This window comes from Salarias fasciatus, chromosome 16 (assembly GCF_902148845.1).
Source record: "Salarias fasciatus chromosome 16, fSalaFa1.1, whole genome shotgun sequence".
In the NCBI taxonomy this organism is placed as follows: Eukaryota; Metazoa; Chordata; class Actinopteri; order Blenniiformes; family Blenniidae; genus Salarias; species Salarias fasciatus.
Genome location: NC_043760.1, coordinates 25,796,314 through 25,933,657, shown reverse-complemented (window position 1 = coordinate 25,933,657; position 137,344 = coordinate 25,796,314). Strand labels below are relative to the sequence as shown.

At 41.3% G+C, this 137,344-nt stretch overlaps 3 protein-coding genes across 4 annotated transcripts in view; all 3 read left to right on the top strand.

Annotated features, from left to right (window-relative positions):
• Positions 1–26,686: 26,686 nt before the first annotated feature.
• On the top strand, positions 26,687–32,932 carry LOC115403026 (interferon-inducible GTPase 5-like). Its single transcript, XM_030111778.1, has 2 exons — positions 26,687–27,260; positions 32,291–32,932. The coding sequence occupies exons 1-2, from the start codon at positions 26,693–26,695 to the stop codon at positions 32,926–32,928; spliced, it is 1,206 nt and encodes a 401-aa protein (XP_029967638.1). The 5' UTR covers positions 26,687–26,692; the 3' UTR covers positions 32,929–32,932.
• A 23,178-nt stretch (positions 32,933–56,110) lies between these two features.
• On the top strand, positions 56,111–114,119 carry LOC115403021 (uncharacterized protein DDB_G0284459-like). The gene is made up of 23 exons (XM_030111770.1): positions 56,111–56,177; positions 56,528–56,821; positions 73,764–74,033; positions 74,345–74,437; positions 74,968–75,078; positions 75,304–75,345; positions 75,919–76,119; positions 76,471–76,581; positions 78,790–79,566; positions 79,682–79,774; positions 81,167–81,217; positions 82,084–82,131; positions 87,769–87,816; positions 95,011–95,784; positions 95,892–95,990; positions 97,410–97,520; positions 98,390–98,437; positions 103,240–103,350; positions 103,577–103,618; positions 107,611–107,811; positions 109,414–109,524; positions 111,389–111,428; positions 112,752–114,119. Exons 1-23 carry the CDS (start codon positions 56,129–56,131, stop codon positions 112,753–112,755), a joined length of 3,729 nt encoding a protein of 1,242 aa, XP_029967630.1. The 5' UTR covers positions 56,111–56,128; the 3' UTR covers positions 112,756–114,119.
• A 16,261-nt stretch (positions 114,120–130,380) lies between these two features.
• The window catches only part of LOC115403024 (dentin sialophosphoprotein-like), a 15,230-nt gene continuing 8,266 nt past the window's right edge, over positions 130,381–137,344 (top strand). For both annotated transcript variants that reach the window (XM_030111775.1, XM_030111774.1), the window contains exons 1-3: positions 130,381–130,601; positions 135,233–135,526; positions 136,332–136,601. In XM_030111775.1, coding sequence (XP_029967635.1) covers positions 130,553–130,601; positions 135,233–135,526; positions 136,332–136,601 — 613 coding nt within the window. In that variant the 5' untranslated portion in view covers positions 130,381–130,552. The remainder of the gene's footprint in view (positions 130,602–135,232; positions 135,527–136,331; positions 136,602–137,344) is intronic.

Here is a 137,344-nt window from a genome sequence, read left to right as displayed (position 1 = left end):
TGTGTGTTGTGTTTTAAACTGCTGACAATGAGTATTTTTCTGCATTTGTTGCTATTCATGTTTGTCCCTCTGAAATACTTTAATTACCTTGTTGCTGAAATTTGCTATCAAAAACACTAAAGTTGCTTTGTGACCGAATAAGATTCAGAAACACTTGAATCCCTTGAATGACCTCTGTTCAGAAATACCATGAAACCTCCAGACCTCTGAGGGCCTCAGGAAGACTTTACTCAGAATTCCCAGAATCAGAAGGAAGGTGAAGCAGCTTTTAGTTCCTCACTCTTCAACTGTGGAATAAACTTCCTGATCACTTGAGGATTTCTGACTGACCTGTGTCTTTGCAATCAGACCTTCAAATATGATTTACTCAGGCTTTCTAAAAGATAATAGTTTTTGGTTCTTTCAGTACCTCGAAATTAAGTTTTTGTTCATGCCTTATGACTTTTTGTTTAAATATTTATTTCTAAATTTTAACTTTATACCTACTTTGAAAAGCACTTTGGTCAGTGTTAGTTGTTTTACACATGCCTCATAAATAAAGGTGACTTCTGACTTTCTTCATCACTTTGATAGGGTCATGGATGAGTGGAAACTTCCAGCAGCTGAATGTCTCAAAAACAGAAGCCATTCAAACCGGTACCCCTCATCAGCTTCACTCTTCTCCCATCACCTCCATTTCTCTGTTCGGTCATAGCATTGCCCTCTCTCCCTCCGTAACAAACCTTGGAGTCAAATTTGACCCCCATCTCTCTTTTGACAATCATGTCAACCACATCCGCAAAACTTCCTTCTTCCACCTCCGTAACATCTCTGAACTCCGTTCTTCTCTTTCCCTCCCTGCTGCAGAGAAGCTTGTCCACGTCTTTGTCTCCTCCAGGGTGGACTACTGTAACTCACTCCTCATCAGGATCCCTGGCAGGAGCCTCCAAAAGCTCCAGTATGTTCAGAACGGCGCTGCCAGGGTGCTGATGAGGGTGAGGAAACACGAGCACATCACCCCCATCCTCCACACCCTCCACTGGCTCCCCGTTCACCTCCGTATTGAATACAACATCCTCCTGAACACCCACCACTGTCTCCACGGTGACGCCCCCACTAATCTCACAGACCTGCTCACACCGTACACCTCCACCAGGACCCGGTCAGGCCAGCAGCACCGTCTGCTCCCCCCAGGACTCGGCTCAAGACCATGAGGGACCGAGCTTGAGAAGCCTCACAAGTGGGAGGAGCCTCCCCTTGAAAAGCCTGGCGTGAGGATGACTCTGGGAGCGGGGAAGTGAACGGAGAAGACGTGGTTCTAAACCAAATACGGTGAACAAGTGATTGATGGCAGCATCCTCCGCTGGAGGCAGTTTAGATCTAAGGAGTCCCAGTTGCTCCGTGAGTGGATCAGAGAGCAATCTCCTTCTTCTTGACTGGGGAATGGAAAATGATAGTGATGCAGAGCGGAGGTGTTGGGGGTGGAAGTGACACACTGTCAAGAAGAAGAGGAAGGGAAGTAGGTCTGAGGATGTTGACCGCCAAGAGAAGGAATGTATGAAATGTGTCATACGGTTTGGTGAGGGGACTGGAGGAATGAGTAAAATCAATCCTTTGAAGTTAACTAAATGTTTAAATGAGGTGATCGGTCGTATTGAATTTGCCAAAGTATTGCAGGACGGAAATCTCTTGGTGGGGTGCACAGATCTTGCATGGGGTGCGCGTCCTGTGTGAACCAGGCGTTTGTCCCCCACAGTCAGCGGGCCTGCCCAACTATGTGAAAGACTCCCTATCTGTCAATGATAAAGAATGCTTTAAAAAAATTCCTGGATCCAGACAGTGATCCGGATCATCACCAAAATTTAATGGATTCTAAGTTAGCCCAAGACCCACCTTTCCACAAAGTTTCATTGCAATCCGTCCATTACTTTTTCCGCAATCTTGCTAACAGACCAACAAACCAACCAACAGACGGACGTGATTACATAACCTCCTGGCGGAGGTAATCATCAGATGTTTTGTGATAGTATCCTTCAAGCTGCAGCGGCTGCAATCCCCAGAATTAAAGGTAATATGAAGAGAGCAGCAGTGCCATGGTGGACAGCAGAATGTACAAATGTTATTAAGGTGAGGAATAAAGCACTTAAAGTTCTTAAAAGAACACATCATTTTGATAATATGATTGCATATCAGAAAGCACAGGCAAATGTCAGGAGGACTATTAGACAAGCAAAGCGAGCTGGGTGGCAGTCTTTCTGTGAGAAAATTGGAAGAACAACCCCTGTCAGTAGTGTATGCGGCATGGCTAAAAGAATGGGGGGAAATAGGAGAGAATGGGGGTACCCAGCGCTTGAGGTGGATGGAATTCGGGCAGTTACAAATGTGGAAAAGGCAGAAATGTTGGTCAAATCGTTTGTGAAAGTACATGGGTCTGGAAATCTGTCTGATGAGAGTAAAAGGCAAAGAGACCAAACATTTACGTCACGCACACCTGTTGGATGAGGTAGGTGATATGGAAATCCATCCCATTAATCACTCATTTACTGTAGAAGAGTTGAATAGAGCAATTAGCAAGTCAGGTAACACTTCTCTTGGGAAAGACCAGGTGTGCTATGTTGAGGCATTTGGGAGAGCAAGGATTGAGGTCCCTTCTTGGACTGTATAATCAAGTGTGGGAGACAGGACAGTTTCCTAATGCATGGAAAGAGGCAGTGATTGTACCAATAAGGAAACCAGGTAAAGATCCATCTAATCCAGGGAACAGGCCAATAGCGCTGACCTCAAATATCTGTAAAGTTATGGAAAGGATGGTTACTGAACGGTTGACATATTTTGTTGAAAAGAATGGTTATATTTCAAAATATCAAAGAGGCTTTAGGAAAGGCAGAGGAGCAATGGATTCGGTCATCTGTTTGGAAAATTAAATTAAAAAAGCTCTTAAAAATAAAGAAGCTGGAGTTGCATTATTTTTTGATGTAGAAAAAGTCTACGACATGATGTGGAGGGAGGGGCTTCTGATACAATTGAGACAAATGAGTGTGGGTGGCAAGCTTTTTAGATGGATCAGAAGTTTCATGACTGGTAGAACTATTCAAGTAAGAATAGGTAATACATTATCAAACTGTTTTGAGGTGGAAAATGGAAGCGTGATAAGTTTTTTGTTCTTTTCTTTAATGATCAACAATGTCTTTTCTAATGTTCGTCTAGATATCAGAAGATCCCTCTTCGAAGATGATGGGGCTTTATGGAAGAGAGGAAGAAGTTTCATCATGTTAAAGGTGCATTAAGGAGTTTTTCAACTTTAAAAATACTTATTTTCCACCATAAATATGTTACACATTTTTAATGATGTGCAGAATGTGCCCTGACATTGCAAGTGCCTCTAACAGCGCAAAATTGTCACTTGAAAGTTGCAGTGCCGGTCCGGCACCAGAATTCTTTTAGGGAGAATTTGAAAGGAATGACGTAATGAACGCTCCGGCTGGTTAGGTTTCGTTTTGTTGGCCATTACTCCGCCAGATGCTCAGTGATCAACAACTGAGCAGGAGCTTCCAGAAAGTAAGAAAAGACCAGCTTCTAGGACTGCCACAACTCCAGCACAGACTCCACCAGGTAAAAGAAACTTACATTTTACTCGAGCGCTACTAAAAGAGCGAGGATGGAGTTCCCCTCTTCTGTGCATGCGAGCCACAGGCACAAGTTTTTCACTAAGCTGCATTATGCCCAAGCCCTGCAGGGGGCGCTGTTTTGCATAAAATGTGCAAACTCCTTAATGCACCTTTAACCAAAGGATGCAGGAAGCCATTTTTGAAGTAGAGCAGTGGGGCTATAGCTGGGGTTTCAAGTTTTCTGTTGAGAAGACAAACACAATGGTGTTCACAAACAAAAGAAGGATAGGCTACCTGATGCTACTCTTCAATTATATGGAAGAAATCTAGAAAAAGTAAATGTGTTCAAGTTTTTGGGTGTGATGTTTGACTCAAAATTGACCTGGAGTGACCATATTAGCAGAATTGTGACTAAGTATCAAAAAGTCATTAATATTATGAGGTGTCTATGTGGAGTCAAGTGGGGAGCTGGTCAGTCATTCTTGAAAACGGTGTACACAGCAATGATTCGTTCAGTGCTTGATTATGGTTGTGTGGTTTTTGTTTCCGCTTCTTGAACCCAGCTTGAAAGACTGGATCGGGTACAGGCCCAGGCATTGAGGCTGTGTTACGGCGCTGTTAAGTCGACCTCTATTCCACCTCTCCTGGTTTTGGCCAAAGAATTGCCCCTTGACCTGAGAAGAATGCAGCTTGTGGCTAATTACTGGATAAATTTAAAGGGTCACAGTGAGCGACATCCAACAAAATCTGTACTTCAGCCATGTTGGGAGGATGCGCGACAAGTTAACAGATTTGGGGCTTATAGTACAGAATATGCACGGAATTTGGGTATTGAAGGGTGAAAAATACACTGGTGATACCAGTCTTACAAGTTTTTATCCTACTGTAACAATACCAGAAATGCCGCCATGGGCAATAAAATCTCCTTTGGTGGATCTCTATTTATTACAATTAAAGCTTAAAGACAAGGGGAAAGCAGATTTATTGACTGCTTTTTCTTCAAGGGCTGAGATAATGTATTCCGACTGTGTGCAAATCTTTACTGATGGATCCAAAGACCCTGATAAGCAGTGATCGAGTCTCGCTGTAGTTGTTCCAGAGTTTAAGTATTCAGAGGGTTTCAGAGCTACAGACTGTTTGTCCGTATATACAGTAGAGTTATTCGCTATTCTGAAAGCTTTAAAATGGGCTAGCAAAGCCAGACACACTGCCTTTTTAATATGTTCCGACTCTGTGTCAGTCTTAAAAAGCCTGAGTTCTTTTTAATCTGCAAGGCAAGATGTTTTGTTTAAAGCTCTACAGTTATATACTTTTCTTGTTCAGCGAGGGATGACTGTGACATTCATGGGTTCCAGGTCATATGGGCCTCATCGGAAATGAATCAGCAGATAGGGTGGCAAAGGGCGCTCTTTTTAGGAATAGCATTGATGTAAATTTATCTCTGTCTAAGAATGAGGGGAAATCACTGATATGGTCCAAAGTTATGGAACAATGGCAAAGTAGATGGAGCACAGAAACTCGGAGAAGACTTCTGTTCACTATTATCAACAGTGTCTTAAAATCAGTTCCGAGCGTAGGGAAAACAAGAAAAGAGCAAACGGTACTCAATCGAATAATGTTGGGTCACACCTTATTTAAATAGTTCTCTGCATCTAATCGGAAAGCACATGACTGGGTATTGTGAGAAATGTAATGATAATTCTCCAGAAACTGTTTTGCATATTTTGTTTGATTGCTCTCATTACGACTGTGAAAGGTCCATTTTTAAAGAGGAATTAAGTAGAGAAGGAATTCATAAGGTTTCCCTGAATAGTGTGGTATATAGTCGGAATGCATTAATCTCACACCATTTCATAAGAAGAAGAAGAAGATTCTGGGAGCAGCTGTGTCTACAGTGACTGTTGCTCCTCACTCATCTGGCTCGGCTGGAGTGATCAATTGATCTCTGTGTTTGTTCTGTGTTATAGAATGATAGTTTGTGGTTTTGTGTTGTTTGGTCATTCGTTAAGGATCGCCTTTTGGAGTAGTCTTTTGTTTCTTCATTTTGTGTTGATTTTGACTTGCCTTTGACCCTTAGTTTATAACGTAATCCTTTTTATTTATTAAACACCTCTGTTCACCCTAAAACATCTGGATTTTATGTTACTTCCATTCCTCCTTTAAGAGCTGCAAGCCTGTTCTCTAACTTTATGTTTCCAGATTGTGTCCACGACTTCCAAGCAGTTCTTGATCTTATTTTGAAAGTCCAGCGGTGCCAGACCGGAAGCTCAGGTGTCTCACCTGTTCGGACTGAAAGGACGTGACTGCGTGGGGAGGTCTGGCAGCTTCTCGTTTCTTTCTTTCTTTCATTCTTTTTATTCCACTATGCAGCATTAGCTGCTGTCAGAAGTGTTTTGCTGCCAGTCCGGACTTGTTCAGACGGCAGCTAATGATCGCAGTTCCAGTTATTTGTTGTTTAAAGCGACAGAAAGTGAAAATCAGTCATAATTTATCTTCCTCTGGAGAGACTGTGGAGATTCACCTGCTTCTGGGAAAATGGTTCGCGGACATTTCGTGGCTGTTTTTGTCTCTTTACTTCATTTAGGTGAGTTTGTTTGTGGATTATTGTTGTTCTATGAAAAGCAGGTTCAGGCTTGTTACACATCAGTTAATATTTCATTGAGTTGCAGTGACTGGATGACAAATGACCTTTGAACTATCTTTTATGATGATAAAACGTTAATCAAAAACCACATTGCTGCACAGTGATCATCCCTGGTAAGGTGCTTAAATGTTTTGTATTTGCTCTGTTAAAACACTGATCAGATTTATTTGGATTTTATTTGAAGGCTCAAGTATCTCTACCAAAGTGGAATCCTGTTGCTGAGGTCTGGACTGAAGACATGACCAAATCTGATCTTGCTATTTGTTTTTTTCTGTTCTTTCTGTGTTCAGTTGCTGCAGAGAATGTGAAATATGCCCTCCTGGGTCAGGCGGTCATCCTAAATCCAGAAATCAAGGCATCTGGTGCAAATAACTTCCTGTGGAAACACAACAGGGACAAAGTGGTGGAGTTTAATAGAAACGAGCAGCTTGAGTACCCACCGTTTAAAGATAGGATCACACTGGACTGGCACACTGCAGCGCTGGAGATCACCGACCTCAGATACGAAGACAGTGGAGACTATGAGCTGGGGGTGTTTGTGAAGAAAGAATTCAGATCTTTCCCTTTGAAACTGAAGGTCATTGGTGAGTGTTTTTCCTGTTTTTTTTATTTCCTTTTTTTAACTATATACTTTTAAGTACAGTAACTGTATGTGTTTCTAAAGCAAATTTCACAAATGCCCATTCCCTCATTTATAGGCTGATAGATGCACATAGAAGAATAAGACTTCTCAGTAGGATTTAATAATAATAATAATAATAATGCATTGGTTTTATATAGCGCTTTTCAGGACACTCAAAGACGCTTTACATTGCATTATTCATTCACACCATACTGGGTGGTGGTAAGCTACTGCTGTAGCCACAGCTGCCCTGGGGCAGACTGACGGAAGCAAGGCTGCCAATCTGCGCCATCGGCCCCTCCGACCACCACCAACCACTCACTCTCACAACTTTCATACTGGGCAAGGTGGGTGAAGCGTCTTGCCCAAGGACACAACGACAGTTTTACGCCTGCGGGAGCGGGGATCGAACCGCCAACCTTTCGGTTATAAGAAGACAGCTGTTGTGATTTATTGTTTTACAGTGAGGTACTACAGTGGATATTTAGTAAGAACTCCAGATCTAATGAAACATATTAATCTTTTTTTTCAGGATAGGGTGTTTCCTCTATTAGATGAAACCAGGATTTATTACTGAAACACTTACACAGTAATGAAACTTGTAGCGTGAATGTAACTAAAATAAAGTGGTCTAAAATAAAAATTAAAAAAAAAAATTCTACATTACAAACAACAAGATTTAGAAATCTTGTTGTTATAAATTATGTAAGTTATAAATACAGTACGGAAATGTAAAAATAAGTTCTCCACCGACTATCACAATATTGACATGTTCTTAAAAACGTAATTTTTAATATTACAAAACCGTTCACGTATATTTGTAATTTATCAATTTAGTCTGGCCTTTTCCCAAACAAAATGAAAATCGCACAAGTAATTCCAGTCTTCAAAAATGGGAACAAACACTGTTTCACAAATTATAGACCGATTTCACTATTGCCACAATTTTCAAAAATTCTTGAAAAACTCTTTGACTCTCGACTTAATGAGTTCCTAGAGAAACATAACATAATAAATGATGGTCAGTATTGTTTTTGAGCCAAGCGAACGACCTCAATGGCACTAATGGAAGCCACTGAAGAAATTCCTCATGCACTGGATCAGAAAAAAATTGCAGTTGGTGTCTTCATTGATCTCAAAAAAGCATTTGACACAATCAATCACTTTATTTTAGTCAATAAACTGGAAAAATATGTGATTAGAGGTGTACCTGGGTACTGAATTAAAAGCTTTTTGACAGGAAGGGTACAGTTTGTAAAAATGGGGAAGCATGTATCCGAGCAATTTGGCATTGTTTGTGGTACCATTTACCCCAGGGGTCCGTGTTAGGGCCAAAACTATTTAATGTGTATATCAATGATGTTTTTAATGTATCTCAATCCCTAAAACTCATTCTTTTTGCAGATGACACAAACATATTCTATCGTAGTAATGATTATAATGAGCTTGTACAAACTGTGAACATGGAACTCAATAAACTAAAAAACTGGATGGATATAAATAAACTGTCTCTAAATATAAGTAAAACTAAAGCAATGATGTTTGGTTATTTTACAACAAAGACATTTCTGCAAATAGATATTGAAGGTACTGAAATTGAAAATGTTTGTGAGAATAAATTTTTAGGTATCATAATTGATAATAAATTGTCTTGGAAAGCACATATCAAACATATAAAAACAAAAATATCCAAAAGCCTCTATATTATAAACAAAGTAAAACAATGCTTTGATGCAAATGCCCTCCGTACTCTGTATTGTACGCTGGTACTCCCATACCTCACATACTGGGCTCTAAATTGGTGAACTGCGCCCGGTCTATGCGCGGTCTAAGCGGGCTGTCGCGGGCTTTCGGCGCAAGAAGTCAACGGGGCCTGTCCACAACATTTTGCCAATTTCGTTAATGGGCGCAGAGCAGGGCAGTCACGCCTCCATCCCGCCCACTGGCGCAAGTGGCGCAAGAGGGAGGAGACAAAGTGGGTTTAACCCAGCTGAGCATAATTTGACCACTCAAATGAACACTGCTCCTCATTTGTAAATGCACTGCAGCGAAGCTCACTGCTAAATTAACATGATGAAATACATTTTATTTCCTGGCTGCTCTGCTACATCCCAGACGATCTGAGAGGAATTAAACTTATTTCTGCTTCTTTGTGTTACAAGTCAGGTTCAGATGCACATAAATAATATATGAAAAACTATCTGTCTTGTACCTTTAAAGACTTACTGACCTTATTGTATGCATAAGTGTGTACAGACCGTCATACATTTTGCAGTGTTTTTGCGCAGGAGCACACCAACAGGTTGTTTGTCTGTAATCTGATGTATTAAAATTAAGATAAATAAACAAAATATTAAGTCAAGAGGATAAGCAAACCTTTTAATGCCTGATGTCTGCTTTATAATTGCCTCAAATCAGGTTTTAAAATTTATTTAAAACTTTATATAGTGCGCATTTGCGCAGCATCACCTCTCACTCACACTCTGCGCACTCGTTGCCCTGATAAACACACACACACACACACACACACACACACACACACACACAAAATAGTAGTTGTATTATTAACCATCGATAACAACAATAATGGTGCTGTGCACCGGGACACCTTCCCATAAGGTCCTGTCCTCACCCTGCTCATTTGATTCTGGGACTTCAGGCTCGACAGGACAAAGGTATTCATTCAGAAAATATGTTTGTTCTAAAATTAATTTTTGGAAACGAAAAATACATGGTTTGCTGTACTTTGATGTAGGATATAATATTTTACCTGAATCTGTAATTGGCAGCTCTGGAAACGCTACAGTGCTCCTTCTGTCAACTACTGTGTTGAATTTTATTACATTAGTTTATTTATTTTTTAAACCATTTTATGTTATTATTTAGTTGTAAACTGACAGTAGCCTACAGTAATTCTCTACCTGGAGGTGATGCGTGAGCGCTTCATGCGCTACTGCAGGTTCTGCGCTGGACCGTGCAGCAGCTGGAGGTTGGTCGGGTATTTTTGGGGCAGCAGAATTACATTTTTTTTCCGCTGTTTGGCCTGTGGCTGTTCTGACTCTGATTCAGAACGTTCCTCCTCTTCACTCCAGTCAAGATCGCTGATGTCCGACACGTCTCCGCCATCCGATTCCCCCTCACTGACCTCCTGTATCATTGCTAAAGCTTCTTCCACTAAATATCGCTTCATTACGCCTCTTTTCATTGTCTTTCTTTGGGGATTTGGTTGATATTTATGGCCGTCTGTATGATTGTCTGCTGTCAGAGCTAGCTCCCTGTTCAGATGCGCGCATATGAACCAAAACAAATCAATCGCAGAAAAAAAGCAATGCAAAGTGCGTCTATTTTTTTTTTTTTAATCTTTTATGGAGGTATAAATGCTTTGTAATTTTACGTGTGTCATTGTTAGGACCTTAGTTGCTTCAGAAAAACATACAAGACACATATTTAGGAAAAGTCAAAGAATTAGAGGACAGGGGAATTATTTTTAACAGATTTATTTGAATTATAAAAACCCAAACGGTCTGTCAGACCATCTTGGTTGTTCGAGTGTTAATCACCTGCATTTAGACGGAAAAAGCACTGCGCAACAGTTGCGGGTTTGATGATTCATATTGTGGGTGATATGACACATGGGTGTTTTTTGTCCAATCCCATTGAAAACAATCGTATTAGAAGCACAAAGCGATCCAGAGTCTATCTTCCCAGGTGAAGCGCATTATTCAGTTTCTGTGACATGATGGAAAGATCTCTGTCCCACTTTACAGGATCTGCTGTTGAGCAGTTTTCAGCCCTGAGTGTTTTGTCCTGATGGATATCTGCTGAAACAGGTCAAACATCTTCACGATGTGCTCAGCCTGAAGTTCTGTAACCCTCCGCTCCACCGGCGAGGCTCCAGACGCTGCGGGCGCAGAGCTCAGCCAGCAGCCCGCTGACAGCGGGTGCTCAGCGGACTCCCAGTCCGCGGCGCGACCCGCTGCTCAGCCCAGTCACCACGGCTGGTCCTCCACTGAGCCGCTGCTGCGCGCCCATGTCTCTGGACAAAGACCGGATCAGAAACACGCAAAATAAAAATAAAAATAATTAAAAAAAACACAAAACAAAACTCCAAGAAATGATATTGGGGTCGGGACAAAGGGCTGCGCTTGATGCGACATCAATGCTCAAACTCAAGTTATTTGTATTAATTCATTCATTCATTCATTCATTCATTCACTCAGTCACTCACTCACTCACTATTATTTTCCAACGACAAATAGCTTCTACACAATCACAGGAGCTCTTCAGACTCAAATCCTGCAGTCCAAACACAGGAGGAGGAAGTGTTTAGAAAGAATGTATTTATTTCATAAGTGATCTTAATGGCACTGACAAGCTGGAAACTTGCCTCTGAGGTTTTCTCAGACGAATTATCATCAGATCTTCCGCTCCCCTGCCTGCGCACACCTTCTGCACAAAATTATCACTGCGCCCAGCTGATTCTGTCGACACCTCCCCCTGGTGCGCGGCCACGCCCATCTCGGCGCAAGCGCAGCGGACCGGCCAGAAACCCATTCACGAAAATATGACTGCGCCACCGCCGGTTTGCGATCTCTGCGTTGCGCCGTGAAAATATGGCCCATTGTGTGGAGGTGTGGGGGAATACTTACTAGTGCACAATATATCCCCTAATCATAATGCAGAAAAAAGCTGTACGGATCATACACAAGGCCAGATTTCCAGAACATACTCATAATCTTTTTATTCAGTCTAAGTTATTGAAATTCAATGATCTTGTGAAATATAACATCAATTATTCTTTACAAAGCATTTAATAAAACATTGCCAAATGATATACAACAGTTTTTCAAATTAAAAGAGACAGTCCATAATTTAAGGAGGGTATGGAAATTTTAAAATACCAGAAACAAAATCTACCCGTAAACATTTTTGTGTATCTGTATGTGGGGTTAAGTTGTGGAACAACCTGGACACTCAACACAAGCAATGCCAAAATGTTCACTGATTTAAACTCCAATATAAATGTACAGTTTGGTCACAGTATATAGAATGTGGGTCTTGAATCAACATTACTGAGTGTTTAAGCTGTTTTTTTTTATCATTCCTGGTATAATGTTCATTACCATTGTTGGTATACAAGTGTGTACTGTATTCAAGTATATATATATATATATATGTTATCTGTTACCAATGGTAACGCTACCTTGTTTCAGAGTTTTCGTTATGTAGATTTAAATCAATGAATAATTAATCTCTAAGAGTGTGTATGCAACTATGGAAGTGAGAATTTTTTTCAGATTATAATAAGGATAATTGGGGGTGGGATTAAATAAGTTTTCTTCTGCCCACTCCCTTTCAGGCACAATGAAATCTTCTGTTATTTTGTTACTTGTTACATTGTTTGTTGCTTTTGTGAATTTGTTTCCTTTACTTGTGCATTATTGTGGACTAATTGCCTGAAATGAACGAATAAATACAAATACAAAAAATACAAGTGTTGAATCTTCTGCAAACTACATTCAATAATATAATGTATTTCATTGAATTCCTTATTTATTTTCATTGGATGGAGATTTTTGTTATTATTACTTTCGTCAGATTCAGGTCAGTTCTCTGACCACTGTGAATTTTTCTTTCAAAGCGTACCAACAATTTTGTCCATGTGTGTAGATGCCAACAATAATCTACAAACAGCAAAAAAGAATAAGACAGCTGACTTCTCAGTGGGATTTACAGCTGTTGTGTTTTATTGTTTTGCAGTGAGGTATTACAGTGGATGTTTGTTAAGAGCTCCAGATCTAATTGAATAGCTTAATCTTTGTTTTCAGAACTGGGTGTCTGCCCTGTTAGATGAAACAATAGAGTATTTATTACCGAAACACTTACATGGCAATGAAACTTGTAGTGTGAATGTTGCTAAAATAAAGTGGCCTGAAATTTAAAAAGAATATATATTTCTAAATTAGAAACAAGATTTAGAAATATTGAATCTTTTGCAAACTGCATTCAATGATATAATATATTTTATTGAATTTCTTTTTTATTTTCATTGGATGGAGAATTTTAATGTCTTTTAAAAGTTCTGTTTCCTGCTGATTTACTAGTTTCCTCCACCCACACAATTTAAACACAACTTGTAGCATTTATGTGTAAATGTTGCTGCTTGTTGTAACATTTAAAGTGGTTTTGGCTTGGTGGTGAAGTGGATTGTTGAATTTGTTCATATGTCTTAAATCTTAAGCTCCTTTGCATGGTGGCTGTTATATTTGTGTGTGAATGCAGCGAAACGTGTCTCAGACAACAGGAAAAACTCTGTGAAGTGCATGTACCATCTATCTTATTCCTGGTTTTTTTTTTTTGAATTAATATAATCTTGCACCTGTATAGGTAAAGTATCCAAACCTTCCATATCCTGTGAGATAGAAGACACCAGCTCTGATGAATCTGGAAACCGGGCCTCACTGAAATGCTCTGCAGAATCCAGCCGTTCTGAGTCCTTAATGAAGTTTGAATGGAGCTGGCGTGGCAGCATGCAGCCCGGCCCAAATTTAACAATCCCTCTGGGGGATGAGAATGATGAGGAAGAGTACAATTGTACTGTGAGCAACCTGATGTCCAGAGAGACGACGACTTTCTCTGCAAGGAACTGCTACTCTGGTAAGACTTCACTCTGAAAACCACTCCTTATTCTCACTCCTGATGTAGTTTTATCACTCCAGAAAGTATATTTTCAGACAGCAATTTGCTGACACTGACAGCTGGATTAAAAATCTTTTTGAATGTGGTGTGTAAAAGGAAATGGAAAGTTTATCTCTGCTGTATAATCAGTAATCATAAGGAAATAAATGTCTCTTTTTCAAACAGTTTTTTGCCAATGTTGGTTTAATGCATGGAGATGTGTATGACTTTGATTTTTGTGTTTCTGTGCAGAGACAAATTTAACTGGAATCATTGTCGGGTGTGTCGTTGCTGTCATTGCTGTCATTGTTGTCCCTCTGGTGGTTTTGCTGCTGTTCTGGAAACGAAGACAACGTAAACCAGGTAAAACATGTCGCTCAGAGAAGCAGGTTTTAAGATAATATTGTCCAGGAACTGAAGACAGCTGACTGAGAGACATTGTCAGAGTTTGTTATTTAGTGATTTAGTTTCATTTAGTTTGATGACCATACTGTGCTTTGACAACAATTATTATGTTCATAGGTTGTCAAAAGTTCATATTCAGCTACAAAGATGTTTTAAATTGGAGAGGATGACAATTTATGGATTGATCTCAGAGTTGTTAACAATAACAAACTTAATAACTTTTCTGATTTTGTAACAGACAGCCACAACAAAGTTGTTTCAGAAACAGTTCCCACAAAGGGTTTGAACACTTGGTGTTTTCCATGTAACTTTTAAACATTTCAGACAGTTATTTAAGGTGAAGGTCTGTCAATAAACTGATGAGATGAGTCAGTTGACTATCCCAACACTTTAGAGAGTAAAACAATTTCTGTGACTTGTTTAAGTTGAGATCTCCTTTCTGATACTGATGACAGATGATGATTTGTGTTTCAGAGCAAAACAGAAGTGACCCTGAACAAAATCCTTTAATGAATACACAGCCCACCTCTCAGTCTCCTCCACAACCAGCAAGCTTTACTGAAGAGAACGACGACACAGAATCAGGTAAGAACTTTGCAAGTGCTAAAGTCTGAATCTTTTTTCTCAGTGTACTGAGTATTCTGTGAAGATATTATTTAAAATTTACCTCTTTTTGTATTTTTTTTTTCATTGACTGCATTATAAATTCAGGACAACCAGCTTTTAAAAAAAAAAAACAAAAATTCACTAAATATAATCATTTTTGTTGCACTGTGTGAAGCTTCTGTTTACTGTTTTGTGTCTTCTTGCAGTTGATGTGAAGAAAACAACACAGAATTTTCAACAGATGATGGGTAATAATTACTTAATTTTAAACATTACCAGGTAACAAAGATAAATCAGTGTGTGTCATATCTACAGTATGTATGTATGTGTCTATCTATCTTTTTATCTGACTATCTAATCTAATCTGTCTATAACAGTAAAAAAATTTATGAGATGAATTATTATATTGTGTCTCAGATTCACTGAGATGTTAATATTTGAACCTTCAACAACATTCCAGTCTGCTGAGACACAAATCAATATTCCTCCTGTCCATTCATCCAGCTGCTGAGACACATCAGTCTGTCCACACTGTTGAGCAGAGCTGCTCTCTTTTTCTGAATGATGAGGAAACACAGTGGAAACAGTCCAGTGGTGGAGCCGCTGACTGATATTTACACTGTACAGAGAAATGGACTTTCATCCATATCAACTCTGGATTCTGGTCTGAAGCGGTCCAGAGGGGATTCTGCCTCATCCTCTGTGTCTGAAGGAGACATCCTGTGATCCTTGAGAAGTTTCTCCAGCTTCACTGGAGTCCAGCTGTGGAGAATTCAGCTGGTTGGACTTGATTTGGAAAGACTCACAGCGTCTCTATAAGGTCCCTCTGCTGACAGTGCAGCCAGAGCACGAAGCAGTCATGAAGACAAAGGAGTTCTTAGGTTTTTATTTTTTAGAAATGTGTCAATATTTTGAGAAAATGTCTTTCATGTTGTCATTATAGGGTTTTGTGTGGAGAATTTTGAAGATGTGAAATGATCCATTTAAGAATAAGGTTGTGAACAGTGAAGACTTCAGAGATGCTCTGTGTCCCTTCTCCTCGTCTCAAAGTCTTCATTTACCTTCAGAGTTTGTTATTCACTGATATTTTTATCATTAAATTACTAACCATTCTCAAAAACAACAAAAGAAAAAATGGTAACACTTCACTTTAAGCACCCGGTATAACACATGAAAAGTTGTTATAAACACTCCTACATGATCACAATGCTTTACAACTCACTATACAGCATAGGATTAGGGTTAGGGTTAGGGTTAGGTTCTGGCATTGTGATCATCTATGAATGTTTATAACTACAGCTACACGTGTTATAATGGCATTATAATGCTTTATAAATGTACTTATAATGTGTTATACAGGGGGGCTTCAAATAAAGTGTTACTGAAAAAATATGTCTAAATATGCACCTTTAATCTAAATAGTCCTGTTAAGTTTGTGACATTAGGTGTAAGGGAACGGGGGAAGAGCGGGAAGAGTGAAGCTCAGAGCAGCACAGACCGTCATGAAGAGTTATTTCTGCTAACCAGTTATAAGAAGCTTAGAGTTATAATGTTTATGCTAATATGCTTTTATTTTTCCCACCACCGTTTCAGATGAAGGGATCAATTCTCCTCCTGGTAAACCACCTCGTACTCCCACACCACTGTCTCCACCTGCACCGGACCCTTCAAACACACCTGATGAGGGTGGCATCGATAAACACAAGGAAGACAACAACTTGGATCAAATCACTGGAAAACCTCCACAAAGCCCTGCTGGAGAGTCGAGCTTGGAGGAAGGAAAACAGCAGACGGAGGTTCTCCAAGGGTCAAAACCTGAAGTCCCTCATATAGGTATTGATATCCCAAATGGTGCAGATACAGCAGCTGCTAATCAGGCAGAAAAGAACAACACTGTGTCTGACAGTCAGTCAACCAGTGACAATTTTTTTTTTGTGCTGGCTGCGTCACTTCTCCTCACGTATAGGCGGGGGACTGGAGGACAAACTGTGTGATTATGGTGAATGACAGGTTAGAGGTGGATAATATACCTGGAGCTTCATGTTTGACGTCTTGTTTGAACGAGTAGCTTAGCTACGAGCACGCAGCGCGAGCGGCTGTCTGGTCACGTGACCAGATGGGAGCGTACCTATGTTTCCCGGGTCCTTGGTTCCCCGCTTTGTACTTTGTATGGGCCGGGGAACATAGGACCTTTTTTCCACATAAGGGTCCTATGTTCCCCGCTTTTGTCCAAAAGGGTCGTATGTTCCCCGACCCTTGGGTCAGTGGGCCGGTCTGAGGTATGAAACTGCAGGGCTGGAAATTAGAGCCACTCCAGCCCTGTTCCTGAGTCCAGGTTTTCATCCCAGACTTGGTTTTGTTCATTGACCTCTCAATGTGGTGAAGTTGCCCTGAACCCTTTGCAGAAAAACAGCCCCAAAACATGATGTTTCCACCTCCATGCTTGACTGTGAGTCTGGTGTTAGTGGGATCATACTTGTATTTATTCTTCCACCAACCATGGTTGGTCATGTTCATACTAAATAGCTCATATTCGGTTTGGACAACAGCACTTTCTCCCAAACCTTCAGAAGTTCAAAGAAAAAATCTTAATAAATATGCACATTTAAAGTGACACTAAGGAACTTTTCAACCTTCATAAAACATTTTAATATCTTTTGTGATGATACTTCGACTTACAACAAGTTGAATGACCCCTCTGTCACGGCCTGAGGGCATCAGTATTGCTTTCACTTGGACTGAGCAGCTGTGAGGAGGGTGGTAGGAACCCTGCACACTAAAAAACTCCAAATGTGCCGACTGCTTTACAGCATGATACATCATGATATAACATTGTTTAGCCACCATTAGATTCATTACCTCGTCGCTATCCATCCTTCACACAGCTACTGGAAACAAAAGTAGGTGATTTCAGTCCGACAGCACTGGGAGCAGCATTTTACGACGCCACGCGCTAGTCCTCATGGGAAATGTAGTATTCATTCAGGCAAAACACTACCGCTTTTGTCCACTGGCGCCGCCAAAATCAACAAAAACTGAAAGTTCCTTAGTGTTGCTTTAATCTAAATAGTCCTGTTATAAGTTTGTGACATTATAGGTAAGGGAACGGGGGAACAATGACGCTCAGAGTAGAGTGGACCGTCATGGAGAGTTATTTCAGCTAAGCAGTTATAAGAAGCTTCCAGTTCTAAGTAGGGCTGGGCACGTTAACGCACTGCTTCCTTAACGCCGACAAATATTTTCATCAGGCGTTAACGCCCCCCCCCAAACACACACACACACAGACACACACACACATTTGCTGCAGCTGAGCGGCAAAAAAACACACAAAGCTGTGGCGCTTTCTGTGGTGAAACACGGTCAATTCCTCATTATTTTCTGTAGTGAACTCAGCTGAATTATCAGAAAAATCATGAGGAAAAGGCTGGTTTAAGGCACAAACTGAAATGAGGAGCGCATATACGACAAAAACGAAGGTGAAACTTAAATTGTGTCTTTTGCCGGCACGACCTTTCGGCCCGCTGGGCAGTCTTCAGGCACTGAAAACACACAAAATAAAGTAAATTTCCCTTCAACACACAATCTGGCTTAATGAGGCACAATTCGGCTTGATTTAATTTATCCTGCCTTTTCTGTCTGAGGGTCAGAAATAGAATGAAATTTGACGAAGTGTGTGCTCATAACAAACTTTGCTTTTTATTTGCTCGGCTCTTGCTGGTGTGTGTGTGTGTGTGTGTGTGTGTGTGTGTGTGTGTGTGTGTTGGGGGGTTGGCAATCTTGGTAAAGACTTGGTATTTTAAGTTTTAAGGTTGCTGCGCAGCTCGTAGCAAAGCTACTCAGTTCAAACAGATCGCCAAAAAACTGTGCAAATCGTCGCGCTGCAGCCGGCATCGTGATTTAAAAAAAAGAGGATTTTGGCCGAGTTGGTAAGCAGCTTACAGTCAAGTCGGCACCGACCAACTCGGCCACTTGAGAGCCCACCCCGCAAGGCCGACTTGGCTTGATGCCGACTTGACTGTATCCCGGTGGCGATGCCAAGTTGGCCAGGGCCGACTTGGATTGGTGCCGACCTGATTGTATCCCAGGCAAAACAGAAAAATACTGTGTCAATCAGTGAAAGACAGAGGTGGAAAGAGTACATTGTTCTCAATTATAAGGTAGAAGAACTGCTGTTAGAAAAATGCTGAAGAGGACAACGTACTCTAAATTACTTTTTTACCAGTGGATGTTTGATTTTGTCATCAATATCAGATATTTGTTTCAGTTCACCTGATAAACTATCTACATTCAAAGAACATTTCTCAGACGAGAAGTGTAAAACAATTTCTGTGACTTTTTACTGTAAATTGAGATCTGTTCTAAGATCTATTCAAAGTTGAAAAATGTTCATATTCAGCTTCAATTCATGAAAATACAGACAACTCACCAGTTAGGAGTCCAGCAGTTTCACAATTGGCTGTTTTTTCTTTTAAAGCGATACTTTAACATTTTGGCAAATTGGCCCATTTAGGGCAATTCCCTACTCATTTAGAACAGCTTACTTACTTTTTTTGTGAGGGCGAGCTGTTGTTTATTCAGCGGTGGGTCTGAGGAGAGCTTCACGGTGGACATAATGTGCGGATTATAACGTGTCCACCCAAGTGTTTTGGGGTTGTTGGATTGTGTATTTGATGAGTTTGACGAGGGAAGCAACTGTACCATCCACTTCCATTATGTCCGCCGTGAGCTCTCCTCAGACCCACTGCTGAATAAACAACAGCTCGCCCTCACAAAAAAAGTAAGTATGCTGTTCTAAATGACTAGGGAATTGCCCTAAATGGGCCAATTTGCCAACATGTTGAAGTATCGCTTAACACGTGGCTTTTTCTGCACTGATACCATCAAACAGATTAGTATCTGTCAAGAGAGGTTCCTTGGTGCCCTGAGCTCAGGCTAACAGGCTCACTCAGGCTGACTTTGTCATGCTGCTCATGGTGCACGCCTTCTGCAGCCATCAGGTGGCGCTATGGTCAAAATCTTTGAGCATACATGGCCCAGTTTACATGGGTGTTTTTTCAATCCGATTGTCAACAATCGTATTCAACGTGAGTGTGTTCATGTTACGGCATACAAAGGGATCCACGATGAATCCTCGTTTACAAGGACCCTGGGTGAAGCGGATTATACAGCGTCCTGTGACATGCGCACAAAGTCTCACGAGGAACTTTCAGGTTTTTGCCTCTGCAGCAGCAGTCCTCGGCGCCGAGCAGAGTTTTTTTAACTGCTGATATCTGCTCAAATAATGTCCCAAAATCTCCATGATCTGAAGGAGCGGCTGCTCCCCTGGCTACAGCACCGCTGCGCCGAGCTGCACGTCTCGGTGTGAACTCTGTGCCGCATGCCGATGTTTCGAATTATCTGGTGCCCGTGTTAACTTGTGACCAATACATGACTGAAACATGTGGTCGTTCTGATGAACGCCGGTTATCTACAGTTACAGTGAGTGTATACGTTTAAAGTCTTTTGTGATTCTTACTTTAACAACTGCTGCAATGAGCCTGTGTTTACACAGACCTCCGCCGTCATTCGTTAACACGGGAACCAGTTCATCCATAACACCAGCCAGCGATCGCTTGTATTCTGCTATGGAGCTCTTGCTCTTGCGCGATTAGGTTCCATCTCGCCTCTCCAATGCTTCCTGTAAACTGGCACGTCACACGTCTCCACGTATGAGGGAACTCATGCGCGGGACAAATACTCCCCCCGTTTAATCCGCTCCGCTGTCAGGCACGTTTATAAGGGACACGGAGTGGATTGTCGATCGGTATAGACCACCTCTTACGATCGGCTCCAAAATACAATCCACTCCGAGTGAAGCGGATCCACTCGGTCGTTTACATGACACATTTTACAATCCGCTCCACGTATAATCAGCTTATACCTGGTCCATGTAAACGTGCCTCATGACATTTTTCTTTCCCTCGAGTTTCAGTGTTGAGCAACCATTGACTTTCAAGTAATATATTACTGATGAAGAGTACGGTGCAGACCTGCTACATGTGAAACATGCCCTGGGGATACCTAATGGTTCAGCTCTACATTAATGGAACTGACCAAACTGATTAGAAGGCTCTATGAAAAGGGGAGATTTGTGCTGAGAATTTGGAGCATTATGTGATTTAGTGTCAGAAGCAGAGCAGGAGCCAGTGGTGATGGAGGGGTTGATCCTGTCAGTAGGAAGGAACAGCTGAGCTGTCAGAACAGTGTGAGAACAAGCCAGCATTGTTTCCAATAATACCACTTTCTGTACTGGAACCGTAGGAATGAGCAGTGATATGTTTTTTAATTAATTAAAGTAACTGGGGTTTTGCATGCAGAATTTTGAAGAAGTAAAATGATCCATTTTGGAGTAATGCCGGGCGGACACTGTGCGATTTCGAGGGGATTTCACCACGATTTTGCCATCGCAGACCACGCTGCGTCATCGTGGAAACATCGTAGCGTCGGGACTTCCGTTCGGGAGGTCGTGAGCCGTACAGTGTGAGAACACTCACAAGGAAGGATTAATTGCTGCTACGTTCTAACGATAATGCTGCGACCTCCCGATCAAACTTCTGGCATGTCAGAAATTTTCGCTGTAGCTCGTACAGTGTGAGTGGTGTTACGTCTCGATTCTACGTTTGCACCTGCGCAGAAGACGCCGGTGGAGCTAACTATATTCATCATAACGTTAATCGGCTACAGATGAGGAATTCGCCGAGGCAGTATAGTGTTGAAAGCAACATTGGCTGACTCAGTGCGGCTCAACGCTAGTGCTAATTGCTAATGCTGACGTGAAACTATCATAGCTACAGTAAAACAATATATAGTTTACATTAACTTTACCTCAAGCTCCTGATGAAGGATGGACATCCCATAATGACCACGTCTCCTCAGCCATTCACGTACCCAAATCCTTTTCTTTTTTTTTCAGTTTCAGCACAGACGACAGCGCACACAACTGCAACAACTTGCTGCCTGCTCGCCGTCTTGTTGTCATGCACGCTGTGGTTGTCATAGGAACACGGAACCTTGGTTTTTCATTGTTTACACTCGAGCACGTCGTGCCGTCACACGCCGACTGACGCCGTGGTTGTCAATCATCTTGACCGACAGCAGTTGTACAGTATGAGTGTACATGTCGTCGGGTCAGATAGAGTACGAGTGACGAACCCAATCGTGCAGTGCAGGAGCATTTCTCCGACAGTCAGATTTCTAAAATCGCACAGTGTCCGCCAGCATTAGACTGTGAACTGTGAAGACTTTGGAGATGCTCTGTGTGTCCCTTCTACTCGTCTCAAGGTCTTCATTTACCTTCAGAGTTTGTTATTCACTGAATTTCTCACTAAATTACTAACCATTTTTAAAAACAAACAAAAAAATTGTATATATCCTGTATATGCACCTTTAATCTAAATAGTCCTGTTACAAAATGTGGTGCAGCAACACAGGGAGGAAACACTTTTCAGATTTGAACGTCATAATGGGGCTACGGCTACACATACTACTGTAAGAAACTCTTCACAAATTGAAAAAAGCATAATATGTCCCCTTTGAGGTCAAATCATGATGAAAATGGATGTTTATGGAGTAGCAAGGTTCCCGATGACCTGGACTTCGGTCGGCAAGGTACGAGGACGGCCTCAGTCGCCGACCATCGTGGGGGCTCGGTCCAGCCCAATGCCGCTTGCGGTTTTAATTTTCTTTGAAATTTGCAGAAAATATACAATTTTCATCAGATATTACTGTAAAGCATAGAACAACATAAAAAACAAATACTGCTTTTTGCGAGCCCTGGATAATTTACACAAAAGGAAGAGTAGGTTTCTTTTCTTTTGTTTCTTGTGAGTAGTACTATATTCTTCTCTGGATTTCTGCCCAGAGCTTCTTGGCACCACTTGTTCTATCCATCTCCTCTCAGCGCCTTGAGAACTTGAACATGGTCAACTGACCACTTTTCAAACTGTTCACCAACTATTTTCTTTTGAAATCCCATAACTGACTGACAGACTGTCCTCTGGGTCTCCAGCGAACTGTAGAAACAGCCAGGACAGTGTTTCTGCTCCAGCTTCTCTGTCTGTTGGTCTGTGGAGGAATTCTGAATGAGTTACATCCTGTCTCATTTCAAACTAATCCAACAGATTTCTCAAAGAAAACCCTATGAGGTTGAACTTAAAGGTGAATGTGTGAAATAGGGCTGTCGCGGTAAACCGGTATTGACGATAATCGTGGTATTAAAAAATGAAATTTCAATATCGTGTTCAAAATGCGCACATGATAATATCGTACAGAGGATCTAGAGCCACTTGAAACGTGTTGAAGTGTATTTTCAAAATCCGCTCCTGTTCTTCCGCCCTGCTTCGTCTCCCTCCTGCAGCACCCCCCCCCCCCCCCCCCCCCCCCACACACACACACACACACACACACACACACACACACATATATAAACACAGCAGCAGCGGTAGCGGCACGGCTCCTAGCTAGCGGGGCTCCCAGTTAGCAAGCGTCACGAGTGAACTAAACATGTCGGCGGTGGCCGACAGCGACAGCGAGACGCTCTATCCTAACCCGAAAAAAGTGTGTTTAGCAACACTGACTGCACATTGAAGCTAGCCGGGTAGTAGTGGGGCCCCATTAGGTAGGTTCCAGACGTGTCATTGTAATGTGTCCGGGGGGTTTCAAGTTGTGTCGCTGATATCCGCCGTCTTCTCCGCCGGCCCCCTTCCAGCAACTAACCGGTGAGTACTCGGAAAAGGGCCCCATGCGGGGGATTTTCGACACGTTGTCATTGCAGCGTCTAGTGTAGCGCCTTAAATTTGTCATTGAAATTGACTGATGTCAGCCGTCCCTCCGGGCCCCCTTCAGCTCGGGGCCCTAGCCAGTAGCGGCGCCTCTGGCTGGAGAGAAGCAGCTGCTGCTCATTCCGCCTCCAATTTAAACAAACAAACAAACAAAAACTCTCGGCAGTGTGGTGGTGGTACAGGATTTCACCCCAACAGGGCCCGAGGGTTTTCATAACCCACCAACCCTACGTAAATTACGCCTCTGCTGTGGATCCTCTGTTAATCAGTTCATAACATTTTAATTAGTTGAATGTAACTACACTAGTTGTACAGTTACTGTTCTCATATTGTTTCAACACCTCATTTGACAGGTATTCTGAATGTAATTCATCTGGGAAAAGAGAGAAAACAAACCAAAATACAATGAATCTGAATGTTTGTACCATTATTAGTTACATTTTTGCTGATATCGTGATAATATCATTATCGTGATATTTTTTTGCCCATGATAATCGTGAATAGAAAATTTGATATCGTGACAGCTCTAGTGTGAAATCAAGTTTTTTGACATGTAACATGAAGATACTGGTATGGCACTGAAATGTGGTCACCGTCCACCAGACTCTATACAACACAATGTCACAATGACACAATGTGTGTGTGTGTGTGTGTGTGTGTGTGTGTGTGTGTGTGTGTGTGTGTGTGTGTGTACGCATGCATGTTTCCTGTGATCATTTCTGTCTGCAGTTGTGTTTCCTGTAATTGTGTAAGTTTCCTGAATTTGTGTGTGTGTGTGTGTGTTTCCTGTCAAGGACTGTTTTCATGTCAGCTGACATCTGTTGTAGCCCAGAAGCAGGACTGAGGGCTGGTATGATTTAGATGGATTTGGGGTGATTTATTATATTGACTAGTCTCATTAACCCTCAGTAACCCAAATCCTACCTGCAGAATTAAAATACTGGTACTACTTATTTCATATGACTGGCTTCTGAATTTTTGTGCCATTCCGGACGGGATGTTCCACAGGATTTCACTCAAAGAACCAGTCCAAGTTTTCTTTCAATCTTATATTAGCATCACATCAGGTTTCAGTAGCAGTTCAGTTTAGATTTCTTGAGCCTTTTAAGTTTCTTTAGAATTCTATAATATTCTTTGGCTTTGTTGTTCTCCAGTTCTTTAGGTGTCTTTAGTTCTCCGTGATTTCTTTGTATTTCTTTACTTTATTTAGCAAGTCTTTGAATCTTAAAGTTTCTTTCGGTTTCTTTAGTTTTCTTTTAGTTTTCTTTAGGCTTCCTTAGGTTCTCTAGCAGATTTTACCAAGTTTCCTTAGGAGGTTGTGCCAGGTTTCTTCAGCATTTAGGTTCTTTATCAGGGTTCTTGGGTTCTTTAGTAGATAACACCAGGATTCTTTAGGTGAAAAACTTTTACAAGGAAAACACAAAACACAACCCAAATTACTCCTACAACATGTTTTAAAACTTTCATAAAAGTTGCATTCAAAATAAAATTAATTATGATTTGGCAATAAAGAACCAAGTTTTCTTAACAAAGGTAGATTTCAAATATTTAACTTATTTAACACTGTTTAAACAGAGGTTAAAAAATGCAGCAATAAATCAAGTGTTTTTGAAAAACAGCACTTGTTCTTTTCAGTAAAATTGTGACTGAACGTTTATCAACATTTTAAATAATTATTCATTCTTGCATACATTTAATAATCAATGCAAACTTCGCGCTTCCATGGAGAGAAAAAAACATACATCAAACTTAAAGTTTGCGTTTGAAGCTGGTGTCGTGCCGAAACGTGACTGCCCCCGAGGAGAACGCACATCGACGTGTTTCTGTATGTCTCCACTGCTCGCATACGGTGTGCGGATGTTTCATGAAGTATTGTTTATGAATATTTCTAAGAGTATCTTTTTAAAAATTACACACACAACCCGACAACAGACATCCCTCAGTTACAGGCGCAGTCACTTTTCGGGAGCTGCTTGCATAAAAGTGACTCTGTGTGTCATTTGTAAAAAATACTTTTAGAAATATTCAGAAAGAATACTTTATGAAACATTCGCACAGTGTATGCGAGCAGTGGAGACATACAGAAACACTTCGATGTGCGTTCCCGTCGGGGGCAGTCATTTCAACAGCAGGCAGTTACTTTTCGGCACGTCACCGGCCGGGGACATGAACCAGGTGATTAGTTCCACCTGGTCTTTCTCCTCCTTGAAGAGGGATGGGAGGCGCAGCCAGCTCACAGGCCGTTTTGAAAGAACAGGCATTTTCACATTAGCACGGGTGCCTTGCAGAGTGTGTCAGATCCCCGTCCTTTTTACGCAAATTAATACACAAACAGTCTCCCTGGGAACATTGGTTTTGAACTTTCTGATGATTCCACCATGCTCATCCGATTGCACAAAGATCCAAACATGTCTTTTTTTGTGAAATAGTTGTTGTTGAATTGTGTGATGTTCCATCATATCATCTTTAAAGTAAAAAAAAAACTAAAGAGATATTCTCAGACCCAAGATCAGTGGGGACTAAAGTCCTGTTGTCATACTTGACTCACCCATTGAGCAGGTCAGTTCAAGTAAGTATCCTGCAGTTCAGTTACACTGCTCCTCCAGTTGGAACGTCCATGTGAAGAGTGTATGTTCCCGTTTACAGCAAAGATTGTACTTTTTGTGCAGACTCGGGCTGTATTGTTTGGACAAAAGCATCAAATTCTGATTTTGTCAGGCAGCACTAGAGAGCTTGGTCTGATATGGGATGGGATGGCCACCACACTGAAAGGTGAAAACCAGATTGGCTCATTCAGTGCACACGGCCATGAAGGTGATGGGAAAAACTGACTACCAATCCTACCAATCGACTACCAAGTTGATTTATGAACAAAGTGTTGTGAGGCAAGCCCAGAGGAGAGTGACCAAACCATCACCTATCCTTTACTCTGAAAACGAGCTCCAACCCTCGGGCAGACGATATCGAGTCCCCAGCTGCAAACTCAACCGTTTTAACAATTCATTTGTTCCAACCTCCATCAAATTCGTAAACAATGCTGCTTGAGGCCAGAGATTTGGCAACACTTTTTTATAGTGGTTTTACAAATTTTACTATGTGGTGTATGTATGTGTTCTGTGTAATGTGATGGAATATACATGTACTTGTTCGTTGTCACTGTGACTTTCAGCATTTATGGCACAGTGACCGAACCCAAGAAAAATTTACCGAGTGGGACAATAAAGTATATTGCATTGTCTTAAATTGTATTGTACTTAAAGGATTGTTTGTACCTTGAAATCTATGTATGACAAGAAAATGATGACTGCTCCTATTTTTCTCAGTTCCCAAGATGGACATGAAAGATCAACGGGATGTCTTTACAAGTGATGCAGTCACACAAATTCAAGGAGAAATGGAAAAAAGTGCTGCTGAAGGAGTTGCAAAGATAAAGGAGTATTTGGAGAAGCAGAAGACCCCTCCACTAAACATCGCCATCACTGGAGAATCTGGCTCTGGAAAATCCACCTTCATTAATTCTTTCAGAGGCATAAACGGCAGCGATAAAGGAGCCGCCCCGACTGGAGTTGTAGAAACTACAGCAGTGATCGAATCGTATCCTCATCCGAACCACCCCAATGTCAGACTATGGGATCTCCCTGGTGTTGGAACCCCCAAGTTCCCAGCTGATAAGTACTTAGAGCGGGTTGGATTTGAGAGGTTTGACTTCTTCATCATCATCACAGCCTGTCGCTTCAAAGAAAACGATGTGAAACTCGCTCTGGAGATCAAGAGGATGGGGAAAAAAATCTACTTTCTTCGTTCAAAGATTGACAGTGATATAAGCAACGAGGAAAGAGGAAAGAAAAATTTCAACAGACAGAAGACTCTCGACGATATCAGAGAAAACTGCATTAAAGGTAAATACACTTTATAATTCGCTTTAAGTATTATCATGTTCAACACTGAGGATTTTTTTTTCCTTGTTGTTTTGAACTGCTATTTTATTTAAAACAGATAAGTTTTGTCTCCTCGTGAAACAGATCAAAGAGCAAAGAAGATGTTTTGCAGCTTCTTTACTTAATGTGACTAAATCAAACAGATGAGGATTGGACTAGAGAAGCAACATTTCAACTTTACATTGAGGCACACCTTAATTCCCGAAAGGAATTAATTCATCTGAAATCTAACACTAGTTAGACTATGAATTCAATAAAATAACCAGACATATTAAAACTTTACTGTCGAAGCACAGACATACAGCGTACATTGTGGAGTTGTGAAAGTTTTCACTGACTCTATTTGACCTGCTGTCCTGGGCATGTGCAGTCGCTCATGAGGCTGAAAGGGGAAATGCCAGAGAGATGATATCAACAACAAAACTAGAAACTCCCCTTAAAGCCAGGGTAGACAATGTTGTCCAAAAGCACTTTTTGTCATACTGAGTGAAATGCTCCTTGCCCCCTGGGAGAAGTCAATTCATTATGTGTACAGAAAAAGGTGCGGAAAAAGTCTGACAATTGTAGCAGCCACAGGAGTGTAAAAACTCCGACCAATCGAAAGGCGCGGACCACTCTTCAGGAACCAATCAAATCCCTTCGCCGTTCTACCAGCCCCCTGCGCGTACATTTCAATGGCGTGCACTGGCCCTGGTTCAGTGCGCGTGCGCGCGCTGCCAAGGCGCTTTCGGCGCTCGCGGCTCACGTGAAAAATCAAACGAAGCGGAGCGGGCGAGCTGCGCTCCTATGCGCGTTGTGCGCGGGCAGTCAGAAACGTTAATAACATTGGAGGCGATCACAAACTCCGTGTGCATGGCGCCTCCGCGTCCAGTGCATTCGCTCCCAACGGGAGCTCCTCCAATGGATGGGAGCTGGGCGGAGCCTTGGGGAGATGCTACATTCGTGCTACATGCTACTTTTCCAAGATCGTCGACCCTAGCTTTAACTGCTGCAGCACATTGAGAAGCTTCTACATGGAGCCCCTCCACCCACTAAATATCTGGTGCTGCCGCTGTAACAGGCACTGATAAATGTAGCAGAAGAAGGAAAGAAAGCTTAACGGTAACATGATTACATTCACTCCCAGCCTTCACTTTTTCTTTCTGTGCAGACTGACTCCATACTGAAACCCTTTTTCTTTGAGGCATTTACTGAGCAAAGCAACAAATCAGTTTTTCAGTGTTTTTAAAAAAGTTATCTCAACAGAACACAGAAGCTTTCTCAGCTCAAACTGGTGGCAGACAACAATGTTCACACTGAATTCAGCTCACACCTGAGGTCGACTTTAGGAGCTTCAAGTTCACCTCTTCAGGTCATTCCTGGAGACGTTTACTTCATCCAGTCCACAGTTGAGTTGTGCTTTTAACATCAACACAGCAGCACTGCATTAGGACTGAAAACCAACTAAACTCAACTAAACACAGTTTATGTGAAAGCTTCCTTACAGTTCTAGCCCTTCCTACTTGTTGAGAACGGGCCCTGGGCTCATTTCAGTTATACTCTCGCATATTTGTGTGATATTCAGGATTAAGTATTAGGTCACTAAAACACCTTTAACTTAAAACCGGGATCAAAACAGTAATTAGGTTTCTTGTAATTATTTGGGCAAATGGCACCTTTTCTGGAAAACACAACAGCAATCTTTTTATCAAAATAGCAAATTCACACTTCAATTAGTGGTGAACAAAAAAACAGAATAAAGTAAATATCAGTACCCTTTCAGTGAGAAAGTTGGCACAAATGTGAGCAACAGGCTAATAGCCAATGTTTTTCTTCACCAAATGTTTCACACAATCGGTGTCTGTTTCACAGCCTTAAACTATCAAAATGAAGTCGGCACCCCCTTTAAAAAAAAAAAAAAAAGTTGGAGGCCTGAATTGTGGCTTGAGAACGTTGGAACCCAAAACTTAAAGGATAAGTTTGGTTTAAGCAGTTTTCACGTTGTTCATAGAAGGAAGTACAACAATATACTCACCCAGAAGATAAGTGGTTTAGGAGAAATTTAGGTCCAGAGTCGAGCTGCAGACATCCGTATACTGTTAGCCAATGGCGTGAGGAGGAGTGGTGTGGCGTGAGCGGACCATGAGAAAACATTGGTGAAACTAATGAGTTTTTAAACGATTAAAGCCGTTTTGGGAGTCAGCGCTATACATGCCCCATTGGCTAACAGTATACGGATGTCTGCAGCTCAACTTTCGATCTAAATTTCTCCCGAACCACTTATCGGATCAGAAAACCCTTCTGGGTGAGTATATTGTTCAACTTCGTTCTTTAAACAGTGTGAAAACTGTTGAAAGGGAACTTATCCTTTAATGGTCCAATCACTCCACAGAAATGAGTTGTTTTCATTCACTTTCCTCGAGCATGCGTCTCCCCTCTCTTCCTGTGTGCGCAGCACCTCACCTCCACGTCAGCTCACAGGACCAAAACAACCTGGTTTTTAAACAATCAATTTTACTTTAAAATAAAATAATACTTTCTCCTTTTTGTTTTCACATAATGAAATAAAACATTCCCTTTTACAAACACAATTTAAAATGAATTTAACCATTTTTAAAGCATAATAAAAACATCTGATTTTTAACAGCCTCTTAACACTAGGAATACCAGGATTTTCTGGCCTACCTCGGAAACCCAGAGTGGCCAAGATGGTCCAGTGCTTTTGAATACACAAGTCGTTCTCCTACAGCCAGCCACCTTTCATTCGTAAATGCAGTCGATAACTTTCAGCCAGTTGGTTCATGCATACCTCTGAGGGGGAGGAGGAGGCTTGAAAAGAGCCAGGGACTACTTTGAGATTTCCTCCTGAGTGTGGCAGAGAAGATTCTTTCCAAACACAATGAACTTTTTTACCCATCACAAATTGTGATGTAACTCCCAAGGTTTGACTGGGACCCAGTTAAGACTGACAGGTTTCCCACAATCTCCAATGCTTGGAGTTTCTTTGTTGCAAACTGCATTTGGTCCTACAATCCAGGCAGGACATCACCACAGACAAAGAGCTGTTCCCAACAAAGTCTCACTGCTGTTTCTTGCAATACATTGCAACAAAACCAGACAAGGTTGGGATAAAGTTCTGGGTGGCATGTGACCTGAAGACTAAATATGTGTGGAACATGACCCCCTGTGTTGGGAAAGACCCCAGCCATGCCAAGGGAGTGAGAGTGGGAGAAGATGTGGTGAAAAAGCAGATGGAGCCATTTCTGGACAAAGGCAGAACGGTAACAACAGATACATTTCTTCACGTCTCTGGCACTCGCCAAACAACTCTTCCAATGGAAGAACACCATCCTTGGCACAATGAATAAGATTCGTCAGGAGCTTCCCGGATCAGCCAAGCAGACTGAATTCTGTGCATCATCAATAAATCACAGGAAGAAATTAAAAACATAAACTGTGTCAACCTCTTACTTCAGTTTTACATTAGATGCTTATTCAGTGTTATATTTTCTACAAGCACATACTGCGGCTTGCAAAAGTATATTTCCTCCTTGAATTTTTTTACCTTTTGTTAAATTTCATTTTTCAAACATAAATATATAAAATTGGCAAATCGGACAAGAAGGAAGATTCTTTCCAAACTCAATGATTTTTTTGTAATCCCAAGTTCTTCTTTCCTACCTATGAAACTCTTCCCCTTTTCCCCTGATTTTCAGTGCACAGCTCAACGGCCACTCACTGGCCTGCTTTTCTTTTGTAAACGCAGCCGATACCTGCCAGGTTGTTGGCTCATGCATACCTATTGGAGGGGAGAGCCAGGAAGGAAGATTCTTTCCAAACAATGGATTTTTTTTTTTTTGTGGTGGGGGTTTGGGGGCCAGAGTGTGAGGGGGAGGAAGGCACTTCAATGCAGGAGGTAGCCTTATGAAAAGGCCACCTCAAACCTCCCCTCAACAGAAGGACTGATTTTTGTAGCGTAGTTTTGCGTTTGTCACATCTGTTCTAAGATTGGATTGCACTCAGACTCTGTTTAGTCATTAGCTCAACATTTGATCATTAAGGAAACAATCAGACAACTTCTGCAGCCACTATGAGAAAAGGGGGTGAATAATATTGCACATCCCACTTTTCAGGTTTGTATTTCTTAAAAAAAAAGTTTAAATGTTGTACAAATTTCATTTCACTGCACAATTGTGTCCCATTTGATGTTGGTTCCTCACAAAATATGCCAATTTTATAACTTTGTTTAAAGTCGGAAATTTAAGAAAAAGGGCAAAGAATTCAAAGGAGGTGAAGACTTTTTCAAGGCACTGTACATACTATGTTATAACAAATATTGTTTTCATACACAGCACCCATAAATGCACTGTAAGAAATATCTCTTATTTTTCTAACTATGAAATACAGACACTAATAAAATTTGCAAACTCCCCAATTCTCGTGCAAACTGATACTTTACATCCACAACAAAGTTTTCTCTTCTGAAAATGGTCATTTGTGTCAAACTGATACAAACTATCACATGAAGAGAGTTTTAGAAGCATCAGCTGAACATTGGTGTGTGCGCTACACTTCTCCCTCTGTTTATGCCACATTCCTGCATGATGCATTGCGTAGCGGCTGCATTTACAAATGAAAGGTGGCTGGCTGGAGGACGACGACTGGTGTATTCAAAAGCACTGGACCACTGTGGCCCATCTCTGGGTTCTGGGAGGGGTTGGGCCAAACTGGCCCCTGCTTGGTAAACTATTATGTTTTTAAATCAACCACGAACTATGCATTTTAAATATATACTAACATTTCAGCAGGGTTACACATTAAAACAGTAGTTTTGTCACTTTGGACCAGTCAGTAGTTTTAATACCAATGTCTCCACCTGCAAAGGGCAAACATTTTCTTTTCGAGCAAAGGGGGGACCATCAGAAAAAGTTTAAGAATCACTGGGTTAGAGTCTCACTGTTGTTGCTGTTCAAGTCTTTCCAACAAGATGATTTTCTGTTTCTTTGACACAGGTCTTCATGATCAAGGCATTGAGGCTCCACAGGTCTTCCTGGTCTCCAGCTTTGAGGTCCACCTGTTTGATTTTCATTTGCTGGAGAAGACATTAGAGAGAGAGCTTCCTGCACCCAAGAGGAACGCTTTTCTCTACGCTCTGCCCAATATCAGCAAGGAGATCATCAAGAAGAAGAAGGATGCTTACCAAGCACAAATCAAGTATCACGCTTTGTTGTCTTCAGGTGTGGCAGCTGTACCGGTCCCGGGACTTTCCTCTGCTGTTGATCTGGTCTTGGTCGTAGGCATTGTCACGAAATACGTGAACGGGTTCGGGCTTGATAAGGAGTCACTGAAGAGGCTTTCTGACTCCTCAGGTGTGCCATACTCTGAGTTTCTTTCTGTCGTGACTTCAAAACTGGGAGGAACAACAATCACCCCAGAGCTCATCAAGAAGCTGTTGAGCCAACTTGCACTGGAAGGAACATTAACAGTTGCAGAGGAAGTATCCAGATTCTTTGTTATTATTGGGACTCCAGTATCAATGATCCTCTCTGGTGTTTCCACTTACAGAATTCTGAATTTTTTGCTCGACCTGGTTGCTGATGATGCTCAGAGAGTGTTTGAAAAGGCTGTTGCAAAAACCTGTGAAGTGTGATTCTGTGGCACATCTCAAAGTGGCATGCAATCAAGTTAATCTGAGCAGATTAGCTAAGAGTTGAATATGAGTGAAACAAAAGAGTGTGATCTGATTATCTGTTTAAACTGTATGCAATGATAAGGGCGACTCATTTATTGCAACAGTAAATTGACGCATATGATGATATTTGTTGAAACATCTGAACCAGCATCACCAACAAATCTCTTCAGATTATGGTGTGATAAAATTTGGAGGAATTATAAATTAATACAATATAAACGACAATCTGTACTTGTAATTCTGTTAGTTTTGTTTGAGTCTTTTCTGAGGTAGATACGAGGTCAGAATGAAATGTGCATATTGATAGTCTTTGCTGACCTCTCGTGGTCATTTTGAGAATGTACAACCTGATACAATTCAAATTTCAACTTTTTAGGGACCGAGCCCGAGGGCAAGGTGGCCTCAAAACTGAGGCCACCTTGCCCGAGGGCAAGGACTCTATTGTTTTTCGTTCGTTTTTTCATCTGCTTCTTATTATTATTCCAACGCCACTTCGATGCCAAATTTCATCCCCTAAACATGCATGAAAACTCACCAAATTTGGCACACACGTCCGGACAGGCGAAACATTTGATAAAATCAAATTTTTTTTTGCCCCATTTGCTCTCTAGTGCCACCTAGAAACTAGCGCAACCTAGAAACACTAAAATCTCAGCTACAACCCGTGTGAATGTCATAGACAGATCAAAGTACAGCTCATGTGTTCATGTGCTCGAGATCTAAAATTAACAATTCGTCAACAATACCCAACATTCAACAGGAAGTCCGGTATTTCCCGATCAACGTAATAGCCAAAAGTTGCTGTATTCGACGCCAAATTTGACCTGCTAAACATGCATGACATCTCACCAAAATTAGCAGGCACATCCATACAATCATAAAATTTTATAAAGTGGAAAAATTAACCCTATAACCTCATCTGCTCTCTAGCGCCACCTAGAAACAGTAAAATAGCCACAGCAACCATTAGGAATGTTGTAGAGAGACCAGATCGGCGCTGATGCGTTCGTCTCATCAAGATATAAAATTCACCCAGAGAAACACCTATACCTAAATCCAACAGGAAGTCCACTATTTCCCTTGCAAAGTAAAAATCACTCCTCATTTAAAAATTATCTCGTCCGAGACCGTTTGTTGTAGAGACGTAAGAGTAGTGCGGCCTGATAGAGGAGAAATTTCTATACAAACGATTTACACAACTTTTTCAAAAGTCACATGGTGTGGATTTTATCAGCCCTTCAAAATAAAAGTCACATTTTTGAAGAAATGGTCGCTACGGCCTGTAGGAATTTCGTAGAGAGATGAAACTAATTGCTCACGCCTTCGTCTCATCGAGATCTAAAAATCTCTCATTGACACTAATAACCTAAATCCAACAGGAAGTCCGATATAAACATTGGGGAGATCGGGCGTTTTCTGTTGCTGGGCCCAGACTCTGGAACAAACTGCCCCCCGTCATGCAAACCATCATTGACCTGGGCCTTTTTAAATCCAGGCTTAAAACTCATCTATTCAGGCTGGCATTTAACTCTCAGTAGCACAGTGGCACTTTGTTTTATTTGTATATTATCTTTTTTTTATTTTCATAGCTCCTTTTAATTGATCATGGACAAAATTTTAATTTGTACCATCCATTTTATTTGTTTTAGCTGTTATGAATTTATTGCTTTTATTTCACTGTAAAGCACTTTGGTCACTTTTTTGTGTGTAAAGGGCTATACAAATAAAATTTGATTGATTTGATTTGATTTATTTCCCTTTCAAAGTAAAAATCACTCCTCATTTAAACATTATACCACCTGAGACCGTTTGTCATAGAGACTTCAGCTTAATGTGGCATGATAGAGGAGAAGTTTCTCTACAGAAGTTCTTTCAAACTTTGTCAAAAGTCACACAGTGTGGATTTTATCAACCCTTCAAAATAAAAGTCACATTTTTGAAAAAATGGTCGCTACAGCCCGTAGGAATGTCGTAGAGAGATTAAACCAATTACTCACGTATTCGTCTCATCGAGATCTAAAAATCACCCATTGACACCAATAACCGAAATCCAACAGGAAGTCCACAACTGACCATTTTTGGGCATGCAGTGCAGTCTTTGGGCTGACAGCAGCTGTCATTAAAAGGGACATATGATGCTATTTTTCAGTCATGTCATATAGATCTCTGAAGGCCAAAAACATAGTATTTCAGTTTGTTTGCCCCAAATTCATCCTTCTTTCAGAGTTTCAGCATTGTAAGAAGTCACTCTGAAGAGCCCTCCTCAGAACAGTCTAGAGAGAAGACACACTACCTTTAATCAAACAGACAGGTTGACCTCTGAATGAACTCGCCCTCCCCTTTCATTTTTCTTGGTGTTTTATTGATCATTCTAGCGGTGGTAGTGTGGAGCTCTGCAGCTGGTGCTGGGTGGCTGTGGTCTCATGTCCAGGCTTGGGTGGATATTTCGGTTGTAATGTCGGTTTCATGTGTATATTTGAAGGTTTAAAGATATTTGTGTTTTGTGCAAAGTGTATATTTGTTTATTGTGTAAGTTTCTGTTTATTAATATGTATATTTGTATGTTTTCAGTTCTCACGTTTGGGGTTTGGGTGTTACAGTGAATAAACCCTGAGCATTAAGAAGGAACTGTTGTGCTCAGGGCCGGCCCGGGCTTCAGAGGCGCCCTAGGTGAGCCCGAGACGAGCGCCCCTTGGGAGCGTGTTTTTCGAGCGGTCCCGACATTTGTTGAGCGGGGGGGGGGGGGGGGGGGGGGGGGGCTGCGCGCGCTGAACAATACCGATCAGTGCCGGGCAGCGCCGAGGACGAGGAGCGCGGTGAGTCGGACCGCTGCACAGCGGGGCACACGGAACACAGAGCGTCGTGGCGCCCCTTGTACTGAGTAATTACCAGGTAATAACATGGAAACAGACCTCACTTCCTTTTACAGTACAAATCCACTTTAATAACTATGTAATTTCCAGGTAAATATTTTTCTATTTACTGGGTAATAAATGAGTAATTACCATGTAATAACATGGAAACAGACCTCACTTCCTTGTACAGTACAAATCCACTTTAATAACTATGTAATTTCGAGGTAGGTATTTTTGCAGTTCCTGGGTAACGAATAAGTAGTTACCAGGTAATAGTGTGGAAACAGGCCTCACTTCCTTTTGCAGTAGTCTACAGTTCAACCGTAATTACCAGGTAAATGTTGTAGTTACTGGGAAGTTACCAGGTAAGTAGTAAAAAACACTTGACTACTAGGGAAATGCATAGCGAAAACACCTAGCAGTACCTAGTAATACCTAGTAAAAAGTCTACATTTCCCAATGATTACATGGTAATTACTTAGCAATTACTTAGTAAGTACTTGGCAATTACGACATAGTTGCTATATACATTATAATTACCCAGTAATTAATACTTACTACCAGGTAGTTACTTGGTATTTGCCTGGAATTGGCTTGGTAATTACTCTAAAAGTACTAGGTAATTAGCAACATAGTTACCCTGTAATTACATGGTAATTTTACAGTAACTTCTCCTTATTACATGGTACTTACCTTGCAATTACACGTTAATACATGGTAATTACCGTACTGTAAAAGGAAGCGTTACCGAAAAGTTTCATTATACGTCCGCTCTGCCCACTCTGAAGGCACAGACTCCTCGAATTTTTTTTATTTAAATTTTTATTAAATATTTTATTATATTTCACTGTTGTTTACATCAACTAGGTTGGTGCAAATGCAAATCTGCGCTCTCGCCGCGGCAAAAAACAAACAACAAAAAAACCTACATCCGAGTGCATCGTCAAAAAACTGAAAATCGACGCGCCGCAGCCGCATCGTGATCAAAAAAAAAAGAGGCTTTTGGCCGAGTTGGTAAGCAGCTTACAGTCAAGTCGGCACCGACCAACTCGGCCACTTGAGAGCCCCCCCCCGCCAGGCCGACTTGGCTTTGATGCCGACTTGACTGTATCCCGGGGGCGGTGCCGAGTTGGCCAGGGCCGACTTGGATTGGTGCCGACCTGACTGTATCCCACTAAATCTTGGGTACTGCTAGTTGGGTGATTTAATTGGGCTATTTTTACTTTAAATGGGTTATTAGATAGCCCAACTCTCAGGTTGCTGCGTTGGGACTGGGGTTATTAAGTGTTGGGTTTAATTTCCTATGAAATTTGTTGGGTTAACTCAGCCTACCCAACAAACAAAGTAACATTTGAACTTCGCGCATGCGCAGTGTTGTTTAGTTTCACACTAAATCCAATGACTTCCAAAGCATCCTAATGACTTTTTTTGTCACACACGACTAGCAACAAACCTAGCGACTTTTTCTCTTTACTGTTTGGAGACTCTGACAGCAAAACTCAGATCATTTTACAGTTACTGTCCCTAACAAGCAACAGGTCCTGCTGTGAGCTTCTCCCCATGCCAAAGCACAGGATGTCAGTCCAGTAACCCCGCAGCAGTTTACTACTGTCAGATTTATATTCACTGTATTTTTTCTTCTTCTTTCCTTTGCCCCTTCACTTCCCAACACTGGCGCAGTAAAAATCTAGCTGAAGTAAAATCTAGCTCAAAAAAGTACAGTAAAAGTAAAATTACTTTGTTATGACCACCTTGAGCCAGAATTGTCATGTGATGGTTGAGTGACCTTTCCATGTCTGCTTCCATGGATTTAGTTAAGTCCCAATTTAGACCTCGTCCATAGTCTTCATTTAGCCCTGTCATTTGAGAATTTGTGAAATAACATTTACCTCTTACTCATAAACTACTTTTAATAGTGGATACTTTTGCTTTGTAAGTAACTGAATCAGTTAACTTTAGTTTTACTTATGTACTTATTGTAGCGACCACGGGGGTCGCTAGGGGTCGCTAGAGGGCCGCTGCCCCAGAACTGAGAGTTCCGCCGCAAGGGATTGTGGGAGGCGGGACTGTTTGGGCCGTTCCGGGCCATTTTATGTGTTCCGTGTGGTTTATTTGTGTTTCCTTTTATTGTGGTTGTGTTGTGTTTATTGTTGTCGTGTCGTGGCCGTGCTTTCATTTACTTTTATTTTGACATGTGTCGGACCGAGAGTCAGGGGGGTTGCTGGGGGAGCGACATGGGGCCTACGGGCCACCATTATGTTTCTTTCAGTGTGGTGTGTGAAATGTTCCCTTGCTTTAGTTGTTGTCACAATAAAAGCTTGGTTGAGCAATAGAGCAATCCTCGCCTCGTCTTCTTTCCGACAAGTCGCTGCTCAACGCTGCTCTACATTACAAACAATTTTTGGGTGAAATGAAGTAGCCCAACTTGTTGGGTTAAAATAACCCAGCATGTGTCAGGTCCAATATGTAACCAGTGTTGGGTTAGGAAACTACCCAATTTGGGTGGAAAACTACCCAGTGCTTTTGAGAGTGTAAGTATGGATCTAAAGTGGGCTTGGAGCGACAGCAGCTCAGTTGGTAGAGCAGGTCGTCTTATAACCAGAAGGTTGGCGGTTCGATCCCTGCTCCCGCAGGTGTAAAACTGTCGTTGTGTCCTTGGGGAAGACACTTCACCCACCTGCCAAAGTATGAAAGTTGTGAGAGTGAATGGTCAGAGGGGCCGATGGCACAGACTGGCAGCATCGCTTCCGTCAGTCTGCCCCAGGGCAGCTGTGGCTACAATAGTAGCTTACCACCACCCAGTATGGAGAGAATGAATAATGCAATGTAAAGTGCTAGAAAACCAATGCATTATTATTATTATTCTGTGACTTTTTTAAGCTGAGATCTCTCCTTTCTGGTACCGATGATAGATGATAATTCGTGTTTCAGGAGAAAGCAGAAGTGACCCTGACCACGAAAAGAATGAGGACACAGAATCAGGTCAGAACATCACAAGTGGTAAATTCTGCTGAATCTTTTTTTCTAAGTGTACTGAGTATTCTGTAACAGTATTATTTATGATTTATCTCTCTTGTAATGATTTTTTTATGGGGGTATTATTGTTACAAATCTGTTTGGCAGTGCATATTTAGAGTTGTCTGTCTGTATCTTAATCTGTCTGTCCAGTGTGAGAGTTGTCAATGTGTAAAAGAATTTGTCAATCTTTAAAAGTTGTCTGTCTGTTATTAGGCTTTCAAATGTGTTAAAATTCTGCTGCTCTGCATTTAAATTTGTGTCGGTGTAGTAAGAGTTGTCAATGGGCACAAAGATATTCAAGTTGAAAAATATTCATATTGAGCTTCAACTTTTGAAAATACAGACAACTCATCAGTTAAGAGCCCAGCAGTTTCACAATTGGCGGGCTTTTTTAACACGTGGCTTTTGCTATCCTTCTACCATGAAACAGATGAGTATCTGTAAAGAGAGGTTCTTGGTGCCCTGAGCTCAGGCTGACAGGCTCACTCAGGCTGACTGCATCATGCTTATGGTGCAGGCCTTCTGCAGCCATCAGGTGACGCTATGGTCAGAATCTTTGAGCATACATGACATTTTGGTGCAGGAAGGAATCCTGACCACACTCAGAGAGTACATATTAATATTGTGCAGCTTGTGTAAATCGTGAGGCGATGCTGAGCCTTCTAACAATATGTGTCGATTCTTCTGTGAAAAACAGATGATAATGTTGTAAGAAAGTACTTTTTTTAATTTTCAATCTAATATTTAAAGTTTTGATTTAATTTTAAGGTTTGGATATCTGATCACATTCATTTGAAATATAGATTCTGAAATTATTACAAAAAGGATGTGTATCATAATATGTTGGTGCACTTGTGTTGAAATAAATTTCCTTGATGAAGCAACCCTCACATGCAATGAATTGGAAATGTTGAAGAAAAATAGACTGCATGACAATGCTTTACAGAACATTGTTATGTTAAGTTTCACATGTAAGAATATAATGACGTGAGTTCAATAAGTGTGGATCTAAAGTGGGCCGGTCTGAGGTATGAAACTCCAGGGCTCGAAATTAAAGCCACTCCAGCCCTGTTCCTGAGTCCAGGTTTTCATCCCAGACTTGGTTTCGTTCATTGACCCCTCAATGTGGTGAAGTAGCCCTGAACCCTTTGCAGAAAAACAACCCCAAAACATGATGTTTCCACCTCCATGCTTGACTGTGAGTCTGGTGTTCTTGGGATCATACTGGTACTTTTTCTTCCTCCAAACACGGCGGGTCAAGTTCATGTCAAATAAATCAAATTCTGTTGGATCACAGCACTTTCTCCCAAACCTTCTCTGAGTTATTTAGAGGTTCAGTGTCAACCTGAAGGCGGACCTGTTCACCAGTCTTTCATGTGAACCTCACAGGCTCTGCAGGATTTCAGTCCATTACAGCGCAGTGTGTCACCAACTGGTTTCTTGGTGACGGAGGTCCTGATTGCCTCCAGATCTTGATCAAGCTCCTGCCGTTTAGTTTCAGACTGCTTTCTCTCTTTTTTCATTGTCCTCCTCACTCCATGAGGCGACATCTTGCATGGAGCTCCCTACCGAGGACAGTCGCTGGTCATTCTCCATTCCATCCATGTGCAGATCCACAGTCTGACGTGTTCTGACAGCTCTTTGGTGTTGCCCGTGCTGCTATCGAAGTTGGAATGCAGGAAACTGATTCCTGGAGCAGCTGTGCTTTATGCAGATGATGAGTTTTTATCAGGAAGATATATTATTATAAATGAACACATGCTTATTGATATCTCAGACACTTAGAAGGTCTTTCGAATAACCTTGTGACATGAGTCAGTTGACTGTCCAAACACTTTGGACAATAAAACACTTTCTGTGACTTTTTTAAGCTGAGATCTCTCCTTTCTGGTACCGATGATAAATGGTGATTTGTGTTTCAGGAGAAAACACAAGTGACACGAAGCAAAAAGCTTCATTTGGTGGATCGTCCACCTCTCAGTCTCCCCCGCAATCGGCAAGATTGACTGAAACGAAAAACGGCACAGAGTCAGGTAAGAACCTCAAAAGTGGTAAATTCTGCTGAATCTTTTGTTCTCAGTGTGCTGAGTATTCAGTGAAAGTATTATTTATGATTTACCGCTCGTGTAGTGCTTTTTATTTGGGGGTATTATTGTCGCAAAACTATTTGGCAGTGCATATTTAGAGTTGTCTGTCTGCCGGGAAGCCGGGACGCATTTACGGTAGTGGCGTTGTTGCACGATTCTATCATTAAACCCGGAAGCGCTGTTGCACAGTTCTACCATTGACGCCGAGGCTTTTTTTCTTCTTCCTTGCGCTAATCAGCTGTTTCTTGGGCAATGAAATGCGTCAAACTCGCGCATATGCATAACTGATCCTGTTTCCGGGTACAGATCGTGTTGCTGCACTGCCTCCTAACTTTGTATTGAACGTTTCTGGCCACTGCTGCACACTGAAGCGGTAATGCGTGCCCGGCTTCAATGGGTTAAATTAGATGTATTTAGGTTTTCCGTCCTACAGAAAGATGTAATTACAGAGAAAATTTATTTATTTTCTGATTGTTATTTTTAGTCACAGAAATGCACTGTTCTAAGTGTTGTTTTGAATTGACGTTAAGAAAATATAAAAGGAGAACTTTTCATAAGTGTTTTTGTTTTTTTTTTATAGATAATGTACATATTTTACTATATTAGAAAAGAATTGGATCGGGACTCGGAATCGGCAGATACTCAAAATGATAGGACTCGGACTCGGTGGCAAAAAAAACCTGATTGGGACATCCCCAGTATCCATGAAGAGAGGGTATTGTTGCCCTGAGCTCAGGCTGACAGGCTCACTCAGGCTGTGTCCTGCTAAAAGTGCGCACTACCAATAAATGATAGTGTGATGAGATGCTAAACCTGTAAAACCTTGCTTTTAGGCCCTCAGGAACAAGGTCCAGCATCAAGCAGCGGTCCAGAGGGGGCAGGTAGGACTGATCACAGGATCGATCATATTATTGTTTTGAATATGATGAAGATCAGTGTTGGGAAAGTAAAATACTGCTTGCACTGGCCAGTGTTGTGCAACCATTGACTTTCAAGTAATATATTACTGATGAAGAGTACGGTGCAGACCTGCTCCATGTGAAACATGGCCTGGAGATACTTGATGTTCAGCTCTACATTAATGGAACTGACCAGACTGATTAGAAGGCTCTATAAAAAGGGGAGATTTGTGCTGAGACTTTGGAGCATTATGTGATTTAGTGTCAGAAGCAGAGCAGGAGCCAGTGGTGATGGAGGGGTTGATCCTGTCAGTAGGAAGGAACAGCTGAGCTGTCAGAACAGTGTGAGAACAAGCCAGCATTATTTCCAATAATACCACTTCGAATACTGGAACCGTAGGAGTGAGCAGTGATATGTTAGAAATGTGTCAATATTTTGAGAAAACATCTTTCATGTTGTCATTATGGGGTTTTGCATGTAGAATTTTGAGGAAGTAAAATGATCCATTTTGGAATAAGGCTGTGAAATGTGAAGACTTCAGAGATGCTCTGTGTGTCCCTTCTCCTCGTCTCAAAGTCTTCATTTGCCTTCAGAGTTTGTTATTCACTGGTATTTTTCTCACTAAATTACGAACAATTTTTAAAAACAAACAAAAGAAAGTATGTATGGGGATGACTCTGTGGTATGTGGGGGCATAGTTTGTGTATTTATAAGGATATCTGCACGGTTTATGCATATTATATTTGGTCATATTGTGTCATATTACAGGATGTTCCTTGAAGTATGACTTTCAAACTTAAAAAGGGGTAGGAATCTTTAAAAAAAAAAGTCTTTACTTCCTCCTACTCCTTTTTTCGGACTATGTCGATGTTTTCTTTTTTCTTTGATTTGTATTAAGTTTTTTTTATCATTTTTTCTTTTGTATGTACAAATTAGCTGCATACGTTTTTACAAGTTCGAAAAATAAATTCATTCATTCATTCATTCATTCATTCATTCATTCATTCATTCATCTATCCTGCATATGCACCTTTAACCTAAATAGTCCTTTTACAAGTTTGTGACATTATGGGCAAGGTAACGGGGTAACAGTGAAGCTCAGAGTAGCACAGACCGTCATGAAGAGTTATTTCTGCTAACCAGTTATAAGAAGCTTGTATTTATAAGCAATGTTTATGCTAATATGGTTGTATTTTTCCCACCACTGTTTCAGATAAAGACATCAATTCTCCTCCTAGTGAACCACCTCATACTTCCAAACCACCATCTCCACCTGCACTGGACCCTCCAAACCAGTGGCGTTACCAGGGGGAGGCACTGAACCCCGCCGCGCGTCCTGTGGTCCGCCCCTCCATGATGTATGCTTTATCCAGTTCATCTGTGCCGCGATTAGCGAAAGCCCGCACGGTGCCGCCCACTTCCGGTCCGATGCTGCATGTCAGCCCCCCCAAGTCCGACGCAGCTGAACGGTCCGACGCTCCGTCACAGTCAGCAGCCTGAGAGCACGAGTTCCTCTACTGATGAAGCTGACGAACAAGACAAAGTCAGTTCCAGGAGTAACAGTCAGTCCAAGATTAACTCTGAAGAGGCTGGAGGAGATGAAGATGAAAGACAAAATCAACAGAGAGAAGTTGATGCCAGTGAACATGAGGATAGTGCAAACTCAGATCAGAACGCTGAAACATCTGACTCAGGCACAGACAAAACAGTGGAGTCACCTGATTCAACTAAGTCACACACTCCTCAACACACAGCTGAAGAACCAGCAGAAGGACAACAAGTCAATCAGCATGAGGGAGAAACAAGTGAATGACAGTGAAAGACAAGGTGCAGAGGTTTGAAAATCAAAAGAAAGCACTATGGAGTCCAGAGTCAGAGAGTCCCATGAGATCAAATCAAGAGAACCGAGACACTGATACCTCCCACAATGCCCTGGTGTCTCACATGAAGCCCCAGATCAGAAGAAAAGGACAAGATTACCAAAGTGTCACTTCCAGCCACAGCTGGTAAAATGTAAAAATTGAAGTGCACTGCAGTCCTGAAGGAGGAAAGACACACAACGAAAGTTTCAAAAGGACAAAGAAGGGGAAAAGAAACCAAGACTTGTGAATGGAGTCCCTTACAAACTGACAAACTGTAAAGAAAAAACACTGGAACGACAGGAACACAGACAGACGAGTGGAGTTCGGAGACAGATAAACACAAAGAAGAAGGCAGTTGAAGAGAGGGAGCCAAAGGGAGTCCAATATTTGCTCAGTGACTGCAGTAAATAGCTGAAGTTGATGTAAAGAGCCTCTGATAACATAATCACCTGTGTCTCAGTGGCCTGAAGAGAGGAGGGTGGTTCACTGCTGCGTTTCCCTTTTTAATGTGATTTATATCTTCAGAAACACTCATATCAGTATCTCAGCAAAACGAAGTTATTATACATGATAGGTAAATCTTAATAAGCATTATAGAGATATCATCCATCTTCTGTGCCCTCCTCAGCCTCACAGGGTTTTCTTCCAGAGAACAGAGGAGATCCTTCTGTCTTTTCACCATTTAACATTGACTCTTTTCATTCTTTTCCAGTGCGTCTTAATAGCTAATTTATCTTTGCTTTTACTGACACAGTACTGTGTGATTGACTATGAGAATGTTTATATTTAAAGTTTTTTTTTTTTTTTTTTTTACCTTAAGCTATGGAAAATGCACTGCAGTATAGATAAGTTACTGTGAGCCTGGAACAAGGTTGAATTTTTAATGTATCTCAAAAATGAAAGATTTATCCAGGTAGTTTTGTTATTTAGATTAATATAAAAAGGACAGAGCATTGACTGCTCTGAATTTAAAACAAAACTGAAATGAAAGGAGAGCATTTTATGTTAATTCATATGTGATTTACTTGTTGTTGATGATATGAATGATTTGAAAAAAGCTGTTTTACTCACTGCATTTCTTGTTTGAATCAAATATGAACTAACTGAATTGATTGAACTAACTGAATATGGAAATCATTGTTTAGTTTGTTTTAGATTCATTTGCACTGATCTGTAAAGACAAACCAAGCAAGTGCCTAAACCTTCTTTCTGTTCTCAGATTCAGATCCAAACGTGCAGAAGCTGCAATTTTATTTTTATTTTTTTGATCATCAAATATTTGGGACAAGCTTCTGGAATCCTGCTGAATGGATCTAACTCCATTAAAACAAAACTGAAGATGTGTCTGTTTGCTGCTACCTTTCAGTTGAGTAATCACTGAATATATGCTCTGCACTGCATCTTAAACTCAGGCTCAGGACCCGGTCAGGCCAGCAGCAGCGTCTGCTCCCCCCAGGACTCGGCTCAAGACCATGAGGGACCGAGCTTGAGAGGCCGCTGCTCCCCGTCTGTGGAACGCTCTTCCAGACCATCAGGGCCCCACAGACGGTGAAGCTTTGATGAAAGGACTGAAAACTTATCTTTTTAGAAAAGCTTACTGCTAAACAATAATTTTTACCTTTATATTTTTAAATGATGTATCTTGTTATTTTTTCTGTAGCACTTTGGGATTTGAAGTCAAATGTAAAGTGCATTATAAATAAAATCTATTATTATTATTATTATTATTATTATTATTATTATTATTGCCTGAAGTTCAGGGTAATGTTTGAGAGTCTATGAATTAATTGAGACAGAAAAATTATAAATGATTTGAACAAATAAATGACACATTGTTGTTAAGGTTGCTGCCTGATTGTTTAATGTGGTGTGTGTGCGCGGGCGTGCACGTGTGTTTGGGGTCGCTCTCTCTGTCTCTCCTCCAGGTTGTCCAGGGAGGTGATTAGTGGTTGAAGCACCTGACCATCGGGGAGGGCACAGCAGCCTCACAAGTGGGAGGAGCCTCCGCTTGAAAAGCCTGGCGGGAGGAAGATTCTGGGAGCGGGGAAGTGAGCGGAGAAGACGTGGTTCTAAACCAAATACAGTCAACAAGTGATTGATGGCAGCATCCTCCGCTGGAGGCAGTTTAGATCTAAGGAGCTCTAGTTGCTCCGTGAGTGGATCAGAGAGCAATCTCCTTCCTCTTGCCTGGGGAATGGAAAATGATAGTGACGCAGAGTGGAGGTGTTCGGGGGGGCAGTGGCAGACTGTCAAGAAGAAGAGGAAGGGAAGTCGGTCTGAGGATGTTGATCGCCAAGAGAAGGAATGTATTAAATGTGTCATACGGTTTGGTGAGAGGACTGGAGGAGTGAGTAAAATCAATCCTTTGAAGTTAACTAAATGTTTAAATGAGGTGATCGGTCGTATTGAATTTGCCAAAGTATTGCAGGATGGAAATCTCTTGGTGGGGTGCACAGATCTTGAGCAGGTAGGTAAGGCTTTAAGCTGAAAGGTGTTTGTGGAGTCAAGGTTGTGAGTGCAAACAGAGTTGGAGGAAATAAAACTAGGAGACGAAAAGGTGTTATTGCACGGGTACCTATGGATATTGGAATTGAAGATATAAAGGAAAATGTGAAAGGTGGAAGAGTTCTGGATGCTTACCGCATAAAATCATGGGTGGATGGGGTCCGACAGGACACAGAAACTGTGGTGCTTGAGTTTCAAGGTGAGGCAATGCCAGGGAGAGTTATGCTTGGAGTTATGAGCTACACAGTGAGGGAATTTATGCCTCGACCGGTAAGGTGCTTTAAATGTCAAAAGTTTGGGCATGTTGCAGCGTCATGTACCCAGAAACAGAGATGTGCTTGCTGCAGTGGAGAGCATGAATATGGCAAATGTGAAGCCGGAGTCCAACCTAAGTGCTGCAATTGTGGAGAAGCTCATAGTGCTGCTTACAGGGGGTGTCAGGTGCTGAAACAAGAAAGTGAAATTCAGAGAGAAGAGTGGAAAAGAAGCTAACTTATGTTGAAGGTGTAAAGCAAGTGAGAGGAGAAAGATAGCTGAGCCCTGTGACACAGGCTGTGAGAATGAATGCAGTATCAAAGGAGGAGCTTACAGTAGAAAAGAAGAAGTTGGTCACTTTTATTGTTCATGTTATTAATGGCACGGCTGGCATGGATTCCAAGACTACTAAGTGTAAGATAATCGTTAAGGCGCCTATGCATCATCTTGGGCTGACTGATTACAGATGGGAGGATGTCATGGATGAGCTCCATGCATGAGGACTACATGCATCATGATGAGACTATTAATTCTTATATTTTTAATCTTACTAATGGACAGGAATTTAAGCATTTTTTTGGATGGCTTGACAGAGAATCCAGATGTTATCTGTATACAGGAAACTTTTCTGAAACCTCATCTGGACTTTGTGGTGCATGGGTATTCCATTACAAGACAGTATAGGGAAGATGGGAATGGTGGTGGGTGTGCGACACTTGTTAAAAATGGGTTACCTTATAGAGTTGTAGAGAAGGATGGGGAGCTTGAGTTTTTAACAGTTGAGATGTGGATCAGGATTAAGGAGCTGGTTATCATTAATTTTTATAATCCATGTCAAAGATTGGAGTTAATAAGTTAACGCAAATACAAGGACAAAGCAGGTGTGACACTGTGTGGTGAGGGGATTTTAATGCACACAGCACTTCATGGGGTGGGGTTAATGTGGATGCAAATGGGCAGGTGGTGGAAGATCTTCTAGAGGAGGGAAGTTTGGTGTGTTTATGTTACGGCTGCTGCCTTTGTGTGTCTTGGGTTTGATCCTGTTTGTCTCCCCCAGGTGTCCAGTCTTGGCGTTTTTCCTTTTTTTTCAGCTCTTCACCCATGATGTGATTCAGGAACTGGCTTCCAAGATGACATGTTGTTGGATTGCAGGTTTAGAGCTCACAGTAGGCTGATCGGTCAGAGTCAGACAGACATGTTCTGTGGTTGAATATTTATTATGCAGCAGCTGCATAGATCAGATGGATAAACAAAGGTACAGGTGTGGTTCTGAAATGGGAAAAAAATGACACACAGAAAACCACAAACACAAATGCAATAAGGCCACAGTGCAAACAAACAGCAATTAGATTCACAGTATAGCCAATGTAACATATTATTAATTTGAGTTTCACTAAAATCCTTCATTTATTGTGCTTTATGAGTTCTGACTGTTGTGCTTGTGCGTGTGCGTGCACTGGGCGGCGCAGTGACGTATTCTGCGCATGCCTACTCTGGTCAGAGCCCTCATGCACGATCAGAGGTAAGGTGCAGCTTCAGCCGCTCCTGCGCAGTTTTATTTTTTTTAAAGTTATTAATTGCGTTTTAAGTGCTCCGTTAGGCATTTTGGGGGGGTTCTGTTTTATGTTGGACCCATCACGGTTCAGTTTTTTTAAGGTTCGGTCTGTGAAGTGCATTTTCGGATCACGTTGCGGGTTGGAGGCTAGCGCTAGTTAGCATTAGCTTCCTCTAACGTGCTTGTTTTTTTCCCCATCTATTAGAAAGAGAAGAGACGTGCTGAAAAGCTCATGTGCAGCAGCTCACGTGTACTCTGTCCATATTCACAGGTACAACAGTAGTTCTTCTTTATGTTCTTTAATGTATTGTTTTAATTGATGTGTTTTGAGTTTTGTTTGGGGTTTTTGTTCGTTTGGTTTTGTTTTTTCTCATATATATATATATATCTGGTCAGAGCCCTCATGCACGATCAGAGAAAGAGAAGAGACGTGCTGAAAAGCTCATGTGCAGCAGCTCACGTGTACTCTGTCCATATTCACAGATAAAGAAGTTTTGATCAAGAAACCTGTTTCCTGGAGTCTGTATTTGCAATCCACAACGCAGAACGACAGACACCAGTTACACCTACAGTAAAGCAATATATTCCTTAAGTCATAATAAATGATCTTTGTGAATATACATAGCTCAAACTGTATTGAAATCCTAATTATAGCCTGTCCTGAGTGTCTAAACAAACTGCATCAACAGGTTGGAGAAAGTAAAGTTATTTCTTATCCGACACTGCCATCTGCTGGTCACACGAATAATAGCATCAAGATGCGCGCTGCACGTCAGGCTCAGAGTCACGTGACCTCAAGTGTGCGCGCAGGGTTGCGGCCTAGCAACAATTAAGCATATATTACGAACATAACACCTCTACAAAGAGCCGAAGGGTGCTATTATAGCATTAGACATGATATAAAGTACTAAACAGCCCTTAAATGGCGACATGTGCATGTTTAAGCACAGTTCCGTGACAGAGGTAACTTCAACAGTACAGAACAGCAAACAAAACACCATCTAACATCAGCAACAGCCAATATAAAGGCGAAACAAGCTCTTACTTGAAAGGACGCACACCAATAGGTACGGACAGCTGCCACATACGAGTCCCGAGGTTCTTACAGCGTGCTGCTTCGTGCGCATGCTCCGATGGACTGACGCGCTGTGGGCTTACTGTCTTCGGATTGGACGAGAGTCCAGATGAAGCGAGTAGGGAGGGAGATAGTCCAGATCCACTTCATTGCCGCCACAAGGGGGCCTTTTTTACACATGACCTCACCTGTCCTGCCAGCAATCATCCAGGACACCTGTCTCCAATCATCCCATCAGCTGAGCAACCAATCATCCTCCAGTCCTGCCCCTATATATTGCTTTGCACCCAGTTTGTTTAGGTCTGTCTGTCTGTGGTTGAGGGAGAGAGCACTTGACCTTTTGGAGAGCTTTTTGACGCTTTGAAGTTTTGTGACTTTTCGTTTTTGCCCTCCTTAATCAAACTATTGTTTGATTGCCTATTTTTGTTGAAACCTACCTGTCCCCACCTTGTGTGTTTTTGTAGACTCCCCCCATCTTTTTGTATTGTCTTCTTCCTTGGAGAAGGGCTCCAGGTAAGACAACCCGGGGTCTACATTTCTGCACGTAGGAAAAATCCTGTCTATACACACTCGGTAAGCGTGGGCGGCTGCCACGATCTTCTGTAGCAGACAGGTAAGCTTGTTAGTTAGTTAGGGCCAGTCACTGGTTAAGGTAGTTAGGGTCACAGGGTTGAGGTGTAGGGGAAGATTAGGGTTTTGTGTTTAGTGGCACCGCCCACAGGGCCCGTCTCCTACGTCCTCCTGCCCTCTGTTAGCTCTCCCCATTTTTGCTGCTGGCTGAATTCTGGCATTTTTGTTGAAATGTGTACATTTGTTTATAACCCTGTTGTTACTCTTGATTTATCGTTTGTTCCATAAAATCCCCTTTTCCTATGGAAAAGGCCACCTGAGTTCCTTGGTTGTGTTGTACCTTGTGTTGCCCGTGCACCACCTGAAGCCTAGTTTCCACCTGCCCAGTAGGCCTGCGCAGAAGTGTTGCGTTTCCCCCCCTGCTCCCAGCTTAGCCGCTTGTAACATCTTAAAGGGGGGGCGTAACAGTTTAAATGACGGCCATGGTACTAGATTTGATGTGCGCACTGGGAATGAGTCTAGGTTGGATCTCACGTTAGTCTGTAATACCCTAGCAAATAAATGTAATTGGCGTGTCTTGGAAGACAATCCTATGGGCAGTGATCACTATCCAGTTGTGACTTCATTACAGCTTGGAAAGGAGAAGATGAGTGGAGGTGGAGGAGGAAGGTGGGTTCTCGAAAGAGCAGACTGGAGTAAATTTACTCAAGTGAACAGCTAATTGATGTGAACAGTCAGGGACAGGATGCTAATGTGAATAATCAGATGTTTTGTGATAGTATCCTTCAAGCTGCAGCGGCTGCAATCCCCAGAAGTAAAGGTAATATGAACAGAGCAGCAGTGCCATGGTGGACAGCAGAATGTACAAATGTTATTAAGGTGAGGAATAAAGCTCTTAAAGTTCTTAAAAGAACACATCATTTTAACAATATGATTGCATATCAGAAAGCACAGGCAATTGTCAGGAGGACTATTAGACAAGCAAAGTGAGCTGGGTGGCGGTCTTTCTGTGAGCAAATTGAAAGAACAACCCCTGTCAGTGGTGTATGGGGCAGGATTAAAAGAATGGGGGGAAATAGGAGAGAATGGGGGTACCCAGCGCTTGAGGTGGATGGAATTCGGGCAGTTACAAATGTGGAAAAGGCAGAAATGTTGGTCAAATCGTTTGTGAAAGTCCATGGGTCTGGAAATCTGTCTGATGAGAGTAAAAGGCAAAGAGACCAAACATTTACGTCATGCACACCTGTTGGACGAGGTAGATGATATGGAAATCCATCCCATTCAAGTAAGAGTGGGTCATACATTATCAAACTGTTTTGAGGTAGAAAATGGTATGCCACAAGGAAGCGTGATAAGTCCTTTGTTCTTTTCGTTAATGATCAACAATGTCTTTTCCAATGTTTGTCCAGACATCGGAAGATCCCTCTTCGCAGATGATGGGGCTTTATGGAAGAGAGGAAGAAGTTTCATCATGTTAAAGGTGCATTAAAGAGTTTTTCAACTTTAAAAATAATTATTTTCCACCATAAATATGTTACACATTTTTAATGATGTGCAGAATGTGCCCTGACATTGCAAGTACCTCTAACAGCGCTAAATTGTCACTTGAAAGTTGAAGTGCCGGTCCGGCACCAGAATTCTTTTGGGGACAATTTGAAAGGAATGACATAATGCATGCTCCGGCTGATTAGGTTTCGTTTTGTCCGCCATTACTCCGCCAGATGCTTAGTGATCAACAACTGAGCAGGAGCTTCCAGAAAGTAAGAAAAGACTGGCTTCTAGCACTGCCACAGCTCCAGCACAGACTCCACCAGGTAAAAGAAACTTAAATTTTACTCGAGCGCTACTAAAAGAGCGAGGAAGGAGTTCCCCTCTTCCGTGCATGCGAGCCACAGGCACAAGTTTTTCACTAAGCTGCATTACGCCCAAGCCCTGCAGGGGGCGCTGTTTTGCATAAAATGTGCAAACTCCTTAAAGGGCAACTCCGGTTTTTTGACACCTGGACCTTATTTCTAGGTGTGTGCATGCTCATATACTCACTCAGACAAACATCGTGCAGCTCGGAGTCCTTCAGAAGTTATTTAGATCCAAACGATGTAGCCGCACTAGGGGGGGGGGAGGAGGGGGGGGGGGCACAGCAATGGAGCGTTAGCGCTGGACATAATCTCTGCAAAGTCGCTCATTTCAGCTGTATTTTTCCTCCATCGACGCTGGGTTCCCTTTCGGTCGGAAGGGGGGCCTCCGGCGGTGTCCCGCGGCCTGGTTCGGAGCGCGCATCCGCCGGGCGGCGGAGATCTGGATTCTCCCGGCGAGGAGAGCGCTCCGGCCGTCGCGCGTCCCGCGGCCTGGTTCGGAGCGCGCATCCGCCGGGAAGCGGAGATATGCTTCCTCCCGGCGAGGAGAGAGCTCCGGCCGCGGCGCGGCGGGACGTCGCGCGTCCCGCGGCCGGCGTGGAGCGTGCATCTGCCGGGGAGCAGAGATACGCTTCCTCCCGGCGAGGAGAGACATCCAGCGGCCGCGCGTCAGCCGTGCGTCAGCCGTGCGTCAGCCGTGCGTCAGCCGTGCGTCAGCCGTGCGTCAGCCGTGCGTCTTCGCGGGTGTCCGGAGCCTCCGTGGAGCAGCTGAGGGCCGTTTTCCAACTCGGCCCCTGGAAGTCAGACGCCGGGGCATCGTGACAGCCGAGGCCGACTCAAAGTGCCTCTCTGCTGGGGAGAGGAGCTCCGCAACGTTCCCATCCGAGCTAATTGTGGCTAAGTTAGCGAAAACTGTCAGCTCTTCAGCTGACCCACCTGAAGACGGTAGACGAGCTGACTTTATGATAACACTGGCGATGGATGAAGAAATACAGCCGAAATGAGCGACTTTGCAGAGATTAGGCCCCCCCCCAGTGCGGCTACATCGTTTGGATCTAAATAACTTCTGAAGGACTCCGAGCTGCACGATGTTTGTCTGAGTGAGTATATGAGCATACACACACCTATAAATAAGGTCCAGGTGTCAAAAAACCGGAGTTGCCCTTTAATGCACCTTTAACCAAAGGATGCAGGAAGCCATTTTTGAAGTAGAGCAGTGGGGCTATAGCTGGGGTTTCAAGTTTTCTGTTGAGAAGACAAACACAATGGTGTTCACAAACAAAAGAAGGACAGGCTACCTGATGCTACTCTTCAATTATATGGAAGAAATCTAGAAAAAGTAAATGTGTTCAAGTTTTTGGGTGTGATGTTCGACTCAAAATTGACCTGGAGTGACCATATTAGCAGAATTGTGACTAAGTGCCAAAAGGTCATTAATAGGGCTGCACAATTAATCGAATTTTGATCATGATCACGATTTTGGCTGCTGCGATTAAATTTAGATGATCGTCGCGATTTTTAAATTGAAAAAACGGGCTCTTTTGCGTGTCAAATCAAGCACTTTTTTAATCCAACAATCAGCCAACCACCAGGGGGCGACCTGAGCCGTGTAGCTCCTGCTGCCTTCAGGGACACTCCGTAAAAGTAGCTGCTGATGGACACCACTGCGGTGTCTCAGTCAGCTGTTAGGTTAGCTGTTAGCCACCGATGAACTAGCTGGCTTTGAACGATTCCTTCATGCTCAAACATCAGTCGATGGAACGCATCTCAACTTCTGTACCGGTGGAAAGAAGATGTAAACGCTGAGCGTCTCGGACAGAACGGGAAAAGCTGTTATTGACGGACAGTTCAGGATGTCAGCGGCGTAGCAGCGGCTTGGAGAGAAAGAGGGAATCATTGTTCTGGTAGGTTTCATTTCTGGGTTTAGCGTGGCTGTTTACTGTTCTCTTGTTGTTTTATCTTCATCTTGTTGTTCAGTGATCATCGTGTTGCTCTCAGGGGTTAGAATGCAGCAAGTGACGGTCGCTCAGCTGTGAGGCGTTCAGGTTCCAAAGTCATAATCCGGCTCTTTTCAGAACAGAGGTCTGGTCAAACGTTTGTAAAAACTCACAGTCGGTGCGTCTATTTGTTCGTTTCTAAGGGAAAGCGATCGTTCACAACATTGACATGGTTCTAAGTAGTTGTTTAGATTCTAATTAAAACATCTTCAATTATGTGCGCATGCACACCAGACTTCGCTGAAGTGCTGAAGACGCACATCTTCAATTTGACACTTGTTTGTTTAAAAAAAAAAGTGCAATAAAAAGGTATGTTTTACATAACATAATGAATAATCGTGATGAATAATCGTGATTACAATATTGACAAAAATAATCGTGATTATCATTTTGGCCATAATTGTGCAGCCCTAGTCATTAATATTATGAGGTGTCTATGTGGAGTCAAGTGGGGAGCTGGTCAGTCATCCTTAAACGGTGTACACAGCAATGATTTGTTCAGTGCTTGATTATGGTTGTGTGGTTTTTGTTTCCGCTTATAGAACCCAGCTTGAAAGACTGAATCGAGTACAGGCCTTGGCATTGAGGCTGTGTTACGGCGCTGTTAAATCTACCTCTATTCCAGCTCTCCTGGTTTTGGCCAAAGAATTGCCCTTTGACCTGAGAAGAATGCAGCTTGTGGCTAATTATTGGATAAATTTAAAGGGTCACAGTGAGCAACATCCAACAAAATCTGTACTTCAGCCATGTTGGGAGGATGCGTGACAAGTTAACAGATTTGGGGCTTATAGTACAGAATATGCACGGAATTTGGGTATTGAAGGGTGAAAAATACACTGGTGATACCAGTCTTACAAGTTTTTGTCCTACTGTAACAATACCAGAAATGCCGCCATGGGCAATAAAATCTCCTTTGGTGGATCTCTATTTATTACATTTAAAGCTTAAAGACAAGGGGAAAGCAGATTTATTGACTGCTTTTTCTTCAAGGGTTGAGATAATGTATTCCGACTGTGTGCAAATCTTTACTGATGGATCCAAAGACCCTGATAAGCAGAGATCTAGTCTCGCTGTAGTTGTTCCAGAGTTTAAATATTCAGAGGGTTTCAGAGCTGCAGACTATTTGTCCGTATATACAGTAGAGTTATGAGCTATTCTGAAAGCTTTAAAATGGGCTAGCAAAGCCAGACAAACTGCGTTTTTAATATGTTCAGACTCTGTGTCAGTCTTAAAAAGCCTGAGTTCTTATAAATCTGCAAGGCAAGATTTTTTGTTTAAAGCTCTACAGTTATATACTTTTCTTGTCCAGCGAGGGATGACTGTGACATTCATGTGGGTTCCAGGTCATATGGGCTTCATCGGAAATTAATCTGATAGGGTGGCAAAGGGCGCTCTTTTAAGGAATAACATTGATGTAAATTTATCTCTGTCTAAGAATGAGGGGAAATCACTGATATGGTCCAAGGTTATGGAACAATGGCAAAGGAGATGGAGCACAGAAACTCAGGGAAGATTTCGATTCACTATTATCAACGGTGTGTTAAAATCAGCTCCGAGCATAGGGAAAACAAGAAAAGAGCAAACAGTAGTCAATCGAATAATGTTGGGTCACACCTATTTAAATAGTTCTCTGCATCTAATCGGAAAGCACATGACTGGGTACTGTGAGAAATGTAATAATTCTCCAGAAACTGTTTTGCATGTTTTGTTTGATTGCTCTCATTATGATAGTGAAAGGTCCATTTTTAAAGAGGAATTAAGTAGAGTAGGAATTCATCAGTTTTCCCTGAATAGTGTGGTATATAGTCGGAATGCATTGATCTCATACCTTGTTTCAACGGGGTTAATAAATAGAATTTAGATTGTTCTTTGATTCCACTCTATAGCGATAGGAGGCGGTAATGCGCCTGTTGAAATGGTGCCATCCACCCTTCAACAACAAAGAAGAAGAAGAAGAAGATGATTCTGGGAGCGGCTGTGTCTACAGTGACTGTGGCTCCTCACTCATCTGGCTCGGCTGGAGTGATCAATTGATCTGTGTGTTTGTACTGCGTTATAGGATGATAGTTTGTGGTTTTGTGTGGTTTGGTCATTAGTTGAGGATCGCCTTTTGGAGTTGTCTTGTGTTTCTTCATTTTGTGTTGATTTTGACTTGCGGTGTCCCTTTGTTTGTAACGTAATCCTTTTTATTTATTAGACACCTCTGTTCACCCTTTAACATCTGGGTTTTATGTTACTTCCATTCCTCCTTTAAGAGCCGCGAGCCTGTGCTCTAACTTTATGTTTCCAGATTGTGTCCAGGACCTCCAAGCAGTTCTTGATCTTATTTTGAAAGTCTAGCGGTGCCAGACCGGAAGCTCAGGTGTCTCACCTGTTCAGACTGAAAGGACGTGACTGCGTGGGGAGGTCTGGCAGCTTCTCGTTTCTTTCTTTCTTTCATTCTTTTTATTCCACTATGCAGCATTAGCTGCTGTCAGAAGGGTTTTGCTGCCAGTCCGGACTTGTTCAGACGGCAGCTCATGATCGCAGATCAAGTTATTTGTTGTTTAAAGCGACAGAAAGTGAAAGTAAGTTGAAATTTATCTTCCCCTGAAGAGACTGTGGAGATTCACCTGCTTCTGGGAAAATGGTTCACGGACATTTCCTGGCTGTTTTCGTCTCTTTACTTCATTTAGGTGAGTTTGTTCTGGGATTATTGTTGTTCTATGAAAAGCAGGTTCAGGCCTGTTAAACATTAGTTAATATTTCATTGAGTTGCAGTGACTGGATGAAAAATGACCTTTGAACTATCTTTTATGATGATAAAACGTTAATCAAAAACCGTATTGCTGCACACTGATCATCCCTGATAAGGCCATTAAATGTTTTGTATTTGCTCTGTTAAAACACTGACCAGATTTATTTGGATTATGTCAGAAGGCACAAGTATCTCTGCCAAAGTGGAATCCTGTTGCTGAGGTCTGGACTGAAGACATGAACAAATCTGATCCTGCTATTTGTTTTTTTCTGTTCTTTCTGTGTTCAGTTGCTGCAGAGAATGTGAAATATGCCCTCCTGGGTCAGGCGGTCATTCTGAATCCACAAATCAAGGCATCTGGTGCAAATAACTTCCTGTGGAAACACAACAGGGACAAAGTGGTGGAGTTTAATAGAAACGAGCAGCTTGAGTACCCACCGTTTAAAGATAGGATCACATTGGACTGGCACACTGCAGCGCTGGAGATCACCGACCTCAGATACGAAGACAGTGGAGACTATGAACTGGGGGTGTTTGTGAAGAAAGAATTCACATCTTTCCCTTTCAAACTGAAGGTCATTGGTAAGTGTTTTTCCTGTTTTTTTTATTTCCTTTTTTTAACTATATACTTGTAAGTACAGTAACTGTATGTGTTTCTAAAGCAAACATCACAAATGCCTATTCCCTCATTTATAGGCTGATAGATGCACATAGAAGAATAAGACTTCTCAGTAGGATTTACAGCTGTTATGATTTATTGTTTTACAGTGAGTAGGCATGTGCCGATATGAAAATTTGATATCACGATATTGGTGGCCCAAAATATCACGATTCACGATATTATCACGATATTTGGCACGTTGCTTTTAATACTATTGAAAATGCTCAAAAACACTGTGAAATCCATCAACATCTGTCAACAACACTGTGCATTTTAACATGCCAGAGCACATTTTGATAAAGTAGAGGGAAAAAAAGAAACTTTTACCCTCGCCTATTTTTTTTTTCCAGATTCCATATTGAAAAACACCATGATAACAATGAAGCAGCCATAAAGCTGCCACTGACTACATTCAGCAACTCCTGGACTACAACTGGGCCAGGTTTTTATGAGATCAGCATAAAGCACACAGATTTTATAGTGTTTAGTTTGGATAGAACCAGGAGAACCCTTCATTTGGCCATTTGGAGACCAGCCTATACCAAACTATAATAAGTAGGTTTATAACTTATTTGAAAGGAATCTGACTTTAAAATACTTTTAATTTTCACTACAGGAATCTGTATGCAATGCAGCCTTTGGCTCTGATATTTAGCCACTATATCATACATTTCTGCACAGTTTTTGTGCAGAAACTTATAATTTTGCACAATATTGTGCACAGTATAAAATCCTTTTTTTAATAAATGACTGAGCCATAGCATTTAGTTTCCAACTGAAATATATTTATGATAAAATCAATACAAAAATAGCCAATTATATGACAGGGAAAACAAAACAAACTAGAACTGCAAGCAGTGCTCATAGGGGGCCAAGCCTCCGGCGCGACTCGGACCCCGGACTCAGCGGAGCCCTCAGAAGCTCGCCACGAGGGACCCCGGGCTCGGGGCGTGCGTCGGGACAGGAGCTGACGTCTAACCCCCACCAGCAAGGCCCACGTCACGCTCACCATACGCAGTGCAACTCTGATCAACTTTCACGTCACTTGATGTCTCGGTTGACTGCGCCCCCCTTTTCACCAATTTTGACCAAAGTTAACACACAGCCACTGGCTGAATCACACAGAAGTGAATTGAGTTCAGTGTTGAGAACTCTGATGTTTTAACCATACATGCTTTGAAAAGAGTAAATTACTCAGAGATCATGCCGTTTACGTCCGTCTTTCAGACACCAAGTTCCTACCATGAGTTGCTGCTTGGTTTTAGTCATGTCAGGTCACTGAGTAGAGACACAGGTTGTTTTTAATATTGTCAGTGAAAAAAGACAGTATGACATTGTAAACACAATACAGTTGAGGTCAGAGTGTTACATGCACTTGTAAAGAATATAATGTCATGGCTCTCTTGACTTTCCAGTCATTTCTACAACTCTGATTTTCCTCTGATAGAGTGATGTACTCTATACACAACTTCACCCCTTCCTGAACTTAAGGATTTTCCTTGTTTCCTGTCTTTCATGATAGGAAAAGCTGATTAATGGAGGTGTGTCTGACCTCTGTAACAACTTCAGACACACCTGTATTAATCAGCTCATCCTATCACGAAAGACAGGAAACAAGGAGCCTGCTGAAGTTCAGGAAGTGTTTGAGTTGTGAATAGAACCTATTGGACCAGATACTTCTTTGTCACAAAAAGATTCATGAAGTTGTTCATTTGCAATCTCTCAGTTCACACAGAGAAAGCCTGCTTTCACCACAGACACTGCTCACAAACAATAAACTCCACCATGTGGCGACTGTTGGTTACTACACCTTTACTGGTTATACCCCTAAATGAACTATTCCTGTTTATTCCCCTTTTTTTAGTGATTTAGTAGCAGAAGTGGGCATGGCCTATGTCCCATGATGCCACTGTGCTAATGGAACATGTCGACATCAAGTTTAAGAAGATGTGATTTGAAAGGTAAAAATTACGGGTCAAAATGCGTTTTCATGAGTTATAGCGCCACCTAGTGGCCAATGTTCACCAAAATGGGCTGATAGACCCACAGTCATATGACAACCAAGCATCTCAAGTCTGGTGGTGTTAGCATTTATTATGACCAAGATCTGTGAAGCCTTGTGTTCAGCTAGCTAGCTGGTAAAGTTTAGTCAAGCCCACATTACGCATATTTTGTCGTAGCAAAATTCTTTTGATAACGTAAGGTCAGACCCTACTGAAGACTTTATCTGCTGCTTTTCATGCAGATCGGACAAAGCCCCCAGACGGAGTTCGGAAAAGTATGTTTTTTGGTTTTTGCTATCTCGCGAAAACAACTAAAGACATAAATGGGCGTGGCCTAGCCCAAATGATTCAGTTCTACTCAGGAAATTAGAAGATGTAAGTTTTTGGCATGTGCGACATATGGCGTGGGAGTTATAGCCCAAAACGCATATTCATGAGTTATGGCGCCACCTAGTGCCCAATGTTCACCAAAATGGGCTTATAGACTCACAGTCACACGGCAACCAAGCATGTCAAATCTGGTGGTGTTAGCATTTATTATGACCAAGATCTGTGAAGCCGTGTGTTTAGCTAGCTAGCTGGCATATGTTAGTCAAGCCCACGATGTGTACATTTCGACGTAGCAAAATTCTTTTGATAACTTTAGGTCAGACCCTACTGAAGACTTTATCTGCTGCTTTTCATGCAGATCGGACAAAGCCCCTAGACGAAGTTCGGAAAAGTATGTTTTGTGGTTTTTGCTATCTAGCGAAAACAACTAAAGACATAAATGGGCGTGGCCTAGCCCAAATGATTCAGTTCTACTCAGGGAATTAGTGCACGTAAGTTTTTGGAATGTGCGACATATGGCGTGGGAGTTATAACCCAAAACGCGTTTGCATGGCTTATAGCGCCACCTAGTGGACGATGAAATTGATTTTTAGCGTAGTGGGTTGCGTCAAGGTTCTGAACCTTCCCACTCAATTGCAATGCCCTCCCATGTACGGTTGGGGCTGCAGTTGGACACCATTAATAGGCCACGCCCACTTTGACCAATCAAGATTAACTTCAAGATATTACCTCAGGAGTGAATTAGGATCATACCTACCAAGTTTAGTAAGCATCGGTCATGCCGTTTAGGAGATATAAATTTCTCATCTTTACAGCGCCACCTAGTGGCCAGTGCTCGCGGTATTGGGTTAATCCATCCACAGTCACATGGCAACCAAGGATCTCAAGTTTGGTGGCGTTTGCATTTATTATGACCAAGATCTGTGAAACTTTGTGTTTAGCTAGCTAGCTACTAAAGTTTAGTCAAAAACAGTTTCCGCATATTTTAACGTAGCAAAATTCTTTTGATAACTTAAAGTCAGACCCTTCTGAAGACTTTATGTGCTGCTTTTCACGCGGATCGGACAAAGCGCCTAGACAGAGTTCGCAAAAGTATGTTTTTCAGTTTTTGCGATCTAGCGAAAAAAAATTATAGGCGGAAATGGGCGTGGCCTAGCCCACGTGATTCAGCTCTACTCAGTGAATCTGAGGATATAAGTTTTTTGAATGTGCGATACACGGGGTGGGAGTTACAGACCAAAACACGTTTATGTGGCCTATAGCGCCACCTAGTGGTGGACTCATTTGATTTTTTGTGTATGCCGTCGGACCATGGTTTGGGACCAAGCCACCAAATTGCACCGCCCTCCCATGTACGGTTTGGGCTGCAGCGGGACTTTTACACACGGAAAAATAAAAATAATAATAACTAGAACTGCAAGCAGTGCTCATAGGGGGCCAAGCCTCCCGCGCAACTCGGACCCTGGACTCAGCGGAGCCCTCAGAAGCTCGCCACGAGGGACCCCGGGCTCGGGGCGTGCGTCGGGACAGGAGCCGACGTCTAACCCCCACCAGCAAGGCCCACGTCACGCTCACCATACGCAGTGCAACTCTGATCAACTTTCACGTCACTTGATGTCTCTGTTTACTGCGCCTCCCTTTTCCCCAATTTTGACCAAAGTTAACGCACAGCCTCTGGCTGAATCACACAGAAGTGAATCGAGTTCAGTGTTGAGAACTCTGATGTTTTAACCACACAGAAACTGCTTTGAAAAGAGTAAATTACTCAGAGATCATGCCGTTTCCGTCCGTCTTTCAGACACAAAGTGCCTACCATGAGTTGCTGCTTGGTTTTAGTCATGTCAGGTCACTGAGCAGACACACAGGCTGTTTTTAATACTGTCAGTGAAAAAAGACAGTATGACATTGTAAACACAATACAGTTGAGGTCAGAGTGTTACATGCACTTGTAAAGAATATAATGTCATGCCTCTCTTGACTTTCCAGTCATTTCTGCAACTCTGATTTTCCTCTGACAGAGTGATGAACTTTACACACAACTTCACCAAATCCTGAACTTCAGGATTTTCCTTGTTTCCTGTCTGTCATGATAGGACAATCTGATTAATGCAGGTGTGTCTGACCTCTGTAACAACTTCAGACACACCTGTATTAATCAACTGATCCTGTCACGAAAGACAGGAAACCAGGAGCCTCCTGAAGTTCAGGAAGTGGTTGAGTTATGAATAGAGCCTATTGGATCACATACTTCTTTGTCACAAAAAGATTCATGAAGTTGTTCATTTGCAATCTCTCAATTCACACAGACAAAGCCTGCTTTCACCACAGACACTGCTCACAAACAATAAACTCCACCATGTGGCGACTGTTGGTTACTACACCTTTCTTGGTTACTCCCCCTAACATGAACTATGCCTGTTTATTCCCCTTTTTTTAGTGATTTAGTAGCATGTCCCATGATGCCACTGTGGTAAGGTCACATGTCGATGTTAAGCTTAAGAAGATGTGATATAAAATGTAAAAATTATGGATCAAAATGCGTTTTCATGGGTTATAGCGCCACCTAGTGGCCAATGTTCACCAAAATGGGCTGATAGACCCACAGTCACATGGCAACCAAGCATCTCAAGTTTGGTGGTGTTCGCATTTATTATGACCAAGATCTGTGAAGCCGTGTGTTTAGCTAGCTAGCTGGCAAAGTGTAGTCAAGCCCACGTTGCGTATATTTCGACGTAGCAAAATTCTTTTGATAACTTTAGGTCAGACCCTACTGAAGACTTTATCTGCTGCTTTTCACGCGGATCGGACAACGCCCCTATACGGAGTTCGCAAAAGTATGTTTTTCAGTTTTTGCGATCTAGCGAAAAAAAACTCTAGGCGGAAATGGGCGGGGCCTAGCCCACGTGATTCAGCTCTACTCAGGGAATCTGAGGACATAAGTTTTTTGAATGTGCGACAAACGGTTTGGGAGTTATGGACCAAAACGCGTTTATGTGGCCTATAGCGCCACCTAGTGGCGGACTCGTTTGATTTTTTGCGTCCTCCGTCGGACCATGGTTTGGGACCAAGCCACCAAGTTGCACCACCCTCCCATGTACGGTTTGGGCTGCAGCGGGACTTTTACACACGGAAAAATAAAAATAATAATAATAATAATAATAATAATAAAAATCCGACCAAATACAATAGGGTTCCCAGCCTGGCTGGCCTGGGAACGCGTATGCGATGCATACGCGCTCCCGGGCCATCCGTGGCTTGGCCCCCTAACTAGAACTGCAAGCAGTGCTCATAGGGGGCCAAGCCTCCGGCGCAACTCGGACCCCGGACTCAGCGGAGCCCTCAGAAGCTCGCCACGAGGGACCCCGGGCTCGGGGCGGGCGTCGGGACACGAGCCGACGTCTAACCCCCGCCAGCAAGGCCCACGTCACGCTCACCATACGTAGTGCAACTCTGATCAACTTTCACGTCACTTGATGTCTCTGTTTGCTGCGCCTCCCTTTTCGCCAATTTTGACCAAAGTTAACACACAGCCTCTGCTGAATCAGACAGAAGTGAATTGAGTTCAGTGTTGAGAACTCTGATGCTTTAACCATACAGAAACTGCTTTGAAAAGAGTAAATTACTCAGAGATCATGCTGTTTCCGTCCGTCTTTCAGACAACAAGTTCCTACCATGAGTTGCTGCTTGGTTTTAGGCATGTCAGGTCACTGAGCAGACACACAGGTTGTTTTTAATATTGTCAGTGAAACAAGACAGTATGACATTGTAAACACAATACAGTTGATGTCAGAGTGTTACATGCACTTGTAAAGAATATAGAGCAGACACACAGGCTGTTTTTAATATTGTCAGTGAAAAAAGACAGTATGACATTGTAAACACAATACAGTTGATGTCAGAGTGTTACATGCACTTGTAAAGAATATAATGTCATGGCTCTCTTGACTTTCCAGTCATTTCTACAACTCTGATTTTCCTCTGATAGATTGATGGACTCTGTGCACAACTTCACCTCTTCCTGAACTTCAGGAGGCTCCTTGTTTCCTTTCTTTCATGATAGGACAAGCTGATTAATGGAGGTGTGTCTGACCTCTGTAACAACTTCAGACACACCTGTATTAATCAACTCATCCTGTCACGAAAGACAGGAAACCAGGAGCCTCCTGAAGTTCAGGAAGTGGTTGAGTTATGAATAGAGCCTATTGGATCAAATACTTCTTTGTCACAAAAAGATTCATGAAGTTGTTCATTTGCAATCTCTCAATTCACACAGACAAAGCCTGCTTTCACCACAGACACTGCTCACAAACAATAAACTCCACCATGTGGCGACTGTTGGTTACTACACCTTTCTTGGTTACTCCCCCTAACATGAACTATGCCTGTTTATTCCCCTTTTTTTAGTGATTTAGTAGCATGTCCCATGATGCCACTGTGGTAAGGTCACATGTCGATGTTAAGCTTAAGAAGATGTGATATAAAATGTAAAAATTATGGATCAAAATGCGTTTTCATGGGTTATAGCGCCACCTAGTGGCCAATGTTCACCAAAATGGGCTGATAGACCCACAGTCACATGGCAACCAAGCATCTCAAGTTTGGTGGTGTTAGTATTTATTATGACCAAGATCTGTGAAGCCGTGTGTTTAGCTAGCTAGCTGGCAATGTGTAGTCAAGCCCACGTTGCGTATATTTCGACGTAGCAAAATTCTTTTGATAACTTTAGGTCAGACCCTACTGAAGACTTTATCTGCTGCTTTTCATGCAGATCGGACAAAGCCCCTAGACGGAGTTCGGAAAAGTATGTTTTTTGGTTTTTGCTATCTAGCGAAAACAACTAAAGACATAAATGGGCGTGGCCTAGCCCAAATGATTCAGTTCTACTCAGGGAATTAGAGCATGTAAGTTTTTGGAATGTGCGACATATGGCGTGGGAGTTATAGCCCAAAACGCGTTTGCATGGCTTATAGCGCCACCTAGTGGACGATTAAATTGATTTTTAGCGGAGTGGGTTGCGTCAAGGTTCTGAACCTTCCCACCCAATTGCAATGCCCTCCCATGTACGGTTGGGGCTGCAGCAGGACAACATTAATAGGCCACGCCCACTTTGACCAATCAAGATTAACTTCAAGATATTACCTCAGGAGTGAATTAGGATCATACCTACCAAGTTTAGTAAGCATCGGTCAAGCCGTTTAGGAGATATAAATTTCCCATCTTTACAGCGCCACCTAGTGGCCAGTACTCGCGGTATTGGGTTCATCCACCCACAGTCACATGGCAATCAATGATCTCAAGTTTGGTGGCGTTTGCATTTATTATGACCAAGATCTGTGAAACTTTGTGTTTAGCTAGCTAGCTACTAAAGTTTAGTCAAGAACAGTTTCCGCATATTTTAACGTAGCAAAATTCTTTTGATAACTTAAGGTCAGACCCTACTGAAGACTTTATGTGCTGCTTTTCACGCGGATCGGACAAAGCCCCTGGACGGAGTTCGCAAAAGTATGTTTTTCAGTTTTTGCGATCTACTGAAAAAAAATTATAGGCGGAAATGGGCGGGGCCTAGCCCACGTGATTCAGTTCTTCCCAGGGAATCTGAGGATATAAGTTTTTTGAATGTGCGACACACGGTGTGGGAGTTATAGACCAAAACGCATTTATGTGGCCTATAGCGCCACCTACTGGTGGATTAATTTGATTTTTTGCGTATTCCGTCGGACCATGGTTTGGGACCAAGCCACCAAATTGCACCGCCCTCCCATGTACGGTTTGGGCTGCAGCGGGACTTTTACATACGGAAAAATAAAAAAAAAAATAAAAATCCGACCAAATACAATAGGGTTCCCAGCCTGGCTGGCCTGGGAACGCGTATGCGATGCATACGCGCTCCCGGGCCATCCGTGGCTTGGCCCCCTAATAATAATAATAAAAATCCGATCAAATACAATAGGGTTCCCAGCCTGGCTGGCCTGGGAACGCGTATGCGATGCATACGCGCTCCCTGGCCATCCGTGGCTTGGCCCCCTAAAAATCCCCTTTGCAACATGTGAACACATCAAGAAAAAAAACAAAGACAATGTGCAATAAGCTGTAGAAACGCACAATGAAGATAAATGTGTACGTTTCAGAATAAAAAATTGCCAAATATCACAGAAACAATCACTGATTACCATTTGCGTGTCTCGCTCTGCAGTGCGCACTGCTGCGTCTTTCAGAACCAAGATGGCGGCGGCGCGCGTATGGTTACGCTAAAAGATGTCTCCCAGCTGGATGATGCCTCAGTCACGTGTATCATATCGTATGAAAGCTCACCAGACGCGAAAGAATGTCAACAAACTTTATTTAAACTCCCAAGATTAACGACAAGCCCACAAGATGGCGACAATAACATTCAGGTGCATGACGTGCTGTTCGGGGTCCGAATTTCCCGCGCAGTCGTGGGAATGTGACATAAATTGACGCTGTATGCGTGTTGCCGAACAGGAAGAACATGGACACGGACTCAAACACTGCTGGGATCAGGGGCGGGCAGTGTTGCCAACTTGGTGACTTTCTCGCTAAATCTGGCGACTTTCCAAAGTATCTTTTCAACTTTTTTTGTCAAAAGTAACTAGCGACAATTTAGCGGCTTTTTCTGGTGCTCTGGAGACGTGACAGGACGTCTCCGCTGTTCTCAGCAAGCAGCGGGTGCTGCGTGAGCCCCTCCCCCGTCCCAAAGCACTCACAGGCGGCCAGTGTCATGCAGCGCTCCCTGCTGCAGTCAGAGCAGAGAAGAGACCCACACCACTCCTCCACACGTCACTTTGAGTCAGCCTCGACTGTCACGGCGCCTGGGTGTCTGACTTCCAGGGGCCGAGTTGGGGCCGATTGGGTAAACGGTGCGGAGCTGCTCCACTGCAGCGACGGGAGAGCTCCAGCAGCCGCGGCCTGCTTCACGCGCCTCCGTGGTTATGCGGCGGGTCCCCGCGCGCTCCGCGGCCGGCACAGAGCGCGTCTCCGCCCGCGAGCGGAGATCCGGAGCTGCCGCGCCGCGGCTTGCTCCACGGAGGCGCGTGAAGCAGGCCGCGGCTTCCACGGGCCGAGTGGAGCTGCCCCACGGAGGCTGACGGGAGAGCTCCGGATCTCCGCTCCCGGGCGGAGACGCGCTCCGTGCCGGCCGCGGAGCGCGCAGGGACCCGCCGCATAAACACGGAGGCGGAGAGGAGCTCCGCGACGGATTTAAAAATGAATCGTTAGATTAATCAATGCATCGAAGAACTATTTCCTAGATTTATCGATTACAAAAATAATCGTTTAACTCAGCCCTATTATCAGCGTTATCTCGTGAGTCAAAAAAATAAATAAATAAAAATATGACCGAAGCTGGGCTGGCACCCGAATAAATACTGGATATGCGTTTGATTCATGGAGGGAACTTCAGCTGCATTTGGGAGTGAAAATGGATGCTTACAAAAATCACATAATATGCGCTGTGGTCTTGCAGTAATCCGCGACATAGTATACAGCATGAGCATCCCTGGTGCAGCGCTGTGAAGCCGGACATTCTGTAAAATGTTTGTGTGCGCTCCCGTGCCGCCTTGGCTGGTGGCTGCAGTTACCCGCAGCGCCTATCGCGGCAGCACTGAGGTAAATTTTGTAAAGTTGCCTTATGTCCCTTTAAAGAGCAGGTTTTTCTAGTTTCACACGAGGCCCAATATGTTGGGGTGGAGCAGACGGATCTCTGGTTCTGTTGCGTTTTGTGTCGGGAGGTGCGCTGAGGGGGGCGGTACAGTGTCCGTCGGGCCGAACGCATTAATGCCTCGTTTTAATAATCCCGGCATAAAATTACTTACTTTAGGGGTTTTCTATGGATGTGGGACTTTTGTGGTGGTTTGTAGTACATTTTGCTGCAGAGGCTTTGAGACCTTGGGTAAGATCAATAGCTGTTTCGGTAACGGGCTCGTCTCCAGATGAAACAGACGATATCTTGTAAATAACGTGATATGATAATCTCGGCTGTCCAATATCGTAAATCGCGATTATATCGTAAATTGGCACATCCCTAACAGTGAGGTACTACAGTGGATATTTAGTAAGAACTCCAGATCTAATGAAACATATTAATCTTTTTTTCAGGGTAGGGTATTTCCTCTATTAGATGAAACCAGGATTTATTACTGAAACACTTACACGGCTATGAAACTTGTAGTGTGCTTACTTACTTACTTACTTAATGCTCCTGCGTTGGGCTGGTGTCCCGTCCCGTTGCGTAGAGCCGACCAGAGAAACCAGGTTTTTCCAGTACAGGCGATCTTGTGCCAGCAGGTCTGCATCCTTCACGGTTACATTCACGGTGTAGTGTGAATGTAACTAAAATGAAGTGGTCTAAAATAAAAAAAAAAAAAAATTCTACATGACAAACAACAAGATTTAGTTTGTAAAGAAGCGGAAACAAAACCAAAGAAGCGGAACAAAAATATAAGTTGTACAGAAACAAACTAACAGACGTCATAAGAACAAGCAAACAGCTACAGAACAAAATTAAACAAAAGCAAAAGCAATATAAAAAAAACTTGGAATGTTCTTAATAGTTTAATCAAAAGTGGTTCCTCTAAGTCAACATATCCGGATTGCTTCATTGACAAAAATGGTGGAAATCACAACATGATTAATATAGTCAACAGCTTTAATAATTTTTTTGTAAATATCGGCCCTGAGTAGGGGTGTGCCATCTAAGGCACCTCACGATTCGATTCGATTACGATTCAGGGTGCTACGATTCGATTATTCAACGATTATCACGATATTAATGATAAAAACGATTATCATGATTTTTTGTGCATTTTTTTTCCCCCTCACTTAGTGCTCACTTCATACTTTGAAACAATGTACAGCTGTTTCTCGGTATACATAAATCTTTTTTTTTTCCCCCTTGTCCTGTTCGGCAGCTGGGGCGTGCAATATTGTATGATTGTAGCCTTTTACTATCCGAACAGATTTTAATGTTAGCTGTACATTGTTTCATACTTTGAAACAATGTAAAGCTGTTTCTCGGTATACATAAATCAAAGTAATCAAACAAATTCAAAAAAAGTATTTTTTATTGAAGTCAAGTGGTCCATCAGCAACCATGGCATAAACTTTGTGCCTGTAGCTGTGGCCTAAAGAGCCAATACAACAAAAGGCTGCCCCTGTTGACAAAAGATCAACAGTTACCTCCCTTAAGTGCAAACAATAGCAGACATGTCATATATGCAGATATATGTTCAATTTGAATTTACTACTTGGCGTGCAGCATATCTAGACACCTACATCTAGATATCTATGTCTATATGTCTAGGCGGTAGTGGGACGTCAGCGGGAGCTACGGGAGCTGCAGTGTTGTTGTGTGTGTTTTTTCGACTGCCGATGCTAACGCATGTTTCTGATCCCTGCTCTTGGAATAAACATCGTCACGCTGCCAAACGCCTCTGGACTTCTTTCAGGCATATTACAGAGATAAATGTTTTGGCTGTTTTGTTTACCTCTGAACTGAAAGCTTTGTTTACGGCGCCGCGCCATGCGCAGTACGGCTCATTGTTTCCAGGGCGACATGAGGCTACACGGTGCTTTTTGTTCCAGTGTAGCGTAAAATGGACGAATATCTATTGGATGAATATGTTGTGGACGAGAACTTTGAATGATTTTCTCTTTAGCAAAAGCAGTGTTGGCATTTAGCACTAGCTTTTAATCCAGAAGAATGAATCTCACACTCTGTTACTGTAGCTAAAGAGCTAGCTGTCGCCATATTAACCGGTCCGTCACTACAGATGTCCGGGTGGTGCGCAGGAACAATACTTTGGCTCCGCAAGTGGCGTCCGTGCTCCTGGCGTCTAGTTATTATGAAAAATAATCGATTTTAAATATTTATGAATCGTAATCGAATCATTATGTGTCGCATCACGATTAATCTAATAATCAATGTATCAGCACACCTCTAGCCCTGAGTTGGCTGCCTCAATTTCAAATCATGGAACGAATGATCTAAACCTTATTAAGAAAAACCCAATGTCACTGTTTCTCTCGGCAACAGATGAGCAGGAGGTTATAAATACAGTACTGAAATGTAAAAATAAGTTCTCCACCGACTATCATAATATTGACATGTTCTTAAAAACGTAATTTTTAATATTGCAAAACCGTTCACATATATTTGTAATTTATCATTTCAGTCTGGCCGTTTCCCAAACAAAATGAAAATCGCAAAAGTAATTCCAGTCTCAAAAATGGGAACAAACACTGTTTCACAAATTATAGACCGATTTCACTATTGCCACAATTTTCAAAAATTCTTGAAAAACTCTTTGACTCTCGACTTGATGAGTTCCTGGAGAAACATAACATAATAAATGATGGTCAGTATTGTTTTTGAGCCAAGCGAACGACCTCAATGGCACTAATGGAAGCCACCGAAGAAATTCCTAATGCACTTAATCAGAAAAAAAATTGCAGTTGGTGTTTTCATTGATCTCAAAAAAGCATTTGACACAATCAATCACTTCATCTTAGTAAATAAACTGGAAAAATATGGGATTAGAGGTGTAGCTGGGGACGGGATTAAAAGCTATTTGACAGGAAAGGTACAGTTTGTAAAAATGGAGAAGCATATATCCGAGCAATTTGGCATCGTTAGTGGTGTCCCCCAGCGCTCTAAAAAGTAACTCAGAGGAGCTTTTAACACCACTTGATTTAATTCATGGATCCAAGTAAAAAATTGTAATTAGTTGATTTTGATAAAGTACATTACATCAACTTAATTTTGCTTGCAGTTTGAACTCAAAATTCATTGTTGATGGGTTTAAAACAAAATTCAAGTTGTTCAAGTTGGCTGGATAATTTGATTTTGTCAACGTTGACTTCACAATTTTAAGTTCCCTCTCGCCACACAACATGCCTGGACAAGTTGGACAGTGGGTTAGCAGGATGAAAACCCTTGATACAGGCAACATTTCGTTGTGATTAAAATTCATTTTTGTAAGGACACCACATCGACATGGTGAGTGTTGGTCACAGCATAAAGGAAACAGGCTCTTTGAAGAATTTAACAATGATGATGGTAGTGCCGCAATGCATCATGGGAGTTTGGGATGAGATATTCAAGATTTAAACATTGATTTCATAATTTATTTCGATGTTCTGACGTTAATAGCGTTATTGGTGGTTGTGTTTGGTTGTGTTCTTGTTCAGTTAATCTAAATAGTTTAGTTACTTTTTGTGTCAAACCTGGAATGAGAAGTACTGAGCATTTAATCTGGTCCTGCTACTACTCCAAAGCTCATAGAGTTCAACAGAGCAGTTCCCAGTTGCCTCTGGGTTAATTAATAGCCTGATACTGCCTGGGCAGAATCAGTCCACAGTGCCCATGACAGCATCGTATTCCCAAATACTCACAACATTAAAGTTCAACAGAAACTGGGCTTAACAACTTTCAACAACTTAAAAGTGGGCAGCCAATTTATTTGAGTTATCAATTTAAAAATCTTGCATTTATTAAGTAAGCGGTACTTAAAATGATCTTTGACTGATGACAAAAAATGAATTCACTCAAAGTAATATAGTTTGTTGATTCAATGTAATTTCTGAGGTTGCCATAACTTAAAAAGACTAATGCAAACTGTTGCGTTGATTTTTTTTGTTGAGTCTAGACATTTCTTTTTAGAGTGAGGGGTCCGTGTTAGGGCCAAAACTATTTAATGTGTATATCAATGATATTTGTAATGTATCTCAATCCCTAAAACCCATTGTTTTTGCAGATGGCACAAACATATTCTATCGTAGTAATGATTATAACGAGCTTGTACAAACTGTGAACATGGAACTCAATAAAATAAAAAAACTGGAGGGATATAAATAAACTGTCTCTAAATATAAGTAAAACTAAAGCAACGATGTTTGGTTATTTTACAACAAAGTCATTTCTGCAAATAGATATTGAAGGTACTGAAATTGAAAATGTTTGTGAGAATAAATTTTAAGGTATCATAATTGATAATAAATTGTCTTGGAAAGCACATATCAAACATAAAAACAAAAATATCCAAAAGCCTCTATATTATAAACAAAGTAAAACAATGCCTTGATGCAAATGCCCTCCGTACTCTGTATTGTACTCTGGTACTCCCGTACCTCACATATTGTGTGGAGGTGTGGGGGAATACTTACCAGTGCGCAATATATCCCCTCGTCATAATGCAGAAACGAGCTGTACGGATCATACACAAGGCTAGATTTCCAGAACATACTCATAATCTTTTTATTCAGTCTAAGTTATTAAAATTCAATGATCTTGTGAAATATAACACATCAATTATTCTGTACAAAGCATTTAATAAAACATTGCCAAATAATATACAACATTTTTTCAAATTAAAAGAGACAGTCCATAATTTAAGGAGGGTATGGAAATTTTAAAATACCAGAAACAAAATCTACCCGTAAACATTTTTGTGTATCTGTATGTGGGGTTAAGTTGTGGAACAACCTGGACACTCAACACAAGCAATGCCAAAATGTTCATTGATTTAAACTCCAATATAAACGTACAGTTTGGTCACAGTATATAGAATGTGGGTCTTGAATTCACATCAGCATTACTGAGTGTTTAAGCTCTTTTTTTACCATTCCTGGTATAATGTTCATTACCATTGTTGGTATACAAGTGTGTACTGTATTCAAGTATATATATATATATATGTTATCTGTTACCAATGGTAACGTTACCTTGTTTCAAAGTTTTGGTTATGTAGATTCAAATCAATGAATAATTAATCTCTAAGAGTGTGTATGCAACTATGGAAGTGAGAATTTTTTTCAGATTATAATAAGGATAATTGGGGGTGGGATTAAATAATTTTTCTTCTGCCCACTCCCTTTCAGGCATAATGAAATCTTCTGTTATTTGGTTACTTGTTACATTGTTTGTTGCTCTTGTGAATTTGTTTCCTTTACTTGTGCATTATTGTGGACTAATTGCCTGAAATGAACAAATAAATACAAATACAAAAAATAAAAATGTTGAATCTTCTGCAAACTACATTCAATAATATAATGTGTTTCATTGAATTTCTTATTTATTTTCATTGGATGGAGATTTTTTATTATTATTACTTTCGTCAGATTCAAGTCTGACCACTGTGAATTTTTCTTTCAAAGAGTACCAACAATTTTATCCAGGTGTCGATGCCAACAATAATCTACAAACAGTAAAGAAGAATAAGACAGCTGACTTCTCAGTGGGATTTACAGCTGTTGTGATTTATTGTTTTGCAGTGAGGTATACAGTGGACGTTTGACTAGAACTCCAGATCTAATTGAATAGCTTAATCTTTGTTTTCAGAACTGGGTGTCCGCCCTGTAAGATGAAACAGTAGAGCATTTATTACCGAAACACTAACATGGCAATGAAACTTGTAGTGTGAATGTTGCTAAAATAAAGTGGCCTGAAATTTAAAAAGAATATATATTTCTAAATTAGAAACAAGATTTAGAAATATTGAATCTTTTGCAAACAGCATTGAATAATATAATCTATTGAATTGAATTTCTTTTTTATTTTCATTGAATGGAGAATTTCAATGTCTTTTAAAAGATCTGTTTCCTGCTGATTTACGAGTTTCCTCCACCCACACAATTTAAGCACAACTTGTAGCATTTATGTGTAAATGTTGCTGCTTGTTATTCAGATTCAGATTCAGATTCAGAAAACTTTATTGATCCCAAAGGGCAATTCGTTTGCAGCACATCTCGAGTCGTTTCACATGAAATACAACATGAGACAGTTCAGTTTAACCACAAGTGGAACTCAGGTTGAACAATATTAAAACAAGCAATACAATAACAATTTAGGAGCTGGAATTCAATAATTTGATTGCAGAAGGCACGAAGGAGTTTGAAAAACGATTAGTTTTCCTAGCTGGAGCAAAATACCGGCGTCCAGAAGGCATCAAGATAAACTCTGGAGTCCAGAGGATGAAGAGGCTGAGCCAAGATGCTGTGTGCTTTACTCAGCACCTGCTGCTCCCACAGAGAATGCAAGTCCCTCAGTTTAACACCTGTGATTTTAGAGCAGGTCTTGACAATGTTCTGCAGTTTGTTTTTGTCCCTCACAGACAAGGATTGAAACCAACAGATAAAAGAAAATGTGAGTAAACTCTCAATAAATGAGCAGTAAAAATTATTTAAAATAGTTTTGTTCACATTAAAAGAGTTCAACCTTCTTAACAAGTAGGTACGCTGCTGCCCACGTTTGACAATGTGCTCAGTGTTCATGTCAAATCTTAATTTGTCATCTATCACTATCTATAACATTTAAAGTGCTTTTGGCTTGGTGGTGAAGTGGATTGTTGGACTTGTTCATATGTCTTAAAGCTTAAGCTCCTTTGCATGGCGGCTGTTATATTTGTGTGTGAATGCAGTGAAAAGTGTCTCAGAAAACAGGAAAAACTCTGTGAAGTGCATTTACCATCTTTTTTGTTCTTGTTTTTCTTCTTAATATAATCTTGCACCTGTACAGGTAAAGTATCCAAACCTTCCATATCCTGTGAGATAGAAGACGCCAGCTCTGATGAATCTGGAAACCGGGCCTCACTGAAATGCTCTGCAGAATCCAGCCGTTCTGAGTCCTTAATGAAGTTTGAATGGAGCTGGCGTGGCAGCATGCAGCCCGGCCCAAATTTAACAATCCCTCTGGGGGATGAGAATGATGAGGAAGAGTACAGTTGTACTGTGAGCAACCCGATGTCCAGAGAGACGACGACTTTCTCTGCAAGGAGCTGCTACTCTGGTAAGACTTCACTCTGAAAACCACTCCTTATTCTCACTCCTTATGTAGTTTTATCATTCCAGAAAGTATATTTCCAGACAGCAATTTGCAGAGATATTTTGCAGAGATTAGTTACAGCAACACACGGTGACACTGACAGCTGGATTAAAAATCTTTTTGAATGTGGTGTATAAAAGGAAATTGAAAGTTCATCTCTGCTGTATAATCAGTAATTTTAATGAAATTAATGTCTCTTTTTCAAACAGTTTTTCTCAAATGTTGGTTTAATGCATGGAGATGTGTATGACTTTGATTTTTGTGTTTCTGTGCAGAGACGAGTTTAACTGGGATCATTGTCGGGTGTGTCGTTGCTGTCCTTCTGGTGGTTTTGCTGCTATTCCTGAAACGAAGACGACGTAAACCAGGTAAAACATGTCTCTCAGAGAAGCAGTTTTAAATATGATATTGTCCAGGAACTGAAGACAACTGACCGATAGATATAGTCAGAATTTGTTATTTAGTGATTTAGTTTCGCCATGATGACCAAACTGTGCTTTGACAACAATTATTATGTTCATAGGTTGTCAAAAGTTCATATTCAGCTTCAAAGATGTTTTAAATGGGAGAGGATGACAATTTATGGATTGATCTCAGAGGTGTTAATGATAACAAACTCAAAAGCATTTCTGATTTTGTGACAGACAGCCACATCAAACTTGTTTCAGAAACAGTTCCCACAAAGGGTTTGAACACTGAGTGTTTTCCGAACTTATAAATTAACATGTAAATTTTAAACATTTCAGACAATTATTAAAGGTGAAGGTCTGTCAATAAACTGATGAGATGAGTCAGTTGACTATCCCAACACTTTAGAGAGTAAAATAATTTCTGTGACTTGTTTAAGTTGAGATCTCTCCTTTCTGATACTGATGACAGATGATGATTTGTGTTTCAGAACAAAACAGAAGTGACCCTGAACAAAATCCTTTACTGAATACACAGCCCACCTCTCAGTCTCTTCCACAACCAGCAGGCTTTGCTGAAGAGAACGACGACACAGAGTCGGGTAAGAACTTTGCAAGTGGTAAAGTCTGAATCTTTTTTCTCAGTGTACTGAGTATTCTGTGAAGATATTATTTAAGATTTACTTCTTTTTGTAATGATTTTTTTCATTGACTGTAATATAAATTCAGGACAACCAGCTTTTGAAAAAAATCATAGATTCACTAAATATAATCATTTTTGTTGCACTGTGTGAAGCTTCTGTTTACTGTTTTGTGTCTTCTTGCAGTTGATGTGAAGAAAACGACACAAAATTTTCAAGAGATGATCGGTAATAATTATTTAATTTTAGACATTACCAGGTAATAAAGATAAATCAGTGTGTGTCATATGTACAGTATGTATGTGTGTGTCTGTCTATCTGTTTTTCTGTCTATCTAATATATCTATAACAGTATAAAATCCAATAATGTGTATCTTTTATCCTAAAGGCTCGTAGATTCTGCTTGTTCTCCTCAGACTGCAGTGAGTCTGAAAACTATCCACAGTGTTCGTCTTTTTCTACATTTTCTTACATCACAGCCTTAATTCAGAATGGATCTGATTCTTTTTTCCTCAAAATTTTACACATGTGATGACAAGATTAAGAAGTTTTCTTTCCAAATGTATTCGATAAGCAACAAAAATTAGGAAATCACAAGTACTAAAGTTTTCACAGCTTTGAGCTCAGGTGCCTCCAGTTTCCACAGATCATCCTTGAGAAGTTCCTCCAGCTTCACTGGAGTCCAGCTGTGGAGAATTCAGTCAGTTGGACTTGATTTGGAAAGACTCACAGCGTCTATAAACTGGTTGACAGTTACAAGCAGTTTTTATGCTGATATACATATATTTTTCCCACTTTCAGATGAGCATGAGAATTCCACTCCTGCTAAACCTCCTGGTCTTGCTAAAGTTTTGTCTCCATCGAAATTGAACTTTTCAGTCACATCTCAAGAGGGTGGCATCGATAAACAGAACAAAGAAAACAACTTGGATCAAGTCAGTGGAGAACTTCCACAAAACCCTGCTGGAGAGTCGAGCTTGGAGGACAAAAAACAGTCGGACGGTATTATTAAGCACACAGCCTCACCGAGTTCTGAACACAACAGAAAGAAAAAGCAGCACACAGTTCAGAGACAACAGACAGACACACTTCCTCAGTCCAGGAATCAGAGGTTGCAGTTAAAAAAAAGCATCACTTTATTAATTTCTGACTGGGAAATTGTGGTGTTTTCCTAACTTATAAATGAACACATAACTATTAATATCTCAGACAATTAGAAGGTCTGTCAATAAACTGATGAGATAAATCAATTGACTTTCCAAACAATTTGGACAATCAAACAATTTCTGTGACTTTTTTAGGTTGAGATCTCTCCTTTCTGGTACCGATGACAGATGATGATTTGTGTTTCAGAGGAAAACAGAAGTGACCCTGAGCAAAGAACTTTAAATGGTGGACTTTCCACCTCTCAGTCTCCTCTGCAATCCCCAGACTGTGCTCAAGAGGATGACGACACAGAGCCAGGTGAGAACGTCACAAGTGGTCAAGTCTGCTGAACCTTTTTTGTAAGTGCACCGTGTTCCGTGAAAGAATTCTTTATGATTTATCTCTTTTGTAATACTTTTTTTTTTTTTTAGCAGAATGTGAAATAATTTTAAAACAAACAGCATTTGGAAAAACAAACTGCAGATTCACTAAATATAATTTATATTTTTTATCATTCTGTGTACAAAACTTTTTCTGTTGTGTCACTTTTTACAGATAATGTGAAGAAAACAGTAGAAAATTTTGAAAGGACAAAAGATAATAATAATTTTTTTTTGCATGAAACAATCGACATCACAAGATAAAGATAAATCCTCTGTCCACCAATCTGACCATAATTAATCGTGATTAATTGTATAATTTATGAACATGTAATCAACGCACAAAATTTACAGTTTACTGCACAAAATGATTTATTCTGTCTTTTAACTTTGGTACTGCATGCATTTTCATTGTTTATAGTGTCATATTGAAAAACACTGAGAGATGTGGGATTTGAACCATCCAATGTTTGAAAGATGTGATGCTGCAGGGAAGGCCGGTCTATTTAAGCCCAATTTTTTAAGCCCAGTTTTTTTCCTTCCATGAAGTAATAAAACAGTTGATATCACCAGATAATTAAGTTAAATCTGCAATGTTTCAACGTGTGTGTGTGTGTGTGTGTGTGTGTGTGTGTGTGTGTGTGTGTGTGTGTGTGCGCGTGTCACATTACTCACATATCTGATCTATTTGTGATTAAATCTGTACTTTGTGAACTTGTAATCAACATAACTAAACACCAATTCAATGCACAGAAACGGTTTATTCTGAATCTTTAAATTAAAGTCGAGCATGAGTTTTAATTGTAGACAGTTAAACATGGAAAATAACTCACAAGTGTGGAATTTGCTCAGAGAAAGGCCAGCCTATCTGTCTGTTATGACCAAAAACAATAATTCAATTAAATTATTGAATTATCTGGAGAGAAACAAAAGTGCAACACTAACACATTCATCTTATATCATAAAAATCACCGTATTCCACTGAGATGTTAATATTTGAACCTTCAACAACATTCCAATCTGCTGAGACACAGATCAATATTCCTCCTTTCCATTCATCCAGCTGCTGAGACACATCAGTCTGTCCACACTGTTGAGCAGAGCTGCTCTCTTTTTCTGAATGATGAGGAAACACAGTGGAAACAGTCCAGTGGTGGAGCCGCTGACTCTGATATTTACACTGTACAGAGTAATGGACTTTCATCCATATCAACTCTGGATTCTGGTCTGAAGCGGTCCAGAGGGGATTCTGCCTCATCCTCTGTGTCTGAAGGAGACATCCTGTGATCCTTGAGAAGTTTCTCCAGCTTCACTGGAGTCCAGCTGTGGAGAATTCAGCTGGTTGAACTTGATTTGGAAAGACTCACAGCGTCTCTATAAGGTCCCTCTGCTGACAGTGCAGCCAGAGCACGAAGCAGTCATGAAGACAAAGGAGTTCTTAGGTTTTTATTTTTTATACATTTCTCAATATTTTGAGAAAATGTCTTTCATGTTGTCATTATGGGGTTTTGTGTGGAGAATTTTGAAGATGTAAAATGATCCATTTAAGAATAAGGTTGTGAACAGTGAAGACTTCAGAGATGCTCTGTGTCCCTTCTCCTCGTCTCAAAGTCTTCATTTACCTTCAGAGTTTGTTATTCACTGATATTTTTATCATTAAATTACTAACCATTCTCAAAAACAACAAAAGAAAAAATGGTAACACTTCACTTTAAGCACCCGGTAGAACACATGAAAAGTTGTTATAAACACTCCTACATGATCACAATGCTTTACAACTCACTATACAGCATAGGATTAGGGTTAGAGTTAGGTTCTGGCATTGTGATCATCTATGAATGTTTATAGCTACACGTGTTATAATGGCATTATAATGCTTTATAAATGTACTTATAATGTGTTATACAGGGGGGCTTCAAATAAAGTGTTACCGAAAAAATATGTCTAAATATGCACCTTTAATCTAAATAGTCCTGTTAAGTTTGTGACATTGGGTGTAAGGGAACGGGGGAAGAGCGGGAAGAGTGAAGCTCAGAGTTGCGCAGACCGTCATGAAGAGTTATTTCTGCTAACCAGTTATAAGAAGCTGAGAGTGATAAGCAATGTTTATGCTAATATGCTTCTATTTTTCCCACCACTGTTTCAGATAAAGGCATCAATTCTCCTTATGGTAAACCACCTCATGCTCCCACACCACCGTCTCCACCTGCACCGGACTCTTCAAACATAGCTGATGAGGGTGGCATTGATAAACACAAGGAAGACAACAACTCGGATCAAATCACTGGAAAACTTCCACAAAACCCTGCTGGAGAGTCGAGCTTGGAGGAAGGAAAACAGCAGACGGAGGTTCTCCAAGGGTCAAAACCTGAAATCCCTCATATAGGTATTGATATCCCAAATGGTGCAGATACAGCAGCTGCTAATCAGGCAGAAAAGGACAACACTGTGTCTAACAGTCAGTCAACCAGCGACAACGAGGCAAGTGACACAAAAGAGAAACCTGCTGGTCAACAAGAGGACCAGGTCCCTGTAAATCCAACACCTGGAGACGCCAAAGACTCAGAGATGAGTCTGGCTGCTGATGGAGTCGGAGAATCTTCAACAGAGACGCAAACTTCAGGACAGATAGAAAATGAACCCGACCCAGAGAACAGCAAACAAGAAGAGACAAAAAATACTAAAGACGATCAAGAAGAAAATCAGCAGCCTGAGAGTCAACGAAGCTCAAGACAAGGAAGCCATGACTCTTTAAAATCAGCTGGTATCTCTACTGATGAAACTGACAAACAAGACAAAGTCAGTTCCAGGCGCAGCAGTCAGTCTGAGAAAAACTCCAAAGAGACTGGAGGAGATGAAGGTGAAAGACAAGATGAACAAAGAGACGCTGATGCCAGTGAACATGTTGATAGTGCAAACTCAGGTCAGAACGCAGACCGGCACGAAAAGAGTTATTTCTGCTAACCAGTTATAAGAAGCTTCCAGTTAGAAGCAATGTTTAAGCTCATATGATTCCTTTTTTCCCACCGCTGTTTCAGATAAAGTGATCGATTCTCCTCCTCCAGACAGTGGAGAACCTTCTCAAAACCCTGCTGGAGAGTCAAGCTTGGAGGAGAAAATCCAGTCAGACGGTATTATGAAGCACACAGCCTCCCTGAGTCCTGAACACAAACAGAAAGAAAAAGCAGCACACAGTTCAGAGCCAACAGTCAGACAGACACACTTCCTTAGGGAACGGGAATCAGAGGTTGCAGATCGTCAAGAAAACACCTCTCAGCAGAGCGGCGTTCCCAAAGGGTGAAAACATGAAAACTCACTCCCTCATGAGCTTACTCACTCTCTAAATGTTGCAGACACAGCAGCTGTTGATCAGGCAGAAAAGGACAATACTGTGTATCAGTCAGTCAAAGACAGAGGTGGAAAGAGTAAATTGTTCTCAATTATAAGGTAGAAGAACTGCTGTTAGAAAAATACTTAAGAGGACAAAGTACTCTAAATTACTTTTTAACCAGTGGATGTTTTATTGTCTTCAATAGCAGATATTTGATTCAATTCCCCTGATAAAATATCTACATTCAAAGAACATTTCTCAGACAAACACAATTTAGAAAAAGTTACACTGAGACAATTTGTATTATAACCAAATGTAGATGTAAAACAGGATTTTATTTTGTTAAAAGAATTTCAAACATTTTTGAATCTGCATAGAACAGCTTCAACTTCTCCCAATACGCTGAGAACAACAGACATATTCTGAAGCTTTTGTTCAGTTTCAGCAGGAGCTGGTTTCTCAGTTAACAGACTATCCAGCTCCGTTTGGCTGTGAGGGCGAGACCAGCACAGCTAAAACCTGGTTCAGAGGAGTGTTCAGCTTGAGAGAGCTTCTTCCTGAACACAAACTTAAATGAGTTAATTCTGAAAAAGGATTCTTTATTATGAAGGACAGAGCATCAATAACTGACAGGCTATCAGGAGAGCCATGACTGAAATATCATCGTTAATACATGGCTTCAAACATCGTGAGAAACAGACTTCATTTAGTAACCAGGACTGCAGTGATGTGACTATTAAGAGGTCAGGGTGTAAACACATGGCACACACATGAGAACAATGAGTTCACTCCACAAGACTCAGAAGAAACAGGTTCTCAGTTCAATATTTTGAGGAAATTAAGAAAACTGACCGATAAAGTTTGTTATTGGCAGATTTACATTTGGAATGATGACAAAGACTGTGATTTGACAAGGTTATGTTCAGAGGTTGTGAAAAGTTCATCTTCAGCTCCAAAGGTGAGCTATTAGGTGAGCCATGACTGAAATATAATCACATAACTATAATCACATATAAACACGTAACGACTAAATTTCTCAGACAATTATTGAAGGTGAAGGTCTGTCAATAAACTTCTGAGATAAATAAATTGGCTATCCAAACACTTTGGACAATAAAACACTTTCTGTGACTTTTTTAAGCTGAGATCTCTCCTTTCTGGTTCCGATGACAGATGATGATTTGTGTTTCAGGAGGAAAGACAAGTGACCCTGAGCACAAAAGTAATGCCAGCACAGAGCCAGGTAAGAACATTACAAGTGGTAAACTCTGCTGAATGTTTTTCTCGGTGTACTGAGTATTCTGTGACAGTGTTGTTTATGGTTTACCTCTCTCGTAATGCTTATTATATGGGGATATTATTGTTGCAAAACTATTTATCAGAGTGTGTTTAGAGTTGTCTGTCTGCATCTCAACCTGTGAGAGAGAAAGTGAGAGTTGTCAATTTGTAAAAGAATTTGTTAATGGGAACCACAATCTTCAAAAGCTGTCTGTATTTCGGCTTTCAAATGTGTAAAAATTCTGCTGCTCTGCATTTAAATTTGTTCATGTAATAAAAGTTATCAATGCGCACCAAGATATTCAGGTTGAAAAATGTTCATATTCAGCTTCAAGTTCTGACAATACAGAAAATTCACTAGTTAGGAGTCCAGCAGTTTCACTATTGGCTGTTTTTTTAACACGTGTCTTTTGCTACACTTCTACCATGAAACAGACGAGTATCTGTACAGAGAGCTTCTTGGTGCCCTGAGCTCAGGCTGACAGGCTCACTCAGGCTGACTGCGTCATGCTTATGGTGCACGCCTTCTGCAGCCATCAGGTGGCGCTATGGTCAGAATCTTTGAGCAAACATGACATTTTGGTGCAGGAAGGAATCCTGACCACACTCAGGGAGTCCATATTAATATTCTGCAGTTTGTATAAATCGTGAGGTGAAGCTGAGCCTTCTAGCAATATATTATCACAGGTGTGGGTTACGTATGGGTCGTTGTGCAGTGATATCATGTTTTTTCAAGACATATTTATAACCAGAATATATTTTAAAACATTATGTAAATGATAAACAAAAGTGTGATGAGATGCTACATAACTGGAAAACCTTGTTTTTTAGGCCCTGGGAAAGAAGGTGCAGCATCAAGCAGCGGTGCAGAGGGGACAGGTAGGACTGATCACAGGATCGATCATGTTATTGTTTTGACTATAATGAAGATCAGTGTTGGGAAAGTAAAATATCACTTGCACAGGCCAGTGTTGTGCAACCATTGACTTTCAAGTAATATATTACTGATGAAGAGTACAGTGCAGACCTGCTCCATGTGAAACATGGCCTGGAGATACTTGATGGTTCAGCTCTCCATTAATGGAACTGACCAAACTGATTAGAAGGCTCTATAAAAGGGGAGATTTGTGCTGAGAATTTGGAGCATTATGTGATTTAGTGTCAGAAGCAGAGCAAGAGCCAGTGGTGATGGAGGGTTGATCCTGTCAGTAGGAAGGAACAGCTGAGCTGTCAGAACAGTGTGAGAACAAGCCAGCATTGTTTCCAATAATACCACTTCCTATACTGGAACCGTAGGAGTGAGCAGTGATATGTTTACAATTAATTAAAGTAAGAGAGTAAATACACAAAGTCCTCTATTGAAGATGGAATAGGATGATAGTTGTGTCATTTGTGTTCCCCTCATTCTCTCTCAGTATAATCTGCTCACTGATGTCTCCCATGTGACTGGACTGGCCTACAGGTTACTGTTACCACTGTCCATCACACCAGTATCCTGGGAGAAAAGTTTCTAAACAGTAAAATTCATTAAAAACAGACTCAGGAGCATTTTGACCCAGAAGAAACTTGAGGAATTTATGTTCATGTTCACTGAGAAAGAAATCCTTTGTCTTTGGACGATGATATTGTCACAAACAAAGTGTCAGAGACCAGAACACTGCTCAGGAGGTTATTGATGTTTTAGGGTTGATCATTCTTCTGTGAAAAACAGATGATAGTGTTATAAGAGAGTACTTTTTTTCACCAAATTTCAATTTTGTGTTTAATGGTTTTATTTCATTTTTAAGGTTTGGATATTTGATCACATTCATTTGAAATATCGATTCTGAAATTATTACAAAAAGGATGTGTATCATAATATGTTGGTGCACTTGTGTTGAAATAAATTTCCATTGTGAAGCAACCCTCACTTGCAATAAATTTGAAATGTTTTAGAAAAATACACTGCATGACAAGGCTTTACAGAACATTGTTATTGTAAGTTTCACATGTAAGAATATAATGACGTGAGTTCAATAAGTATGGATCTAAAGAGGGCCGGTCTGAGGTATGAAACTCCAGGGCTGGAAATTAGAGCCACTCCAGCCCTGTTCCTGAGTCCAGCTTTTCATCCCAGACTTGGTTTCGTTCATTGACCCCTCAATGTGGTGAAGTTGCCCTGAACCATTTGCAGAAAAACAGCCCCAAAACATGATGTTTCCACCTCCATGCTCGACTGTGAGTCTGGTGTTCTTGGGATCATACTGGTATTTATTCATCCTCCAAACACAGCGGGTCAAGTTAAAGCTAGGGTTGGCAATTTGAATGAGATACATTTTTCTAAATACTGGTTAAAATGATCTTTATGACCCGATGGGAAAATATTCATAGTGTGTTTTTAAAGTAGTTTGGAAAATATCCACTCTCTACAGCAGGAGTAAAACGGGAAAAACAGCAACCAATCGTCTTGACGGGACACCTTTTTTTAAACCAATCAAATCCCTTCGCCATTCGACCTGCCCCCTGCGCGAACATGTACGCGTGCACTGACCCTGGTTCAGAGCGCGCATAGAAGGACGGAGCATCGTTGCAGAATAGCGGAGACGAATGTTTGGGGGTTTACTTACTGTTGAGTGCGCCATTACTTGGTGTAGTGCAAATAAAGAAAAACGAAGAAACGAAGCGCTGAGGACAGGTTACGCCAGGAACGCGGAAGCGCCGCGCGCGCCGCGAACGTCTCCGCTCCCAACGGGAGCTCCTCCAATGGGGTGGAAGCTGGGCGGAGCTAGCTTGGCGGAGCCTTGGGGAGATGCTACGTGCTAACGCTAGCTTTCCAAGATCGCCAACCCTAGCTTTAATGTCAAATCAGTCAAATTTGGTTTAGATCACAGCACTTTCTCCCAGACCTTCTCTGAGTTATTTAGAGATTGGAGGCTCTGATTTGACGGCGCAACTTAGCGATGATCAGCGGCGGAGGCAGCGCATTCCTATTTTCGACAGGCGCAGAAGAGGGTTTCTGATCGGTCTGCTGCACTTGCGCCGCCACGCCCGAGATGGGCGTGGCGGCGCACCAGGGGGAGGGCTCGACAGAATCAGCTGGCGCAGTGAGAGTTTCGTGCAGAAGGTGTGAGCAGGCTGGGGAGGAGGATCTGATGATAATTTGTCTGAGAAAACCTCAGAGGCAGGGTTTCAGCTTGTCAGTGTCATGAAAGATACACAAAATCACTCATGAACCACATAATTGTTTTTATTATCTTCTTTAGCACTAGAACATCCAAGACGATCTGACAGACCATTTGGGTTTTTAGAATTCATATAAATCTGTTAAAAATAATTCCCCTGTCCTCTAATTCTTTGACTTTTCCTAAATATGTGTCTTATATGTTTTTCTGAAGCAAATAAGGTCCTAACAATGACACAAATAATATTACAAAGCATTTATACCTCCAAAGGCCAACAGCGGTCTGTGAGACGTATTATTTATTTGTTTATTATTATTATTATTATTATTATTATTATTATTATTATTATTATTAAACTGATTAAAAAGATGCACTTCACGGGGCTTTTTTTTTATTCTGTGATTGATTTGTTTTGGTTCATGCGCGCATCTGAACAGGGGGCTAGCTCTGACAGCAGACAATCAGACAGATGACCAAAAATATCAAGCAAATCCCAAAAGAAAGATAGTAAAAACAAGCATAAATAAGAGATATAAGGTAGAAGAAGCTTTAGCAATGATACAGGAGGTCAGTGAGGGGGAATCGGATGGCGGAGACGTGTCGGACATCAGCGATCTTGACTGGAGTGAAGAGGAGGAATGTTCTGAATCAGAGTCAGAACAGTCGCGGGCCAAACAGCGAAACAAATATAATGCTGCTGCCCCAAAAATTCCCGACCGACCTCCAGCTGCTGTACAGTCCAGCGTAGAACCTGCAGTGGCGCATGGAAGCGCTCACGCGTCACCTCCAGGTAGAGAATTACTGTAGGCTACTGTCAGTTTACAACTAAATAATAATAACATAAAATGGTGTAAAATTATTATTATTATTATTATTTTTTAAACTAATGTAATAAATCTGAGCACAACAGTGAACACGGTATTGACAGCAGGGGCACTGCAGCGTCTCCAGAGGTGCCAATTACAGATTCAGGTAAAATATTATATCCTCCATTAAAGTACAGCAAACCATGTATTTTTCGTTTCCAAAAATTAATTTTAGAACGAACATATTTTCTGAATAAATACCTTTGTCCTGTTGAGCCTGCAGTCCCAGAATAAAATGAGCAGGGTGAGGACGGGTCGGTGTGGGAAGGTGTCCGTCCTGGTGCGCAGCCGGGGAGACTTATTTTACTAATTTTAATATGTTCCTGATTATTATTGACGGTTAATAATACAACTATTTTGTGTGTGTTGGTGTGTGTGTGCGTGTGTATCAGGGAAACGAGTGCGCGGAGTGTGAGTGAGAGGTACGCTGCGCAAATGAGCACTGTAAAAAGTTCAATACATTTTAAAACCTGATTTGTGGCATTAATAAAGCAGATATGAGGCAGAAGTTTTGCTGATCCTCTTGATTTAATATTTTGTTTCTTTACCTTAATTTCTAATGCATTAGATTACAGAAAAGCAACCTGTTGGTGTGCTCCTGCGCAAAAACACTGCATATGACAGCCTGGCTGACCATAGCGACCTTTGGAGGGGGGTAAGAATGCTGGCAACACGTGAAGCAGAGCGGAGGACGGAGCAGATAGCAGATGTCGCCACCATTCTCTCATAAATGATTATCCTTCGTCTGGGATGGCCGGAATGCCATGTGTGTGATAGGAATTATAGGGAATCATTTCAGAGGACATAGATCTGATGACAACTGAACCAGCAGTCCTAAGTAGACTCACCCAGCTCTGCTGTGCAGCTGCGCTGAGTGATTGGCTCGCAGACACCTGTAATTCTTTGTGCTTTCCCAAATGTATCTTTAAGAGTTATGATGCACACAAATAAAAACAGATTTCCCCTTTCCCTACAAAGTCTGTATGTAGCCGCTAAATGCAGGGTGTCTGCATTTTTATTTCATTTGTCTGGCTCCCCAAGCTCTACAAGAGATTATTTATTTCAAAATGCAGTCATATACATTGTTGCTCCACTATGGTTTAGTATTGAGGCCAGGAAATAAAATGTATTTCATCATGTTAATATAGCAGTGTCCTTTGCTGCAGTGCATTTGAAAAAAAGGAGAGGTGTTCATTTGATTGGTCAAATTGCGCTCAGCTGGGTTAAACCCACTTTCTCTCCTCTCTCTTGCGCCACCTGCGCAGGTGGGCGGGATGGGGGCGTGACTGCGCCTGGTTCACGAAATTAGGACAATTTTCTGGTCATGCCCCGTTGACTTTATCCGCCGACGGCGCACTTTGCGCTCCGCTGACAGCGGGCGGATTCGGCGGAGTCTACCAAGTTAGGGCCCTTGGTGTTTTCCTAACTTGTGAATTAACACATAACTCTTAATTTCTCAGACATTTATTGAAGGTGAAGGTCTGTCATGAAACTTATGAGATAAATCAACTGACTGTCCAAACACTTTGGACAATGACACAATTTCTGTGACTTTTTTAAGTTGAGATCTCTCCTTTCTGGTCGATGATGATTTGTGTTTCAGAAGAAAACAAATGTGACCCTGATAAAGGAAAAATTAACAAAGAGTCAGGTCAGAACTTTACAAGTGGTAAATTCTGCTGAATCTTTTTTCTCAGTGTACTTTCTGTGAAAGTATTATTATGATTTACCTCTCTTGTAATGCTTTTTTTGGGGGGCATTATTGTTGCAAAACTATTTGGCAGTGCATATTTAGAGTTCTCTGTCTGTTTCTCAGTCTGTCTGTCCAGTATGAGAGTTGTCAATATGTAAAAGAATTTGTCAATCTTTAAAAGTTGTCTGTCCGTAATTGGGCTTTCAAATGTGTAAAAATTCTGCTGCCCTGCATTTAAATTTGTGTATGTGTAAGAAGAGTTGTCAATGGGCTCAAAGATATTCAAGTTGAAAAATGTTATTATTTGGCTTGAATTTCTGAAAATACAGACAACTCACCAGCTCGGAGTCCAGCAGTTTCACAATTGGCTGTTTTTTTGACACTCTACCATCAAACAGATGAGTATCTGTACAGAGAGGGTATTGTTGCCCTGAGCTCAGGCTGACAGGCTCACTCAGGCTGACTGCGTCATGCTTATGGTGCACGCCTCCTGTAGCCATCAGGTGGCGCTATGGTCAGAATCTTTGAGCATACATGACATTTTGTTGCAGGAAGGAATCCTGACCACACTCAGGGAGTACATATTAATATTCTGCAGTTTGTATAAATCGTGAGGTGAAGCTGAGCCTTCTAGCAATATATTATCACAGGTGTGTGTGTTATGTATGGGTCGCTGAGCAGTAGTATCATGTTTATTCATGACATATTTATAACCAGAATATATTTTAAAACATTATGTTAATGATAAACAGTGCTGTGATGAGATGCTAAATAACTGGAAAACCTTGTTTTTTAGGCCCTGGGAAAGAAGGTGCAGCATCAAGCAGCGGTCCAGATGGGGCAGGTAGGACATCGCAGGATCGATCATATTATTGTTTTGAATATGATGAAGATCAGTGTTGGGAAAGTAAATTCTGCTTGCACAGGCCGGTGTTGTGCAACCTTTGACTTTCAAGTAATATATTACTGATGAAGAGTACGGTGCAGACCTGCTCCATGTGAAACATGGCCTGGAGATACTTGATGTTCAGCTCTACATTAATGGAACTGACCAGACTGATTAGAAGGCTCTATGAAAAGGGGAGATTTGTGCTGAGAATTTGGAGCATTATGTGATTTAGTGTCAGAAGCAGAGCAGGAGCCAGTGGTGATGGAGGGGTTGATCCTGTCAGTAGGAAGGAACAGCTGAGCTGTCAGAACAGTGTGAGAACACGCCAGCATTATTACCTCCGCCAGGAGGTTATGTAATCATGTCGGTTTGTTGGTTGGTTTGTTAGCAAGATCCCGGAAAAAATAATGGACGGATTGCAATGAAACTTTGTGGAAAGGGCTCACTTAGAATTGATTACATTTTGGTTATGATCCGGATCACTGTCTGGATCCAGGAATTTTTTAAAGGATTCTTTATCATTGAGAGATAGGGAGTCTTTCACATGGTCGGGCAGGCCCGCCGACAGGGGGCGACAAACGCCTAGTTCACACAGGACGCGCCGCCTCCGACGCGGAAGTGGGAAGCGCCGCGCACCGACTGTCAGATCGGCGCCCCTGTTAACCTATCTGACGGTTACAGGAGGCGCGGGGGACCGCCGCGTGCGTAGCAGCTCGCGCCGTGGACCGCAGCCGCTCTGCTGCTCTCTATTTTCTCCGCGAGCCTCGCGCGCCGTGCACTGCCAGTTGTAAAGCTGGACAGAGCAGATCGCACCACACAGGAGGTCGGGAACGGAAAACACGACAGAATCCGGTAAATTTTCAAATTAAAATGAAGTAAAATAACATAATTTATGTTGCTTTTCGGTTTTCCTTTTCAGATGAACACACACACACACACACACACACACACACACACACACACACACACACACACACACACACACACACACACACACACACAGGGAGAGAGGGCGACAGAGAGAGGCACCGCACGCTGCAGCGCTCTGCTCCGATCACACCCCCATCACAATGTTGTGTGATTATATATGGTGTTCTTATGGTTGTTGGTGACTGATTTGAGCTGTGGCGGAGGTCTGCGCTCTCTGAGTGCCAATTTCTAGTTTCCAATAATACCACTTTCTATTCTCGAACTGTAGGAGTGAGCAGTGATATGTTTTTTAATTGTTAAAAGTAAGAGAGTAAATACACAAAGTTCTCTATTGAAGATGGAATAGGATGATAGTTGTGTCATTTGTGTTCCCCTCATTCTCTCTCACTATAATCTGCTCACTGATGTCTCCCATGTGACTGGACTGGCCTACAGGTTACTGTTACCACTGTCCATCACACCAGGAGCTAAATATAATTCACTAAATGTTCACTAAATATAATTAATATTTCTCATAATTATGTGTACTAAACTTTTTCTGTTGTTTCACTTTTTATAGCCAATGTGAAAAAAACAAAAAATTTTGAAAGGACAAAAGATAATAATACATTTTCTTTTTTGCATGAAACAATCGACATCACAAGATAACAAAGATAAATCCTCTATACACAAATCTGACCATAATGAATCGTGATTAATTGTATAACTTGTGAACATGTAATCAACCCACAAAATTTACAGTTTACTGCACAAAATGATTTATTCTGTCTTTTAACTTTGGTACTGCATGCATTTTCATTGTTTATAGTGTCATATTGAAAAACACTGAGAGATGTGGGATTTGAACCATCCAATGTTTGAACGATGTGATGCTGCAGGGAAGGCCGGTCTATTTAAGCCCAATTTTTTAAGCCCAGTTTTTTTCCTTCCATGAAGTAATAAAACAGTTGATATCACCAGATAATTAAGTTAAATCTGCAATGTTTCAACGTGTGTGTGTGTGTGTGTGTGTGTGTGTGTGTGTGCGTGTGTGTCACATTACTCGCATATCTGATCTCTTTGTGCACTGAAAAAAATAACTTTTAAGATTTACTTAAAAAAATCCTCGTAACAATTTGCACTAGCACTTTTTAAGTAAATTTTACTGCTTCAAAATCAAGTATAGCTTACCTCCCAGAAACAAGTAATATATACATACCATTACAAGTAACAGTTATGAAAACATCAAGTAAATGTTACTTCATTATCATAAAGTTAGAAGTAAAATTTATTTTAAATAATCAAGTAAAGTGAATTAATTTTTTTCAGTCACCAACATAAAATTAACACAACACATCTGGATTTAATGTTATGAAATAATTAAGTAGTTTTTATTTGTTGAACAATTCATTACTCATTTGTATTAAGTTGATTTACTCACTACAATTATGTAAATGCTAATTTTCTTTTGATAAACATCAAATTTGAATTTCTCTGCATTTAATATATCACAAATAAAAAAAAAATAGTTCAAATACAGTTTATGAACACTAAACAGCAATTCTTCCTCCAATTCTTTCTGTAATCACGAATTTGCAGTTGTGCTATTCAAACATTGCAACATTTCAGCCAGCACACTTTATTAGTAGACTTCGGAGAATGCAAATTAAAACATTTAGGTATTAAAACATCAACAGCTTAAAAGGCAGCTATTGAAACAAATACATTGTTAACTTTACCTTTAGCATAAATGTGTGAACATGAATGACAGGAAAAGACCCGGTGCCTTAGTCTACACAAAATGGGAAACATTTCTAATCACACAACTTCCCACAGTTAGTCATCCAGGGCACAGTTGAACTCCGAGGTGAGGCGCCAATTCTTAACGGCATATGCAGAACATCACTCACCATTTTACAGTTTCACAAATACTTACAAAGTTTCTTTTTTTTTTTTTTTTTGTTACAAGTCAATATCTCAGCAGTGAAGGTCCATATACAGACAAGCTGCTGTACTGCTGAATATAAACAGAAGGTTCAAAGGAGGTGACATGCTTGCTGTGATGACAGCATCTAAGACAGCAACTTCAACTTTAAAGCTTATACTTTTGGGGCCAACTTGATCCCATCCAGCTCCCGGAAAAGTTTCAGAAACACCTCAAAAGTATAGCGCAGTGCTGGCGGATATGCAAGGTTGAGGCATAAATCAGACCAATAAGCAGTGCACAAGCTTTAGAAATAGTCCCGCATCCTGGTAACATCTCCTTGCCTTCAAGAACGATGGACACATCTACAGGATCCTCTCCATCAGCTCCATGGACGACCAGGAATTTGAGGATGTGCTGAGTGGCATCACTGCGGCTATCCACCTGCATAAAATATACGAAAGGCATAAGTCAAAAAAACTGATCAGGGAAAAATGCACACCTATGCTAAAAATCATTTAAGGAAAAATTCGGTTTAAACAGCTTTCACGTTGTTTATAGAATGAAGTACAACAATATACTCACCCCAAATGCTTTTCTGATCCGAACAGAGTTTCGGGAGAAATTTAGATTCAAAATCGAGCGGCGGACATCCGTATAGGTCTATCAGACGGGGCATCGGTAACGCTGTTCCTAAAACAACTTTAATCGTCCAAAAACTCATTAGTTTCCCAATATTTCATCATGGTCCGCTCAGCCTCTCCTCCACGACAGCCCAGTGTCCAGATCAATGTTGTTGTTGTTTTGTTGACCTCTGAACTGAAAGCTTTGTTTATGGCTGCCGCGCCATGCGCAGTACAGCTCTGGCCAGCCGTTCTTCTCTTTGCCTCTGTGTTCGCCTTTCGATGAGCTCTTCACCTGTATACTCTGGCTCCAAACTGTAAGGACACCCTTCATATTCAAAGTTCTCGTCCACAACATCTTCATCCGATCGATATTCGTCCATTTTACACTAAACTGGAAGAAAAAAGTTGTTGTGTAGCTTCCGGTAGCCCCTGAAACAATGAGCCGTACTGCACATGCGCACAGCAGCCGTAAACAAAGCTTTCAGTTCAGGTCAACAAAACAACAAAAACATTGATCTGGACACCGGGCTGTCGTGGAGGAGAGGTGTGAGCGGACCATGATGAAATATTGGGAAACTAATGAGTTTTTGGACGATTAAAGCCGTTCTAGGAGCGGCGTTACCGATGCCCGGTCTGCTAGCTGTATATGGATGCCCACCACTCGATTTTGGATCTAAATTCAGATTCGGATTCTAAAATCAGAAAAGCATTTGGGGTAAGTATATTGTTCTACTTCATCCTATAAACAACGCGAAAGCTGTTTAAACCGTACTTTTCCTGTAATATATACACCCGTGGGGCAAATTACATGTAATGTTAATGATAAATATAAGTGTATCACTGTTCACACATGGATGCAACAGCATGGAAGGCTATAAACTTTACAAGCAAAATTACCACAAACAAAACTAATGAAAGCAGAAAGGGCACATCAGAGTGTGCAGGCAGGTAACATGCTGCAGTGTCCAACCGTGCTGTCATCAGCCTGGGAGAAGTGATACTTTGCAGTGTGCTTGAATACCTGAACTATGAAATGGCGATGTGATTTAGACTAGCAAAATTCTGACTAGGGTACTACCCTACAAACCTGATGTAATTTGTCCAGGAATGGCCTCAGTTTGGTTCCCACAGCACCTCCCTTGGTCTTCATCAGAGTAGTAAGTTTTGGTGTGTCGTGGTCGAGTTTGTACATGAAGGTCTGCTCCAAGGAAATTGTAGTGATTCTCCTGAATTCCTCCTTGATCTGAAATGACAAAAGATTATAACATCAAAAACTGGGCTAAATACTGTGATGCAGAATGAAGGGAGGGTGTCTTCAGTGTAGGGCATTTCAAAGCATGCAGATATTAATGGTGGATTAAGCAAGCGGGTATTAAAATTTTGGGGTTTACATATTTACCTACCTCAGCTTCACAAAACAAAGTAGGCCATCTCTCTCTGAAGTCAGTAGCAGCTGGACTGTCCATCACAACCTCAAGCCTTCAACAAGAGAATCATCTGAGTTACTGTTCCACTGCATTTAGCTCTGTTTCATATTAGCTCCATTAATTAACCAAGCTCAAGTTAAAAGCAAACGTCACTAAATAGAGTGAAACAGCTAACATTAGCAGAGCTGTCCTGCACTAGTAGCACATTACATACACTGAAATATTACTCACTTCGCTTACTCTACTGATTTACCAAGCATAACTCACAATTTAGCTTCACTAAAGTGAAACAGCTAACCTTAGCGTAGCTCTCCTTCACAGATAGCACTAGGTGTGGATGCCATTGTGTTAAATTTGGTCACATTAGCCAACAAGATTAAAACTAAAATCAATGCACGCAAGAAACTATCTCACGGATCAACATGTTATCACAAACTTTAAGCAAAAAGGCAATAACTTACGTTTCACCGGAGCTCACACTTCGCAGCTGAGCAGCACATGTGACAGACCGACCTGTACCCGGTGGAGCTTGAACCGTTAATCATCGCGGGCTCTTCTGTCAAACTGCGCATGTGTGGATTCAAACAGAAACTACACTTTCTAATTAAAAGTTACTAACTATTTCTAAGTTTATGCGGAGTGAGCATAAAACATGTAAATACTATGAAGAATTCCACAATACAACTTACTCTTCCTTCACAGTTCATTAAATACATGAATTAAATATAAGGTTTTACTGAAGAAATTTATGTTGTCTCTGAATCAAAATATTACAGTGTAAAAATTAACTAATTAATTAAATATATTTTACTATAGCAAAAAGTCAGTTTTTTCAGTGTGATTAAATCTGTACTTTGTAAACTTGTAATCAACATAACTAAACACCAATTCAATGCAAAGAAACAGTTTATTCTGAATCTTCAAACTAAAGTGGAGCATGAGTTTTAATTGCAGACAGTTAAACATGGAAAATAACTCACAAGTGTGGAATTTGCTCAGAGAAAGGCCAGCCTATCTGTCTGTTATGACCAAAAACAATAATTGTTTCATTATCTGGAGAGAAACAAAAGTGCAACACCAAGGCATTCTTCTTATATGCCTTGTTAATATTTGAACCTTCAACAACATTCCAATCTGCTGAGACACATATCAATATTCCTCCTTTCCATTCATCCAGCTGCTGAGACACATCAGTCTGTCCACACTGTTGAGCAGAGCTGCTCTCTTTTTCTGAATGATGAGGAAACACAGTGGAAACAGTCCAGTGGTGGAGCCGCTGACTCTGATATTTACACTGTACAGAGTAATGGACTTTCATCCATATCAACTCTGGATTGTGGTCTGAAGCGGTCCAGAGGGGATTCTGCCTCATCCTCTGTGTCTGAAGGAGACATCCTGTGATCCTTGAGAAGTTTCTCCAGCTTCACTGGAGTCCAGCTGTGGAGAATTCAGCTGGTTGGACTTGATTTGGAAAGACTCACAGCGTCTCTATAAGGTCCCTCTGCTGACAGTGCAGCCAGAGCACGAAGCAGTCATGAAGACAAAGGAGTTCTTAGGTTTTTATTTTTTAGAAGTTTGTCACTATTTTGAGAAAATGTCTTTCATGTTGTCATTATGGGGTTTTGTGTGGAGAATTTTGAAGATGTAAAATGATCCATTTTTGTGAACTGTGAAGACTTCAGAGATGCTCTGTGTCCCTTCTCCTCATCTCAAGGTCTTCATTTACCTTCAGAGTTTGTTATTCACTGTAATTTTTATAATTAAATTACTAACCATTCTCAAAAACAACAAAAGAAAAAATGGTAACACTTCACTTTAAGCACCCGGTATAACACATGAAAAGTTGTTATAAACACTCCTACATGATCACAATGCTTTACAACTCACTATACAGCACTATACATCATAGGATTAGGATTAGGGCTAGGGTTAGGTTCTGGCATTGTGATCATCTATGAATGTTTATAACTACAGCTACACGTGTTATAATGGCATTATAATGCTTTATAAATGTACTTATAATGTGTTATACAGGGGGGCTTCAAATAAAGTGTTACTGAAAAAATATGTCTAAATATGCACCTTTAATCTAAATAGTCCTGTTAAGTTTGTGACATTAGGTGTAAGGGAACGGGGGAAGAGTGAAGCTCAGAGCAGCACAGACTGTCATGAAGAGTTATTTCTTCTAACCAGTTATAAGAAGATCAGAGTGATAAGCAATGTTTATGCTGATATGCTTCTATTTTTCCCACCACTGTTTCAGATAAAGGCATCAATTCTCCTGGTAAACCACCTCATACTCCCACACCACCGTCTCCACCTGCACCGGACCCTTCAAACACACCTGATGAGGGTGGCATCGATAAACACAAGGAAGACAACAACTCGGATCAAATCACTGGAAAACCTCCACAAAACCCTGCTGGAGAGTCGAGCTTGGAGGAAGGAAAACAGCAGACGGAGGTTCTCCAAGGGTCAAAACCTGAAGTCCCTCATATAGGTGTTGATATCCCAAATGGTGCAGATACAGCAGCTGCTAATCAGGCAGAAAAGAACAACACTGTGTCTGACAGTCACTCAACCAGTGACAACGAGGCAAGTGACACAAAAGAGGAACCTGCTGGTCAACAAGAGGACCAGGTCCCTGTAAATCCAACACCTGGAGACGCCAAAGACTCAGAGATGAGTCTGGCTGCTGATGGAGTCGGAGACTCTCCAACAGAGACGCAAACTTCAGGACAGATAGAAAATGAACCCGACCCAGAGAACAGCAAACAAGAAGAGACAAAAAATACTAAAGACAATCAAGAAGAAAATCAGCAGCCTGAGAGTCAACGAAGCTCAAGACAAGGAAGCCATGACTCTTTAAAATCAGCTGGTATCTCTACTGATGAAACTGACAAACAAGACAAAGTCAGTTCCAGGCGCAGCAGTCAGTCTGAGAATAACTCCAAAGAGACTGGAGGAGATGAAGGTGAAAGACAAGATGAACAAAGAGACGCTGATGCCAGTGAACATGTTGATAGTGCAAACTCAGGTCAGAACGCAGACCGGCATGAAGAGTTATTTCTGCTAACCAGTTATAAGAAGCTTCCAGTTAGAAGCAATGTTTAAGCTAATATGATTCCTTTTCTCACCCCACAGTTTCAGATAAAGCGATCGATTCTCCTCCTCCAGCCACTAGAGAACCTTCTCAAAACCCTGCTGGAGAGTCAAGCTTGGAGGACAAAAACCAGTCAGACGGTATTATGAAGCACACAGCCTCCCCGAGTCCTGAACACAAACAGAGAGAAAAAGCAGCACACAGTTCAGAGCCAACAGTCAGACAGACACACTTCCTTAGTAAACGGGAATCAGAGGTTTCAGATCATCAAGAAAACACCTCTCAGCAGAGCGCCGTTCCCAAAGGGTGAAAACATGAAAACTCACTCCCTCATGAGCTTACTCACTCTCTAAATGTTGCAGATGCAGCAGCTGTTGATCAGGCAGAAAAGGACAATACTGTGTATCAGTCAGTCAAAGACAGAGGTGGAAAGAGTAAATTGTTCTCAATTATAAGGCAGAAGAACTGCTGTTAGAAAAATACTTAAGAGGACAAAGTACTCTAAATTACTTTTTAACCAATGGATGTTTTATTGGGTCTCTAATAGCAGATATTTGATTCAATTCACTTGAAAAAATATCTACATTCAAAGCACATTTCTCAGACAAACAATGTTTAGAAAAAGTTACACTGAGACAATTTGTATTATAACCAAATGTAGATGTAAAACAGGATTTTATTTTGTTAAAAGAATGACAAATGTTTTTGAATCTGCATAGAACAGTTTCACCTTCTCCCAATACACTGAGAACAGCAGCCATATTCAGAACCTTTTGTTCAGTTTCAGCAGGAGCTGGTTTCTCAGTTAACTATGACGGTTTAGTCATAAACCACGGACCACGCTCCGTCGTTTCAAGATGCTTTCTGATGGCTGCAGTTGCAAGTTGGAAACAAACCTTTATTTCAATTGTAATTTCAATGAATATTCCTGAACTCAAACCTAATTAATTCTGAAAAAGGATTCTTGATTATGAAGGACAGACCATCAACAACTGACAGGCTATCAGGAGAGTCACGACTGAAATATAATCATTAATACATTGCTTCAAACATTGTGAGACACAAACTTCAATTGGTAACCAGGACTGCAGTGATGTGACTATTATGAGGTCAGGGTGTAAATACGTGGCACACACATGAGAACAATGGGTTCACTGACTCCACAAGAGTCAGAGAAACAGGTTCTCAGTTCAATATTTTGAGGAAATTAAGAAAATTGACCTACACATAGTTAAAGTTTGTTCTTGGCAGATTTAGTTTTGGAATGATGACAAAGACTGATTTGGCAACGTTATGTTCAGAGGTTGTCAAACATTCATCTTCAGCTCCAAAGGTGAGCTATTAGGTGAGCCATGACTGAAATATAATCACATAACTATAATCACATATAAACACATAACTATTAAATATCTTAGACAATTATTGAAGATGAAGGTCTGTCAAACTGATAAGTCAATTGACTATCCAAAAACTTTGGACAATAAAACCATTACTATGACTTTTTTAAGTTGAGATCTCTCCTTTCTGATACCGATGATAGATGATGATTTGTGTTTCAGAAAAAAACAGAAGTGACAGTGCGCAAAATCCTTCAGTGAAGAAGCAGCCGACCTCTAAGTCTCCTTCTGAATCACCAGACAGTGCTCAACAGAAAGACAACACCGAGTCAGGTAAGAACTTTACAAGTGGTAAAGTCTGCTGAACCTTTTTTCTCAGTGTACAGAAAAGTACAAAGTGTTATTTGTGATTGACCTCTCTTGTAATGCTTTTTATATGGAGGTATTATTGTTGCAAACTATTTGCTGTTTGGCAGTGCATATTTAGAGTTGTCTGTCTGTTTCTCAATCTGTCTGTCCAATGTGAGAGTTGTCAATGTGTAAAAGAATTTGTCAATCTTTAAAAGTTGTCTGTCTGTAATGAGGCTTTCAAATATGAACAAATTCTGCTGCTCTGCATTTAAATTTGTGTATGTGTTTGTGTATAAGAGTTGTCAATGGGCACAAAGATATTCAAGTTGAAAAATGTTCATGTTCAGCTTGAAGTTGTGAAAATACAGACAACTCACCAGTTAGGAGTCCAGCAGTTTCACTATTGGCTGTTTTTTTTAACACGTGGCTTTTGCTATCCTTCTACCATGAAACAGATGAGTATCTGTAAAGAGAGGTTCTTGGTGCCCTGAGCTCAGGCTGACAGGCTCACTCAGGCTGACTGCGTCATGCTTATGGTGCACGCCTTCTGCAGCCATCAGGTGGCACTATGGTCAGAATCTTTGAGCATACATGACATTTTGGTGCAGGAAGGAATCCTGACCACACTCAGGGAGTCCATATTAATATTCTGCAGTTTGTATAAATCGTGAGGTGAAGCTGAGCCTTCTAGCAATATATTATCACAGGTGTGTGTTATGTATGGGTCGCTGTGCAGTGATATCATGTTTTTTCAAGACATATTTATAACCAGAATATATTTTAAAACATTATGTTAATGATAAACCACAGTGTGATGAGATGCTACGTAACTGGAAAACCTTGTTTTTCAGACCCTGGGAAACCAGATCCAGCATCAAGCAACGGTCCAGATGGGGCAGGTAGGACTGATCACTGGATCGATCATGTTATTGTTTTGATTATAATGAAGATCAGTGTTGGGAAAGTAAAATATCACTTGCACTGGCCAGTGTTGTGCAACCATTGACTTTCAAGTAATATATTACTGATGAAGAGTACGGTGCAGACCTGCTCCATGTGAAACATGGCCTGGAGATACTTGATGTTCAGCTTTGGGGTGTCCTCAGATAGTCGACGATTCGACGATTCGTTCGAAGGGGCCTGATTCGACTACGAATCACGCAGTCGAAGCATCGAAAAAATGTGATTATTAAACGAGGACCATTCCATTCCAGCTGTATGGGGGTGCTGAATGACTGATTTTACATAGTATTGCTTGTTTTTTTTCCCCAAATAAACATGATATAAAGCCTATTTGATATACATGTTAGCCTATCAAATACACTGCGGAAAAATTTACTTAACTTGTAGTTTTATTCAATATTCTATCTATTTAGTGTTTGTGAATCAACCACCATGGTGAGTGGCACAATCCGATTTTGCGCAGAGCTCCGTCACAGAACAGCATCTCGGTGGTGATTTGGCTTAACTTTAAAAGTCTTACAATGTCGGAAAAAAACAGAACTTCAGACCAAGTCAAAGATGATCCAAAAAAAGTCAAATGCAAGTTGTGTCCTTTCATATCACTTCACAACAACATGGCTTTCCACATTAAACGGGTAAGTAGCCAGATAATTGGGCTATTAAAAGACGGTTCTGTTACTCAATTCTCATTTTTAATGCTGACTTTTATTTCGTTTAATTGTAATATTTTAGGTTATTATTATAATATTATTTTTATTTATCTAAAAGGCTAATTCTATTTAATTTAGTGTTTGTTTTTGCATGGATGTTGCGCTGCGAAACGGACCGACACAGTGCAATTAAGCCTTTCATTTAATTTGAGCAGATAATGTGAGAAACTGTTTAGCCAAAAAATGTGAGCTTATCTGCAGAGATTATAGATACAAATAAATAACATGCTTTAGCCCGTTTGTTAGAAGAGGGTTTGGTTCTGGTCATTTGAACTATACTTCATTTGTTTGATGTTTAGAGTTACCGACACTTTGTTCCAGTCTGTGTTTCAGTGTGTAGGAAAAAAATAAGTGTTGTTTTACCTGGCTGCACTGCTTTTTTTTAATTATTATTATTATTTGTATTTTTTATTATTATTAGTGCAATCGTGCAATCAGGGCCGGCTGTGGGTATAGGCGCCCCGACGCTCCGTGTGCTGTGTGAGCACTGCTCTGCATTCTGCTGCGCTGCTCCGACTCCCCGTGTAGGCACGCTCTGCAGCCCCCCCCCCCCCCCCCCCCCCCACCCACCCCCCCCCCCCCCCCCCGCTCCGCCAAACAAGATGATAGATTCGACTATCAGTCGACTATTGGCAGACTCGGACGAATCAGATTCGACTATGGAAATTCTTAGTCGGGGACACCTCTAGTTCAGCTCTACATTAATGGAACTGACCAAACTGATTCGAAGGCTCTATGAAAAGGGGAGATTTGTGCTGAGAATTTGGAGCATTATGTGATTTAGTGTCAGAAGCAGAGCAGGAGCCAGTGGTGATGGAGGGGTTGATCCTGTCAGTAGGAAGGAACAGCTGAACTGTCAGAACAGTGTGAGAACAAGCCAGCATTATTTCCAATAATACCACTTTCTATACTGGAACCGTAGGAGTGAGCAGTGATATGTTTACAATTATTTAAAGTAAGAGAGTTCCCACTAAGAGAGTAAATACACAAAGTCCTCTATTGAAGATGGAATAGGATGATAGTTGTGTCATTTGTGTTCGCTTCATTCTCTCTCAGTATAATCTGCTCACTGATGTCTCCCATGTGACTGGACTGGCCTACAGGTTACTGTTACCACTGTCCATCACACCAGTATCCTGGGAGGAAAGTTTCTAAACAGTAAAATTCATTAAAAACAGACTCATGATTATTTTGACCCAGAAGAAACTTGAGGAATTTATGTTCAGGTTCACTGAGGAAGAAATCCGGTAACACTTCCTTTTATAGTACGGTAATTACCATGTATTAACATGGTAATTGCAGGGTAAGTACATGTAATAAGGAGAAGTTACTGTAAAATTACCATGTAATTACAGGGTAACTATGTTGCTAATTACCTAGTACTTTTAGAGTAATTACCAAGCCAATTCCAGGCAAATACCAAGGAACTACCTGGTAGTAAGTAATAATTACTGGGTAATTATAATGTATATAGCAACTATGTCGGTAATTGCCAAATACTTACTAAGTAATTGCTAAGTAATTACCATGTAATCATTGGGAAATGTAGACTTTTTACTAGGTATTACTAGGTACTGCTCGGTGTGTACGCTACGTATTTCCCTATTAGTCAAGTGTTTTTTACTACTTACCTGGTAACTTCTTAGTATTTCCCAGTAACTACAACATTTACCTGGTAATTACGGTTGAACTGTAGACTACTGCAAAAGGAAGTGAGGCCTGTTTCCACACTATTACCTGGTAACTACTTATTCGTTACCCAGGAACTGCAAAAATACCTACCTTGAAATTACATAGTTATTAAAGTGGATTTGTACTGTAAAAGGAAGTGAGGTCTGTTTCCATGTTATTACATGGTAATTACTCAGTATTTAGCTCGTTATTAGGAAAATTTCACATTACCCCACACACTTGCACACTCCAAAAATGCAGCAAACCCCATCAGTGTGTGTGATACAGTGTCTGAACAGCTCACTGTATCTGTCAGGAGATCAGAGTTTCCATCAAAAACCACCATCACCAGCCATCAGATTACATTAAGATGAACGCATTATTACACTTCCTCACTCCAAACACCTCACTGTGACAGACATGCAAAAACAAGAGAGATGCCAAAGATAAACATTTTAATCAAATGGAGTTCAACGTCTTATAAAACAATTTACAAAACAGTGCACATTTTTAGCAGTCAGGCACCTTTTTTTTTTTTTAAGAAACAGAACAGATTTCTTTTGCAAAAAACAAAATACAAATAACAGTGATAAACAATCACTATAAATCAACATAAATAAGCACACTGCTCCAGTCTTGTGAACTGGGTGTCCGCCCAGTTAGATGAAACAGTTGAGTATTTATTACCGAAACAGTTACATGGCAACGAAACTTGTAGTGTGAATGTTGCTAAAATAAAGTGGTCTGAAATTTAAAAAGAATATATATTTCCAAATTAGAAACAAGATTTAGAAATATTGAATCTTTTGCAAACTACACTGAATAATATGATTTATTTCATTGAATTTCTTTTTTATTTTCATTGGATGGAGAATTTTAATGTCTTTTAAAAGTTCTGATTTACTTGTTTCTTCCACCCACACAATTTAAACACAACTTGTAGCATTTTTGTGTAAATGTTGCTGCTTGTTCTAACATTTAAAGTGCTTTTGGCTTGGTGGTGAAGTGGATTGTTGGACCTGTTCATATGTCTTAAAGCTTAAGCTCCTTTGCATGGCGGCTGTTATATTTGTGTGTGAATGCAGCGAAACGTGTCTCAGACAAGTTAAACTCAGTGAAGTGCAAGGGCGTCAGTTTGTTTTGAAAAGTGGGTGGGGGACAACGACTGGCAAAAAGCGACTTTGTAGCTGTGTGCGTGTGTGTGCATGCGTCCGCGTGTGCGCGCACACATCTAAAAAGACTAACAATATGTGCGTTCACTCACCAAAGCTGAGGACTCACTTTAAAAGAAAGGCGCACAGCGGTTCTTCTTTTGGATAAACTTTTCAATGACTTTCATTAATTTTGATTTCCGATTGTTAGCTTTAGCTTTAGCAGCGCCGAACTGTCACGTCTCCCTGTCAGTCACTAATCAAGACCCGCCTACATCGGCGACAGCCAATCAGATCTCAGTTTACTTGTCGAAATAAAAATTGTTCGGTCTCATTGAGCGCAGCACAGATATTTCAGATCATCTTAAAGAATTTAAAACATTTTACCTGCAGTCCTTTATGTTGACTCCTGGTGGCGCTGTGCTCCACCTGCCTCTAATGACCAGTCACCACTGCTTTTGAGTACTGCTTGAGATGGTGACTTTAACTGATTTTACTTTGGTATGGCTGCTGAGAATTATTTCACATTGTAGGCAATTGTCATGTTTTGAAAAAAAAATCCTCTGGCCTGAAACTTTAACCCAACAATGTTGAACTTATTTACAAACATTTTCCATGTTTTGTTTTTTGTTCTTTTTTTTACATGTGTTAAGTAACAGATAATTTTGAAGTTACAGAAAGCTCTTTGAATTGTTGTTCAATAAAAGAGAAGTTAAGTAATTCAGCAGCCAACTGTTTTAATGGTGCAATAGCTTTGTGGTGTATTTGGGTTACTGCTGTCAAATGGAAAATCAATAATCGGTAATTGAGAATCGTTAATAATCGAAAATCGGTTTGTAATCGAATCGGGACTTCAATAATCGTAATCGAATCAAATCGGGAAATTGGACAGATTAACCAGCCCTAATGAATTGATCTCAGAGGTGTCAATAATAACAAACTCAAAAGCATTTCTGATTTTGTGACAGACAGCCACATCAAACTGGTTTCAGAAACAGTTCCCACAAAGGGTTTGAACACTTATAAATTAACATGTAACTTTTAAACATTTCAGACAATTATTAAAGGTGAAGGTCTGTCAATAAACTTATGAGATGAGTCAGTTGACTATCCCAACACTTTAGAGAGTAAAACCATTTCTGTGACTTGTTTAAGTTGAGATCTCTCCTTTCTGATACTGATGACAGATGATGATTTGTGTTTCAGAGCAAAACAGAAGTGACCCTGAACAAAATCCTTTAATGAATACACAGCCCACCTCTCAGTCTCCTCCACAATCAGCAGGCTTTACTGAAGAGAACGACGACACAGAGTCGGGTAAGAACTTTGCATAAGTGCTAAAGTCTGAATTTTTTTCTCAGTGTACTGAGTATTCTGTGAAGACATTATTTAAGATTGACCTCTTTTTGTAATGTTTTTTTTCATTGACTGTAATATAAATTCAGGACAACCAGCTTTTGAAAAAAAACATAGATTCACTAAATATAATCATTTTTGTTGCACCGTGTGAAGCTTCTGGTTACTGTTTTGTGTCTTCTTGCAGTTGATGTGAAGAAAACGACACAAAATTTTCAACAGATGATGGGTAAAAATGATTTAATTTTAAACATTACCAGGTAACAAAGATAAATCAGTGTGTGTCATATCTACAGTATGTATGTATGTGTCTATCTATCTTTTTATCTGACTATCTAATCTAATCTGTCTATAACAGTAGTGGTGTGTATCGCCTGGTATCTGGCGATGCGATTCGTATCACGATTCATGGGTCACGATTCGATACGATCCCGATATATCCCGATACCAATATTTATGACGATTATTGCGTTTTTTCAGAAACAATAATTTGTACTTCATGAAAAAACTTGTATGAGACACATTTTACTTATCCCTAATGCAACAGCAGCACTCAAGCAACTATATTTAACAGCAAACAAGTTGCAGGCTATTTTTTTGCTTGAACAGTAAATTTAAAAAAAGGCTAAATATACCTTCAATAATGTAACATGTTTTGAGAAAATAAAGTGCAGTCATTGTCAAACCTGCTCAAATGCATGTGCAAATGTGTACAAAAAACATTTTAATAGATGTAAAACATCAATACAATAACATAACAAGTACATCACAAGTATCAAAAATTCTTCAGTGCATCTTTGTTGCAGTTTGCAAAGTCTAATCAAAAAGTTAGCTTACACATACCAACCACATAAAACAGTAACTTAAAGACAATCTGCCTGTCAGAATCTGGAATTCAAGGTAGCTTATGGAACCCAAAGCTGTGTGCAATATGACTTTAGTTCAAACATTATTGCAACCTAACATTTGTGCAACTTAACAGAGGTAGATGTTTACAACAAGAAAAAAAAAACACTTAAGGTGTTTCAGTAAGAATTTTGGTGCTTTCTCTTTAGATTCTTTTGAAGGAACACAAGATGATCAACAGATTTTAGTGCTTCTTCTTAAATTTCTTTTGAGGGAACACAAGATGGTCAACAGAATTTTAGTGCTTTCTCTTAATTCTTTTGAAGGAACACAAGATGATCAGAATTTTAGTGCTTTCTCTTAATTCTTTTGAAGGAACACAAGCTGGTCAACATGCTCAGCTTTCAGCACACTTCTTTTTGCCGTTACAATGTCTCCTGCTGTAGAGAATACTCTCTCTGCAGAGACGCTTGTGCCCGGGATGCAGAGGAATCGACGGGCTACAGTGGAAATATGAGGATAGGCTCCCTCATGCTCCATCCACCAGTTGAGCGGATCACCATTCAGGGGCAAGGGGGACTCCATCCTAAACATCTTGACCTCATCTTCTGCAGCTTCCTGATCGCTTTTTGTTTCAGTGTCATTTTTCTGAGTAGGAAATGTGGAACCAAGGAGATCAGCTAAAGCGCATGATGCTCTGGGCCTCTTCACGGGTGGCATGTTGGGAATGGGTTGACTCTCAGGTTCTGATGAGGGAGCAGGTTGATCCTCTTCATGTTGTTCTTGCTAAAAAACATAAAACAAGATTTTAAAATTCACATTACATAATACAATCACTGAAAAGGTTATATTTTATTTACTTACACTGTGCTTTTGCTTTTCTGTCACGATAGCATCAGTCAGTCTGGAGTAGATGAGCCTCTGCTTTTCTTCAGGCAGAAAGGGCAGGTTCTTGAATCGTGGATCAACAGCAGATGCCATGTACAGGGTCTCATCATTGGCATATCTTTTCGACAGATCTTGTGCTATTGCAGCCTTGATGTCTTTAACAGTTTGTGAATCTTCAGAGTTTTCCTCTGTTTCCATAACAAGCTTGGCATGAAGTGGCGCAATGACTGACAGAGTTGGCATGCCCTCCTCAGACATCACTTTGGTAGCATCTTTCATTGGCTTCAGTGCTTTGAGTACCTCCTCTGCGCATGTGATGTCAGCCTCAGTCAGAGTGAACACTTCCTTTTCATTTTTTCTCACTTCATTGGAAAGAAGTGCTGCGACGATAGCTGGCTGCTGCTCCAAAAACCTCTCAGTCATATCATAGGAGCTGTTCCATCTGGTGATCACATCTGTGATCAGTCTGTGCTGTGGTAGCTGCAGTTGGGCTTGTTTGAGCTGGAGCTGGTGACTTGCAGTGGTGCTGCGTCTGAAGAATCCAGTGACACGTCTTATTCTGCCGAGCAGCCTCGCCACTGCTGGTAGTTTGAGTGCTTTTTGCGATGCCAGGTTAAGGCTATGTGCAAAACACTGAATGTGATCCATCTCTGCCAGTCGAGCAGCTACAGCCATGTTGGGAGCATTGTCAGTAACAACCACGGGTTCTTTTGCTCTCAGCCCCCATTCATCCACAACTTCACGCAGCAAACCAGCAATGTTCTCTCCCGTGTGGCTGTCATACATTGGTCGTGTTTGTAACACGTGAGAACTAATCTTCCACTCGTCAATGTGATGTGCTGTTACTGTTACATATGACTCAGTGGACCTAGATGTCCAGGAATCACATGTTAATGCAACTCGCTCAGCAAGACGAAGCTCATCCAGAACAGTGGTTTTCTCTTCTTTGTATAAGCGGGGCAAAGCGACATCAGTGAAGTGCTGGCGGGATGGTATAGTGTACCTGGGTTCCAGAGTGTTCATCATGAAACGAAAGCCATCTCCTTCCACTGTGCTCAGAGGGCGCATGTCTTTGCACATGTAGTAAATCACCGAGTGTGTTATTTTTGCAGCACGCGGTGAGCTTGAGGCAAATTTGGTTGAAGTTACTTGTTCGAGAGTAAGTTGAGACGAGGAAGTCGCTTGTTTTCCCTTTACCTCCACGTCCTGGTGGTGCCTTGCAACGTGAGCACGGAGGTTGGTGGTGTTCCCGCAGTATTTTACTTTTGAGAGGCACATTTTGCAGATGGCGTGGCTTTTATCTCTACCTCCGTCCTTGCTGTAAAATCCAAAGTGCGTCCATATTTCTGATTTGTAAATACTCCTCGGAGCGTCTTCCAGTTCACCCGCCATAAGACCATGAGTAAACAAAATACCGCGAGACTGCAGTGTAAAGAAGCCACCCGGGATAGCTCTCGCGAGATGCTGTTCTTGCTCTGCCGGACTGGTGGCTCTGCAAAGCTCCTGGTGTGGAGCGCTGCCAACTAGTGGCCGGGAGTAAAAGTGCAGCACACAAAAAGACGCTGCAATGGATATTTACCCGAAAAATACATAATTAAAAATCGATACGGACGTGTTTTGAATCGATGCGAGAATCCCGTGACGTAGTATCGCGATATATTGCCGAATCGATTTTTTTAAACACCCCTATATAACAGTATAAAAATTTATGAGATTAATTATTATATTGTGTCTCAGATTCACTGAGATGTTCATATTTGAACCTTCAACAACATTCCAATCTGCTGAGACACAGATCAATATTCCTCCTTTCCATTCATCCAGCTGCTGAGACACATCAGTCTGTCCACACTGTTTAGCAGAGCTGCTCTCTTTTTCTGAATGATGAGGAAACACAGTGGAAACAGTCCAGCGGTGGAGCCGCTGACTCTGATATTTACACTGTACAGAGTAATGGACTTTCATCCATATCAACTCTGGATTGTGGTCTGAAGCGGTCCAGAGGGGATTCTGCCTCATCCTCTGTGTGTGAAGGAGACATCCTGTGATCCTTGAGAAGTTTCTCCAGCTTCACTGGAGTCCAGCTGTGGAGAATTCAGCTGGTTGGACTTGATTTGGAAAGACTCACAGCGTCTCTATAAGGTCCCTCTGCTGACAGTGCAGCCAGAGCACGAAGCAGTCATGAAGACAAAGGAGTTCTTAGGTTTTTATTTCATAGAAATGTGTCAATATTTTGAGAAAACGTCATTCACATTGTCATTGTGGGATTTTGTATGCACAGTTTTGAGGACGTAAAATGATCAATTTTGGAATAAGACTGAACTGTGAAGAAGTGTGACATTATTGGTAAGAGAACGGGGGAACAGTGAAGCTCAGAGTAGCGCAGACCGTCATGAAGAGTTATTTCTGCTCACCAGTTATGAGAAGCTTATAGTTATAAGCAATGTTTATGCTGATATGCTTCTATTTTTCCCACCACTGTTTTAGATAAAGAGAGCAATTCTCCTCCTGGTGAACCACCTCATACTCCCAAACCTCCGTCTCCACCGGCACCGGACTCTTCAAACACACCTGATGAGGGTGGCATTGATAAACAGAACAAAGAAAACAACTTGGATCAAGTCAGTGCAGAACCTTCACAAAACCCTGCTGGAGAGTCAAGCTTGGAGGACAAAACCCAGTCAGACGGTATTATGAAGCACACAGCCTCCCTGAGTCCTGAACACAAACCGAAAGAAAAAGCAGCACACAGTTCAGAGACAACAGACAGACAGCCACACTTCCTCAGTCCAGGAATCAGAGGTTTCAGATCATCAAGAAAACACCTCTCAGCAGAGCGCCGTTCCCAAAGGGTGAAAACATGAAAACTCACTCCCTCATGAGCTTACTCACTCTCTAAATGTTGCAGACACAGCAGCTGTTGATCAGGCAGAAAAGGACAATACTGTGTGTCAGTCAGTCAAAGACAGAGGTGGAAAGAGTAAATTGTTCTCAATTATAAGGCAGAAGATCTGCTGTTAGAAAAATACTTAAGAGGACAAAGTACTCTAAATTACTTTTTAACCAATGGATGTTTTATTGTGTCTCCAATAGCAGATATTTGATTCAATTCACCTGATAAAATATCTACATTCAAAGAACATTTCTCAAACAACCCCCATTTAGAAAAAGTTACACTGAGACAGTTTGGATATAAACAAAAGTGTGAAGCAGGGTTTTATTTTGTTAAAAGAATGACAAATGTGTTTGAATCTGCATAGAACAGTTTCAACTTCTCCCAATGCGCTGACATGAACGGGCATATTCTGAACCTTTTGTTCAGTTTCAGCAGGAGCTGGTTTCTCAGTTAACAGACTATCCAGCTCCGTTTGGCTGTGAGGGCGAGACCAGCACAGCTAAAACCTGGTTCAGAGGAGTGTTCAGCTTGAGAGAGCTTCTTAATGTCTGAGAGGGAGAGCAGCAGCTCCATGGCGTCTGTGGCTCCAGCGAGATAACCATCAAGCTCACCTGGAGAAGACCTGATCTTCATCAGATGACTCTCTTTACTGATCCTCACTCTCTCGCTCCGTCGTTTCAAGATGCTTTCTGATGGCTGCAGTTGCAAGTTGGAAACAAACCTTTATTTAAATTTCAATGAGTGTTTCTGAACACAAACGTGAGTGAGTTAATTCTGAAAAAGGATTCTTTATTATGAAGGACAGACCATCAACAGCTGACAGGCTATTAGGTGAGCCATGACTGAAATATAATCATTAATACATGGCTTCAAACATCGTGAGATACAAACTTCAATTGGTAACCACGACTGCAATGATGTGACTATTATGAGGTCAGGGTGTAAACACATGGCACACATAAGAACAATGAGTTCACTGACTCCACAAGAGTCAGAGAAACAGGTTCTCAGTTCAATATTTTGAGGAAGTTAAGAAAACTGACCTTTAGACATAGTGAAAGTTTGTTCTTGGCAGATTTACATTTGGAATGATGACAAAGACTGTGACTTGACAACATTGTGTTCAGAGTTTGTCAAACGTTCATCTTCAGCTCCAAAGGTGAGCTATTAGGTGAGCCATGACTGAAATATAATCACATAACTACAATCACATAGAAACACATCACTCTTAATTTCTCAGACAATTATTAAAGGTGAAGGTCTGTCAATAAACTTATGAGATGAGTCAAATGACTATCCAAACACTTTGGACAATAAAACACTTTCTGTGACTTTTTTATGTTGAGATCTCTCCTTTCTGGTACCGATGATAGATGATTATGATTTGTGTTCAGAAAAAAACAGAAGTGACGGTGAGCAAAATCCTTCAGTGAATCAGCAGCCCACCTCTAAGTCTCCTTCTGAATCACCAGACAGTGCTCAACAGAAAGACAACACCAATTCAGGTAAGAACTTTACAAGTGGTAAAGTCTGAATCTTTTTTCTCAGTGTACTGAGTATTCTGTGAAAGTATTATTTGTGATTTACCTCTCTTGTAATGCTTTTCATATGTAAGTATTATTGTTGGAAAACTATTTGGCAGTGCATATTTAGAGTTGTCTGTCTGTTTCTCAATCTGTCTGTCCAGTGTGAGACTTGTCAATATGTAAAAGAATTTGTCAATCTTTAAAAGTTGTCTGTCTGTAATTAGGCTTTTAAATGTGTAAAAATTCTGCTGCTCTGCATTTAAATGTGTTCATGTAAGAAGAGTTGTCAGTGGGCACAAAGATATTCAAAGTTGAAAATTATTTTATATATTTGGCTTAAAGTTCTGACAATACAGACAACTCACCAGTTAGGAGTCCAGCAGTTTCACAATTGGCTGTTTTTTTTAATGAGTGGCTTTTGCTATCCTTCTATGTTAAATCGATTAGTGTCTGTAAAGAGAGGTTCTTGGTGCCCTGAGCTCAGGCTGACAGGCTCACTCAGGCTGATTGCATCATGCTTATGGTGCACGCCTTCTGCAGCCATCAGGTGGCGCTAAGGTCAGAATCTTTTTTTTTTTAATTTTTTTAATTGCAAACATGAACAAACAATACAGATAGACAGAGACATGCAACACGACAAGCCACACAACAGAAATCAGAGAGGAAGCAAAACAAAACAAAACAAAAACAAAAAACAAAAACAAAAAAAACAAAAAAATGCTAATGAGTAAGCTATTTGGTGTGTGTGTGTGTGTGTGTGTGTGTGTGTGTGTGTGTGTGTGTGTGTGTGTGTGTGTGTGTGTGTGTGTGTGTGTGTGTGTGTGTGTGTGCATAACAGAAAAACATATGGTCCACCCCTTTTTTTCACATATAGATATACATACACATTCATACCCGCATACATACATACATTCACACATGTGCACAATACATACATATACAAACAATTGTACGGAAACAACACCCAAATAATCAAAACAACAATAATAACAGTAACAGAGCTCTGCCACCAAGAACAACCACAATATAACAACAACAATCACAACAATAACAACAACAATGGGAACAACAATAACAATAAGAAGAACAACAATAACAACAATAATGACAACAACAAAAATAACAATAATAATAACAAAAACAACAATAAGTATGTTATGTGAGAGTGGTTTGCTGTGGGTCACGATTGCAGAAAGTTAATGAATGTTTGCCAGATGGGGTTGTGGGGGGTATCAGAGGAGTTTGTATTTTCTAGAGAGATGTAGTCGATGAGGAGGTTTTTCCAGTGTGTAATATGTATGGAGTTCCGTGATTTCCAGTTCATGAGGATAGTTTTCTTGGCAACAGCTAGCGCCACGAGAAGTAAATGGTTTTGTGTATGATCAAGTTTTGATGTAGATAGGTCTTCTAATAAACAGAGGGTGGGGGAAAGTGGGATGTGGCAGCCCATGATTTGTGACAGGATGTCTGTAATATTTTTCCAGAAGTGATGGACAGGTGGGCAGTGCCAGGTTGCATGAATGTCGGTATCTGTGCAGTTTTCTGTGCAGTGTGAACAGTTATCGGATGATGAGAAGCCCAGAATCTTTGAGCAAACATGGCATTGTGGTGCAGGAAGGAATCCTGACCACACTCAGGGAGTACATATTAATATTATGCAGTGTGATACTGAGCCTTCTAACAATATATTTTCACAGGTGTGTGTTTTGTATGGGTCGCTGTGCAGTGATATCGTGTTTTTTCAAGACATTTATAACCAGAATATATTTTAAAACATTATGTAAATGATAAAAGTGTGATGAGATGCGACATAACTGGAAAATCTTGTTTTTTACACCCTCAGGAACAGGATCCAGCATCTTGCGGTGGTTCAGATGGGGCAGGTAGGACTGATCACAGGATGGATCATATTATTGTACTAAATATGATGAAGATCAGTGTTGGGAAAGTAAAATATCACTTGCACAGGCCAGTGTTGTGCAACCATTGACTTTCAAGTAATATAATACTGATGAAGAGTACGGTGCAGACCTGCTCCATGTGAAACATGGCCTGGAGATACTTGATGTTCAGCTCTACATTAAAGGAACTGACCAAACTGATTAGAAGGTGCTATAAAAGGGGAGATTTGTGCTGAGAATTTGGAGCATTATGTGATTTAGTGTCAGAAGCAGAGCAGGAGCCAGTGGTGATGGAGGGGTTGATCCTGTCAGTAGGAAGGAACAGCTGAGCTGTCAGAACAGTGTCAGAACAAGCCAGCATTATTTCCAATAATACCACTTTCTATACTGGAACCGTAGGAGTGAACAGTGACATGTTTTTTAATTAATTAAAGTAAGAAAGTAAATACACAAAGTCCTCTATTGAAGATGGAATAGGATGATAGTTGTGTCATTTGTGTTCCCCTCATTCTCTCTCAGTATAATCTGCTCACTGATGTCTCCCATGTGACTGGACTGGCCTACAGGTTACTGTTACCACTGTCCATCACACCAGTATCCTGGGAGAAAAGTTTCTAAACAGTAAAATTCATTAAAAACAGACTCAGGAGCATTTTGACCCAGAAGAAACTTGAGGAATTTATGTTCATGTTCACTGAGAAAGAAATCCTTTGTATTTGGACGATGATATTGTCACAAACAAAGTGTCAGAGACCAGAGCACTGCTCAGGGGATTATTGATGTTTTAGGGTTGATCATTTTTTTGTGACAACAGATGATAGTGTTATAAGAAATGTATTTTTATTTTATTTTTTTCAATTTTCAATGTAGTATTGAAAAGTTTGATTTAATTTTAAGGTTTGGATATCTGATCACATTCATTTGAAATTTAGATTCTGAAATTATTACAAAAAAGGATCTGTAGCATGATATGGTGAGTGTGGTGTTCTTGGGATCATACTCGTATTTTTTCATCCTCCAAACACGGCGGGTCAAGTTAATGTCAAATAGCTCAAGTTCAGTTTGGACCACAGCACTTTCTTCCAAACCTTCAGAGTTTCAAAGAAAAAATATGTCTAAATATGCACCTTTAATCTAAATATTCCTCTTATAAGTTTGTGACATTATGGGTAAGGGAACGGGGGAACAGTGAAGCTCAGAGTAGCTTGGACCGTCATAAAGACTTATTTCTGTTAACCAGTTATAAGAAGCTTATCGTTATAAACAATGTTTATGCAAATATGCTTATATTTTTCCTGCTTTCAGATGAGTGGACCTATTCCACTCCTCCTCGTTCTCCCGAACCATCACCTCCACCGGCAACAGACTGTTCAAACACACCTGATAAACAGAAGAAAGGAAACCACTTTGATCAAGTCAGTGCAGAACTTACAAAAAACACAGATGAAGAGTCAAGATTGGAGGAAGAAAAACAGAAGAAAGACGTTCCTAAAGGGTCAAAATGTGAAAACCCTCATGTGGCTATTCAGTTCCCAAATGTTGCAGATACAGCAGCTGCTAATCAGGCAGAAAAGGACAAGATTGTGTCTGGGGTGCTTTCACACCTACAGCATTTGGCCCGCTTGAAGCAGACTAGAGTCCCCAACTCCTGCAGGTTCGGTTCGTATGCGCTGGTGTGAAACCGGACCAGTTAGTTTTGGTCTGGGACAAAGAACCGAACCGAGACCTCCTCGAGGAGGCGGTCACGGTGCGGTCCGCTGCTGGTGTGAACGTTGACCGGCCTTGGTCCCGTCCGCTCTGTTGTGGAGAAGGCTTTTTGGTCGGCGAAGGCTTCCGTAGCGAGCCGCGCGGCGCATCACGTCACACATGCTGGCCAATCAGGGTTCACTTCCATCACCCAAAACACACTATTGTGTAAACAGCGCCACCAAGGGGCAGGAGGGTCACAGTGGATAGTTCATCTGCAAAAACAAGTGGTGTGAATGCGAACCGAACTAGTTGACAGCTGCGACGTTTATGAATAATTTATGTCTGAGCCGAACCACTCTAGCGGACTCGTAGGTGTGAAAGCACCCTACAGTCAGTCAACCAGTGACAGCGAGGCAAGTGAAACAAAAGAGGAACCTGCTGGTCAACAAGAGGACCAGGTCCCTGTAAATCCAACACCTGGAGACGCCAAAGACTCAGAGATGAGTCTGCCTGCTGATGGAGTCGGAGACTTTCCAACAGAGACGCACACTTCAGGACAGACAGAAAATTAATCTGAGCTACAGAAAATCGAAGAAGAAGAGAAACAAAATCATGAAGATGATCAAAAAGAAAGTCAGCAGTCTGGGAGTCCATCAAGCTCAAAACAAGGAAGCCATGACTCTTCCACATCAGCTAGTTCCACGACTGATGCAGCTGACAAACAAGACAAAGTCAGTTCCAGGCGCAGCAGTCAGTCCAAGATTAACTCTGAAGGGACTGGAGGAGATGAAGGTGAAAGATAAAATCAACAAAGAGACATTGGTGACAGTGAACATGGGGATAGTGCAAACTCAGATCAGAACGCTGAAACATCTGACTTAGGGTGCTTTCACACCAACAGCATTTGGTCCGCTTGAAGCGGACTAGAGACCCAAACTCCTGCAGGTTCGGTTCGTACGTGCTGGTGTGAAAGCAGACCAGTTAGTTTTGGTCCGGGACAAAGAACCGCACCGAGACCTCCTCGAGGAGGTGGTCTCGGTGCGGTCTCGGCGCGGTCCGCTGCTGGTGTGAACGTTGACCTGCCTCGGTCCTGTCTGCTCTGTTGTGGAGAAGGCTTTTTGGTCGGCGGAGGCTTCCGTAGCAAGCCGCGCGGCACATCACGTCACACATGCTGGCCAATCAGGGTTCACTTCCGCCACCCAAAACACACTATTGTGTGAACAGCGCCACCAAGAGGCAGGAGGGTCATAGTGGATAGTTCATCTGCAAAAACAAGTGGTGTGAATGTGAACCGAACTAGTTGACAGCTGCGACGTTTATGAATAATTTATGTCCAAACCGAACCACTCTGGCGGACTAGTAGGTATGAAAGCACCCTTATACACAGACAAAAAAAAACTGTGTCAACTGATTCAACTAAAGAGTCACACACTCCACACACAGCTGAAGAACCATCAGGAGAATAAATCTAGGTTCACACTTGCACGATTTTTTGCCACGATGTTGTCGTGGCAAGGCGTGCCCATCTGGAGTCACGAACTTGGCAGGCTCCCACACTGTTCACGACTCCTTCACGCATAGTTCACGACCAGTTCACGAATAGTTCACAAATGTTTTAGGGTTCATCATTCTTCTGTGCGCACAAATGCGCACGAATGCGCACCCGTCAGTGTCACGAACTGACACGACGCATTCACGCATAGTTTGCGCATAGTTTACGTGCTTCCCGCATTGGCACGACGTGGTTGCGTAATTCGGCTTCCCCAACCCCGGGTCGTGGCATGGCAGAGCAGTGCGCAGTCACGGCGGGTTTACGCACACTTCACATCACTTTACGAGTAGTTTGCGACTCGATTCGTGCCAATGCGTGCCACAGAATCGTGCAAGTGGAAACCTGGCTCAAGTCAAACAGCATGAGGGAGAAACCAAGTGGATGAGTGTGAAAGACAAGGTGCAGAGGTTTGAAAATAATTAAGAAAAAAAAATTCGAAAGAGTCCAGATTCGGAGAGCCCCATGACATGAAATCAAGACAACCGAAACACTGACACCTCCCACAATGCCCTGATGTCTCACATGGAGATCAGATCAGAAGAAAAGGACAAGATCACCAAAGTGTCACTTGCAGCCACAGCTGGCAAAAAGTACAAATTGAAGTGCACTGCAGTCCTGAAGGAGAAAAGACAGACAATGAAAGCTTCAAAAGGACAAAGAAGGAGAATAGAAACCAAGGCTTGTGAATGGAGTCCCTTGCAAGACAGATGAACACAAAGAAGAAGGCAGTTGAAGAGAGGGAGCCAAAGGGAGTCCAATATTTGCTCAGTGACTGCAGTAAATAGCTGAAGTTGATGTAAAGAGCCTCTGATAACATAATCACCTGTGTCTCAGTGGCCTGAAGAGAGGAGGGTGGTTCACTGCTGCGTTTCCCTTTTTAATGTGATATATATCTTTAGAAACACTCATATCAATCAATCAATCAATTTATTTTTGTATAGCCCAGTATCACAACAACAGTTGCCTCAGAGGGCTTCAAGATGTTACATTGGTTGGTCATATCAGTATCTCAGCAAATAGAAGTTATTATACATGACAGGTGAATCTTAATAAGCATTGTAGAGATATCATCCTTCATCTTCTGTGCCCTCCTCAGCCTCACAGGGGTTTTCTTCCAGAGAACAGAGGAGATCCTCCTGTCTTTTCACCATTTAACTTTTACTCTTTTCATTCTGTTCTGGTGTGTTTTAATAGCTAATTTTTTTTTTTTACTGACACAATACTGCGTGATTGATGGTGAGAATCTTTGTATTTAAAGTTGTTTTTTTTTTTTTTTTTTTACCTTAAAGGTGCATTAAGGAGTTTTACAACCTTAAAAATACTTATTTTCCACCACACCATAAATATGTTACACATTTTTAATGATGTGTACAATGTGCCCTGACATATTCATTACAAGTACCTCGCTAAATTGTCACTTGAAAGTCACAGTGCCGGTCTGGCACCAGAGTTTTTTTTGGAGAGAATTTGACAGGACATGAATGATGTAATGCGTGCTCAGGCTCGTTAGGTTTCATTTTGTCCGCCATTACTCTGCCAAATGCTTAGTGAGCAACAACTGAGCAGGATCTTCCAGAAAGTAAGAAAAGACTGGCTTCTGGCACTGCCACAGCTCCAGCACAGACACCACCAGGTAAAAGAAACTTAAATCTTACTTGAGCACTACTAAATGAGCAAAGACGGAGTCCCCCTCTTCCGTGCACGCGAGCCACAGGGACGAGTTTTTCCACTAAGCTGCATTACGCCCAAGGCCTGCAGGGGGCGCTGTTTCACATAAAACGTGCAAACTCCTTAATGCACCTTTAAGACATGGAAAATGCACTATGGTATAGAGGGTTTTCTCAACGCGTCATCAGGCGCGTCATCGACCCGGAAGTCGCCATCTTGGAGGTACTCCGTATCACAACAAAGCACGGGTCCTAAGGAAGATCCAGAGCGTTATCAAGAAAAATGGTAAATTATTGCCGTGTCATTGGTGTTGCCAATAGGTCAGACAGAGAAAAACATGAATGAATGAATAGACTTCCAAAAGTTATAAAAAACCAGGGTTAGGAATGCCAAAAACTATCAGAGGAACGGAGGCGCTTGTGGTTAGCAAAGCTTAACCAAGATCTACGAGGGAAAAATCTGGACAACATCCAAATTTGTCAGGTTTCTTGTCAGGTAAGTGAAACAGAGTGCAACAGTTTAAGCTTATTAATGACTTCATATGTTACTTTGATCATTCATAAATGTTTAGCTTCTACAGAAACTTGAATTTTTTATGTCCCTAGCCTTAAGAGATGTATTACTCCTGAAAAAAAAAAAACAGTTTGTGCTACATTTTTAAAGTATTTTATGTAAAAACAAAAAAAAAAAACATATTTCAGCTATCACACTATTTGTAGCCATCAGCTTGGTAATATTTACGTTTTAATCAATTATTTAGAACCCCAACCCCTGCGAAAGTGCTGGTCCCCAGTGAGGGTCCAGGAGGTGGGAGTCAACTCCTACTCAACTCCTCCTTTCTCTTGTAACCCAAGGCCTTCCCGATATTCCTTTGCTTCTACAGTCCGTGTTGACGAGCTTTCGACATGGCTGAACGCACTCAAATTGTTCCATAACACACAATCGCGACTACTGTCAGTGTGATTGTTTACACTGAGTATCTCCAATATGGCAGCGCAGCGAGGGTACCGCCCAAGTCGTGACGTCGGTGAAAACCCTCTATAGATAACTACTAACTTACTGTGAACCTGTAACAAGGTTGAATTTTTAATGTACCTCAAAAATGAAAGATTTATCCAGGTAGTTTTGTTATTTAGATTAATATAAAAAGGACAGAACATTGACTGCTCTGAATTTTTAAAAAAAGAAATAAATTGAGAGCATTTTATGTTGATTCATATTTGATTTAGCTGTTGTTGATGTGAATGATTAGAAAAAAAGCTGTTTTACTAACTGCATTTCTTGTCTGAATCAAATATGTCATTTCATATGCTGGCATTTGTAACCAAAATGTTTTAATATAGAAAATTATAATTGAACTAACAGAATATGGAAATCATTATTTAGTTTCATTTGCACTGATCTGTAAAGACAAACCAAGCAAGTTCCTAAACCTTCTTTCTGTTCTCAGATTCAGATCCCAAGCTGAATTTTCATTTTTACTACATTTTTTTTTTATCATTAAATATTTGGGACAAGCTTCTAGAATCCTGCTGAATGGATCTAACTCCATTAAAACAAAACTGAAGATGTGTCTGTTTGCTGCTACCTTTCAGTTGAGCAATCACTGAATATATGCTCTGCTCTGGCTCTTTTTATTCTTTATCTTTTTTTTTTTTAAGTTGTAGCCATTTTAGGTTGTAGCCATTGTGTATTGTTTTTAAACTGCTTACAATGAGTAGTTTTTCTGCATTTGTTGCCATTCATGTTTGTCCTTCGAAAATACTTTGTATTACCTTGTTTCTGAAATATGCTATCAAAAACTAAAGTTGCTTTGTGACCGAATAAGATTCAGAAACACTTCAGAATGACCTCTGTTCTGAAAAACTATGAAACCTCCAGACCTCTGAGGGCCTCAGGAAGACTTTACTCAGAGTTCCCAGAATCTGAAGGAAGGTGAAGCAGCTTTTAGTTCCTCACTCTTCAACTGTGGAATAAACTTCCTGATCACTTGAGGTTTTCTGACTGACCTGTTTCTTTAAAATCAGACATCAAAGCAACACTAAGGAATTTTCAGTTTTCGTGGATTTTGGCGGCGCCAGTGGACAAAAGCGGTAGTGTTTTGCCTGAACGAATACGACAGTTCCCATGAGGACTAGCGTGGCGTCATAAAATGCTGCTCCCGGTGGCATGCTGTCGGACTGAAGTCACCTACATTTGTTTCCAGTGGCTGCGTGAAGGATTGATAGCGACGAGGTGATGAATCTAATAGTGGCTACAATGTTATATCATGATGTGACGCATGCTGTAAAGCAGTCCGCACATTTGGAGTATTTTAGTGTGCAGGGTTCCTACCACCCTCCTCACAGCTGCTTAGTCCAAGTGAAAGCAATACTGACGCCCTCAGGAGGTGACAGAGGGGTCATTCAACTAGTTGTAAGTCGATGTATCATCACAAAAGATATTAAAACTAGGGCTGTTAAAAATAATACGTTAATTGCGTTAATTAATTTAATTTAATTACATTTAATTTGTAATCAATCTCATTAAAATTTTTAACGCAGTTTAACGCATGTGCATCATGACAAGCCTCACCTCTAACAGCGAGTGGCGGTAGTGCACCCATGTGAAATGCAACCTGCCTGCAAGTTGCCAGCAACCGAAGAAGAAGAAGTCGTCTCACCTCAGCCTTGCTCACCCATGCTTCACATGTACGCTTTGGGATGCGCATGCGCTTTCTCCCATATTACATTTTGTGCTCAGCTGTGCGCGTTCCATACGGTTCGGTCCGCGCGGACCCTAGTGAACAGGAATTCATGACGATTTTTACGTCACGCGGACCAACGCGCAACGCACACCCACGCGGACATGTGAAGCATGGACGGGCAGCAGACAGGAGGCAAAGGACGCCTGGCATCAATTCATTTATCAAAACAGAAGAAGAAAGCAACATGGAGGGAGATAAGCCGGCTGGCTCCATGGATTCTACTTGTTTGATTAAAAAAATGTTGAAGCAGTTTTCTGTTTTCCACACAAAAAGGAACACTGGCTAAGAATTCCCTGTTTAATTGTGCAAGAAAAAAGTGTGGTATCTCTTAGTTTTACTTTTCTTGTGGTACTACATTTGTTACAGACCTGAAAATGTAACTCCTGCCAAAAGCCAACTTTAGACAGGGAGCACTGCACACACACAGACAATATGTTATGGTGTGCATATTTTAGTTTTTTTGAATATTTATTTTATTTGGAGCCTTAAATATAAAACACATCACGTGTTAAATAAATATAATCATGTCCTGTTGTTTTTTTGTTAATGCAATACAGGAAAAAAGGCTATATTTCAGACATAGTTGGAAATTGTGATAATTTGTGATTAATCATGATTAATTAATTTGTAAGCTGTGATTAATCTGATTAAAATTTTTAATCATTTGACAGCCCTAATTAAAATGTTTTAAGGTTGAAAAATTCCTTCGAGTTGCTTTAAAATATGAGTTACTCAGACTTTCTAAAAGATTTCAATACCAGATTTCAATACCTCTAAATTAAGTTTTAATTCATGCCTTATTACCCTTTTTAAATATTTATTTCTGTCTTTTGCCTTTATCGCTACTTTGAAAAGCACTTTGGTCAGAGTTGGTTGTTTTAAATGTGCCACATAAATAAAGGTGACATGACTTTCGGAATTACTTTTTTTCAACGTATTTCCTTTACTTCTTTAATTGCTTTGTGTCTGAATGGTGTTACAGAAATACACCTGAAGTTGGAGGTAATTTTTGAGAGTCTATGCATTAACTGAGAAAGCAAAATTATAAATGATTTGAACAAATAAATGATAACATTGTACTCCTGTGAAGGTGTTGGGCAGGCTGTTCTCTAACTTTACGTTTCCAGATTGTGTCCACGACCTCCAAGCAGTTCTTGATCTTATTTTGAAAGTCCAGCAGTGCACAGACCGGAAGCTCAGGTGTCTCACCTGTTCAGACTGCAAGGACGTGACTGCGTGGGGAGGTCTGGCAGCTTCTCTTCTCTTTCTTTCTTTCTTTCTTTCTTTCTTTCTTTCTTTTTTTTAGCTCCACTATGCAGCATTAGTTGCTCTCATAAGTGTTTTGCTGCCAGCCCGGACTTGTTCAGACAGTATGGAGGTAAATTTGTGTCTTTATTTTTCAATCAAAAAAAAAGTTGCTCCAATCCAAACATGTTTTCAATCAGAAAAATCTTCACTTCAATCAAAAAAAAACCTTTTCAATCAAAGAAAAAACTTGTTCAAACCCCCCAAAAATTTGATACAACAAAAAAACTGCATATAAACACGTTTTTTCTTTGATTTAATTTTTTTTTTGGTTGAAAATACATTTTTTGATTAAAGTCCTATTTTTGGATTTGAGCCATATTATGGGTAGGACATTTGTTTCTTTATTATTCAATCAAAGATATAACTTCAATAAAAAAAATGTTTTCAATCTTTCAATCAAAGCAAAAAAAAATGTTCGGAGTCTTTTGACTTTGTTTTGACATTCAAACACCTTTTTTCCGATTGAAGTGAAAACAGTTTTGAAGCTTCTTTTTTGAAACCTCTTTTTTGAAGCTTCTTTTTTGAAGCATGGTTTTTGATTGAATCATTTTGACACAAACATCCCGCAGTGGGCGGATGCTTCTCCATTGATCGGGCATGTTTGAGTGACAGGTGTCCACACCAATGACGAATCTCTCCAGAAGAAGCTAGAAGCTGGAAGCTAGCTGCTTATGTGTGCGGGGAAGTCAGTTTCTATTTGCAGCTATCGTCACGCTGTTGCATTGAGGGATTGTTCAGGTCTGGCTTGCTAGCTACTTTACGATTCACGTTTTCTGAGTGCGGCAGTATTTCTTCAAAACGGGAAGATCCTGTTACGTGAAAGGTGACCACAATCGGTCACGTGGATGGAATGGGAGCAGGACAGACGACAATCTGCGTTTTTTCCAGTTTCCCAAGTGGAAAAGAAGTTACGGAGAGCAGACTGAGGAAGAGGCGTCGGATGGCGTGGTTCGCAGCAGTGACATGAAAGAGCGTCACTTTCGACTCCATATCTGACAACATGCTTGTTTGCTCTCGCCATTTTCATAAAGGCAAGTAAGTGAGTTTATTAGTTTTTAAGCGATGCTACTGAAAATGCGGTTTCTTTGTGAATGAAGTTACGTTAGCGGTGAAGCTAATTTACAGCTGCGAAGCAACTTCACTTATAAACTCCGGTCAGAGGAGGAGGGCAGTAGAAATGGGATAATCACTTTATGCTAAATCTGTTTATTTTATTTCTTCATCTTAAATTTAAAGTTACAGAGGGAGTTACCTTAAAGGGGCTGTATCATGCTTTTTTAGCTAGTCCAAACCCTAGAAATGGCATTAACATGGTAATAGTTTATTTTTGGCGCAAAGGAAAAGTAATTTTGTGTGAAATAAAAGATTTTCTGGGGCCAATTCTGAAACCCGGAAGAGAAAACGCTCCGTTTCACTGAAAATCCCGCCTCTCCCCCTGTGGACTTTGACTGACAGCTACTTCAACCAATCAGCGCTTCAAAACAAATACGCTGGCTAGCTTTAGCTCTTTAGCTCCAGCTTCTCTACATGGAAATACACGCGAAAACATCCTTTCCTGTTAGAAACTCACCAAGCGCAGACCCTTCAGACTCTTGCTCTTGCTTGACTGTTGCTTTCAGACGATGGTTAAAGTTTATCTCCGTAATCAGAGTTAGAAAAAAGTGGCCACGCATACTAAACTATCTTCATTTTATTTTATTTTTTTAAACATCAACTTACCACCGATTCAAAGCTGAGAAAGGCACGGAGAACACTTAAAAATCAGACCCTTTAATGACGCAAATGTCTCACCACCAGAAGCCTTGAAGAACATTGTTTTATGCCTCATGCCAACAGAAAGAAAAAAATATAAAATACAAAGGTTATTCAGACTGATCATAAACTAAAGAAATAAAATATTTCCTTACTGCAGGCTACCTGTGATCCTGGCTGGCACCTCTGCTGTCATTTACTGATCTGTTCTTCAATCCTGTCCTCAAGTCCTGTCTTCAATCCTCCTGTCTCTTCTCTCTTGCTTTCTCTGCACATTTTTTATGATTTCCTGTTCATTTTCCCCCTCACTTACTCTTTCACTCCTTCCTCTCTTCTGTCTTCTGTTACTCTTTAAATACAATATTTCAGAGCTGTTCTCATGTCTTGTCATGCCTCTTTTTAAAATGTTAAATGTGGGTCGTCCCCTGTCTTTTCCTCTTCAATCACACATGAGCTAAAATAAATAAAAACATTTAGAAATAAAACCTATGAAACATACTGATATATTGAGTTTAAATGTTTGAAATGTTTCTTGATGAGATTAGAAAATTCTCCCTCTTCTTTAAATAAATGAACTGTTTTAAACTCCCTTGGATTAGCTGAAAAATACATCATTATTAACTGTTGATTGAACCACTCAAAAGTGTACATATTAGCTAAAATTAGGACAAGCTTAAACATCTGCCGTAGTACAGTAAAATAATCCAAAAACTTAATGGCAAAGCACTGACGGAGCACTTTCCTGCACAATGAACACTTTAATCATTTTGCTAGTAATACTTTTCATTCATATTTCATAAAGAGTTTTTAGTCTGATCCTGGAATGCAACACTGATCTTGCTGTCTTTCATTTTCAGTGCGGTTGTGTTGTTGTTGGTATTAGCTGATAATACTGATAGCCAGCCAGCAAAATCAGACAGAGTTTCACAAATCAGGACCATCAGTCTGTGCAGTATCTTCTGCTGCTGCGGCTGGGGGCTGTTATGATCAGTAGTTGTTATATATTGTTCACCACCAGGCGTCGCTGCTGTTTCTAATGCTCTGTTAAAACTGCACTAGTAGAAGAAGAATCTCCGTGTCACTGACAACAGACATGAGCGGCATTAAAATGTTCTCCTTGGAAAATGTCGAGCCTCCTGAGTGTTTATCAAACATGAACACGACAGTGGCGACGTCCACTTTTTGAAAAAGCTTCAGATATCCAATATGAGTCGCCTCTGGTTAGCAGTAGAATCAAGGAGCAGCAACTAGCGCGCATAGACTGGAATGCTTCTTCTTCTGGACAGGCGGCAGACTGCTGGCTGCTCTCCAGCGCATGCTGCCACTCTCTGGTGAATTCCAGTACTGCACATTATACTCAGACCAGCTTGGATCCAGGCTCTTGACAAAACATCCGGGGCTTGAGCCCAAGTAGCCACCCCCCAGATCCGCCTATGCCCACTACTACCCGGCTTGCATCAAAGCAGGGCCGGTTGCAGGCATAGGTGAACTAGGCGGCCGTCTAGGGCACAGTGTGGGGAGCGCCGTGGGGGCGCCATGGCTGTACAGGGGGCGCCTATATTGTCCCATTAATTCCGAGCGATTCCGAGCGATTCCGAGCGATGCCGAGAAGTGCGCTGCTCACTCGAACCGTCAGAGTGGTGCAGAGCGGGACGGACCATCGGGGCGCCCCTTGTACTGTCACGGCGCCCCCCCCCCCTCCCCTCCCCCAGTACGTGGCGCCCCAGGCAGTGAATTGTTTCGCCTGTAGGACGGACCGGCCCTGGCTGGAGTGGAAGGAGGGATTTCTTTTATGGTGACTCGGTGACAGAGACTGCTTGTCATGTCCATTTCAATACAAGGTACTGAGTTGCCTACTATGCTCCATCCTAAGTCTGTGTGAATGGCATAGGGCTCATTTTCTTTGCCTAAGATTACTTGTTTGGGTGCAAGAGCTCTAGGACAAGTATAACCTATAAGGAGACTTACTTCACAGTCAAGGAGTGGAGGGATCTCATTCATAAAACGTAGCAAGTGACTCCACTGTTTTGCCGTTTCACATGTTGGTATGTGTTCTCTCTTTGCAGGTATGTAGTCCTTAGTGTATGCCGTGGGGAGCTTTAAGACTGCAGCTGAGTTATAACCCCTGACTAAGCGGTCAGACACCTTTCCACTACTTACAACTGTATTATTACTCATCATAGTCATCAGTTTCAACTTGACTGGATGAACGTCTGCCTTCAGTTCATGTGCTACATCCTGATCAATGAATACTGTGTCACTCTGAGTGTCTAATAATGCATAGACCAGTGTTTCTTTGTGTGGATTAGCAGTGGTTGACAGCCACACTGGAACTATCATTGAGGTACTGACTGTCTGTTCAGATCTGGCGACATTGAGTGACAAGACTGAGGCTGATTCTGGTGAGTTACCTTGAGTTGCGTTGTCTGTACTCACTCTTGTTTCTTTCTGTTGACTGTTACTGTAGTTGTCATCATGAAGACAGCTTCGGTGTCTCTTTGTGCAGGTTTCACAGGCGAGGCGGCACTTGCAGTCCTTAGCACGGTGTCCTTGTTTCAAACAATCGTAACAAAGTTTATTGTCCTTTACATATTTCTTTCTGTTTTCCAGAGTCATCTTTATTAGGTCTGGACACTTGTGGAGCTGATGGGTGCCTTGACATAATGTGCACGAAAACCCTTTAGATGGTTTTGTTACTGCCTTTTTGTCACTTTGTTCAGTTGTGTTTGTGTTGAATACACTTGCCTTGTTTCTTTTGAATTCTCTTGTGTACCTTTTGTCACTGTTTGTTTCAGTGGAGCGGAGTGCGTGGATGGAGGTAACTGGGTTGCAGGCAACTTCAGCGAGGAAGGAGGCAAAATCACTGAAGCTGGGAAATTCACCACCCTCCATTAAAGTCTTTGTTACCTGCCTGTTCCATCTCACATTTATCCAGTCCGGTAGTTTGTGCAACAGCTTTTGATTTTCTTCGCTGTCGTCCAGTATTTGCAATCCCTTTACATGTAGCATAGCGAGCACACATGCATTAACAAAATCTGCAAAAGCCCGTAGTCCTTCAGCATCTCTGGGCTGTACCCTAGGCCAGTTTGAGAGCGTTTCTCTAAACGCCTTATGTATCACGAATGGCTGGCCGTACCTTTGATTTAGTTTGTCCCACGCATCGTTATAAGCCTCTTCATCATTTCTAAAGAAAGTCCCTTCGAGGCATTTGCGAGCTGGACCTGTTACAAAAACAAAGGTTCTTTTCCAAAGACCAGGGAGGTATTTTGTTATTTACCTGACGGTTTCGGCAGCTGTCAGCTGTCTTCTTCAGAGAGTCACGTGATGTTGTTGTGACGTATCTTGTCAGCTGATTTATACAGGTTTTGGCGCTATTCTCCCACTAGTGGAAGCGGGAGAACAGCGCCATCTGCAGTCCGACTTCTTGAGTACAGCATCCCAGGTGTGTGAAAGCAAAAAGGCCCCCTCATCCCGGTTCACTGTCTCGGGGGCACGTTTCCGAATTTCAATAGCCTCTTTTATCCAGCGTCGGTGTTTGTTCTCTTCTGTCCCGATGACTCTCGCTCCATCCCAATCCGGCAGAAGAACTTAAGAACATCCAAGTACACCCAGATGAAATCCTAATCTCACATGATGCCATATCCCTCTTCACAAAGACCCCCCATACACGTTACCCTGCACATAGTGGAAAACAAACTCAGGAAAGACAAAACACTCAAGAAACGCACCAATTTGACAGTAGAGGACATAACCCGGCTTTTACATTTTGTCTCCACGTCAACATATTTCCAGTATAAACAAAACATTTACAGACACAAAGAGGGTTTCGCCATGGGGGACCCCCTCTCAGCCATTATGAGTGGTTTTTTTCATGGAGGATCTGGAGGAGAAGGCCATCAACACTGCACCAGCTCAATGTGGACTTACTATGTGGAAGAGGTACGTGGACGACATCTTGGAGAAAATAAAAAAAGGACACACACAAGAATTAACAAAACATCTCAACACAATCGACACCACCGGAAAAATACAGTTCACACATGAAGAAGAAGAGAACCATGCAATAAATTTTCTGGATATCAACATTTCCCACAAAGAGGACGGCAGCATTAAAATAAACATTTACAGGAAACCAACGCACACCGATCAATATCTCTTATGGACATCTGAACACCCCACAGCGCACAAACTCTCTGTAATAAGAACACTTTTTGACCGGGCCAATATAATCACAGATGAGGAGGACAGGAAAAAAGAAGAACAACACATCATCCAAGCGCTCAAACAATGCGGATACCCCAACTGGGCGATACAAAAAGGAAGAAGGCAGGTTCAGGAGAAGAAAAAGAGACCCAAGCCAAAAGAGAACAACAGAGAGCGGATGGAGAGCAGCACGATGGTAACCCTCCCATACATCAGGGGCATCACAGAGAAAATACAAAGAGCAATGAAAAAACAAAACATCAGTACTCCAGTAAAACCATATAGAAAACTCAGACAAATACTTGTACACCCCAAAGACAGAATACAACCGGAGCAAAAATGCAATGTAATCTACGAAATCCCATGTAAGCTATGTAACAAAACATACATTGGAGAGACAGGAAGGACTTTCAGCACACGAAAAAAGGAACACAAGACAGAATGTGAGAAAGAAACCACAACAGCACTAACACGAGCAACAAAGAGAAAAGCTGAACAGGAACAACTCAAGTCGGCCATTTCAGATCAGTGCAAAAGAGAAAATCACATTATGGATTGGGATGGAGCGAGAGTCATCGGGACAGAAGAGAACAAACACCGACGCTGGATAAAAGAGGCTATTGAAATTCGGAAACGTGCCCCCGAGACAGTGAACCGGGATGAGGGGGCCTTTTTGCTTTCACACACCTGGGATGCTGTACTCAAGAAGTCGGACTGCAGATGGCGCTGTTCTCCCGCTTCCACTAGTGGGAGAATAGCGCCAAAACCTGTATAAATCAGCTGACAAGATACGTCACAACAACATCACGTGACTCTCTGAAGAAGACAGCTGACAGCTGCCGAAACCGTCAGGTAAATAACAAAATACCTCCCTGGTCTTTGGAAAAGAACCTTTGTTTTTGGATTATAAATTGGAAAGACCAATGAACCTTTTTGGACTATGGACCTGTTACATATTTTTTCAAATAGTACAGTTTATCCGCAGCTGAGATGTCCTTTCGATTGATCAATGCCACAAATGTAGATTTCCATTCAATAAAGTTTAATGGCTCACCATTAAACACTGTTGGCTCTGGTGTTGGGAGTCTGTTCATTCGAATGCTATCTTGCTTGTGCAAGCTGAGTGACACTGGAGGTAGCTGTTTGCACAGGATCGAATGTGTGTGCTGGCGTGGGCTGCTGAGGTGTGGTGTATAAGCTCACCTGTTCACCTTTCATTGACTGTACATCACCAGCCTGTGATAACTCTCTGTTAAATAATTCGAACCTGGCTCGAGCTTCATTTCCTTCTGTGCTTTCAGGCGTTCCAACTCTGATGTTTGAGCTGCGATTTGTTTTCTGTGCTCCTCTTCTAGAGCCCTTATCTTTTCTTGTTGCGTTTGCTGTTCTATTGTGATCGCATATTCAGCCTCTTTCGCTGCAAGTTCTGCCGCTGCATCCGCTCGTCTAGTTGTGAGTTGTGAAGTTAAGACTCCACGGTGCGATTTGATGTTGCATTTGAGCCATATATAGATCGGGCGTAGTCGTGCTCCAAAAGTCCTCGTAAACGAATTCTTTCACGTCCTGCATCGAAGTCCTCAACACGACTTACTCTCTCCAGAATTATTTTCACAATTTCATGAGTCACAGCATCACATGCATCAACTCTTCTCCTGATGTCATTTGGAGGTGCTATTTGGCTTCTCATCTCTGAATACAAGGAGCATTTCACTCAGTATGACAAAAAGTCCTTTTGGACAACATCGTCTACCCTAACTTTAAAGGTACTGTAGGCAGGATTCTGCATCTCCGCCATCTTGCTTAGGGTTATCTAAGCAAGATGGCGATTTGACCCATCCAAGATGGCAATTTGAAACCCAGCACAGCCAATCCTGTCCTGTTTTCTCTGACATCACGCCCTTACGCAAGTTAAGCCACTCCCACAAGAACGTGCGACGAACGCCCCTCGACCAATCACGGTTAGAGCCTCATGGGCTCTTCTGATTGGTCAAAGATACCTGGAGCTGTCGAGATTCCTTTTCAGCTCAGAACAGAGACAGATGGAAACACTGCGCCCTCGCGGTAGTGCAATTATGCTACACTCCTAAAGGATTATCAATGGATACTCTAACATTTAATCCAAAGAAAACAGAAAAATTAGCATTGACTAGCAAAATCCTGCCTACAGCACCTTAAGTCTTGAATTTCTTGTTGTAAACTTGTGATCTGTTCGTTTATCTCCATGAGACTGATGCAGCTTGTAAATTGTCCATCTTGAGCTTTTAACTGTGGTCCTTCTGCCATCTGCTGGACGTTGCGGGTATAGCCGTTGAACCTTGAGACCGCATTGTTCAGCAACATGGTAGCCGTCCGGTTCTCGCTTATGGGTGGCCGTTTGTGCCATACATCGCCTGGTACAAAACGCCGTTAAGAACGGCGCTTTTGACGCTGAGCGCCGCCAGGCGATTCAAAACTGAGTGAGGAACTCTTTTCCATATACTATGTTTTATTGTCCACATGACGTTTGATACATTAAATGTATTAAAATATATTTCTTCCTTTCTAATCAATTTTTCAAAACTGAAATGTTTAAAAATAATTAAAAAAATACTTTTGATCAGGGGTGAGCTTAATGAGGAGACTTAGGGGGTGGAAAATGTTCAAAAAATTACTTATCTGACATGTTTTCAGAGCAGCTAAAGTTTGCGAATAGTCAGAACAGGACAAAAGGATTGTAAATGTTCCCACAGGGATTTTTTTTACCTTTGAAACAGTTAGACCACATTTTCAAAATGTATGTAGAATCAAGTTCCTTCACCGAAAATGTTTTAACTCTCGTAAATACAATAAATAAATCCTGCCCTTGTGATAGAAAAAAAACCCACAAAAGGGTCTTGTGTAAACAAAGAAATCTTGAAGGGTTGAACCTATATTTCTTTCCTTCTCTCCCTCTGTTTTGTAATAACAGATTGTAATAATACCTACACATTGTGCAATAAATTATCTTTTTGACCCAGGCTTGTGACTTCGGAATTGAGAGGAATACATGAAGTCCACTGGTGTGACGATCCAGGAAAACCAGTGTTCCTCTCTGACAGCAACCTGCTTGGTGGCTCCCCAGATGTTATGGTGTCCAATGACTGCATCATTGAGATAAAATGTCCCTATGCAGCCAGAAATAACATGTTTATAAGTTAAATAATTATCTTTGCCTTTGTACCAGTTAAACTGTTGTTTTATTTTGTGTGATTTATTATTAAAAATATAAGCAGTAACAAAATAAAACAAATTATGTCATAATAAATTAAGCGGGAGCCACATAACCAGTGTGAAGATTTGTGTTTAAGTAGTTCAGCATCCCTGACACTTACTGCCAAATGAATATTCAAATACTTCTTCTAATCATGCGTTCAGATATTATTTGAAAAAATTGAATTGTACTGAGAATGTAATGTTGTAACAGACAAACACAGACCTTAAACAGAGAATCTCTTATTTATTTTAAAACATTTCAGTTTTGAAAAATTGATTAGAAAGGAAAAAATATATTTTAATACATTTAATATATCAAACGTCAAGTGGACAATAAAACATATATGGAAAAAAGTTCCTCACTCAGTTTTAAAGCGCCTGGTGGCGTTCGGCGTTTGAGACGCCGGAAGGCGTTTCAAAATAAAAGCGCCTGGCGGCGCTCGGTGTTAAAACCGCCGTTCTTAACGGCGTTTTGTACCAGGGGATGTATGGCACAAACGGCCACCCATACTCGCTGGACCTCCAGCTTGGGTGAGTTTACTGCGGCTGGAGTCGAGCTCTTACTGTAGCGTCCCCAGTTGACAAATAAAGGTTGTTCTCTGTTTCCAGATTGAGTCCACTACCTCCAAGCAGTTCTTGATCTTATTTTGAAAGTCCAGAGGTGCACAGACCGGAAGCCCAGGTGTCTCACCTGTTCAAACTGAAAGGACGTGACTGCATGGGGAGGTCTGGCAGCTTCTCGTTTCTTTCTTTCTTTCATTTTTCCTTTTTTTTTTTAGCTCCATTATGCAGCATTAGCTGCTGTCAGAAGTGTTTTGCTGCCAGTCCGGACTTGTTCAGACGGCAGCTAGTGATCGCAGTTCGAGTTATTTGTCGTTTAAAGTGGCAGAAAGTGAAAGTAAGTCGGAATTTATCTTTCTCTGGAGAGACTGTGGAGATTCAACTGCTTCTGGGAAAATGATTCGCGGACATTTCCTGGTTGTTTTCGTCTCTTTGCTTCATTTAGGTGAGTTTGTTCGTGGATTATTGTTGTTCTATGAAACTAGTTGAGTTGGGTAAAGTCGGCTAGATATTCACAGATTAGTTGGCAAGATATTCACAGATTCGGACTTCCGGCATCAGTAACTCAAGAGATATAAGTTACAAAAACATAAACGATACCTCATTCAAATCGCTGTACGCTTGACTATGCACTACAAGACCAGTTTTATCAAAAGTCGCTGCCTTTAATGCTGCATATAGATAACATTGGTGTCAATATGAAGCCCGCTGTGTGAAGAACGCGCAGGGACCGTCTGCAAATAGCAAAACCGCTCCAACAGCGAAAAGAGACACGAGCCAAATATTCAATAACTTAACTCCTGTGTACTGTACTGTCACCAAAATCACTGAAACATCATTTGTCTCCTACTGGTCATGCTACAGCAGTTAGTTTGAGAACCAATGAGAAAAAAAAAAATCATAATGTGAATGGTTTACTGCTATTTTATTAGCAACAACAATAACTTCAGTCTTGTGTACTGTCGTAATAATGATGATGAGGATAATAATAATAATAATTAATAAGTTTTATTTATAGTGCACTTTATATTTGAAATCAAATCTCAAAGGGCTACAATGGGCACAGGGTTAAAATCAGCAATAATACATTACAGTACAGCATACAGTGAAAGCAACATTAGGGTTGGTATGCCTTTCTAAAAAAGAAGGTCTTGAGTCCTTTTTCAAAAGCTTCCACCGTCTGTGGGGCCCTAAGGTGGACTGGGAGAGCCTTCAACAGACGGGGAGCTGCAGCTTCAAAGACCCTGTCACACATAGTTTTGAGCCGTGTCCTGGGCTGGACCAGACGGTGCAGTTGGCCTGACTGGGTCCTGGCGGAGGTGTGTGGTGTAAGCAGTTCAGTGAGGTATGTGGGGGCCGCACCGTGCAGACAGTGATGGGTGTGCAGGAGAATCTTGTACTCTATACGGGCCTGAATGGGAAGCCAGTGCAAAGTGTGAAGGATGGGAGTGATGTGCTCATGTTTCCGCACCCTCATCAGGACTCTAGCAGCGCTGTTCTGTACATACTGGAGCTTTTGCAAGCTCCTGCCAGAGATCCCGACAAGGAGTGTTTCACAATAGTCTACCCTGGAGGAAACAAAGGCGTGGACAAGCTTCTCTGCAGCAGGGAGGGAGAGGGAGGAACGTAGTCTGGAAATGTTACGGAGGTGGAAGAAGGAGGTTTTGCAAATGGAGGTGGGGGTCAAACTTGACCCCAAGGTTTGTGACAGAGGGAGAGAGGGGAATGGTGTGACCAAAGAATGAGACAGAGGTGAGAGGAGAGGAGCGGAGTTGATGAGGAGTACTGGTTTGAATGGCTTCCTTTTTTGAGCCATTAAGCTGCAGGAAGTTTTGACTCATCCACGCCCCTATATCCTCCAGGCAGGAGCTGAGGGTGGAGACAGAGGGGGCAGGAGAGCTGTTGGATGAAATTATGATATAGAGTTGTGTGATGTCAGCTTAGCAATGGAAGTTAATTCCATGCTTGCTGACGACACAACCAAGGGGAAGCATGTATATGGTTAAGAGGGAAGGACCGAGTACGGAGCCCTGGGGGACCCCACAAGTGACAGTGTGAGGCCTGGATTTTGCCTCCCCCAGAGCCATGTACTCCGTCCTGTCGGTGAGGTAGGAGCGAAACCAGTGAAGGACCAGTGAGATTTATGTAATGCTGGAGACGGTGAAGGAGGATGTTGTGGTCAACTGTATCAAACGCAGCAGAGAGGTGGAGGAGGATAAGGAGGGAAGTGGAACCAGAATCAGAGGCCATCATCAGGTCGTTTGTAACTCGAGTGCAGTCTCTGTACTGTGGGAGGGGCGGAAACCGGATTGAAATTTTTCATAGAGATTATTGTTTTTGAATGATGATGTAGCTAGGAGGAAACAACTTTTTCTAGGAGTTTGGAAATAAATGGAAGGTTTGAGATGAGGTCTGTAATTTGACAGGGGCTGAGGGTCTAGTGTGGGCTTTTTGAGAACAGGTTTTATAACGGCAGTTTTGAGTGTGGGTGGGAAAATTCCTTTTGCCAATGTGTGGTTGATGATTTTTGTTACGAGATGGCTAATGGAGTGATTGTGAACTTTGAGCAGAGGGGATGGGTGAGGGTCTAGGGGGCAGGTGGAGGGTTTGGATTTGCAGATGATTTCCTCGACCTCCTGCTGAGGGCGTGAAGTGTGATAACTGTTGTGTGATTGGTGTGGAAGGAATGTCAACGGAGGTGCTGTTTGAAGGTGAGAGCGATAAGCGGATGTCGTCAATTTTTGTGGTGAAGAAGTCGGTTGCAGTTTGTATCTGTGTGCTTGTAATAGGGAGTGATTTGCGGCTTGAGAATATGGCTGATTGTGGAAAAGATTTGTTTGGAATTACTTGGGCTATTGTTGATGAGGGCGGAGTAGTGATCTGACCTGGCCTTGGAGAGGGCTTCTGCATATGATCTGCGATGTTCCTGGTAAGCCAACTTATGCACCGTCAGGCCAGATTTTCTGTAGGCACGCTCCAGGACACGGCCGGATCTCTTCATCAGTCTCAACTCATGTGTGAACCATGGAGCAGAGTGGGAAAAGGTTTCTGTCCTTGTTTTTAGCGGGGCATGAATGTCCAGCATAGAGGTGAGAGATGAATTGTAGAAGTCCATTAAGTTGCAAGTGAAGAGAAGGAAAGCTGTTGCAGATGAGAACAGAAGGAAGTGGAATCAATGTTTGTTATGTTTCTGAAGGTGACCTGCTGCCTGGGTTTAGTGAGAGATGATGTTTTGGGGACTCTGAAAGTGATAGCTGAGTGATCTGAAACACCAATGTCATAAACCTCGAGGTCTGTGAGTGGGAGGGAGTCGGTGATGACAAGGTCTAATGTGTGCCCCCTCCTGTGAGTGGGACTTGTTACGAGCTGTTGAAGATTGAGACAGTCCAAAACCTGTTTAAAATCAGCTGCTAGTCGGCAAGTGTGAGAGTCCATGTGGATGTTAAGATCACCAGCAACAAGAATGTTAGAGTATGGTGTGCAAAGTGAGATTAGAAGCTCTTAAATGTTGGTTGTGGTTAGGGGGGCAGTAAATGAGGACTACTATTACAGAAAAGGGATGAGTACATTTGAATACTAGGCTTTCAAAGGAGCTAGCACTTGGGACAGACAGGGGACAATACCATTTTGCTGCAAGAGAAAACAGCAAGGCCCTCACCACGGCCGGTTGTGCGGGCCTTATTTAGGTATTTATACCCTGGTGGACAAGCCTCATTGAGAGATGAGTGTTCCTCAGGCAGTGGCCAAGTCTCTGTGAGGCAGAGAATGTCTTTCTGTTTGTCCAAGATGTGTTTGTTAATGAGACCAGATTTCTTTGTCAGTGACTGCACGCTCAGTGTAGTGTCAGCAAAGTCACTGGAGCCTTCGTTTGACTTCTCCTGGTCATACTAAAACTCTTAGTTTGATATTAAATAAAAAATTGAATTTTAAGGATTTAAAAAAAAAAAATATTTTATTAATATCAAATTCAGTAACTTCACGTTCATGCACTGTAGTGTCACAAAAATCACTGGAGCCATCAACTGGCTCATCCTGGTCATACTACAACTCTTGGTTTGATATTAAATTTCAAAATATTGAATTTTCAGGATTTTTAATTTTTTTAATAATATTTTATTGATATTAAAATTCAGGAACTTCACTCTCATGTAATGTAGTGTCACCAAAATCACTGGAGCCTTTTTTGCACTTTTTATGTCTATTTTTATTGAGTGCACTATGTGAAGCACTTTGGTGCAGCAAAGCCGTCTGTAAATGTGCTCTATAAATAAAGCTGACTTGACTTGACTTGACTTGAGGTTGACTTGAATGTTATTGCTAATTAAATAATAGTAAATCATTCACATTATGATTTTTTTTTTTTATCTTAAACAAACTGCTGTAGTATGGCCAGCAGGAGACAAATGATGGTTCCAGTGATTTTAGTGACAGTACAGCACACAGGAGTTAAGTTATTGAATATTTGGTCAATGTCTCCTTTTGCTGTTGGAGCAGTTTTGCTATTTGCAGACGGTCCCTGCACGTTCCTCACACAGCCAGCTTCATATTGACACCAATGTTATTTCTGCAGCATGAAAGGCAGCGACTTTTGACAAAACTGGCCTTGTAGTACATAGTCAAGCGTACAGCGATTTGAATGAGGTATTGTTTATGTTTTTGTAACTTATATCTCTTGAGTTACTGATGCCGGAAGTCCGAATCTCTGAATATCTTGCCAACTTCATCCCAATTTATAAAAAGCAGGTTCGGGCTTGTGACACATGAGTTAATATTTCATTGTGCTCAATAAAAAGGAGTTCTCTGTTGCAGTGACTGGATGACAAATGACCTTTGAATTATCTTTTATGATGATAAAACATAAAATCAAAACCATATTGCTACACACTGATCATCCCTGATAAGGCCTTTAAATGTTTTGTATTTGCTCTGTTGAAACACTGATCAGATTTATTTGGATTATATTAGAAGGCACAAGTATCTCTACCAAAGTGGAATCCTGTTGCTGAGGTCTGGACTGAAGACATGACCAAATATGATCTTGCTATTTTTTTTTTTTTCTGTTCTTCCTGTGTTCAGCTGCTGCAGAGAATGTAAAATATGCCCTCCTGGGTCAGACGGTCATTCTGAATCCAGAAATCAAGGCAACTGGTGCAAATAACATCCTGTGGAAACACAACAGGGACAAAGTGGTGGAGTTTAATGGAAACGAGCAGGAGGTATACCCACCATTTAAAGATAGGATCACACTGGACTGGCACACTGCAGAGCTGGAGATCACCGACCTCAGATACGAAGACAGTGGAGACTATGACCTGGAGGTGTTCGTGAACAAAGAATTCAAAACTTTCCCTTTCAAACTGAAGGTCATTGGTAAGTGTTTTTCCTCTTTTCTTATTTCCGTGTTTTTTAACTATACACTTTTAAGTACAGTGTTTCTAAAGCAAACTTCACAAATCCCCATTCCCTCATTTATAGGCTGATAAATGTCAACAATAATCTACATGCAGCAAAGAAGAATAAGATTTCTCAGTAGGATTTACAGCTGTTGTGATTTATTGTTTTACAGTGAGGTACTACAGTGGATATTTGATAAGCACTCAGATCTAACGAAATATATTAACCTTTGTTCTCAGGAGGGTGTTTCCTCTATTAGATGAAACACTTAGACGGGAACGAAACCTGCAGCATGAATGTAGCTGAAATAAAGTGGTCTGAAATTTAAAAAAAACAAATACATATTTCTAAATTAGAGACAAGTTTTAGAAATATTGAATCTTTTGCAAACTGCATTCAATGATATAATATATTTTATTGAATTTCTTTTTTATTTTCATTGGATGGAGAATTTTAATGTCTTTTAAAAGTCATACATTTCTGTTTCCTGCTGATTTACTTGTTTCTTCCACCCACAAAATTTAAACACAACTTGTAGCATTTATGTGTAAATGTTGCTGCTTGTTATAACATTTAAAGTGCTTTTGGCTTGGTGGTGAAGTGGATTGTTGGACTTGTTCATATGTCTTAAAGCTTAAGCTCCTTTGCATGGCGGCTGTTATATTTGTGTGTGAATGCAGTGAAAAGTGTCTCAGAAAGCAAGTAAAACTCAGTGAAGTGCATTTACCATCTTTTTTGTTCTTTTTTTAATTATTATTAATATAATCTTGCACCTGTATAGGTAAAGTATCCAAACCTTCCATATCCTGTGAGATAGAAGACACCAGCTCTGATGAATCTGGAAACCGGGCCTCACTGAAATGCTCTGCAGAATCCAGCCGTTCTGAGTCCTTAATGAAGTTTGAATGGAGCTGGCGTGGCAGCATGCAGCCCGGCCCAAATTTAACAATCCCTCTGGGGGATGAGAATGATGAGGAAGAGTACAATTGTACTGTGAGCAACCCGATGTCCAGAGAGACGACGACTTTCTCTGCAAGGAGCTGCTACTCTGGTAAGACTTCACTCTGAAAACCACTCCTTATAATACGAGGGGTACCCAAAAGAAACCGGAATTTGGTCAGAAAACAACAATAATAATAATGAGTTCCAACTTCTGGCCGTCAGATGTGCTGCAGGTAAGCCTCATGCACATCTGTGAGAAATCTGAGCTCCCAGAGTGACACTGACGCCTGTCAGGCGCTATTTATAGTAACAGAGTGCAGAGGAGGTCTGCGATTTTTTCCAAAATGGCGACATTGACTGGGAAGCCAGAGCAACGCGTAAACATTAAATTCTGCTTTTTGCTGGGAAAAAACAGCAGCAGAAACACTCACCTTGTTGCAGCAAGCCTACAAGGATGAAGCTCTGGGGAGGAATCAGGTCCATGAGTGGTTCGGGTGGTTTAAAAAGGACCAGATGTCCGCGTGTCAAGTCCGCTCAGCCGTGAAAACAAAGCTGAGCTGATTCTTCGCTGTCCAGGGTATCGTCCACAGCGAGTCTGTCCCTCCAGGTCAGACTGTAAATCAGGACTACTACATGGAAGTCCTCAGGCGGCTCCGTGAGGTTGTGAGGAGGAAGCAGAGCGTAGTGGCGGAGTGGAGCCCGGTTGATCCACCACCACAGTGCGCCAGCGGACACGGCGCTGCGCGTCACGCAGTTTCTGGCAAAGAATGAGATGAATCTCCTCTCCCATCCGCCTTATTCACCAGATGAAGCCTCGAGTAGGGCTGCACGATATTGGAAAAAACTGACATT

What these genes read in the sequence shown, in the direction of transcription:
- LOC115403026 (XM_030111778.1), top strand. Translation starts at nt 26,693, where the DNA reads ATGGACATGAAAGATCAACGGGATGTCTTTACAAGTGATGCAGTCACA. An exon ending in CAGAGAAAACTGCATTAAAG is followed by an intron (nt 27,261 to 32,290) that starts GTAAATACACTT and finishes TCTTTGACACAG; the next exon opens with GTCTTCATGATCAAGGCATT.
- LOC115403021 (XM_030111770.1), top strand. Translation starts at nt 56,129, where the DNA reads ATGGTTCACGGACATTTCCTGGCTGTTTTCGTCTCTTTACTTCATTTA. An exon ending in AAATTTTCAAGAGATGATCG is followed by an intron (nt 75,346 to 75,918) that starts GTAATAATTATT and finishes TCCCACTTTCAG; the next exon opens with ATGAGCATGAGAATTCCACT. An exon ending in AAATTTTCAACAGATGATGG is followed by an intron (nt 103,619 to 107,610) that starts GTAAAAATGATT and finishes CCACTGTTTTAG; the next exon opens with ATAAAGAGAGCAATTCTCCT.